The following is a 144179-nucleotide window of genomic DNA, read 5'->3' as shown; positions in this document are numbered from 1 at the left end:
GGATGGATATACAACTGAATTCTAAAAGACCTTTAAAGAAGAACTAACACCAATACTTTTCAAATTATTTCATGAAATAGAAAAAGAAGGAACACTTCCAAACACATTCTATGAGGCCAATATCACCCTGATTCCAAAACCAGATAAAGACGCATCAAAGAAAGAAAACTTCAGACCAATATTTCAAATGAATATAGATGCAGAAATTCTCAATAAAATTCTGGCAAATCAAATACAAAAACATATCAGAAAGATAGTGCACCATGATCAAGTAGGGTTAATTCCAGGGAATAATAAATGTAATTCATCACATCAATAGACTTAAAGATAAAATAAAGATAAAAATAGACTTAAAGATAAAATAAAGATAAAAATCATATGATCATCTTAATAGATGCAGGGAAAGCATTTGATAAAATACAGCATCCCTTCATATTCAAAACACTAGAAAAACTAGGGATAACAGGAACATATCTCAACATTGTAAAAGCTATCTATGCTAAGCCCCAGGCCAACATCATTCTAAATGGAGAAAAATTGAAAGCATTCTCTCTAAAAGCTGGAACAAGACAGGGATGCCCTCTTTCACCACTTCTATTCAACATAGTTCTTGAAACTCTAGCCAGAGCAATCAGACAGATGAAAGAAATTAAAGGGATATGGATAGGAAAAAAATAACTCAAATTATCACTATTTGTAGATGATATGATTCTATACCTAGAAGACCCAAAATATTCCACCATAAATATCTTAGAACTAATAAATAAATTCAGCAAAGTAGCTGGATATAAAATCAACACCTATAAATCAAAGGCATTTCTGTACATCAGTGACAAATTCGCTAAAAGAAAAACTAGGAAAACCACCCCATTTACAATAGCCTCAAAAAAAAAAATACTTGGGAATAAATTTAACAAAAGAGGTGAAAGACCTCTACAATGAAAAGTACAACACACTAAAGAAAAAAATTAAGGAACATCTACCTTGTTCTTGGATAAGCAGAATTAAAAAATGACCATACTACCAAAAGCACTATACAGATTCAATACAATCCCAATGACACTCCTTATAGAAATAGAAAAAGGAATCATGAAATAAGAGACCCAGAATAGCCAAAGGAATCCTTAGCTGGAAGAGTGAAACTGGTGGCATTACTATACCAGACCTTAAACTATACTACAGAGCAATAGTAACAAAACCAGCAAGGTATTGGCACCAAAATAGACTGGCAGATCAATGGTACAAAATAGAGGACCCAGAGTCTAACCCACATAACTACAGTTATCTTATATCAGACAATGGTGCCAAAAATGTACACTGGAGAAAAGATAGCCTCTTCAACATATGGTGCTGGGAAAACTGGAAATCCACATGTAACAAAATGAAATTAAACCTCTATCTCTCACCATGCAAAAAACTCAACTCAAAGTGGATCAAGGACATAGGAATTAAACCAGATACCTTGCGCCTAATCGAAGAAAAAAGTAGGCCCTAATCTTCATCATGTTGGAGTAGGCTCCAACTTTCTTAATAAGACTCCTATAGTGCAAGAATTAAAACCAAGAATCAATAAATGGGATGGATTCAAACTAAAAAGCTTCTTCTCAGAAAAAGAAACAATCAGTGAGGTGAACAGAGAGCGTACAGAATGGGAGCATATCTTTACCACAAGCACATCAGATAGAGCACTAATTTCTAGAATATATAAAGCACTCAAAAACCTTAACACCAGGGGCTGGGGCTGGGGCTCCGTGGCAGAGCACTTGCCTTGCATGAGTGAGGTATTGGGTTTGATCCTCAGCACCACATAAAAATAAAGAGATAACTAAAGACATTGTGTCTACCTACAATTTAAAAAATACTTTTTTAAAAAAAGCTTAACACCAAAAAAAACCAAATAACCCAATCAATAAATGGGCTAAGGAATTGAACAGACACTTCTCAGAAGAGGATATACAATCAACTAACAAACATATAAAAAAATGTTCAGGGACTGGGATTGTGGCTCAGTGGTAGAGCTCTCGTCTAGCACGTGCGAGGCTCTGGGTTCAATCCTCAGCACCACATAAAAAAATAAACAAACAAAATAAAGGTATTGTGTCCAACTACTCCTAAAAAATATTTTTTAAAAATGTTCAGCAACTCTAGCAATTAGAGAACTGCAAATCAAAAGTACTTTAAGATTTCATCTCACTCCATTCAGAATGGCAGCTATCAAGAATACAAGCAACAATAAGTGTTGGTGAGGATGTGGGGGAAAAGGCACACTCATACATTGCTAGTGGCACTGCAAATTGGTGCAGCCAACCTGGAAAACAGTATGGAGATTCCTTGGAAAACTTGGAATGGAACCACCATTTGACCCAGCTATCCCACTCCTCAGATTATACCCAAAGGATTTAAAAACAGCATACTATAGGGACACAGCCACATCAATGTTTATAGAAGCATAATTCACAATAGCTAAACTGTGGAACCAACCCAGATGCCCTTCAGTAGATGAATGGATAGGGAAACTTTGGTATATCTACACAATGGAACATTACTCAGCATTAAAAGAAAATAAAATAAAAATCATGGCATTTGCAGGTAAATGGATGGAGTTAGAGAATATAATGCTAAGTGAAGAAAGCTAATCCCCAAAACCAAAGGCCGAATGAATGTTTTCTTTGATATGAGGATGCTGAATCATAATGGCAATAGAGCATGGGAGGAATGGAGGAACTTTAGATAGGGCAAAGGGGAAGGAGAGAAAGGGAAGGGACATGGTGCTAGGAATGATGGTGGAATGAGTTAGACATCATTACCCTAAGTACATGTATGAAGACACAAATGGTGTGAAAATACTTTGTGTACAATCAGTGACTTGAAAATTTGAGTTCTATATGTGTAATATGAAATGAGTTGCATTCTGCTATCATGTATAACAAATTAGAATAAATAACTTTATAAACAAATAAACAAATTTAAAAAATTAGAAACAGAACTTGCACGTGATGCAGCAATCCCATTACTGGATACATATATAAAGGAAATGAAAACAAAATGTCAAAGAGTTATCTACACTAAAACAATACTGAATAGTATAGAACTAATCACAATAATCAAGATGTGGAATTAATAGGTGACCACTGATGAATGAATGAATAAAGAAAATATGATACATATATGTGTGTGTGTATACACACACACACACACAATGGAATATTATTTGGCTATAAAGAACAATGAAATTCTATCATTTGAATCAGTGTAGATAGAATTGGAAGACAGTAATTTTAAATGAAATAAGTCAGACACACAAAGACAAATACTGCATGTTCTCATCTACATGTGCAAGATAAAAAGTTGATCTCACAGAAGTGGAGAATAGTGAATATCGGAGCCTGGAGAGCATGGGGGAGGGAAGAATGGAGAAGCACAGGGATGCAATTTGGATAGGAGGAGCTTCTCATATTGTATAGCTCAGTGGAATAATTATGATTGACAACAATTAATTGCATATTTCAAAATAGCTACTACAGAGGATTTTGAATGTTCCAAATACAAAGAAATTATAAATGTCTGAGGCAATAGATATGCTAATTATCCTAATGTGATCATTACACATTGTATAAATGTATTGAAGTGTCACACTATATTCCATGAATATGTTTAATTACTGTGCCAATTAAAAATAAATTTTTAAAAATAGAAACCTCTTTCTTATGGTATGTTGTGAACAATGATTTGAAAGCCATAGCTTCAGAGAAAGTCTAAACTGGCTCTGTATCTTAGAAGGCTAGTCCCTTTTCCCAATATCTCTAAAGAATGATTGGATCCAGAAGATCCAGTCTTCCCTTCTTCCTACATGTCTGGTGGATAGATATTTTCTACAGAGTCAGATGTCTAGACAGTGAAGAAAATCAGCAGCACATCCACCAAGAGGCTGAGAAAGCCAGCTTTTCCCTACAAAATGCTGAGAATAGTGTCAAATAAGATGGTAAGACCATGAGAAACACGGGCAGAAAATCAGGACAGAGCAGGAAATGAGGAGAACATGTACATGAAACTCTAGACCATCAGTCACACCTACCCAAAAGCATGCATGCCAGCCAAGATGAGGAGTCTGACCAGGTCTGCAGGGTAAACAGTGAAGATGGCTGAAGTTAGGGAGTGGTGCTTGGGCACTACCTCTGGGATTTAATCCCTGTTTTCTTCTTATTAGTTGGGTGTTCTTAGAAATGTTAAGCACTCTGAGCCTTATTTTTACCATCTATTAACTAGGAGGAAAAGAGTTATTGTCTCCTAGGATTGTGATGATGATTAAATGAGTTAATACTTGTATAGAACTTTACCCTCTGGAAAATGACTAACATCTCACAGAAGTACCTGCTGTATTTTGGAGGGTTTATGGAAGTAAGAGTGAGAGTAGAGAATAATAAGATAACTAAATAAGGCAACATACAATGAAACTCACAACACAATTATAATATTTTTTATCAGGTGGTTAGATTCACTATCAAGACGGCCCTGAAACTGCTTACATTTTGTTCCCTGTTGAAAACCTAACTTTCTCATCACACTCACTTGGTTGAAGTTACCTTCATTTATATCCTGAAGAGATATGAGAAATTAATATTGAATTGAGAAATTAAAATATTGACTTTTTTTTTAAATACAAGTTTTTGTTTTAAAATACTAATGTCTTTTACCTAAACCCTCCCTTACTTTAACATCGTCTCTTCAGGTATATTTCTTACTTTGGCACATTCAGACCCCTTCTGAGTGTCACCTTCTCTTAAGAGAAGCCAGCTAGCTTTCAAGACAGGGAGAGTCCAGGAGATTGGATCAAGGGAAGCACAGAAAGAAGTGTGGGTTGCTGAGGAGGGCAGGCAGCTCTGTTGAGGACGGGTCAAGGTGGAGGTGGGGGTGGGGACATGTGGTTCCCAACAGAAGTCCCCAGATTCCAGAGGACACTGGGATGAATGGAAAGGGAGGATGTTTCTCATGGAAGCTCTGCTTTCCTGGCACACAGTAGAGGCTGAAGCAGAATGCTGCAGTCAAATCACAGCCTGGAGATTGAAAATCATCTCTCCCATCAAGGGTAACTTTGCATTTCCACCATAATTCAAGGTATGAGAGAGTAGAGACAAGGCACACTTCTAAAATCTCTCTCTTACATCTTTTCTATCCCTTTGCCATATCATTTATAAGCACTTGATTGGAAAACAATATAGATCACACTTTATTTCTAACTGGTTACAGACCATAATCATAGCCACTTCCTTTATGTATCAGTTATAAACAAATATCACTGAGTTTAAATGGTATTTTAAATGTAACCTATTTCTAGGATTATTAAGGATATTATTTAACCCTAGCTTCTATTTTATAAATTAGATGATAATGTTTAAATCTCATTCTTAATTTTAACTTCTTCTTCTTTTTTTTTTAAACTGGGGATTGAACTCAGGCACTCGACCACTGAGCCACATCCCTAGTCTTTTTTTGTATTTATCTTGAGACAGGGTCTTGCTGAATTGCTTAGTGCCTCGCTATGTTGCTAAGGCTGGCTTTGAACTCTTGATCTTCCTACCTCAGCCTCCTGTGCTGCTGGGATTACAGGAACGCCTGGTTTAATTTTGACTTTTTTTTTTAACCATATGATTTATTTTTATTTTTATTTTTTTACTAAAAAAATTAATTTTGACTTTTAAATGTGGGTATGACCATCCGGCACTTGGGAGGGTTGGTGCATACACATTAGTTTATCTTTTTGACTCTCCTTTCCTGAGTTCAGATTAGTCCCATAGCCTCCTTTGAAATTAGAAAGAAAGATGGAGGATGAATTTTTCATGTATGTATGACTACTTATATACAGTAGGCCATTATTTATGGCTTGAAATAATCTGGTTGTAATTTGAAGCCCTACTATATAATAAATATTACTAACGAACACCTAGAAATAACACTGAAAAAATACAAGTAAGGCAATTATATTCCATCTTTGTGATAAATAATGAAGACTTCCCTCCTAACATATATTGGGAGAGAAAAAAAATCTAATAGAAAAGAATGTTCTCTAGGCCTATAAGATTGGTCTCATTAGAAGTGAGTACAATTACTCTTCACAGTATTCTGTTAGTAGGCCTGTTTGGTTAGTTTGTTTTCTTTTCTTAAATTACTTATTTCTGTGATTATGCCAGGCCACAGTGCCCCATTGCATGCTATACCATTTCTGTTGCTGAATTACATAAGAAATCTTGGTATTTTCCCTGCAACCTTGTACCTAGTAATGCATCATCTTGAGCTTCTTCTCTTCTTCCTGGCCTCCCCCTTCCTCTTTCCAGATGCTGTTGTTTAGTGAACATTACATGTATGCCTTCAGAAGCTTGCTGGCTAATTTCAGCAAGTGGAAAACAAAAAAAGTTAGTTAGAAATCAAGTAATGAATTAAAAAGGCAATCATTGGAGCTTTATTTCTTTAATATAAAAAGAACTTTTTCTAAACATTTTGTTTCTCTTGATTGAGATTTGTATCTTTTTTCACAAAAGAATGCTCTTTGTTCCATTGGTTTTGGGCTTGGGGTGTTTTCTTTTTGCTTTTGGGGGTTTCTTTGTACTGATGGTGATTGAACCCAGAGACTCGTGCAAACTAGGCAAGTGCCAGCCCAAGAATGTTTCTTGATACCTCTTCTCCTTTCACAGGAAATGTATCCACACTGTGTTCCTATGGTACTCAACCCACATGGGTAGCTGATTTTTTTTTTCCAGATGTTATTCAGATCAAGTACTGACTTGTCTCACACAGAAACCACAAGTTTTAATTTTTCCTAAATTGAAACAAAACCTTCTTCTCCCCATCTTAGCAGCCATTTCCTGACAAATTTACTGGTTTATGATCTTTCTGTTTCATACATTTGACTGTCTTTTTAAAAAATATTTTTTAGTTGTAAGTGGATACAATACCTTTATTTATTTATCTTTATGTGGTGCTGAGGATTGAAATAATGGCTTGAAATAATCTGGTTGCAATTTGAAGTGCCTCACACATGCTAGGCGAGTGTGCTCTACCACTGAGCCACAACCCCAGCCCAACATTGGACTCTTAATTGTCATTAATTGAACAAACTGGCCAGTGTGACCTGTATCTATCATGAAGTCATTTTTGCTAGGGGTCTACTGTCTACAGGGCCATCTTAAATCCATGAGCAGAACCCTTCCATCTATAACTAAGGGCTCTTTTCTGTCACTGGTGGGAACCATTTTAATATACACAGGAGTTTCCATAGCTTGGGCTAGATTCATCCTGGTAGTTGTATCTAATAGTGGCACCAAATCCTAGAACCAGCCCCAATTCAATGATTGGGGCACTGACTCAAAATACCGTCTTCAGAGATTTTGGCACCTGTCAAAACCTCTCCAGGGAAGGTTTTCTGGAAATTCTAAGACCCTATAAAAATGTGGAGAACTCAACACTAGAACATCTGTGGCACAGCAGTTAAGACTAGATTTGACAGTCTGTTCAGATCATGGTCATGCCTCTTCCTGTTGTACACTGCTTAACCTTTATGTGTCTATTTCCTCGTGACTGATTATTCTCCAGTTGCCCCCATTGGAGCCACATGGGAATTGACACCTGAAGCCTATATGACCTAGATTGACTCCCTTGACCTCAGGCTTCCAGTTGTTTCCTTTATGGGAAATGGGAAGGAAGTGGGAGGAGAGAGCAGTTGGAGTGTTTGCTGTCCCTACACCCCACTGAACTTCAGTTGTTCACACCTCACCTGCTGCCCTGCCCTGCACCAATGGGGCCCCAGACACACCTCTCTATGATCTGAGGCTTCTGAGAGCAGCTCTTCCTAGAACAATTCTTCACCTGGCTCCAGTTGTGCCATTTTCTTCACTTGCCCTTCTGCCTCAGGATGGGAACAGCTGTCTACTGCTGCTAGTTTTCTGATAACTTCCGCATCCCTGATTGATTTGCTTAAATCTGCCTCCGTGTCTGTAAACAGTTCTTTCCTTCTGTACATGTGTCCTGTTTCTGCTGCAACCTTGATGAACATACCTCACAGGACTGTAGCTAGGACTAATAAATACAGACATGTATCACGACAGCACAGGGTACAGGCTAAATGCTGTGTAAAGATTAGTCACTGTCATCACAAGGTGGTCCTGTCTGCTTTCCTACCAGTTCTAGAAGACATACACTGAGACTGCCAAAAATAGATAGGGGCCCTATTTCAAGGAAGCCTCAGAATTACTGGAGGCCTCTACCAAGCTCCCTCTGTGAAGGTATTTGTGAAGGCTGGGATGGGAAAGCCAGAGTGACATGGGAGAGACACCATGGGTTGGGACAGTGGGGAGTGGAAGAAGCATCAGGTCTCTCACAACAGGCAAGGACTGAAGGACACAGTCCCTCTGGAGAGGTTTGGGCTGCAGGACCTGAAAGAGGAGTCTTCGGTGGACAGGATACCTAAAGGGTGTGGCAGAGTGCAGGAGAGAATGGGACACCCAGGACAAATTTCTTTCCAATACTTGGCCTAGAGCCTACAGGGCTGTTGTCCAAATTCTGAAGACCAGGTGAACCCAGTGTTTGGGACTAACAGGATCTTATCTGAGAATGCCAGCTGGCTGAGTTCACACTCTCATATTTATAAGCTGAAGCTGGTTCAGGTGGGAATGAAGACTGTTCCTCATGAACAGGGCTGAAGGCATAAACAGAACATCAGAGGACATGTATAGCAGTGGTTGGCAGTAGAGCCTCTCAGGACCTGACAGGACTCAAAGCAGCTTCACCAGTTCCTAGCTGGGTGGCACTGGGAAAGTCACTCAGACTTTCTAAGCCTCATATGTTTAGTCTGTAAATATGATGCTAATAATAGAGCCTATATTTAGAGTGGTTACAAGAAATAAGGAAATTCAGGTGTAGTGCGTCATACAGTGACTGACCTTTAGAAAGCACTCAAAACTATTCTCCTAATCCTCATACAAACTGTGGTCTCCATCACAGTTCTTAACAGTCAGGCTGGCAAGAATCTTGCAGACACAAGTTAATGAAAGGGTAACGAGTCTTGTGAGAATATTGTACAATAAATAGGGTTGCGCTGTAAGTAGATGTGTTAATCAACCAGCTTATTCTTTCTTTTTCTTGCAAATCCAGACCCAAGAAAATTGCAATCACTGTCTAAACTACAGGGTGCCTATGCTCTTTAGCTCAGTAGTATAGTTTAAAAGTTAGTTCTGAGTAGGTACAGTGGCACATGCCTGTAATCTCAGCACCTTGGGAGGCTGAGGCAGGAGGATTGCAAATTCGAGATCAGCCTCACCAATTTAGTGAGCCCCTTAACAACATAGCAAAAGCCTGTCTCGAAATTTAAAAAAAAATTAAAAGGACTGGGGATATAGCTCAATGGTAAAGCACCCCTGGGTTCAATCTCTAGTACCAAAATAAATAAATAAATAAATAGAAGTTAGGTTATGGAATCAATCCTGTTGAGACTCAAGTCCCAGCACTGCCAGAAAAGAGCTCCTTGACCTGGGGGCAACTTACTTTATCTTCTGGAGCTCTGTTCATCTCTCATTTGTAAAATGGAAAAAATAATCATTTCTGCCTCATAGGATAGTTATGAATATTAAGGGAGATGATCGAGACAAACCTCTTAGCGAATGTTGGTTCTCACTGATAGTCCACTTCCAACAGAAGGAAATTGTAAGAGTTTGATTGTTAAATAAAATACATGTCCCAAGAACATTTGAGAACTTTCACAATAAAACATTCTGCCATATTGTGGAGAAAGAGGATTGACGGGAAGAGATCATGGGGAAATTGTCAAGATGGCAAAAATGTTAAATCCTTGTTTGGAGTAATGGGTGTATAGAATTGTCAAAGTTCGTGGAACACTGCAGATTTGTACTGTATTTGTGAAAATTATCCCTCAAAGGAAGAAAACAGCAGTTACAAATTCTACTCTTGATCTAGGAGTTTATCTCATCCTATTCCCTGTATTAAGCTTGGAAAACATCATTGGTAGCATTGATTCAGAGAAGCAATGATGTTGGAATGTCATTCACAGAGTGCACAATTAAAGGTTCCTTATCATTAAAGGTACAGCTTCTGCTCAAAACCCATTCATCAGAAACTAGTAAGAGACACGGGGAGGCCTTGGTCCTAAGTATCATTTCATCAGGTCTATGGGAATAGTGAATCCAGAGCTTATCTTCACTGATCTTACTTAGGGTGTTTCTATAAACAACGAGGTGAATGACTAGGCTAGAGACACACCCACCCAATGACTGACTTGTATATATCACTAACAGTGGCAGTAGTCTTGCTACAGAAGATTAAAGCATTCATATCTGATGAAAGGAAGGATGAACCTGATAGTGAATGGATGATTGAATGGACAAACAAACATTTACTTAATGACCATCACACATCCCCTTAATTAAATGTAATTCTCACAGGAAGCTTATGGAGGGGCTGGGGATATGGCTCAGTGGTAGAGTGCCTAGCATTCATGAGAGGCCTTGGGTTTGATCCTCAGCACTACAAAAGCAAAACAACAACAAAAAATTTATGGAGCAAATGTCATTTTCCCCACTTAATAAATTAGAAAGGATCTACTTAGAAGCAATTAGCCTAGTCATAGCAGAAATAGACTCCCATGTCATCTGAGCATATTCTGAATAATTTCCATTTGTTGCAAGTCATTCTGTTTTTCTTAAGAGCTCCTATGGAACTGGGATGTGACTCAGTTGGTAGAGTTCTTGCTTAGCATGCATGTGGCCCTGGTTTGATGTGGGGGTTGATCCCTACTAGTATCAAAAAGAAAAAAGAAAAAGAAAAGAAAGAAAGAAAATCTCCTGTGTATTTTATTAGAGCTTGTATGTTACAATTAGGATACATAGAAAGATTCCGTCTTTATTCCAAATGCTATCCCAGCCACCTTCACTAGGGAAGTGATTAATAGAAAATTATTAGGTAGGATAAACTTTCAAAGTATTAGTCAATGTTTTCCCACAATATTTTCCTCTTACTTCTCCATTCTTATCATCTTTCAAACAGCAGGGAGGCTATTCTGAGTTCCATTACCCCCAAGCAAGGGAGCTTAACAGAAAATAGAGAAAAAAATGAACTTCTTTTGACTTTTGGGTCTGCAAAATCTAGGCTCCAAAGATATTGGGAAAGCTGTAAGACATAAATAAGATTTTTAAATCTACTTGATAATGTAGAGGAAAAATGCCCATTCACCATTACACAAGGATTTCAGTGGTGGTTGGGGGGCAAAAAGAGGCAAGTTAGAAAGAAGTCAGGAGAACACAAATACTAACATGACTCCTCGGGAGGGTCCACTCCTTCCTTCTCCCTCGAGAATTCAAGTGTGTGGGAAGGACTGAGATACAAACAGTGGCTCCCACATCAAAGGGATGGAACAAGAATATCCCAGAAGATAAATTACCATGCAGAAGACAGATATTGAGGGTGTGGGCCCCATGGATGACCTTCACATTGAGTAACAGCATGGACAACAGACTAGCAGAGATCAGACTCAAACCCCACACCTCAGTCCCCACCTCTTGCCACTGGGAACATACTCTAGAAATTAGGTACAATCCTGGGAAGGGTGAGAGGAAATCCCCAAACTGACAGAGATTAATTTTGGCTACATTGAAGGAATGGGGGCAAAAACAGAAATTAGGTGCAATTATAGAAAAACAAACAGATTTCTTGCCCAGTTGCACAGAGGTGTTCTGACGTTTGCCTATTGGCATTCATAATGCAGTAGTTATTTCTATAGCAGATCTCCTACTTCAGATATAACAGCATGAGAAGGGAACCATATGTTAAGCTTACGAATAGAAATCTAGAGAAAAATTCATTAAGGACAAAATGAAATGTCCCTTTTGACTTGGCCTCTGCTTTTCTTGCCATCATATTCACTGAGTTTGTCCTATCTGTGTGTGACACCCCAAGTTTACTTTTGTTGAAAATTCCTTTACCTATTCCTTCCAAGTTATGTGCCTTCTGCTTGTATCCTTCAGAGTCTCTGATCATATTAAGTTTTTGTCCTGGGACTTGTTTATTTCAAAACAAGAGTTTTAAGAAGAGGGTTCATTTATTGGTTGAGTCTTTTGCGAAAGTCCTCTTGTCCAGCAGGAGTTTAATAATTTTTTTCTTGGCTGCTGTGTGTGCACCACATGCCGCAGAAGCTCCTTTGTTCCCACTTATATAGTTTCTGGTCTCCTATGCATCACCTGTCAGTGAATGACCCAGGCATGACCACTCTAGAAGAAGCAAAAACAAATTGTGATGATAGAGGTGAACACTAAGCCAAACTCTTTAAAGAAATGTTGTCACTTGAACCACTGGAAACCATTATGGCCCAGTCCAACAGTTGTTGCTCCATCTCTTTGACATATGTTGTCAAGCAAAAAGGTAAAGGGACCAAGGACAAGTCTTGTTTATAAAAGCAGGGAAAACCAGCCCCAGAAAAAGGAGATGGAGGAACTGGAGATGCAGCTCAGTGGTAGGGAATACGATTCAGATGTGGAGGCTCAGGTTTCAATCTCCAGCAAGAAGGAGGAGAAAACAAAAGGAGAATGGGAGATGGGGAGAGGAAAAGAGAGAGGAAGTAGAAGGGAAAGGGGAAAGGGGAAGGAAAGAAAGAGAAATTAGTGAATGAATAAATAGGGAATGGATTAGGAGAGGAGAGTAAGTAATGACAATTGCTAGAAAAAGAATTACTATAAATGAGTGGAAGAAAACTGCACATAGGTCAGATCAGACTCCACTCCATTGACAATGGGCCTGAGAAAGCAATCACCTTAAGAAATGTTGTAACAATTCCATATGTGTAGGTCAAAAAAGTTAGGAACACGTGGGCCTAAATTCCTTCCCACAAACTCAAAATTATATCGCCACTTAAAGGTTCTAAGACGGACTGCACCAAATAAACCTATATTACTTTAAGCCAGAGTTTTCAAATTTATTTGAATACAATACACTTTCTTGCCTTTCTGTTAACACCCTGAGCAACAAGTTTTACCATACACCAGTTTGTGAACTGCAGATAAACACTTTTTTCTTTTTTCTTCTTTTCTTAAATTTACTGATTTTTCCAATATTTGGATTTTTATTTTTATCTTCATAAGTTTATTTCAATAAGAGACCCTAATGATCACAATTATTTTTTAAATGTTAAGAGTTCTTAGGGGATGCCTGTAACAGGAATGAACGTGGAAGCAGAGGCTGAAGAAGATCATTCAGGGCAGTGGAAGATCCCAGAGAGCAGAGGCGCCGGGTAGAAAATTAGGTGACAGCTGAAGTAATTCCTGGACTCAAAAAAAGGGAAAGACTGGGGCTGGGATTGTGGCTCAGCGGTAGAGTGCTCGACTAGCTCGAGCGGGATCCGGGCTCGATTCTCAGAACCACATAAAAATAAAGACATTGTGTTATGTCCATCTACACCTAAAAATAAATAAATAAATATTTTTTTAAAAAAGTGAAAGACAAAGGCATGTGTCTTGGGGTACAGGGACTCTGGTATTATTTTTTAACTTAGGTTAAGGGACTCAGAGAAAAGTACTTTGCAATACCACCTAGATCCACTTTCTACATTATCAGAGTAGAAGGTCACAGATACACTGTGATCTGAGAAATAATCAAAAATGTTGAATACTCTTTTAATTGATCTAATTTTGAAATTATCATATTGCTCAGCCTTACATGTTAAATTTTTACCTGTTTCATAGTAAGAATTCAAAAAATGTTTATTTAGTTTATGCTATAGTCTATACTAGTCTATACATAGATATGTCATAGGATATAAAATAAATTATTTTGTTTTGACTTTGGTGCTAGGGATTGGACCTAGGGCCTCATGCATGCTATCTGCCACTGAACTATTCCTCCAATCCCTGTATATATTGCTTTTTAACTTAGGCTGCTTCTTAGTACTAGTTTCATCTGTAAAGTTTATATCTACAACTGCTTTATTTTAATATTTGAGGTTGTTGGGAATTGTTTTGTTTTTGCCAAACACCTCCCTGGCAGCAAACAGATTGAAAGCATCCGCTCTGGCATGAGACACACCGGTTCCATTCTGGCTCTGCCACTCATTAAGCCATGTGAATTGGTCAAGGTGCTTAGCTTCTCTGAGTTTCTCTTTCTTCACTCATAAAGTTGGGATAATAATAGTTCTAATTCATAGGACTGTCAGCAGGATTACGTGACGATACAAGTGAAGTTCTTGCATAATGGCTGGCATGTACTCAATAATTAATAGACATCAGCAGAATCCTACAAACTAATGACTGGGACGGAAGTCGAGATGAGGGAAAGACAAAAATATGAAGCAAAGGAATAGGGTGATGAGAGTTGGAAGTTGGAGAAACTGAAACTTTTCTAGGTTTAATCAAGAAAGAACTGGTGAGGTGCTAGAAAGACTCTGTGGGAGACAGACCTTCCAAATATAAGTTTGATGCTTGTGGTTTATATATTTATTCAGTGCCTTCTCTGTGCAAGGGACTGTTTAGGTTCTGGGGAAATCACACTTAACAGGAGAGTTTTCATTCTAGTGTAGGAGAAAAATGATACATAAGAAAAGAAGTTTTAAAAAGATAAAACTGCTCACAGTAACAAGAGCTATGTATGGATTAAAAGAGGACAAAGTGATAAAGTTGGTGGTGATGTTTTACATAGGAGTCAAAACATGGGCCTAAGCGATGTGAAGAAGCAAAACATATAACATCTGGGAGAACCATATACCAACCACAGGCAGCTGCTGGTGTAATAGTGTGTGTTCCAACATGAAGACCAGTGTGTCTGGAGTGAAGGGAGGGTGGTAAGAGATGAAGTCTTAAGGGAAATAAGGGACAAATCATGGAGGGACTAGTAAGTCCTAGTAAGAAATTTTCTAAATGTGGTGAAATACTGAAAGATTCTTCCCCAACCTTCTTGCCTCCCTCATCTATCCATTACAAGGTAGTTGAATGTTGTGGTCTGATTTATATTTTTAAAATATCATGGTTGATGTTTTAAGAATAGACTGTTGTTGAGGAGGGATAATGAAAGTAAAAAAAAAATTATGAGGCTATTTCAGTAGTCCTAAAAATAGATAATAATGCTTTGGACTATGATAGTAATGTTAAAATATGCTTGGATGAGAAATATACTAAAACTTTCAAATTAAGCCAATATGATTTGTTTGTAAGGTATGAGGCAAAGGAAAGGGTCAGGTTTGATTCCTGTGTAGCATATAGTTACCTGGAATCTTAGATGAATGGATAAAATATACCTGAGGGTAGATTTAAAAGCTGGAGTTGGCTAACCTGGAGACCAAACAGGTAAATAAAAAGACACTTGAATGACTTTTTTTTAACATTATAAAGGGAAACTATAGCTGGACATAATGGTGCATGCTTATAATCTCAGTGCTTGAGAAGCTGAGGTAGGAGGATCACAAATTCAAGGCTAGCCTTTTCATGGTGAGACCTTGTCTCAAAATGAAAAATAAATAAAAGAACTGGAGGCCTGGTGTGGTGTGCATGCCTGTAATCCCAGCGACTCAGGAGATCCAGGCAAGAGGAACAGGAGTTCAAAGCGAGTCCCTAAGCAACTCATGGAAACCCTGTCTTTAAGTAATACATTAAAAAGGACTGGGGATGTAGCTCAGTGGTAAAGCACCCCTGGATTCAATCCCTAATACCCCTAAATAAATAAATAAATAAATAAATGCGGGGGGGCTGTTTTGGAATGAACAATAAAAAAAATTCTGTTTAATAAATTTGTTAATCTACTAACAAAGATCCACATGGAGCATGAAATTGGTTTTGATTTACAAGCTTCATGAAAAGCCAAGATCCTCAAATTAATACTGAAAGCCAGATCCTATTTTCTTACCCAAATGAAGAGTTCAAAATGTACCCACCTGACTATAGTCAGTTAGGTCCCCCTGCTGGTGACTAGGAAACTTACCTCTTGATATAGTATGCTAACTGATAGGTACTAATGTTGCTCTGAGCCAAATGTACGGTGTAAGCTAAATTGGCTCCTTTCGTGTTTCATCCCTCCGTCCTCCTGATGTCTACCTCACTTTCACCAAGACCAACTATCACCAGATTCCATGCAACATACTAGCTACAAGATATATCCCAACAAATAGGACTTTTTTTCCTGAGACTCATCAAAACATACTTTCTTTTGTGTCCTACTCTCCACCATAACTTCTTTTTTTTTTATTGGTTGTTCACAACAAAGCTCTTGACATATCATATTTCATACATTAGATTGACACAACTTCTTTGTGCCTGACAATATGAGTCAAAGAATAGGTACTTACCTCTCTAAAATAATGTAATGTTTTTAACTAAAATTTTTCCTCATAAAGAGAGAAAAGTATAAAAATTTCAGATGGAACTAATGGTAAGGAAGGAAGAATACTATTAAAAATAATAAGAAAAAAATTCCCAAAAGATTCTCATCACATCAGGCTGTCCTTGGTAAGCTTTATGCCTTCAATATTCCCTACTTAAAACTAGGCTTTCCACTGCCACACCCTCCCAGTCCCCTCAGATGAGTGGTGGTTGTCCACAACTTCTGATCTAGGGGAAACAATGCATGGTGAGTGGGCCACGTAGCCAGGGCCCTAAGGAAATTGGGCCAGCTTTCAGGTTTCCCAGGCAAGGTGCATAAATCAGGCCTCCAGTACATACAATAGAGGTCAGGTCAAAACTCATTTCCTGGAACTGTCACCATGGAGAAAACTACTAAAATACTTAACTACCAAACTCCATTTTTATGCATGGTCTCAAGAAAAAAAGCTCAAAGAAGCTGTGCTTGGTGACACATCTGTAATTCTAACTACTCAAAAGGCTGAGGCAGGAAGATCTCAAGTTGGAGGCTAGCCTCAACATATTAGCAAGACACTGTCTCAAAATAAAAAAAATAAAAAGCACTAGCCAGAGATATAGCTCAGAGGTAGATTGCCCCTAGGTTCAATCCCCCAATTGGATGGGTTGGGGAGAGGTAAGCACAGAAAAGCAGCCCTACAACAACTCATTAGGAAGAGGTCCTGCTGGTACAGGGTGCCAGCATGTGGGTGTGACTCACTCAGGGCATTTGCTGAACCTTGACACTCCAACAAGAGCCTCAGCTTCATTTAACTATTATTCCTGGGGAAAAAAAAACATACACACATTTTAATGCCAGCAACATTCCTGTTCATCCATTAACCTGTGTGTTGATGGGCTTTGTTAGTCTGTAATGTCTGACTTGCTTACATGGCTGATTATCAGGGGGTATGCTCAGAGTTCACAATAAAGATGTCCAGAATTTTACATAAAGATTTAATTTGAAAAATAAGGCATTTTGTGATCATGAAACAAAAAACACAAAAATTTGATTTCTCAATTTCAAATAAAAAATGTTCTTCACTTCCTTTTCCTATTCTTCTTGTCTAAGAGTTCACCTGTCAGGAAGATGTACCAATGTATCATTTATTACATCGCTTATCTTGGTATAATGTATTTAAAACCTCTCTGAAAGGTAAGTTGAATAGTTATTACATTTTGGGGGGTTAGGGGTACTGGGGATTGAACCCAAGGGCACTTAACCACTGAGCCACATCCTCAGTGTTTTAATTAATTAATTAATTAATTTTGAGACAGGGCCTCGCTAAGTTGTCGAGGCTGGCTTTGAATTTGTGATCCTCCTGCCTCAGCCTCCTGAGCTGCTGAGATTACAAGCGTGTATCACCACGCTGGCCAGTTATAACATTTTCATCATCCCTTTCTACCTTTCCCACCCCAACCTCCCTCATCGTCTATATCTTTTTCATTCTTTAGAAATTGTTTCTAGCATATTATTTCAGGTGCTCTGTTAGAATGTATATTAGAATTTTGACAAAAAAAGCTCAGTGGCAGCCAGGAGTCCTTTCAGTGGGGTGAACATGGTGATGGTTTGGGTAGCAGCTTCTACCACCCCATACTGACAATCATTAAAGTCTAATAAAAGAATTGCCTCTTGTCTATGCCCTTTTCTACCAGCAGATGATGAGCTGTGCAAGCGGCATGGGATTTGTCTTGTTCACTGCTGAATCCTACTGGTTAGAATGATGCCAGACCATAGTCGGCATTCAATAAATATTTTTAAAATTATTACATAAGATCATTCTTATGATCTTTCACTTAGACATCCTGAACTACTCAGCTCCACAGTGCAGCCAGCACGCTGGTTTCATACAAGAGGGTCGTAGCAAAGAAGTTAACTAGTGAGGTCAAAATAAACAACACAGACTCAATTACCTTTTTCTATGACCAGGTCTGAGACAGCCCCCCTTCTAGCTCTCGTCTCGAACCACCCGGTGGGGCAGCAAGGCTTACTCAGGACTAGCAGGAGAGAGAGAGAGAACATTCCAGGGAGTGGCCTTTTATTGGGGAACAAGAAATTCAGGGAAAAATTCCATCCAATGAATGTCGAGGGGGGCAGCATTCCAAGGTTAGTGTCAGTGATTGGTCTCAGGTTCAATGGTCAGTCACACCCCCACACAGACAGGCTCTCGAAGAACCTGGAGAGGGTGGGGATAGCTCTGAAACAGTTTGGCCAGAACGCCTCACACCCAATCAGGGAGGTGCCCAGTCACGTGCGGGAATGGCTCCCCACACTCAGCCATCTCTTTTTGGCCAGCATTCTAAATGACCTACTTGAATAGGGCTTGTGAGGAAAGGGGATGGTCTAATCACTGATCATGAGCTAGTCTCTGAATAGTGAGGACCCACGTTCAGCTAACTGCTTTCCCAGAGATCATGGGAGTTTCTATTAGCAGCTTAGAGTAAGCTAAAGATGCACAATAGCATTTATTTTTTTTAAGGTGGAAGAAATATTGGTTCCATGTGGACTATAGGAAGCAAAAACTGAGAATGTTTTCCTTCTTTTTGTTGGTTTAGTCCAGGAACTTGCACTACAGCAGGCTTCATTGTGTCCATAGAGCAATACAATCATTTGCTTTTTTCTAGGAACATTGTGTTTTCATCATCTTGTTGTTGGCATTCCGTGTAGTTTGTTCACATGAACTTCCAAAGCCAACAATTTTTCAGAAATGTTCTCAAGAAACAATACCTGTCTTGATCTCAGAATAACTGAGCAAATCAGAAAGGCAAGAAAGAATATTTTTTCTGGGTGTCAGCACAGCACACCAGCTGTATTCATCAGTGGGAGGTTATATTTTCCTATCCAATATCAAGTGCTAGCCACACCTAGAGTACATCAAGTTAAATCAGTATAAATTGTTTATAAACATAAAGTTACTGGGAGTGACTTCATCCAAGACTTTTTTTTTTTGGTACCAGAGATTGAACTCAGGGGCACTTGACTCCCGCCACGTTCTGCGTGGGCGTGGAAGTGAAGATTCCTCTGGGTGGAGTGGGCTGGCTACAGAATAAAAGCTAAGAAAGAGAAAATGGTGAAAGTAATTTTTAAAAGCGGGGACAGAATGGCTAGCCGATCTTAGGGATCACGCTTCCACACTAGAAAAAAAAAAAAGATGGAGCCCTTGCTTGCTTTATTTATATGGGGAAACATCAAAGATTTTCCATGGAATGTTCTTCGCCAAATAAGGTAGGACTTGGGCTGACAAGTTTCCAAGGGGTTACACCCAACTCCAGAGCTATGAGAGTGTTCAGAGTGTTCTTCCTAGCAGAGCGGAGATAGAGGTCACCAGCTTTGAGCAATCCATTAGTGGGAGGAGCCACAAAACAGTTTGCAATGCCAAACCTGAATCTCCCTGGCTCAATACAAAGTGAAGACGCTCAAGTAATTCACGGGTGGCTCCCCACACTGGACCACTGAGCCACATCCCCAGCCCTATTTTATATTTTATTTAGAGACAGGTCTTGATGGCTTACTAAGGCCCTCGTTGATTTGCTGAAACCGGCTTTGAACTTGCAATTTTCCTGCCTCAGCCTCCAGAGCCATTGGGATTACAGGCGGGCACCACCGTGCACAGCTCATCCAAGTCTCTTTTAAAATTTTACATTTTACACTTCAAAGTCAATAGTACAGATCCTAGCTATAGTTAATCCTGAAAGCTGGCAAGTGCCAAATTTCAAGGACTAAGTACATTATAAAGGCCTAAAGGAAATAAACTATAACTACAATCCCATATACCTTGTAAAAATAATCTTATTTCTCTTTCTGCTAACCTGAATCTAAATTTTGTGGCTTTCTAGTTATGGAGCTGTTTGTGTCAGAAAAGAAATACTATTGAAAAAAATAAATTGCATTTAACTTGGAAATTTATAAGACTTTTCCAAATGCAGGTTAGGGAGACCCTAAAAGAATCTCCCAATAAAAAATAAATAAAATGTCAAAGAAAAATATCTTTTTAAATTCTTCAAGTAGGGGAAAGTAAGAAATACTCAGATCTTCAAACCAAGTGAATGCAGGCACCCTAAGAGGTGAGCAAGGATGAGACTTCCCTGGAGCATTCCTGAGGAACCCTGAAAACACTGAATTTCCACTTTGATGGTTGCAAGCAACACAGGGGAATAGGAAATAAAGGCTATGGCTCAACAAAGGTGAAGAACCTAAACTGGGGCTCTGAAAGTCTACAGCATTGATATAATAGGAAAAAATAAATGTAATCCTATCTCACTGACAGTGAAAGAAAGAAACTGTCTTGTCTCCAGATGTGCCATGGAGAGAAGGGTGTAAAAAAAAAATCTCTTCTGAAAATACATAATCACAAGGATTATTGACTCTTACAGGGATTAACAGACTGAATTTATACTGCCACTGTGATGGTTAAAAAAATGTTTAAAATGAAAATTTTATTTAGTGGGAAAATCCCCTAAATGTTTGTCAGGAGAAAAGTTAAAGTTAAGGCTTTAAGGATTCCAACAAAGAGCCAAGAAAAAGGAATTAAAGTGAATATCATAAAACACACAGGAAGCAAAGCACTGATTAAGAGATGGCGGAAAAATAGGGGGAAAGGACTAAAAAAGCTTATGTTGGAGTGATAACAGATTAGCTATATCTAAAGAAAGAATTTGCAAATTAGAAGAAAGATACAAAGAAAGTCATAAAATATTCCAGACAGAGATGAAAAATATGAAATAGATGTAGAATATAGACTGAGATCTAATTATCATTCCAGAACAAGCTAATAGAATAAAGAAGAAATAATATTTGGCAAGATAACAATTGTGTGTTAGCTTTCTACTACTGGGATAAAATACCTGAGAAAACCAGCTTAAATAGAGGAAAGGTTTATTTTGGTTCATAGTTTCAGAAGTTTCGGTCCAGTCCAAGGCCAGTTGTCTGTTGTTTTGGGGCCTCTGAGAGCAGAACATCATGGCAAGGAGTGTGATGTAACAAAGCTACTTACCTCATGGTGGCAGGAAAGCAAAGAGAAAGACAAGAAGGGGCAAGGCTCCCCACATCCCCTTCAAGGGTGACCCCAGTGACCTAACTTCCTCCAACCTGGTCCCCCCACTTTAAGATTCCACTATCTCCCAATAGCATGGTGGGCTGGATATCAAGCCTCTAACACAAGAGCCTATGGAGGAACACTCCAGGTCCAAACTGTAGCAGGCTAGGAATCCTTCAGAATTATAAAAAGATGCAGATCCAGAAAGACCAAGTGAAACAAAACAAAACAAGCAGATAAATAAAATAAAAATAAAAAATATACAACTAAATAAAAAGTAAAAAATCCATACAACCACAAACTACCAAGCAATGAAAACACTTCAAAAGCATAGAAAGCGTACACATTACCTGCAAGAGACAGCAAGGCAGCTGGCAACTGACTTTTCAACAGTAACAATGGAAACCTAAAGGTAGCAGAATCCTCCATCAGATGAGCTAAAACAACTAATAATCTATTAGTCTACGGCCCTTTAAAAGTAGGGGGAAATAGAATAATTTTCAGACAAACAAAAACAAAGACTGCCATTGAAAGACCTTCTAAAAGAAGTCTAAACGAAGGATTTAATTGCAAAAGAATTAGTGAACAAAGACATTGGTCATATGTGCACAAAGCATAGAAGTCATTGTTTGTAATAACTGATTGTGCGGATTGTAATGCAATAAAAACCAATAGTAATTATCTGCCTAAACTACTGGTAAGTTTTTTCTAGATGTATAAATAATAATGAAGGGGTCATCAGAATTAAAATATTCTAAGGTGCTTGTAGTTTTTGGAGGGTAAAAATATTGAATAACTGTAAACTTTGACAAATATTCACATTAAAATAATCTGAAAACCACTAAAGTAAAAGACAGAAAACACATTGCTTTCATGTTAGAACATATTTATAAATCAAATATGAACCAGATGCACATAACTGTAATCCTAGCTCCTTGGGAGGCTGAGGCAGAAGGATTGCAAGTTTGTGGAGAGCCTGGACAATTTAGCAAAACCATATCTCAAAATCAAAATAAGAAGGGTTGGGGGCATTGCTCAGTGTGAATGGTTGCCTAGCATGCAGGAGGCCCTAGGTTCAATCCCCAGCATGAAGAAGGAGAAAGAGGAGAAAAGAGAAGGGGAACAGGAGGAAGACGAGGAGAAGAAATCCTGACTTCCAATGTGATAATATTAGCAAGTGGCATTGATATTATCAGGTCACATGGGTGGGATGGGATTACTGCCCTTATAAAAGAGATCCAGAAGTGCTGGGAATATAGTTTAGTGGTAGAATGCTTGCCTAGCACATGCAAGTCACCAGGAGAGGCAGGGGGGGGGGCAGTGGAGAGGGAGAGAGGGAGAGAGAGAGAGAGAGAGAGAGAGAGAGAGAGAGAGAGAGACAGACAGACAGACAGACAGACAGACAGACAGACAAAGATATTCCAGAGACCTCTTTGCCCTTTTCACCATGTGTGGACACAGTAAGAAGATGACCACTGATGAACCAAAAGGGTGCTCTCATTAGAGGCCAAATCTACCAGCACTTTGATCTTGGACTCCCCACCTTTCAGAACAGTGAGAAATAAAGTTGTATTGCTAGTAAGCCACCCAGTCTATGGTAATTTGCTATAATAGCTCAAATGTACTAAAACAGCTTCCCTCTGGAAATCTAAGCAAACACAGGTAGTTACTTCTGTTAATTTTCTTATGATTTGCCACAAAATTGTCTTTTAATAATCTCAGTGATTTAATTGAGTAAAATAAATTTGTACACTTGTAAGAGAATCAAAAAACAAGAGCCCAAAGAGATCATAGGACACTTGCAATCTGACATTCTCTAATTTAACAACTGCAAAATTGAGACCCAGAGAGAATCAATGATTTTCCCAAGGTGTCCTAGTTAGTAATTACAAAAAGACAAGAACCCAGGTCTCCTCATTACCCCCCACATTCAGAGACCTTTCCACCCACTCTACCATTTTCCATTTACCATTCTATTATTAAAGCATTAGATGCCCACTAAGATGAATAGAAACCATTGACTGGGAAGAACCTTCTGTTTTCAGGATTATGAATTCTAACTTTCTCCAGTCATTAACTCCATGATGCCACAGTGAAATAAGTGGCAATTTGTCCAGACCTGCATTCACTTCCCAAAACACTCATACATTATCTGCTGGCACCCTCATTCTTTTCACAGGGAATTCAAAGAACAGACCTCAGCGGAAGTGGAAAACCTGTGGGTGGTACCAGACATTCTGATACTATCTCTTCTAATTTCCCCAAGGCAGCTTCAAACATGTTGCTTAGCCTTTTGTTATATTTTTCCTCCAGGAATGTTTTTAGTGAAATCATCTTTTACATTTAGGCAAGATGAAATCCTCTCTTAGCAGCCACTTCTGTTCTTTGTGTAAAAGAATGTTGGAGGAATTATAGAGGGTCTAAGATAAGCAACTAAAAAAACTAAAGGGTGAGAAACAATTTCTCTATAGCAATCTAATGAGATGAAAATATTTAACCAAGAAAGATACAGCTAAGTGGTGATAAAAGTGTAGATAGCATTAAGAGATATTGTAAGTAGGGATGGCCTTATGGAAAAGGCCATTCCTTAAGATAACTTAAAATGCTATATCTTAAGATAACTTGAAAGTTGGGTTTCTGTAATGTTACATGGTCTCCAAAAGTCATTTAAAAATTCAAGTATTTGATAAATTATGTGTGTGTGATTAGATTTAGAAAAAAACTGTCAATCTATTTTTCAAAGTAGATGTGCCATTGTCCAACCTCATTAGCTGTGTATTGAGTGTTCATGTTGTTTTTACAACGTTGCCAGCACTTGATACTGTCAATTTAAAAATGATCATTCTAGTAATTATGCAGTTTTTATACCCTGAGAATTGTTTGCATAATCTATGGTCATAAGGAGTTTTCTCTTGGTTTCATAGCCTTAATTCTTATATTCAGGTATAACTCTGTTTTTTTCAATCTGAAATTGAGGTAAGGTACAAGACCAAGGAACGGATTTAAGAATCTTTTGTGAGAAAATTGGAAAACATTGGGCAACAGTTATTAAGATCAATAGTATTTTTAAATATATTTTGCAGTTTACAAATAAAATGAATAATCATTTCCATATTTCTTGACATTTGGTGTGTAATATACACAACCAGGAATTGTGAGCAGGGAAGACTGCCAAGAAGTCCAAGTGGAGACCCACTTTCTTCTTTCTGATGCATTCCATTTATTTAAAGAGGTGAGATATGAGCATTCAAATAATAGAGAATTTTGTTAAAAACAGCATGCATTTAATTGAAAAGCATAAGTTAGACCTGTGATTCTCAAAACAGAGTGTGGGGAAGAAGCAAAGGAACCATGCCCCTCTTTGGAGTCATCTGAGCATCACTGGGGAGGTTCTGAAGCTATACATGGCCCTCCCACCAAAGTGTTGAGATTCTGGTAAAAATGCTTCCTTTGTTCAATGAGAATCAGTGAATTCTGAACTCTGCTATAAGAGGGTATATATTATTTTTCGGATAAGTTACTGTGAGAAAATTTGTGGATCACTGCTATGAGAAGCATTCTAGTAAGGATACATGGATTAGTTTAAATCTTGGAGAGAGTCAAAGGGCTTGGGAAAACAGGTGGAGATCATTCCAGGTGGGATAATTAGTAGAGAAGTAGAAAAAACACTGGGAGGCTCACTTTCCCTGAGAGTACAAGTTAATGCAGAGAGATAAATCTGGAAGATTAGATTAGGATTAATTGTAGAAATAAACTGTATGAGAATAGGGGCTTTGCCCATCTTGTTCACTTCTGCTATGACCAAAAACTAGAAGAGTGCCTCACATATTATAGACCCTCATATATATTGACAAGACTGTCAATTTAAAATTGTAAGACATTATCTTCCAGCATCTATAAGTGATGATAGTAGTGGAAATGTGAACCTAGGATTCCAGCAAGAGATGAGGATGAATCAATATATGGGGAAAGTTGAACCAGAGAGAAGGTAAAAATAAGGACCCACCTTCTGGGAATCCCAGAGGATGGGATAGAAGAAAACTCAGCAATGATAAATAAATGTTATTAGCTAATAAATTCAACAAACATAAAATATCACCTTGTAATTTAAAAGATTCCTCCATGTGTGCAATATTAGGTAAAACAGGCTTTTTTTCCTACTGTTTTACATTGAAATCTGTGGGATGATGATGAAGATTATCTGAGAGCTGATGGAGAATACCTGAGAAAGGAAAGACTTTGAGGAGGAACTGCTTCCCAAAAGGTAAGATTTAGACTTAAACAGAAAAAGTGTGGTTGTAGACCACTGAGTGGCAGAGACATTTTCTGGGTTGCCTGAGCCAGAGCTAGTCCACAGTCATCAGGCAGCAGGGAACAACCCTGCTGGGCACAGATGAGCCAAGGTAAATCTCTGGGCATGTACACAAGAGAGTTAGGATACCACTGACTACATCAGTTCTGGAACCCAGCAGCATCATGGTGAAGTGATTTACTGGGCCTGGGCTGGGCTTCAAGATCACCCAGGGCAGAGTACTGCCAAGTGTTCCCTCCATACCAAGCTGAAACCAAGATGTATCTTTCTTCCAATAGCATCTCTCCATTGCCCTCTACTGGCAAATTTTAGCATTATACTCACCTCAAAAGAAATGCTGGTTTGGGAAAGTATTGATTTGAGTCTTCGGAAGTGTCTATTTTTTCTTCGTTTATGTAAATTGATATTTTAGAGCATTAATACTGTAGGATTCTGCTGAGTAAAATGTTAATGGTTTCAACAAAGCACAATCCTAGGATATCAAGACAACCCTCTTGCATTATTTTGAAAACCATTTCCTTCAAGCAACCATTAGGGCATATAAGCTGAATTTGGGAACAACTTCACCCACAAATCAATCTAATCCTCTAGAGTCTGTTTCCCCCAGATTGGAAATAACCTGATTATCCAAAAGTGAGCCGCTCTTTGTACCTTTTCAGTGACACTCAATATTTTCATATTTCCAATCTACTACATGCACAAGAAGCATGCCAATAATGCTAGTCCACCAGTTTGAATCTCCCTTTATTTTCACATATATGTGGTGGGCAAGTAAATGAACTATAACTTGAAGGTCCATGACAGCTGGGATCTTTCTCACTTAGCATGAGGGAGCTAACAAGATTTTTGACTAGAGGGCCCTAACCAGTTTAAAATTTCCTTCCATCAAATGTAATACTGTAAAAGAAGCAGTTAGTCCCTAAAATTAACTATCATAGGAGGCATAATATCACAGTAACCACTAGCTACCCCAGGAGCCATATATTTCCTACAGCTTTAATTCTTCAAAAATGGCTTTCAAAGAGCTGCTTCATCAAGGTCAGCACATCAGGATGGAAATGATCCAGAACTGGGTTTTCTGTTAAGATGCTTAGAAGCATCATAAGCTTCCTGGGCACATTATAAGAGTCAGTGTAAGACTTTGGGGGAATAATCAGATTTCCAGATTTGGGTTTATATTCACCATCAATGACTTGAGCATTGTACTTTAGGGCACATTCTTCCCATTACATAATTTGTGGAAGAAATATCCAGTTCAATAATTAAATCCGTCTGGAAAGAAAAAAGACAAATGTGATAGGTTAGTCCATTATTACATAGTGGATACATAAGCTGAGAGGTAATAAATTGACAACTAGCACAAATGGTTATCTGACATTGTCAAGGGTGCCTGTATAAGGCTGGACTTTTCTATAACATGGGACAGAAATGAGTGAAGCTTGACTTCAGGTTCTGGGAGAAGGCTAGGGTAGAGCAGGCAGAGGAAATAGTGATACCCAGTTACCCAGGTGGTGCTAACTCTACATAGGGGATGGATATGTTAGAAATGCCTGGGACAGACATTACTGGCAAAACTTTGTCCCTGAATTTGATCAGAAGAGTTTCAGCAATGCCAGGTCTTGTGTTGGTGCTGACCTGTCTCAAGGAATATGCTGGCTGTGATTGACTACTATTTATATGAAGAAATCTGAGTTTTTAATGGTTTGCCAGATGTAGTTGCTATACTGGTAAATTATTCTATTATCTAATTTCTCCTATGGCTTCCCTGGGAAAACAAGGGCAGTTTCAAGTAAGCACCTAAGTGTCTCTGACCTATCTGCTCAGCACTGTGTTCCAACAGATATTAAAATAGGGCTCAAATTTTCCAAGTTTTTCCCTGTGATGATTTATATATAGCTGTCTCAGAACACTAACAAATAAAATGAAAGTATTTAAAAGGCCCATAAATAATAATCTAGTATAGGGAATGCATCTGAGAACAATAGTTCAATATTTAAAGTTAATAGACTGTAGCATTTTAAGATACAAGTCTTAATTGTCTGCCACATTAAGTAATTGATAGGTTTGGGTAAACTTTTTATGAAATAGTCAAGTATTTTAATGATCCTAATGATTATTCTGTGACTTCTCAAAGTTTGTATCTTTTATAAGGACTTCACAAACTTGAAATGAAAGAATGTCTAGTTTTTAGGGTTAAAAAATTGGCTTAGGAGAAAACTTGACATTTATTACCTCAGCAGAGAACTTTAAGTATCAATGTTCTGCCACAGGGACAGAGCAAGCAAATGCCAAACCTCTTTCCAAAGGCAAGTCTGAACTTTGCTTCATGTATACTTGAACAGGTTACACTGGTTCATGATGTCAAACTGCCAAGATGGCTGGAATATAATTCTCTTACCAAGACCTTGCAATGACAACTCTTAGATGAGGGGAAGATTATTGAATCATAGTGCTAGTATCTTGGGACAGTTTTTACCATATTTACCCTTCATGCACTGGTTAACAATGAGGTAAAGGGAAAAGAAGATTGATCCCTTTTCCAAATGGCTAAGTACAGGTAGCTGGGTATAATGCTCAGCTTATGAGTTTAGTTAAAAAGAAAAAGTAGGATCTGAAGCAAAATCTCATGTTAAAGAATGAAAACTTGAGCTGGGATTGTGGCTCAGCGGTAGAGTGCTTGCCTAGCACGGGCAGGGCCCTGGTTCAATCCTCAGCACCACATAAAAATAAAGGTATTATATTTTTTAAAAAAAAAAAGAGGAAGAAAGTTAAAAAAAAAAGAATGAAAACTATCACAAAAGGGTAGAGACATTTTCAGAATTTACTAATCAATAAGACCTTAAGATGAAGATTATAGTAATCCTTTGAGTTAAAAAACAATCCCCATATAAAGTGAAATTTCGAAAATTGAGTTATTTCTTATACCATTTTATTTTTGTATTCATGGACTATGCACTAATTGAAAAATCTTTTTTTTCCTTCAAGAGGCAGCTTCTTGTATACATATGTGTCTATAAATGCATAAGCTATATCTGAATATTCACTAAACTGCTAACAGAAAGGGAGAAAAACTGAAGGACTGGGCAATCAGCGTGTTGGATCTTTTTTTTTATTAAGAAAGAGAGAGAATTTTTAAATTTATTTTTAAATTTTTGGTGGACACAACATCTTTATTTTTTTTATTTTTATGTGGTGCTGAGGATGGAACCCAGTGCCCCCACGCATGCCAGACAAGCATGCTACCCCTTGAGCCACATCCCCAGCCCGGATCTTTTTAATTTCATGTTGTGGTCATGTATTGTCTGTTTTATAAGTTAAAAGATTGTTTTTAAATACATAGAATCCATATGTCAAGTATTTTATGTTCCTCAAATCATTTCTAAATATAGAAATAACCATTTGCTCTTTCCCAATATAAAACTTTGAAAGTCTTTTCTCCAGTCACCTCTAATTTCTAAAAGAATTTCTGTGCTAAATTGTGAAAACATAGATCTAGTCAGCTGCTCCTACACAAAAATTCACAATTTATATTATATTTTCACATATATCATTGCATCTCTTTTACATTCTTCTTTTATTCATTTATTCACTCATTCATTTGAAAAGAATTTGGCTAGTGTCTACTTTTTGCCAGACTATTGGGCTAGGAAATAAAGATAACGTAAATAAGCTGCTATCACAGAATTCATAATATAGTACTAAAGTAGTGTATGCAGAAATATAAAAAACAAAAAGCATAATATTGTATAATGAATGCCATAACAGGACCATATACAAGATAGAGAAGCTAAATTAGTGACTTTCACATTATTTAGGAAGAGGATGTTGGCAAAAACTGGGTAAATGAATATTCATGATCGATTTTAAAGCTAGAGAAGCTATCTATCTAGAAATAGGAAAGGCACTGTAGGCTCAGAGGTCTACAGTGCTTGAGTTATGGAAACATAAAACAGCACACTGTGCTTAGGAAGCTATGGGCAATCTTCTATTGCTGGAACACAGGATGAGTTGAGGAGTGGGAGGAAATGAGACTACAGAGGTGAGCAGAACTTGGGTTCTGAAATGCCTTGTGGCTTCATGGCAATTACCATATTTGAAAGTTTTAGAGATGGCAGTTTGAAATGGAAGTCCTGGAAAATGCATTAAAAATAGAATCTCTTCATTTTACCCTAGTTTCTTTTTCTTGAAAGACTTATTAGAATTATTTTTGTGCATAGTCTTAGTTTTTTGGTTTAGCACGACAGCACATCAGCATTAAAGGGGGGCTCTCCAACCTTCAGAATCCTCCCTGTCCCTTGGAGAACTTCCATTTTCATTTGGCAAAGCCACATTCTTCTAGACACTGTTGTTGTGGTTCTCACTCTGAACCGCAGCCCAACCTAAAGAGCATGTGTAATTGCAGGAGCCACTAACCAGGACTTCAACTGGATGCAAAGCATGAGAGATAAAGAACAACAAAGCAAAGGGAAGGCTAATAGGAAAGGAAAAACACAGAAAGATAAAAAAGAAGGGAAGGATGTATGGAAGGGCACAAGGCAGGGTGAAGGGAAGGACCAGGAAAGAGCAAGAGGAAGGGAAGAATAGGAAAGGTTAAAGGAAAGAGAATGGAATTAAAGAAAGAAACAGGAAAGTGAAAGACTTAGTTTTGTCAGGTACTCTCAAAGTACCTTATATCAATTAATATCCAAAACATCACTTATCCCATTTGTTAGTTGAAGAAACTGAGGTTACATGCAAAATCATGTAACCAGTCAAGACAAATTGGATTTAAACCTTTTATTCCAAAACCCACAACTTTATCCAGTGAAATTACCTTTTAATTTGAAATTGGAACAGCTGGACTTAGATCAAACACACACTTATATCTTCAGTATTAGGGCCAGAGGCAGTTCAAAGGAGTGTCTCACCACTGTAGCTGAAATAACTCTTACAGTAGCTGAAAGTTCAAGACCCTCTCTTTTGGTACACATTATGGCAAACTATGTCCACTTGCATCCTTCTTTAGTGACTATAAGCCCAGTCAGAAGCACCTGTGAAACCTTCCAGCTAAAGATCCTCAGCCCTGTCATCACCTTACAAGGTCACTCTACAATTCCACAGGCCTATGGAACATGAAGTTTCCACAATACTGCCCAAACTAATGCAAGTTTCTCAACAGCAAGCTTCTTCTAAGTATCTGGCTCAAATTTTAGCATAAATTTTTAAGATTGAAGGCTAGAAATCCAAAGATGACACACAGGAATTTAAGGGCTATCAAACTGAACAATGGGGCTAACTGGGGATAACAAAATTAAGCAAGCCATTCTGTTCTTACCCATCTCAGTCACTCACTGGATGCTAAAAGATGAGACATCATCAATTCCAAGAATTTTATTTTATTTTAAGAGAGATCACTCCTCACTATGTCTAATACTCCAAGTACTTTATTCCAAAAGTACACAAAGATTACAGGGCCACAGAATGCAGCAGATATCACAGAAGTCATTAAAAGAAATGTCCTTGACAACAAACCTTGATACTCCTGCTTTTCCTGAGGTTATTCCTTCCATGGTATTAACAACTACTTCACTCACAGATTTTGATTCCCATGAATGTTTGCAGGAAAACTAGACTCTACAGAGGTACACCCTAATCACAGAATAAAATTACCAAAGCATCCTGTTTTATCTGACCTTGTTTCAGAATCATTTAGTCAAGATTGGTATTCACAAGCCCTCCTTTCATTACCCAAGTACTCTAATTTTTGTGGATCTTCAATCTCTGAGGCAGTAATGCTGGATATAGCCATGCCTTCAGAAGCACCATCTTCAAAGTGACAGTGTTTCTCAGCAAATGGAGTGGCTCTGGTTCCAGTCTACCTAGAATGATATGTAGTCATCAATCTCTTGACATCTTCAGCATCAGCAAGAGATACACTGTCAGCCTCCCATTTTCCCCTTGAGTTCCATTGATTACACTTGTCAAGCCAACCTAATCAACAGCACCTTCATGAGCACAATCATACATACTTCTGAATCTCCTGAAGTTTCTCAACAGATTCACTTGTTTGCCATTCCCACAAAAACAATTTTACCTTCTGGCACAAGGACCTCACTCAATTCTTTTTTGCCTTTAAAAAATCAGTTTCAGGGCTGGGATTGTGGCTCAGTGGTAGGGTGCTCACCTAGCACATGCAAAGCCCTGGGTTTAATCCTCAGCATCACATAAAAATAAATAAACAGAATAAAGGTATTGTGTCCAAGTATAACTAAAAAATAAATATTTTTTTAAAAAATCACAATTTCAGCAGCACCCTCTTAGATCAAGTCTTATTATGTAATATGATTATGAAAACTCGGTCTTCTAAGGAGACCTCATCATTTACTCAATTTATATGGCTTATCTAAATTGTACCTTCCTGAGTTATTCAAATTTGCAAACCTATTAGACTAACTGAAAGTACAGGTTCAAAGACTATAATGAATCTTATCTTCTAAGTAAGTGAATCTCAGACATGGATTTCTGGTGGTAGCCGAACTCTCCAAAACTAGACAAATTTTGCCAAACACTACATTGTTTAAAACCTGGATTTTACTGAAATGGTGACAGGTCACCCACATACCTCCAAACACTTATTGGCAACAAAACATGGAACTTCACTGACTTTACCAATATACAATGTAAGGTTGATAGTTGCTTAGTTTTTTTTTTTTGCCATAGTTTTCAGTGAATCTTTATATTAACAAGCAGTAGCCAACTAAATGATTAAAACAGTGCCTAGTATTAACTGAAGTAAAACTATGATTGCTTGATTTCTTCCCTGTATTTGTCCAATATTTTTAGAAGAAATAGTGACCTGGGGGGAAATTTTTAAGAAAATGTTAAGTAAGAAAACTCAAAAAACACAGTATTTATCTTACACCCTATACACATTATTCAGTTTTATCAGATTCCCACACCTGAAAGGAACTGCAAGCCATCACTTAGATGATGCTATCTCATTGTTATTATTATTCCTAAATAATCTCAGAAAGACACTATTTATTGCAATCTCATGAATGAACCACCATAGTTAGAAAAATGTTTGCAAACAGATTGAATTTCTACTGCTAAACACCATCTTCTTTTGTTTTTCTCAACTGTCTCCTGATATACTGCAGAACTTGGTGTCTATAGTGAAACAGAGAAGGTTTCAAAATCTAGCTCTGTAATTTACTGTATGTATGGCCTTGAGTACTTCCTTATTATTTTACTTTCATAAATTATTCTTAATTTTATAAATTGAGGGTAAAATAATTATCCCAATATACTTGTAAAGACAAAATGCACACTTGGCACAGTGCCTGCCAAATAGTCCATTAAATGAAACCTGCTATCATGTCTGTTCATCTTCTCTTCTCTCAACTAAATAACCCATATCACAATTATTATTAGCACTTGTTTCAAATTGATGCAATATGTGTATGATAACTTCTATGGAAAATTTCATTGCTTTTCAATTTGGGGGAATTTCAGATACTTTGAGTTAAATATCTAAATTATGTTCACCATCTCAGCTATACTCACCAGTTTTCAGAAACATTATTTAGAAAAGGTATAACCAATTTGTCTTTCACCAAATATGAATTGCTTCAAGTGACAAAGATTCTTGACAACACATGCTCTGAATTCTGAATCTCAGAAACCTGGATGTGCCACACTCTCGGTTCAGCAAACCTATCACTCAGAAATAAGAGTGATGAAACTTGAGCCTGTTTGAAATTCCCTTTTAGTTATGCTTTAAATCAGTCCCGTGATGTATGCAACAACACCCAGATCTCACTTTCTAATAGTCTTGCGGTTCATCAAATGATTACCCCAGTCTTTTTGATTTGTTTTTCTGTGGCACACTACTCCTTTCCAACTAGTGCTATCCACAATATATAAAGCCACCTGCCTGTCTTTGTTGACTGTATCATTGTGAAAATCAGTCACCTTATCTTTCTTCTCAAAAAAACCCAGCAATTATCTATGCAGCTTGAATTGTTTTCTAGCTTGAGATCTAAATGTGTTAACCAAAAATCTGAGTATTCGTTACTGTTTCAACTGCACAGCTTTTGTCTTGAGTTTTGAAATGTTCTCTGTTGAGGTTTTAACCAACACACACACACACACACACACACACACACACACACGTACACAGAGTTCAGGAATTTAGGCCATTTGCCAAAATGTTGTTTTTCTTTAAAGCCCCCATAATCTAAACTTGGTTAGTTGATACTACTACTTCTTCTATAGTATAATTAATTAAGGATTAGCAAACTTAGAAACTAACAAGCTTCTTGAATATGTAGAAGCAACATCAAGATTGTAATGCAAAATTTACAAGAATGATAAAAGATGAAAAAGGGAAGAGGAAAAAGAGAAAGAAGAGGGAGAGAAAACCAAAGAAGAAGGGCAGATGGCACTTGAGATCAATGTGACTGTTGAACAGATGAAGTATCCTCAAATCAAAGGCTCAAAACAGAAGAACAAAGACAATCCCTTTCATACCTCTTTGGAGTGACTAATGTGGTAACCAATTTCAGGAGGACCTTCTAAGGCACAGACACATGGGGTATCAATAGATGCTTCTCATATCCCTTTGTAAAACAGGTCAAAAAAGAATGTCATGGAAACAAGTCAATCATTAAGACAACCTTATGTAAGTATGTATGTATGTATTTTGGTACTGAGGATTGAAACCAGGGACATTCTACCATTGAGCTACATCCCCAGCTCTTTCACTTTTTGAGACAGGGTCTCACTTAATTGTCCATGCTGGCCTTCTGCCTCATCTCCCCTTGTCACTGGGAACAGGCATGTGCTAATGTATCTAGCTAAAGAATGGTATTTGTTGAAGTCTCAAAGAACCTGGGTCTAATAAAAGAAAATATAGGCCCTAATCTCCATCATGTGGGATCAGGCCCCAACTTCCTTAATAAGATATTTTGGCGCAAGAATTAAAATAAAGAATCAATAAATGGGATGGACTCACACTAAAAATTTTCTTCTCAGCAAAAGAAACAATCTGTGAGGTGAATAGAGAGAGCGCCTACATCTTGGGAGCAAATCTTTACCCCTCAAAAATCAGATAGAACACTCTCTAGGGTATATAAAGAAGTCAAAAAGCTAAGCACCAAAAAAAAAAACAAGTAACCCAATCAATAAATGGGCCACGGACATGAATAGACACTTCTCAGAGATGATATAACAATCAATCAATAAATATATGAAAAAATGTTCATCATTGCTAGCAATGAGAGAAATACAAATTAAAACTACTCTAAGATTTCATCTCACTCCGGTCAGAATGGCAGCTATCAAGAATACAAACAAAAATAAGTGTTGTCAAGGATGTGGGGGAAAAGACACACTCACACATTGTTGGTTGGACTGAAAATTGGTGCAACCAATCTGGAAAGCAGTATGGAGATTCTTTGGAAAACTGGGAATGGAACCACCATTTGACTCAGCTATCCCTCTCCTCAGGCTATACTCAAAGGACTTAAAAACAGCATACTACAGGGACACAGCCACATCAGTATTTATAGCAGCACAATTCACTAACCTGTGGAACCAACCTAGATGCCCTTCAGTAGAAGTGGATAAAAAAATGTGGCACATATATATACACAATGAAATATTACTCAGCAATAAAAGAACAAAAACATGGCATTTGTAGGTAAATGGATGGAATTAGAGAAGATAATGCCAAGTGAAGTTAGCCAATTCCAAAAAAACAAAAAACAAACAAATGCCAAATGTTTTCTCTGATATAAGGAGGCTGATTCATACTGGGGTTGGGAGGGGGAGCATGGGAGAATAGACAAACTCTAGATATGGCAGAGGGATGGGAGTGGAAGGAAGCGGGTATAGTGTTAGAAATGATGGTGGAATGTGATGGACATTATTATCCAAAGTATATGTATAAAGACACAAACTGGTGTGAATATACTTTGTATACAACCAGAGATAAGAAAAATTGTACTCTATTTGCGTAATAAGAATTGTAATGCATTCTGCTGTCACATATAAATTTTTAAAAACTAATAAAATAAAAAACATGAATGCTCAAAAAAGTTTTAATTTACATTTCTCTAATTACTAGAGATTTTCATTTTCTCATATATCTGTTGATTGTTTGTATACCTTCTTCTGAGAAGTGTCTATTGAGCTTCTCAGCCCATTTATGGATTGGGTTGCTTTTAATTTTTTGATGTTAAATTTTTGAGTTCTTTATATATCCTGGGGATTAGTGCTCTATCTGATGAGTGGCAAAAATTTGCTCTCAAAACTGTACTCTCTCTCCACCTCATTGATTATTTTTTTTTGCTGAGAAGAAGCTTTTTAGTTTGAATCCATCCCATTTATTGATTCTTGATTTTATTTCTTGTGCTTTAGGAGTCTTATTAAGGAAGTCGGGGCCTAACCCAACATGAAGAGCTTTGGGCCTATTCTTTCTTCTATTAGGCATAGGGTTTCTGGTCTCAAATTCCTAGGTCCTTGATCCACTTTGAGTTTTGTACATGGTGAGAGATAAAGGTTTAATTTCATTTTGCTCCATGCATATGGATTACCTGTTTTCCCAGCACCATTTGTTGAAGAGGCTATCTTCTCCAATGTATGTTTTTGGCACCTTTGTCTAGTATGAGATAACTGTATTCATGTGGGTTTGTCTCTCTGTCTTCTATTCTGTACCATTAGATTTCATCTCACTCCAGTCAGAATGACAGTTATCAAGAATACAAGCAACAAAAAAGTATTGGCGAAAAGTCACACTCATACATTGCTGGTGGCACTACAAATTGGTGCAGCCAATCTGAAAAGCAGTATAGAGATTCCTTAGAAAACTTGGAATGAAGCCACCATTTGACCCACACCTCATTCTATACCCAAAGGACTTAAAAATAGCATACTACACTGACACAGTCACATTAATGTTTATAACAGCACAATTCACAATTGCTAAACTGTGAAAGCAACCTATATGCCCTTCAAAAGATGAATGGATAAAGAAACTGTGGTACATATACACATATAATGAAATATTACTCGCATTATAAGAGAATAAAATTATGGCATTTACAGGCAAATGGATGGAGTTGAAGAACATCATGCTAAGTGAAATAAGCCAATCCCAAAAAACCAGGACTGAATGTTTTCTCTGATAAGTGGATGCTAATCCATAACAGGGCGGGGCATGGGATGAGTGAAGGAACTTTGGATAGGGCAAAGGGGAGGGAGGAGGGGGTAAGGGGGTAGAAAAGATGGTGTAATGAGATGGACATCATTACCCTAGGTACACGTATGATTCCATGAATGGTATGACTACTTCATGTACAAGTAGAGAAGTGAAACAAATATTTTTGTTCCATTTGGTACAATGAATTGAAGAGCTTTCTACTGTCATGTATAACTGATTAGAATTAAAAAAAAAAGAATGGTATTTGTTGAAATTTGTTTCTTGTTTGCTCCTTTTAGGTCAGTCTAATAAATATCCAACAGTTATCAATCCAATTCAACTGATAACACCAATTACTGAGTGACTTGATTCCCAATCCCTTTTAACACATTTCATGTTCAGGAAGATGGTAACTCAACTCCTTTAACAAAATAAAATCAGCAAATGAATATAGTCTAGGCCCCAAAAGCTAGCTCTAACCTAATACAATTGATCAAATACTATATGGGTATCCCCCAGAACTGGATTTCCAATATTCCCCTTGGGAATTTCTTTGTGCACTGATTCTGAGGGCCTGGATATTCAGATGTTTTACCATTGACCTGAAGCTCCCCAAGACTCCCTGCCTCACTTATATTCTGTGCATAAGTTTCTCCACATTCATGAAAGAGAGGATTGGTTTGCTTTTTGCAAAACTTGCTTGTCATCTAAACTCCCATAACCCTGGGTAATTTGTATTAACTCTCCTGAACCCAGTTTCTACTATTAAATCCTGGTCCAACATAGACTTATGTGTAGCCCATTGCAATTCTTTGAATGGTTTCCAAACAGAATAGTTCAGGAAGAAATATTTAAATGAAGGCGTCCTGGTGGAAATGTCCAACCAAACTTCACCTAGAATACAAGACTGGTACAATTGAGAACATCACATAGAGTAGAATCTGCTTATTCTGGAGTCGGATAATGGGTTGTTAATTGAAAATAGCATTCTATACTCATCTAACATAGAAAAGACCCTTATATTATTAACGTTCTGGCGTTGTCAGAAAGTATACCAATTCCTCAGTCCCTGGTGTTTTAAGGAAAAACCTTGATAATACTCCAAGAAACAGGTATGCAAAAAAAACCACCCATCTTGGAATACAAAGTTCTACCTTCACCTCAATTATGGAAAAGTGTGCCACTCTTCTCAGCATTTACCTTACAAAGAAAATATATGTGGATCGGGCTGGGATTGTGGCTCAAGCGGTAGTGCGCTCGCCTGGCATGCGTGCGGCCCGGGTTCGATCCTCAGCACCACATACCAACAAAGATGTTGTATCTGCCGAGAACTAAAAAATAAAAATATTAAAAAAAAAAAAGAAGAAAGAAAATATATGTGGAAACAAGAGCAACCACTTCTCAACTTCTAAAACATCAATTCCTATTCCATTATGAAATGAATCTCATTAATGAGAAGAAAGGTCGAGTGTTGTTGGAAATCCACATATAGCAAGAACTGTCTGAGAAACAGCTAGTTGATTTAGAAATTAGATTTTGCTGAATCAAATTATCAAAAGATAAGTGATAAATAATTCATACTGTGTTAACTGCAATGAATTCTAATCACTTATTTCCCCTTGGAAACCTGGATAGTTGATTATAAATTTGTCGCCCTGGCCACCATTACCATAAACAAATCTTGTAAGGACTTATCCATTATGGTTAAATAGTTCCACCATTGGCAATAGCATCTTCAAATGAAAAAAGAGTTATACACAGAAAACAAAAACCGTATTATAATCCTCAGCATATGATTAATTTAACAATAAAAATATGGCAATGTCTTAAAAGTTCCGTTCTACTATGTATGGACAAAGAATTACAGGAATCTTTACCTCTCAACTATATTTTACCTTTAACTTATAAACAAGCTCATCACACTCACCTAAAAAAGGACCACCAAAAAACAAACAAACAAACAAACAATAAATCCTCCCTCTGTTCTACCAAGTTACCTTATAAGCAAAGACATCTTTCAGAATGAGTTTGACAACACTCATCACTATCTACTTTTAACTTCATTCCAATAACATTTCAATTGCTGCAATTTAGTTTCTATTCCAGGATACCAAGGAAATGGCTTTTTGGAAGTCATTAATAAAATGTTGGTTAGCATATCCCATCCCTTGGCTGTCTTGATTCTCTTCAGTTCCAGTAGCTTTTCTTTATCCTTACCTCCCTTTCATTTTCCCTTCTATTCTACCCTTTAAATATGATTCCCAAGGCTATCTTGAACTTAGGGTAAATTATTTTATCCACACTCATCCCTCAGTACCTTTAAGTGATTGGTTCCAGGTCTCCATCAATCCTTGGGGACACCAAAACCTATGGCTTCTCAAGTCCCTTATATAAAATGATTTAGTATTTTATATAAATATATACTCCCATATACTTTAAATCATTTTTAGATTACTTATACAATCTAGTACAATGTGAATGCTATATAAATAGCTGTTATACGCTATTATTTAGAGATTCATGCAAGAAAAAAGCACATTCAGTACAGATGCCATTTTTCCCCAAAATATTTCTGATCCATGGGTAGTTAAGTCCAAGGATACAGTAGGCTGATTGTATTTTAAAACAAAATATTTTTTCCTTTTAATATTCCAAATAGTTTATTACCCCATTCCTTACTTAAGAAGTAATTATAGAGGCACTTAACTCAGTAGCCTTTCCTTCCTTGGATCTTTTCTTTTTTGAATGATTCAAAACAGTTATGGAATTTATTTAAAACATTATAAATATAAAAATCTCTAATCAGACAGGTTGTAAGTTTACACCTTTTTCTAGGAATAAATTTTTTTTTTTTTTTTTTTTGGTACTGGGGACTGAACTCAGGGGTACTTAACCACTGGGACACATACCAAGCCCTTTTTTGTATTTTATTTAGAGACAGGGTCTCACTGAGTTGCTTAATGCTTCACCATTGCTGGACTGGCTTTCAACTCAAGATCCTCCTGCCTCAACCTCCCAAGCTGCTGGGATTACAGGCGTAAGCCATTGCGCCCAGTCCAAGCCTGTTTTGTGTTTTATATAGAGACAGGATCTCACTGAGTTACTTAGAACCTTGCTAAATTGCTGAGGTTGGCTTTGAACTTGTGATCCTCCTGCCTCAGCCTCCCAAGCCACTGGGATTATAAGCATGTATCACTGTGCCAAACTATGAAGAACTTGTTTCAATATATACACGCTGTTAAATTTAGTTTCCATTGAATAAATAGATAGGATATAAAGACAAATATGCAGATTGAACCATATAAAATTGCCAATATTAAACTATGTTTTTAAAAATATTTTTTAGTTGTAGATGGACATAATTTCTTTTATTTATTTTTATGTGGTGCTAAGGATCAAATCCAGTGCCTCACACTTGCGATGCTAGTACTTAATTACTGAGCTACAGCCCCAGCCCTCATTATATTTTACATATAAAAATGGTAGTTTCAGGGCTGGGGGTGTGGCTCAGTGATAGAGCACTTGCCTAGCACATGTGAGGCACTGGGTTCCATCCTCAGTGTCACATAAAAATAAATAAATAAATAATGTTATGTCCATCTACAACAAAAAGAAATTTTTTAAGTTGTAGTTTCACATGGTTCAATCTGTTTACTAATTAAAAAAAATTTTTTAGTTGTAGATGGACACAATACCTTTATTTATTTATTTGTTTTTAATGTGGTGCTGAGAATTGAACCCTGTGCATCACACATGCCAGACGACTACACTACCACTGAGCCACAACCCCAGTCCCCTGTTTACTAATTATCACTGAAATAAAGATCTTAATCAAACTTCCTAAATACAAATTCAGATTCTGCTTTCTTAAGTCTAATGCTTCAAATCCCTATGATAATATGGGATTTTCTAAATCTGCTCACTTTGACAGCATATCCATAACAAATTAGTATCTGAATGCTTTTGTTTCCCACATGTGAAATTATACTGATGTTTTTAATTGAAATGTGCCAGAAACATCAAAGCAAATAACTTGAGTGCCTCATAAAACAACCTCAAATGAAATATCACATACTGTTTTTCCCAGAAATAAAGGTACCTTAGTTCACTGTTTAGTCAGGAATATAAGTGAATTTTGAGAACTCAGACATTTAATTTGTAATGGTCCTTCCAAAAGCAAGCTCTGTATTTTTCAGACTGATTCATAATACTTATATGATGCATCAATGTCAATCAATCTATAGATTAATAAATCTATATAAATTGTATTGATAATTGTTACACGTTCATATACTGATTCTGAATAATATTCAAATACTCTCGGACTTTTTGGAATAAAATCTCATAGCATTTATGGCTGCATATAATAGTTTGTCAAACATACCATGTGGTAAGAGGACTGCTGAAATTATGCCTTAAATTATAATTATAAAAATATATGGGAATGGGGCTGGGGTTGTAGCTCAGTTACAGAGTGCTTGCCTCGTACGTGTGAGGCACTGGTTTCGATCCTCAGCATCATATAAAAATAAATAAAGCAAAGGAAAAACAACAAAAAAAGAATTTAAAAAAAACTATGGGAAGGCCTAGGGTTGTGGCTCAGCTGTAGAGCGCTTGCCTAACATATACGAGGCACTGGGTTCGATTCTCAGCATCACATAAAAATAAATAAATAAAATAAAGGTACTGTATCCAGCTTCAACTAAACTACATATGTGTGCACACACACACACACACACACACATATATTTTAAAAATATATGGGAAAAAAAGAAAAAAGATTGCAAAGGTTTCAAAAAATTAAAAAAAAGAAATGAACCAATAAAAATTTAATAAAATAACATTAAAATATCAGCTAAAATAATAAATAAATGAGATTTTAAGAGAGTAGACTCTCAATACAATTGAAAGTACAGCTGTTCTTGATGGGATAACTTTGATTCCTTCAATCATTAACTCTGGACATAAGATTCCCTTATAGAAAAACAACACAGAAAGCTTTCTCCTTTTCTAATAAATACTCAAGGAAAAAAACCGAGAAACCTAGAAATAGTGTAAGACACTAAAATAACATGTTTCTTACAACATGTTAGAAGCTTCCAGATGAAGCAGTACAAGAAGAAGATTTACAAAACATTTAACATAAACCATGAATTTCAGAGGAATAAAAAGACCAAAATACACACACATATGTGCCCACCACTACAAAGGCAAAATAATTCAAAATAAACAAAACAAAACATTCTTCCTTAGAAGAGCACCCTATATATGATGCAGAATAACAGTAAGATTTTATGTAAGATTTCAAGTCTTACTTAAACTCTATAAATTTCTAAGGATTGTCCGTTATTAAATGAATGATACTTTTTTTCTAAAGTAACTACTCCCAGTATTTTGCATTTCAGATTTTTAATAGTTTTATTTGGCAAAGAGAAGCCTAAGAATTTTTTTAAAAAACATTTCCAGAGGGAACACCTTTTACCGTAAAATAAACTTGTGTGAGTTGGAAGGACAAATCTCTAATGTATATTTTTGACTTATATGCCAATTTTATAATTAGTACAAAAAAGATAGTTGTTGAAATATTTTAAAAATGTAAAAACCAGTCCAGGCAACATAGCTATACAATCTTGCTGTAAAATTACTTATATCAAATTCTTGCCCAAAATATTTTTGCAATATACTAAATTTCTTCAAGTCACTCTTCACTGACGGCTAGCTTTTCCATTTTCTGTTGTCTCCATCCTAAAAAAAAAATAGAAGAGACAAAAATGAGTTGGTAAATTAAAACATTAACTTTCCATATTTTTTCCACTTAATTATCTACCTGATAGATGGAAACTAAAATCTAATATATTTATTCATAGAACAGAACATGAGCACTTTAGGAAAGGATTAAAGTTAGGGAGTTAGCCCAATTTCCTTATCTTGCAGATAAATAAAAACAGCCTGGAGAGATTAAGTGACTTTCCCAAGGTTGAATTTCAAAGGCCACCAGTTTTTTCCTATCACTCTCCCTTCTCCAAGCAAATATATAAGAAAAAAAATCTCTATCATTCAGTCAAGGATTTATTTCCTTTTCCATTAAGAATTCCTTCACCAAATATATTTTAAGAGAATTTCTTCTAAAAAATTTATTAAAACAATCAATATTTTTAATATTGTATTACTGGATAGGAAAATATTTCCCCCTTGTTATTTTATACAGATTAAGTGTTGCATACTATGTGTTCTTTATAGTTTTCCCCTCTCTATGATGCTTACCAAGCACTGAAAAAAATAATGCTGTACTTTCAGGGTCATAAGCAATGTGGGTATGAGTACCTAGAATCAAACAATTTAATTTGTTTATTCCTTGTAGGTAACACATATCAATTCATCATAATAGTGGAAAATTGCTGAACATAACAAATAGTGAATAATACAGCTATATAAGCAATTAACAAAATCAACTTCTAAAATAAATAACACACACCCATTTTCCTCCTTGAGATGTTGATACAACTCAGCTCTGTTATTGACAGAGTTCAAACGTCCAGCAAACTCCTGATGTTTTCTGGAATTGGCAGTATTGATTCTATTACTCCACAAGGATAATAAGGACACTGGCCCTGGTATTGTATTAGAAAAGACAAAAAGTTAAGAAAATGTATTACTACAAAATTTAGAAATTTAATAAACTTGCCTTTAATTCTATTGTTCATTTTATACAATTAGGCAACAGCACCTTTATCATTTTCTAAAATTTATGTTTCAGGGTCCCAAGAGTACTAGCTATTTCAGTGACGTCTGGAAGAACTCAGATGTCTAAAGGTGAAATTACAGTCATGACTAAGAATTATTACAGCAACAGAGTAAGAATATATAGATAGATCAGTAGAAGGAAAGATAAATTAGACACAAACTAGAGGACTCCATTTACAGCCTTCCCATGATCTCTGCCTCCAGAAGAAAAAAAAAATTTAACCAAATGTGTGAAATATTTCTGCCAAGAAAGCCTGTTAGAGACTCAAGAGTCCAGGGTTTTTACACAGGGGTTGATTATGTAAGCATTCTCTGTCTAGCCATAACAATCAAAATTCTAGACTTCCAGAAGAAAAGCTAGTATTAAGTTCAAATGTAAGGAAAAATTACTTTATCATCTAGGGAATATTTCAAAAGCCAAGTTCTGAGATGCCAGCCAAGGGCCAAACTTGCAAGCAAGATTTTCTAATGAAAATGATAAGACAAAAGAACTACAATAGCCAAAACAATTCTGAAAAAGAAAATTAAAAAAAATATGTAGAGGATTCTTCACTATCTGACTTCAAAACTTAGGTTGTAGTGATTATGACAGCCCTGATTGGTGAAAGGAGACACAGACCAACAGAATATAAGAGATCCATAAATAGATCCCACAGAGAGTCAATGGATTTCTGACAAATATACAAAGGCAACTTAATGAAGGACAGTCTCTTCAATAAACACTTGTGGAACAATGAAGACACTGTACACACACACACACACACACACACACACACACACACACACACACACACACAATGAATACTGAAACTATGCATGGTGGCACAAAACTGTAATCCCAATCTCTGCTTGGGAGATTTGAGGTAGGAGGATTACAAGTTACAGGATAGTATGAGCTAGTTAGTGAGACCATGACTCAATATAAAAAACAAAAAGAGGTGGGGATGTATCTCAGTGGTAGAACACAACTGGGGTTCAATTCCCATTACCACAAAAAGAGAGGGAAAAAAAAAGTCTGAAGCTATATAGCTCAGAGCACCTGGTTAGCATACATGAAGCCCTGAGTTCAATCCCTGGTACTGAAAAGAAAAAAAAAAGATAAAAAAGAATATTGACCCATATTTTGCACCTTACATAAAAATAACTCAAAATAGATTATGGCTTTTAAAAGTAAAACCTAAATTATAGAACTCATAAGAGTTAGGTTTCTTCACGTGTAACACCAAAAGCATCATAAAAACAAAAATTGGTATATCAGACGTCATTAAAATTAGAAACTAATGTTTTGCAAAATTAATCATTAACAGGACAAGCCAGACACTTGGAAAAATATTTGCAAATCACATATCCAACAAAGGACTTGTACCTAGAACAAATAAAGAACTCTCAGAATTTAACCATAAGAAAACAACCAACCAAATTTAAAAATGGACAAGTAATTTGAAAGGACCCTTCACCAAATTAAACATACAGACAGCAAATAAGCAAATGAAAAGAGGTTCATCATCATTAGTCAGACAAGAGTGTAAACTAAAATAACAATGAACTACCACTACATACTTATTAGAACAGCTAAAACAACAATAGTAAATAACCCTGATAATAGCAAGTGCTAACATGGATGCAGAATAACCAGAAGTCTCCTACAATGCTGGTGGAGGTGTAAAATGACAAAGCCACTTTTGAAAAATAACATGACAGTTTCTTATAAAGTTAATTACATACTTTATAAATAAATGGAATTAAAAAAGCAAACTAGTGATATATACACAAAACACAGATGAATCTCAAATGCATTATGCCATGTGGAAAAGCAAACTTCAAAAGGCAAAATAGTATTAAATTCATTACAATCACACATCAATGGTTACCAGGGATTGGAGACAGTCATTGACAGTGTGTGATGACTACAAAAGGGCAGTGCAGGGGAGTATCAGGGGTGGACTGTTCTACATGCAGATTCAATGTCTAAACTCACAGAACTACAGACCAGAGAGTCCCACTGCATATAAATTTTTAAAAAGTAAATTTTAAAAACAAAATTATTTTATTTTTCTTATTACTAAATCAATACATATTCAGTAGCATTCAGAATACAATAAAACACATAAAGGAATAAAAATAATCCATAATATCACTGCTCTAACAACTGTAAATATTTTGATCTTTAATTTAATGCCTATCAACAAAATGACATTCTGTTTTTTCTGTTACTGAATCATACAAAAAAGTTGAACAGATTTTCACCAAATCTAGAGGGCACATTTGGAACAGTACAATCTTAAGGGCAACGTATACAGCAGGCACAAAACTGGGGAGGACTAAAAAGTTATTTTCCAAAGGAAATGAAACTAAGGTATGATAAAAGGCCCATATAAGTAGCTGATCAAAAGAGACATATGATTTAGGTGGTAAAATAGAATGGAAGGAAAAATAAATGATTTTCCAATATTAGTCTAAATGGAAAGTTTCAAGGGCAAAGAGGGATTTGCAACCAGATTGCTTCTCATAATGGTCCATTCTGTACAATATTTCCAGGGTAAAAAGCATCAGGAATCCATTTAATTTCCAAACAACTTAATGATAGATGATTATTCATAATTCATCTAAGTTACAAACCAGTGTATATGTGCATGAAAACTTTTTAAACAAAATTGAGATCATAGTATATATGGATTTATGGCCTACTTTTAACCCCCTAAACTTATTATATATTCATTCATTTACTCATTCATTCAATAAGTAACTGAACTCAGTATAAATGAGCCTGTGCTGGTTGATAATATAAAAGTAAATTAAAAATAATCCCTGCTCTGAAAATATTTCAGACTATCAGAAGTGGGATGTTAGGAAGCAATGTCAATACAATACTCTGAAGTGCTACCAGAGCAGCAATCCTAGGACCCAATGGAAGCACAAAGAAACAGCATCTGACTTAACTGTGAAAGGAAGGAAGTTAGGGATTTCCTTCTGAAAAAGGAGTCATGACGAAGAGAGAAGAGTAGGCATTTGTGACAATAATTATTCTTGGGCATGCTTTCATATAGTCATCTTTTTACTAATATGTGTTTTGGCTGTTTCCAATTTTTGTCAGTATGAATAATGCTTTTTAGAGTTCTATTTTCCAAGCAATACCATTAAGAGTAAACCTTCTCATTCTAATCAACAATGGCATATTTGGGCCCACAAGAAATAAGACAATTCATCAATAGACATTTATTTAAGTCCTATTATTTTTAATATACTCTGGCAAATGCCTGAAAGGCAAATATGGCCAGGCTACCTTAAGGGTGACCTCAAATTCTGATTTCAAAGAAGCTAGTAAACCAAAAAAATGTAACACATAATATGTGTACTATGACAAAAATATATAAAAGCAAACAAGCTCAACTTCTCCCTAGGTTGAACTGCCAGTAATGGTAATATGGCCAGCCCTGAAATCTTTATGGCCTTAGAAGAGGCACAGTAGCAAAACATCAGTTTGATGATGGCATACCATTTTCCATGAATCCTAAAAGGACTAAACCTAAACCTAGTTTACCCTCAAGATCACTAGGACCTCGAATGATTTCAGGAACTCTCAATTCTGAATCATATCTTTAATAAACACATGAGGAAACTAAACTTCTCAGCCTATAAGTAAGACAGTTTAGAGACTAGCAGAAGTGGAATCTGTCTTCAGTAACCTAGTACTTAGGATAGTATCAGGAACATAACCAGATTCAAATTTACATATTTAGAATTTCTTATAGCATAAACTTTATAGTAAAACTGCTAACTTTCCAAAGGCTTCACATTAATGGAGATAAAACATGACTTTTATTTTTTTACCACTGACAAATATATTTACTACCTATATCTTCCAAGGCTATAAACAGAGAATCTCCTAAACAAAATCCAGCAATACTTAGGAGCTCTTCCCCAAAGATACAACAAAATTAAATAACACTATACAAAATTAAATTTAATTAGAAAAAAATTTACATAGTTACCTTACCTTACCTTAAGTTATAACTTACCTTTTGATTTTTCCACTTGTGGAGTTTCATCCATTTCAACAAGGGGCTTTTTGTTTGGAGGTTCTGGGGAATCAGGGGAATCTTTTATAATTTCAGCTTCAGCCAACTCTTCTTTTCCACGTTCTAAGATTCCTTTCAATCTTTTAGAGGGACAAAAAATTAAATATAGTTAAAATTTTAAAAGTTTACAAATAGTTTAATAATTAAATCATCTCTGCAAAATCCAAGGGCTAATCAGAAACTTCAATCCAAAACCAGGGAAGAGAACTTAACAAATTAAACATAAATATCCCTTCCTTCATAATAAAAATACAATAATTCAGGAATTGGCTGTAAAACAGTAAAAACTAGAGGAAAACTTAAGAAGATAACATTAAAAAGGTGAGAAATAATGGGATCTTTAGAAGATATATCATAGTTTTAAATTATAAATATGATCAAGAAGTTTACTATCAGCTTTATAAGCTATGTACTGTGGAAATGTAGTTCTCACAGTTAGGAACTTAACTCTAAGGTTTTATTGAGTTTCATCAAGGAATAAAAACACTTTCAAAATATTCAGAAGTATATTTGAAGGTCAGTTTAAACTGAATAAGTACTTTTTTTCCTCTTTGTATAGTAAGCCAATTTTGTTTTAAAAGCTCAGTAGCCCTAAGGAAAAAGTGAATTTCTAAAGTTAAATAGAATAAAACTGTTCTACCTATTTATGGATGAAGTATGAGTTTCAGAATTAGCTTCAAAATATGCCTATGAGGGTGGTGGTGAGGGTAGTGGATGTAAATATACATATATATAAACTAAGATCTGCCATGAATTAATAATTGTCAAAGGTAGATCATGGTTATCTATTTGTTCTACAGATGTTTATGTTTGAAATGTTCCATAATAAAAAGGTGGATTTTTTTTTAAAGGAATTTTCTAATTATAATCCCATTATAACATTATCTCATTGACTGCCTGATTTTATGGCAAGGTAACAGAAGATGTAGCTAATAAGATATTTTTACATATAGATCTTTATTACTGTTTTTCAAATTTAACCTTGACATCACAGGATAAATCGCAAACTAAGGGAAAAGAATGTACTACTGAAGAAAGTTTTTGAATTAAAACTGTAAGCTCTTCTATGCTCCCAAGGTATTCTGTGCCTAATTTTATAAGCACTTCCTACTTTCCTGTCATCAGTGACTTGCTTGCCTGATTTTCCCATAATACTGTATGTTCTTTCAGGTCAGAGATCTTTTGCCAAATACCTGGCACATCACTGAAGTTAAATATTTTGAAACTAAAGAATAAAATTGTTTTGAAAATTCTTAACACATTAAGCAGGTACTGATAACAAACATGGTTTATGACTTTCAGAAGCTACTTAGGAAAAATTAACATTATCTTTGCCCCAACAGTAAACACATACCTTTTTAAACCCAAGAATGATCTTCTGGAGTTAAGAATGATAAGATTATAGTTATAAAATGAATAAACACATATTAAATGAAATTTGAATGTGCTATACATAGAATGTGATACAATAAAAGGTATGTGGGGCTGTATCAATGCTAAGGAATCACCTCTCTGAATCTTGCCAAGGTTTCTCCTGTTCATAATCTTTCACTGCTTTCTCTGATTTGTCCTCTTTGTCCTCCCTCTTTCTTCCTCGTTTTTTTCGTTCTTCTTCTTCTGGGGGTTTGCTCCTACATGCCATCAAACATTCTAAGACTCTTTGATGTTTCTCCGAGTTGTTGATATGGGCTCTGACCAGGGTTTCTAATTCATTCCACATGATACGGTACTGTTCGTCTCTGTGGGAAAGATTTAAAACATTCTTAGAAATGTTCTTTAAATAATATTTATCATTAAATAATATTGAAGTGTTACTTGCTACTGATAAAAGTAAAAGGAAATAAATATGTTTTGTTTCCCCTCTTACCCCAGTAGCTAATAGTGGAATTCTAAATTACAATATATCTATGTCTGCTATTCTCACATCTCCAATATTATGTACATGCGTGTATACACACACACACAACCTCAAATATAATTTATGCATAGAATAAATTATCTTATGAAACATTATGTATCAAGTAAATGTGATATATAAGGAAAGTAAGGAAAAAAGCTACCTTTTAGGGCCCTTTCCTCTTGTACCAACTGTGGAAATAGGTAGAGGATCATTTTTTCTTTCCATATCAACTAAGTTGTATATTGTTTTTTGACAGTTTAACACATCTTCTTCTGTCAAAGATTCTTTCACAATAACACTGGCTAATGGAACTACCTGTTAGATTTTTTTAAAAAAGAAAAAAGAGAATCTGTCTTGAAAAACAAATATCAAAGCATCTAGGTGAACTTGATTTTAAAATTGACTTTAAAGAATACCATGGTGATATAATCTATAACTACTATTTAATTTTCAATAACTAATTCTTTAACTTGAGCAAACACACATATTACATTCTTTGCCTGATAAAGGTATAAATTACAAATTTTCTAATTTGTTTCTATAAAGAATATGTAACTAATTTAGGGAAAAAAGTGAAATTATACACTTACCGCTTGCATGTTGAAAATGGTGGTTTGTGAAATAATCATAGGCCAATAACGGGTGTGTTTTTCTAACTGATCTTTTGCTCGTTCCAAAGGGATCTCAAGACTTCCATCGATTTTATATCTGGGGTCTAGAAAAGGAGTTAATCTGTTTTCCCTCATAAATTCACCAAAATCCTAATGATAACCAAATAAGATAAAATTAGAAACTATTTCTACTGTTTCAGTATGGATTACACGTAATAGTCATTTTCCCTGATGTCTTCTCTCCTGTGATTTGCAACAAAGCACTTTTTCTAACAGCTGTCCCCTCACCTCACTTTTTTCAAACTTGAAACCTATCAGCCTTCATACAAGGGAAATGAAGAAAGCCTCAAAATGCATAATATATTCATGCTGTTTTTTCCCTTTTTAAAAACCCGGGAACATTCATTTTATTTCACTCCTATAATTTAACTCTTTTCTATTATATAAAAGAATGAGTTATTTACATTAGAAGACCAATTTGCTTCCTTAAAAACAGCCTTAACATAATATTACAATGTTAACAGTGGATATTGCTAAATGATGGAATTGTAGGTAATTTACAGGTTTTTGCTTTTGTTTTTAGATGTCTGCATGCTCTATATTTTCCACAATGAATACTGATGAGCATTCTTTTTAGTTGAAAAAAAAAAAAAAGAAAAGGCCTACTAAAACAATTACTTTAAGTACATACACTCTGGTTTATAAAGTATATTTGTATACATAAATCATATTTAATTCTTATAACTACCTCGAAAAGCAGACAGCCATGAAATATCAAATATGAAAATGGGAGGAAGAATGAAAAATATCAGAATCAAAACCACAGAAATTCTAGCAAAAATACTATTTCTTTGTATGCTCTTCCTGATAAGAAAAAAAAAATAATGTTACTTCAAAGTGGTAGCAATACAAAGACTCAAAAAAGTTTTTGCTTACCATTTAAATTACTAGAAATTAAATTTTATAATTCCAATGTGTTAGTATAATCCAAATACTTCCATATACAATCCAGATACTTCTCACTGAATATACAATAATGGAAGACTACATAGTGATAAGTAGATCTTTTGATCAAGTATTAAAAGAAGTTCAACTATTTAACAATCAACTTCTTCCAAACTCTTTCTTTTATAGGAACTCAATAACTACTTGCTAATTGATATTAGACTCAAACATAACATTTATTAAATTCTTACTGTAATCCGGTAGTCTGTAACTCTTCCTCCACATCCCTCGCTAATTGAAGGTGGATCCTCTAGAATGGATCGAGAACTGCTAAGGACATGCAAAAAAATCTCTCCTCCATGGCTACTAAGCATATGACTAATGACTTTGGAACCCGACTTTCGTGGTTGTTCCAACAAAACAGAACGACCTGTCAAAAGCAAGAATCCTATCAGTAATAAAATTCAAACAGATTTATTTATTCCCTTGAGATCTATGTCTAGATTTTTTTCATTTTATTTACTGATTCCCATATTTTAACCAGCACTGCTAACTTAGTATATTTCAATAATTAAAAATCTGAATTCTAGCAATAGCTTATTTTCAGATACTCCAAACTTACACAGAAATTTGGACAGTTTTCCAAAACACGTATAATGGTTTCTAATACAACCAATTTCAAGTTCACATATAATTTTTCTCCTGGACATTTAAGAAGAAAAGTAAGAAAACTGCTGGATAATCCTCAGATTACTAATGCTACAAGATATGTGGGGAGAAGACCCAGTCTCAATTTACCTTTTATAATAACTCCTTATCAGTTCTATTATCATAAATACTTCCTACTTCACATGTCCAAATATTATTAAATCTGATTTTACACAGGGTGATAATTAAAATTGTGCTTAACATAGCAATGAGATAGGCTTTATGATAAGGACAGACTGACTTCTTAGTTCAATGATTCCAAAACCTAGCTGATCATATGAAGAGCTTTTAAAACTTAGACTTATAAAAATGGTCTATATTATTCTAGATTCTAAAAAAGAAAATAAAGACTCCAAAGTCCAAATTTTTAAAAATAAAAATACTTAAAAATATGTTAAATAAAACTCACTTAGACACAATAAATATGAAATTTATAAAATCATCTTATTTTTTAAACCTTAGTGAACCTGTTAAAGGCCATTTCAGATTTTTAAGTTTAGAACAGTTTTGGCAAATACATAGTTAGATTATGTTGAAACAAATACCTTTCCAGAATTTATATTACTAATGATTTCACTTATAATAATCTCAGTCAAAACCATTAAAGGATGAGAGTTACCATTTAGAAGAAAATTAGTAAGGCAGGAAGAAGGTCTACTATTTACATCTACTGGTGAAATTCGATAAGCTCCAGTACAATAGTGTAATTCTGAAATAGAAGAAAACACTGATTTGAAAGAATATAAAGAAATATTCATTTCTACAATTTAAAAAAAAACTTGCTTTTTGAGTCCCTAAACCAATACAAATCAAAAATTCAAGAAGAAATTAACCAATCTTTGTATAATATTTGAGCAATCATTTGATTTGTTCTTTTCTCTTTCAATTGTTTTTAAATACCTACCAATGTTATTTGTCCTTGGTGTGCACCACTTTAAAGTTATCGTTTCTTTAAACGGGCCTTCTCTACTGCTGCCACCTAAGTGGGTATCACCTTTAAAAATTTGTCAAGAAACATTAGTATTACTAAATAGGTCGTAAACTTTAAATTAATTGTTTGAACAAGATTTCAAAATGAGTTTAAGCTCTATGAGATGCATACTTCTGAAAAAAAAACATTATTTTTATAAAGTCCCCTAGAAAAATGCCAAGCAGAATATGGATATTACCTACAATTAAAGGTAATATGTAATTTCCCTCCAACTTTTCATTAATTAAACATTTCAGGTTAGTACACTGAATGTCATTGGCAAAAATTTCAAGAATCTACAATAATTCCTCCTTACCCACATCCTTACATGACAAAATAACGTAGTTAAATACTCAAAGGCTTAAGGAACCTAAAATGCACAACTAATTTTACCAAATCCTTATAAGTTTATTAAAGAGAAACACAGCCAAGGGATCTATGAAGTTGAACTTTGAACAGGATACATTTACATTATTAGTGCTTGTAATAGAGAGATTTGACCTATTCTGAAACACAAGGGAGAGGTTGCTTGACTTCCTTGACTGGTATGAGTTCTAAGAAGATGAATAGAAATTAAAAGAAATGGAGAGAAAAAAGCATGAAGATTATCAGGTCTGCACAGATGAAACAGAGAGGAGTATGTTTTGAGATAGAAAGGCAGAGAGGCCAGACAATGCAGAGCTTTGCAGGACATTAAAATAGTTTTGTCTTTGTCCCAAGGGCAACAGAAAAGCACTGGAGGGTTTTAAGCTAATGGGAACATGATCAGAATTAGCATTATGAAAATTCATCTTACTGGAGGGTGAAAACTGTATATAGACAGACCTTTTAGGAGACTGCTATTGAAATGTTGGGCAAGAAAACAATAGACTTCATTAGAGAAACAGTAATGGTTGCAGAGATGCAGATGTGAAAATACTGAAGATATTTAGTAGATGAAATCAAGAAAATGTGATAATGAGGCTGAACATGGTGGCACACACCTATAATCCCAGGGAGGTTAAGGCAGGAGGATTGCAAATTCAAGGTCAACCTCAGCAACTAAGTGAGGCTCTAAAAAACTTGGTGAGAGTCTGTCTCAAAGTTAAAATAAATAAACAAATAAAAAGGGCAGGTAAGGACTGGGGATGTGGCTCAGGGGTTAGGCACCCCTGGGTTCAATCCCTAGAACAAAAAAGAAAAGAAAATGTGGTGATGAATTAGATATGAAGAATGACCAGTATCTCAAAGATGATTCTGAGATTTATGCCTTATACAACTACAAAGATGACAGGGCCATCCACTGTAAGAGAGAACATTAGAAGACCAGTTCAGGAAGCAAAGCTCATTAATTGTTCTGAGCATGCTGAGTTTTCAATGGCTGAGAGACAACTATAAGATACAATTTCAAGGTAGAATACACAGATGTGGAGCATAGTAGACACACATGGGCTAAACTGGAAGCCTACAATCACCAAGTTCCAGCTCTGTTGTCACCTCCTTGGTACAGCTTAACTAACTCTCAGAGATATAATCAGCAGCCTCCTCTGTATTCCCACAGTGCTCTAATTCCATTGCTACATTACACATGGTGTCTACATGTTAACACGTACAACTACAAGTTAAGCTAACAACTATTCCAGAGAAATATTTTGTACTATCAACATTTTAACATTTAAATTATACTTTACATATTTTTTCTAAGTTTTAAAAATAAATAATCTAAAAACTGACATCACCTTACAGGTTCTTAGCAATTTCCACAAATTATATTTTTAAAAAAAGTTTTCTACATTCCTTTGTTAAACACTGTTACATTCACATAATTTTTTTTTTCCTTTCTGTTAGCCACTCACTAGATGAACTCCAAGATTGCTTAGACATGAACAAATGATACAACTGGCTCATGATCATACTTCAGAATAGTTACAAACAAGATCAAAGTCAACCATTTAATTCTCTAATAGCACAATCTACATAAAAAATATTCTACAGATTCAACCAAATGTCAAAGCCTAAAAGCTTTTAAAATGACCTTCAAATCTTAAAATTTCATTGAATTTAAGAACTGGCTGGAATATTGCACTTCATCTAATCCAGCATCTTTAATTTATAAGTATGCAAACTGAAGTCTAGAAATATATGAGACCTGCCAATTGATGGCAAAACTTTAACTAAAGTTCTTATGTCCTAACGCCAGTCTTCTCCCTTAAACCATACTAATATAGTTACAGAAACCAAAGATTTGGAGATGAGACTTAATGAATCAAAGAAATTTTTAAGAGGAAAAAAACTAATTTAAATTTCAAAATTTTTATCTAGGCAAGCTGTAGGTCTAACATTCCTTTAGGTCTGCTCTTGCCCTTTCTCTTTGTTAAGGCCACTTGCCTACAGGAAAAAAAATGACAAATACCATTTGAAAAAACTTGTGCATTTGAGAAAGGCATGGTGATCTTTCTGAATATTTGCTCAGTTAGCCTACTGTTTCCCATCTAACACAACATTAGTATGGCCATTAATAAATAATACTGTCATATAAGTTTAGAGAGATAAATTAAAGCCATTCATGTTTGTTTACTGAAGAACTTCTTAGAGGTGTTTAGTATGCTTTCATATGTCAGATCTTACAAAATAATACTTTAAAATTTCTCTTACCACTTTTCAGGAAATCTACATGTGCATCTTTGTGATGAAGTAGTTCCACATCATAATTGGCAGATGTGTTAGCATGTTGTTCTTCCTGTAGGCAAAATTTAAAACATTTAAAATGATTTGGTTTTGCTTTCTAAATAAGGAAATTATTTATTTTGCTTTTTGTTTAAAATGAGGCCAAATATATTCAACCATAATTTGCTAAAATAATGGGATAGTCTACTCAGTAATTAAACTATTTAAAGATGCAATAATTTTCAACAGCGTTATGAACTTTATTTAGAATCTACTGGCTAGGGCTGGAAATGTGGCTCAAGGATAGAGTGTTTGCCTGGAACATGTGAAGCCCTGGGGTTGTTCCCAGCACCACATACACAAAAATAAATAAGTAAAATAAACAAGAAGAAAAAACCCCACTGGCTACACATAGATATTGAAGAATTTAATGATTATTTTATGTCAGAATTAACATAGATGACTAATCTAGAAATTTAAAACACTTTTTATTCCAAATGTATTCTTGTTAATGCTTTTTTTATCCAAATATAATGTAATTGAAATAATTTACATAAAGTGAAAATGAAATAGTGTTGAAAAGAGCAAACAGCATCTTTAAATACCTGCAGTGAATTAGTGTAAACACCAATTACATAAAATAGCAAATACAAACTATAAACAAGTTTAGCAACTTGCTTTCATAGTAAATAGGAATTTTAACATTATCTATTTACCAAAAAATGAGAAAGATTGAAGAGAGAATCACACACAGTAGCATACTAATGTCAAATTCAACAAGCAAGTCATCTGTTATCCTTATAGTATTATTCTTATAAAATTACACATATTAAAATAAACCTATTACATTATATTACTTGTTAATTGCTTCTGCATCCAAAAAGTTCTAAAAGATAAGATTAAAATTTCTGGAGAAGAATCAAGCCATGGAATAAGGAAATTAAAAATGAAAGTATTATACTCATGCAATTTAGTGTTTATGATGTCATGGCAAAAAACCTGAAACTGGATTATACACAAGACAATTTGAACTTTCAGGTATAGTGATCACTTTATATTTTAAAAATAATCAATACAATTCAATTCTACTCAGTAACAATGCTTCTAAAGCTTCTATTGGTCAGGTATTGTCTTGGTCTTATATGACATAATAACATAATGAAAATCACAGTAATAGAGTCCTAAGAAAATCCATTAGTAAAATTATAGGACTTATGGATATCTACAGTTTTACAGTTTTTCAGTAGTAAACTAATTGAAAGCTATGGGCTATTTTTTCCTAATTAGACCTATTATCTATAAATATCTTTATGCTGGGTGGGCAAGAATACAAACACAGAAAAAGGATCCACTAGAAAACACAAAGTAAGTAAAATCTAATATTACAGCTGTCAGGAAAAGAATCACAGAAAAACAATTTAAAATACCAATTATATTTTAATGAAAATAATGAAAACATAATTTTTTTAAATTTCATATAACATGTTATTAGAAATAAAAAATATAGCACTTTATTCTGTGATCCTTTCTTGATGCTTTTCAATATTTACTAACCTGGTCAAAGACACTGAATGTGGGCTAGTAAAACAGAAAATATGATATGGAGAGAAAAAGTAAATGTTCGATTAAAATAAATAATACATATCAAAGACGTATTTAAAAAGCAGTTTTCAAATTTAGCAAAAAAAAGAACGCCTACCTTCATTGGAATATTTGTAATAGTAGTTGAAGCCAAGTCAAAATGTTGCTGTACTAAAATATTCAGTTTAGTAGCAAGATGCCGTCCTGCACGAACACTATGAACTTCACTAGTTAAAACTGGGGACAACTACAGAAAAATATGCAAGAAAAATAACCCACAAAACATTAATTCATTGTAACCTAGTATATTATAATACAAAAAAAAAATAAGTACTTTTACTTTTAGAACTTGGGGGAAGGGGAAAAGCCCACAAATTAACCATGACAGTTATTTAGCAAAATTTTCATATATTCATTCAACACATATTAATCAGAGTTTACTACATTATAAATCAAGAACTGTGTAAGTCACTGGACAATACAATGGTGAACAGTCTCCACCTTCCTAAAATTAGAGTGAAATAATTTTTTATTTAAATATATTTTTAATTTGTATTTTTACTTCTATTCATCTAAGCATAAAATGAATTTGAAGTGACTCACAGAAATACTACAGAAAAAAATAATTCATTTTGTTGTGAAGACAAAATTCTGCAGATAAAACTTAAAGAATATAGGAATCACCATGAACATCTCATTTTGTTGCCAATAAATGAGATAAGGCAATCAAAAGGTATAAGATAAAAAAAAAACACTCATTCCAGGGCAATAATATTTATTATAAATTATTTATTTTAGTTATTATAAAATAAAACTAACATATTGCCATATTATTACAAGAGGCAGAACAAAGTTAATAAAAAATGATAGAGATAATGACTTAAAAATACCACTTAACTATAAAACAGACTACAGCAATACCAGCATAATTATATTAAAAATTGCAAAATAAAAATTCCAGAATATAAGGACATATACTTTTTATAGGTGGGGGGTAGTACTAGAGATTAAACTCAGGGACACTTGGCTACTGAGCCACTCCCCAGCCTTATTTTATATTTTATTTAGAAACAGGGTTTCACTGAGTTGCTTAATGCCTCGCTTTTGCTAAGGCTGGCTTTGAACTTGCAATCCTCCTGCCTCAGACTCCTTAGCTGCTGGGATTACAGGCGTGTGCCACCATGCCTAGCAAGGACATACAATTTTAATTTAACTACATAAATAGATTTGTATTTCTAAACATAGACCACTGATGGAAAATAATCTGACATGAATTCATTTAACAATTAACATAATTATCTTTTCCTTTGAGATTTTCAAATTTAGTTAAAACGAAAAAGTAAAGGTTGAGAATTAAGTTCCCCCCACCACTGCCTAATATGTAACATTAGTTTCTTTATCAACAGAGTGCATTTTTATTAAGAAAAAAGAAAGTATATTGTTTTTCTAATGAAGAAAAGATTTTCATACAGTAAAAATGGCTACTAATAACTGAAATTTATTGAAGCACTTAGGAAGAATATAAATTGTGTATGGTTTGGCAACACATTTTATTGAAATAAACAAATGTCAATAGGCAAGCAAAATAGAAAATACTTTTTTTTTCCAGAAAATACTTTAAAAACTATAATTTTAACAACCTAAACATTTGTCTTACAGGTTTTGCTTTGAAAAATTTAAATATTTTCTTTTCAGTAAATATTGATATTGTGATCACTTCAATGCTAACCTTTCTCAGCATTCATTAATAAGAACTCACAGTGATCTTTTCTTCTGAAACTTTTATACCTACCTCTTTTTTAGGACGATCAGATACAAGGCTGTCTTCACCAACTGGGTAGGTGTGGATCAAGACCAACTCACATTTTTGAATCTGCATGAGACTTAAAGAGAAACTTTTCACTTAAAATATAAGAATATATATTATGTAAAGCATTTGGGTAGGTAAACTACTACAACTTTACTACACTAAAACAATATATTGCTACAACCAGATACTACTGTTAACACAAATGCTAAGTATTTAGAAAGATAGTGTATAACTGCTGTATTTGAACACAATGGTTTTATCAATTTTAAGTACAAAAATAATTTTCTTTTTGAAGGATTAAAAAAATACAGAATTCTTATAATTATCAAAGAGAAAATGAATACACTATATATTAATTTCCCTTGTACTAATAATTTCTCTTAAGAGTAAAATCAGGAAGAGTTGATTATTTCCAAGAACACAGATTAGTAATGCTAAGAACATCCCCCAACTTTATACTGAAATTTTGAGACTCACAGAAAAGTATAATCTTCAATGAACACTCCTATATCTTACATTCTATTACATGCATTTACTATTAGCTATATTTTCTACCTAAAATTTTATTAAACCATTTGTAATTAAGTTGCAAAGGACCCTCCTAAATACTTGAGCATGCTTCTCCTAGTAAAAATAATCCTACAACAATAATACCACTAACCTAAGAAAATGTAATCACTCAATCCAAATTATAATTCACATTATAATTCACATTAAATATGTCCTTACTAACTGTAATGTAACAAGAAATCTGTATTTGGTCTCTGCCCTGGAGTTCCTAGAACAGTGTTCTTAAAACCTGTATAAATTCTTAAGACAACTGGGTTGTACTAACGATCTATTACTCTAGTATTTGATCTTTTTTTTTTTCTTTTTGTATTTGATCTTTGATCTCAGTTTTCAACAAAAAGTTCTTAATTCCCTTGGAATTTCCTGGGTGATAGGAGTATTTTTTGTGCTAAGGAGGAAATTCGTGGTGGGCTCTTTGATAGCTCCTGGATGGTAAAGCTATCACCAGAAAGACCAAGCTATAATTAGAAGTTTAAGAGCTTTCAGCCCTACCCTACCATCCTCCAGGAAGGAAAGAATCATCAGAGAGCAAGAAATCAATCATGCCTATGTAAAGCCTCCATAAAATTCCCTGAAGCACAAGATTTAGAGAGATTTTGTGTTGGTAAACATTTCCACATGCTGAAAAGGCAGTACACCCCAATTCCATAGGGACAAGAGCTCCTGTACTTAGGACTCTTCCTCCTATGTACCTCTTTACCTGGCTGCTTGTCTGTAGTCATTATAATATCCTTTATAATGGGGTATCATAAAAGTGTCCCTCTATTCTATAAGCCACCATAGCAAACTATCAGACATAAGGAGGGAGTCAGGGAACCCCTCATTTCTACCCAAATTGGACAGACAGGTGAAAATCTAGGGATTTACTACTTGAGACTGATGTCTGACAGTGTGTAGGGTGGGGGACAATCTTGTGGCATATATCTTAATCTGCAGGGTCTGGCAAAAACTCTAGTCAGTTAAGCATCATATCTGAACTGCAGGACACCTAACTGGTATCTAGAGAGTTGGGGATTTTGTTGATGTGGGGAAAAAACCCAATACATTTGATTACTCATGGTATGGACATAGAGAGGAAAAAAAGTGTTTTCCTTTTCAATAGCATTTTTCTTTTTTAAAAATTCACACAATGCAATGAGTTGTTAGGTTTTGATTTGGTACATACTGAGTATGCTACCTACAATTTGCACATTTTACAAACACTTAATAGACTATGAGAATGAGCCATCAAAACAAATAGGCATTAGAAATTTAAGTGCTATTTTATCCTTCTGATTACATTTCCTGTGAGAAAAGTAAATTTCTTAGGTGCAAGACAAAATGGGAAGAAAAGCCTCTACATTCTTAGTAGTCAATACTTTTAGACTAATTTGTTGAGTTAGGACAGAATTCAAGGGAATACTAAAAATCACATTAAAATTCTTGGAAATAACTATAATAAAATGCATATAAGATGAAGTTGAAGACATTTATTTCTTTACGGATCATACTCACTGATCTGAATTTGCAGCAAGCTTGTTATGTTCATGAATGGTTTCCTGGACACAGTCTTCAAGCATTCGCACATGACTATCACTGTGACATAAAAAAGATATAGAAAGCTTAGATAAATAAATAGTTAAAAAAAATTGAAAATACTATTAAGATAAAAAATATCTACTATTATTAACCTGCATTATCTTGTATAAACACTTAAAATTACTTTAATAAGGATTGTCTTTAGTGTGTTCATTCACAATACCAAACAACTATCTGAAAAACTAGTGATAAAAAAAATAATAATCAAATCAATTTACATGACAACACAGTTTTCACAGAGATGAGTCTTCATTTAGAATTGCATAAATGCAGCATTAATTTTAAAGGGGAAAAAAATTAAAAATCCACTTGCAATGTGTTTAAGTGTTTATATGTAAACCATAATAGGAATGACAATTCCCTCAGTGAAAGGATTATTATGATTAATATCCACACCTTTTTGCATTAGTAATGCAGATTATTCGTCCTCTATTTCCAACACGTTCTGCATTCTCCATGAGTAAAGTACGAGCCTCATGTTGATATTCAGTAATTTTGCAAAGCGTTTCCACTGCTGCAACAAGACCATGCAGAATACTGCAGCATTCTGGATCTGCCCGAGGATTAGGAGGCCCAACAGCAGCTAATGCTGCCATTAGCTAAGCAAAAGGAAAAACAATTAGGTTGACAAAAGTAGTAACAAGTCAGACAAAACACTCACAAGAAAACTACACACCAATGTATTTTTAAAATATAGACATAGACATCCTTAATAAAATACTAGCAAACCAAATCCATTTGCACACAAATTATTATATACCATGATCAAGTAGTATTTATTTCAGAAACACAAAGTTGATTTAATATCCAAAATCAATTAATGTAAGACACTGTATAAATTGACTAAGAAACAAAAATCACATGATAATCTCCATAAACAGAAAAAATATCATTTCACAAAATTCAAGACCCTTTCGTGAATAAAACAAAACAAAATGACAACAACAACCAACGAAACAAACAAAAATATAGTGTAGGAATAGAAAGGGAACTTCCTGAAAGAGAAGAGCGCCTATGAAAAATCCACAGATAACATCTTACTTAATGGTAAAAGACTGGATATGTTTTTCCTAATGGAACTTACGAATAAGGATGTCCACTCTCACAACCTTTATATATACACATAAGTTATTTTTAAACTTCATGAGAATTGCTTACTCATAAAAGGTATCCAAAAAAGAAAAGTTACTGTTTATAAAAATATCATATAAAGTCCCTGTTACATAGGAAAAACTCAATAAAAAATCCTAATTCCTTAGAAGTCAGAGACATATGAACTGACACTCTGGCTCTGCCATTTAATCTCTTATAGATTTTTCTCTAGTCTGACAATAAAACCTATAATAAAACGTCTCCCACATTAATGTAGTATTTTTAAACTTTAACCAGAAAAAAAAAAAAAAACTTTAACCAACAAAAACTCCTGAAGTCTGACACCTTTTCTGTAATAAAATTTAAGCTGTATAGGATAGAGTTGTATGCTTAATGGAAAAAATTTTGGACCTACATATATATGTTAAACAACCTCTGGCTGCTGTACACCTCAGTCCATTCACCTGTACAAGGGAAGAGTTGAAGCAAAGGATGTTTAAGATCCATCTGGCCCAAACGTTCTGAAATCAGTCAACTTCACTTGTTACACATGACTATTCCTAATAACTAGAGAAAAACGTGACACAGATAACCAAAGCTAAACATTAAATATGCTAACACAGAGAAGACTAAACATAATTTATACAAAATGTCAATTCTCTTCTATCTTTTTTCTTTTTTTGGGGGGGTTACAGGGATTGAACTCAGGGGCACTCAACCACTAAGTCACATCCCCAGCCCTATTTTATATTTTATTTAGAGACAGGGTCTCACTGAGTTGCTTAGTGCCCCTCTATTGCTGAGGCTGGCTTTGAACTCTCAATCCTCCTACCTTAGCCTCCAGAGCTTCTGGGACTACAGGTCTGTGCCACCACCACGCCTGTTCTCTTGTATTTTAATACCAGTGATTTGCTATATTGTTGCCTTTACATCTGAAGTTTCTTACTCCATTCACAATTTAAAAGCAGTGCATGTGATAATGTACCTTCATCTCTAAAGTAGAAGTAGTGCTTCTTTTATGATTGGTCACCTATCAAATGCACACCTTCATTGCACTACAGTGGTGCAGGAAAAAACCTATATACCTCTTTGTATTCACCCACAGCTAGAAAAACTTCAAGCTTCTTCCACAGTACTTCCAAGAGATAGTACAAGAGGAATGCATGAAATCCTTAATATTATTTTTCCAAGTAATGAATGAATATTAAGAATATTCTGGTTGGGTACAGTGGCACATGCCTGTAATCCCATCTACTTTAAAGGTTGAGACAGGAGGATTATAAATTCAAGCCCAGCCTGGGCAACTTAGCAATACCTTATCTCAAAATGAAATTATAAAAGGGTTGGAAGGCTGGGATTGTGGCTCAGTGGTAAAGTGCTTGCATCATATGCATGAGATACTGCGTTTGATCCTCGGCACCACATAAAAATAAATAATTAAAATAAAGATATTGTCTCCATCTACAAAAAAAAAAAAAAGGTCTGGAGATGCAGAGCACTTGCCTAGCACATATAAACCAATCCCCAGTTCCACCAAAACAAACAAACAAAAAAACTAAACTAAAGAGATAAAAATGCAAAGCCAAGCCAATGAAATCCTACTCCTTAAGTCATTTATATCTAAAGAGTGTAAGGTTAGATATGTTTGATAATCACAAACATTATAAGGGATAAACACATTTTCTTTAAAAGTATTACACTAAAACTCACCTTTAATTAGATTATTTCTATTGAAGAGAATCCATTAACAGAAAAATTTTAGCATGACATAATTCAAAGTGTATCCAATATATCACTAATCCCTATCTCTCATGTTGTTCAATTTTACCAGTGAAGAATCTAGTAGAATAAAGTCTTCCATCCAACTAAATAATAGCAATGAACATAATCTACCAGAAACTCAATATTTTTAGACAAATAAAGTTAAGAAAACATAAACTTAATTAAGCAAGCATGAGTTATTTCTGTTCCCTCCACTATGACCACAGCAATTTTTAAAAAGTATAAACCCAAAGATGAAAGAAAAAGAAGATAACAACAAATGTCAGATAAAAAAGATATCAACAATAATACATAAAAATGAGTGAAGAAGTGGTAATAAACCTAATAGAACTGAACAAGATGAAATTTAAGTATCTACAGGGGAGAAATAGAGGCAAGATGATATGTCCTAAAGAATCTAAAAGAAGTTTGAGAACTTGAACACAATGCAGGGATGAGACAACATTTTAAGAACTATAAGTAGCTTTAAGTCAGAATAGGTAAAATTTGATTCTAGATCCTACAACCTAATCCAGGTAAGTGACTATCTCTTCCCCACTCCCACACAGAATTATACTTGTGAGTGGGCACAAAACAGAAAGGTACCAAGCATGGATACCACAAAGCACAGCATAGAACAAGGGTAAGTTGCTAGACCAGCACTGCTCAACAAAACTTTCTGTGATGCTGAAAATGTTCTCTGACTGTCCTATCTATTACAGTAACCACTATCTATGAGCACTTGAAATATGGCTAGTGCTATAAGAGAACTAAATTTTTAATTATATTAAATTTTTAAATTTAAATACACAAATGTGGCTAAATAGCTACTATATCAGTTAGCAAAGTACTAGACTCAAAACAGAAAAATTTAAATACAACCTGGATGTCTACGCACTGAATGACAGAACAAACCATCCCCTCCTGCTTCTAGAAAGCTACCTACAAAGTTTATAGAATATTAACTTTGAATAGTAGAAGATCTTCTCTGGAGACTACAAATAGTTCCAGAGAGATGATCTGTGTAACTCTGACATTTGGAAGTTCCTCAGCAAAAATAACTGTCTTAACCTCTGAAGCTTAGTCAGCAATGCCTAATCCAACATAAAGATTTTCTACTCTGCTGTTTAATGCCTTGTTTTTAAATAAGATTGCATAGACAAATGTCATCAGGCATTTAAGAAAAGCCTCAACATGAAAAGAACTCTTGAGAACACAGAGGGATCAAAGAAAAACTTAAAACACACCATAATTAATGGCTCCAGATAAAAAATATTACACCCATAGGTCTGGTGGCAGCCATCAGGTAAGACAAGATGGGCATATACAAGTACATCCAGGAGCTATGGAGGAAGAAGCAGTCAGATGTGATGCACTTTCCTCTGAGGGTCCATGGCTGGCAGTACCGCAAGCTCTCTGTGCTCCACAGGGCTCCCACCCAACCTGGCCAGATAAAATGCAGGATTCATGTGCACTGCGGTGGCCACAAATGTCCATTTCCTAAGGGTGCAACCTATGGCACGCCTGTCCATCATAGTATTAACCAGCTAAAGTTTGCTTGAAGCCTTCAGTCTGTAGTGAGTGAGATGGATGTCGCAGTGGGGCTCTGAGAGTCCTGAATTCTTACTGGGTTGGTGAAGATTCCACAAATTCTTTATTGGTTCATTCCACAAAGCTACCAGAAGAAATCCTGACACCCAGTGGATCACCAAAACAGTCCACAAGCACAGGGAGATGCATGGACTAACATCTGCAGGCCATAAGAGTTGTGGCCTTGGGAAGGGCCACAAGTTCCACCACACTATTGCTGGTTCTCACAGTACAGCTTGGAGAAGCTGCAATACTCTCCAGCTCCATCATTACCACTAACATAAGTATGATGTTCGTAAGGTTCATACCTAATAAATAATTTGGGACAGTCATGTCTGCTTAAAAGTGTTATTTGTCTGTTAAAACTAGTCTGCAGATTATTTCATGAATACTTTGTCAAATTGTGGAAGTTAAATTGCAATAATGTTTGAAGACAGTAAGTGATGGTGTATCTTGTTTCTAATTAGATAAACTTTCTGTCTTGCTTTATTTTATTAGGGAGTTATATGTCAGGGTTTAAAATACGCTGTGTGGTACAAAAGGTGTCATATTCTTTTAAAAGAGGAAAAAAAATACACCCGTAAAGTAAGAAAAAGATGATAAAAATGATATAGTTACAATGTAAGTACAAGTTATTGGAAATTTAAAAAATATAAATAACATTTCCATATGAGTCAAAAGATTCAAATAATGTAGAACCCAGAGAGAGGCTCAATGAGAAGAATAAGGAATTTAATCCCATAAATTCAAAATCCCACTAATAGGTATGCTAAAAAGACACAGAATATAGACAAGAACATTATCAAAGATACAGCACGGGGACTTTTTCTTGAACTGAAGAATATAAGCCATAGCACCATGAATGAGAAAAGACTAAGATATATTACTAAAAAATTTCAGAACATACAGTGGGAAAGATAAAATTCTAAAAGCTTCCAGAAATTATGAAGAAAAATGATATTGGACTTCTCAAGAGTATCAAGGAGGGTGTAACACAGTATAATGATGTCCTCAAATTTTTTTGAAAAATATACTTCCAATGTGGAATTTCTATGCTCAAAATATCAAAAAAAAGTAAGGTAAGTTACAGGAATTCTGGAGCCTCTACCAAAACTAAAGACTACAGAGAGAGAGAAAAATGAGACCTGAAAATTAGAGCAAGGAGGATAACTGCAGTGCAGTAAGCCCAGAAAGTGCCAGTTCAGACTGTGTTTCAAGAAGTAATTCGTAAAGGTATCAAACTGTTAAATTATCTAATACATCTATAATAAAAATACTGAGAAGTTTAAGCAAACATAGAAAAAAGGAAATAATTAATTCTAGGAATAAATAAAAATTTGCACAAATAATCATAGATATTACCTGGCATAATAGTGAATAACACTTTATGCAGACATTATAACAGAAATATGAAATTTTAAGCAAACCAATAATTCTGATATAATAATTCTGAGAAAACAGGGAAAGGCATGGGAATATAAAAAAGATAAATCCTCACTAACAATAATGATAAATAGATAAATTATAAATTATAAATTGAGACCTCAATAAGTAGGAGTAAATATATGTTGTTTAGAAATATGAAAATATATACCAGAAAAACTAGAAGTGAAAGATGTTTGGGGGTGAGAGGGTGAGTGAAATGGAAAGCTGTTTTTCTTTTAATTTAACTGGAAATTTTAAAACTATGTATAAATACAACATGGACATAAATAAATAAATAAACTTTTTAAAAAAAACTATTGCCATATTTAGATAATTTTCAAAAACAGCCACAACTTAAAACCTAACCATACCTCCTGTAAATTTTGGTCTTCTTGAGTCCAAGAATTTAAAACATGTGCTCCAGAGTCACTCACAATGAAATTCACCTAATAGATGTCAAAGAAACAATTAATATTCAACTATAATTTTACTTAACCACCATACTTTTATATAATATGCAATTTCTACCACTGGTTCATTGTTTGATTAATTCATTCATTTTATAATAACAGAATGCCTAGCTTATACCAGGTACTATTCTTAGCAGTGGGGACATGGTACTATAGGGCTGGATGAAACAATTCTGTCACAATGTGGGGGAAGTCTAGAATGGGGAATGTGATAAAGTAAGGAGCACTGCAACAAGAATACAAATTAACATGATAATTTCAGAGAGTGATAAATGCTATGAAAAACAGTTGTTAGCTACTCTAGATCAGGTTGTGAGACACAGGCTCTCTATAGAAAGTGGCTATCTAGAGAAAATTAAAATGACCAAAGGAAACCAGCCACTGAAAAAAAACAGGGATAGAGAATTCCAGGTACAGCAAACAGCAAATGCAAAAGTTGATAAGTGTGTACCCTTAGAAGAGTTTTAAAAAAATAAAGAGTAAGCAGAGTAGCAGGAAAAAAGTTCAAACTGAGAATATGACTCAGTGGTAGAGCACTTGCCTAGAATGCGAAAGGCCTTAGGTCTGCTCCCCAGCACCACAAAAAACTACCAGGTAGGATGATGATAAGGAACATATTAGAAAATATATCAAGTGACTATGTCACTTTTTGAGAGGAAGAAGAAATTTCTTTCTTTCCCCTGGATGATATGATCTTTTTTTCCCTAATATACATGAAATGGCTAGTTTCCTTCTTTAAAGAAAAGGTTTGATAATCGGTCTTTTCTCCAATGTTTATCTGACAGGAATAAATTTTATAACCACTTTATTAGATTATCTCACTTAAATCTTACAGCAAGAAAATAGGTATAATACTTACATAGGAGGAAACGAAGGCTTGGAGAGATTAAGAAATATTATCCAAGTCACACTGCTGGTTGCTAGATGCCAGGATTTGAACTGAAGCCTGTGCCTAAAATCAAGATGCTATTCTTCCCCTCATTATATATCTATACAGGATGCACAAAAATTTCAAAAGGGGACAAGCGCAAGCCTGCAGTCCCACCAGCTAGGGAGACTGGGCAGGAGGAGGATCATGAGTTCAAAGCCAGCCTAAGCAACGATGAGATGCTAAGCCATTCAGTGAGACCCTGTCTCTAAATAAATACAAAAAAAAAGGGTGGGGATGTGGTTCAGTGGTTGAATGCCCCTGAGTTCAATCCCTGGTACCCTCCCCCCCAAAAATTATAAATATATAAGGAACTTATTTTTTAACTTGAAATATATCTGAATGCATAATGTTGGACTCTCTATATTCACCTTAGCTGTGACTATGCTATCTTTGCCAGTCTAAGAATTGGCTAGGTCTCAGCCCAGGCTGCTGCAAATGAGACGGAAAGCATATCATCCACTTGTGGCTAACCAAATGACTTTCCCAAAATAAAACATCTGAGATAATAAAACCTAAAGATAACTTTCAATACTTAAAATTTCTATTAATCATTAATTTCTCTTCTTGATATAAAAAAAAATTCCATTTAGCATCATTTTTTTCTTTCTTTCCTTTTCTTTTGGTGCTGGGGATTAAACCTAGAGCTTCCCAATGAGCTACACTCTTAACCCCAACTTAGTATTTTAAGAGCATTTCTTTTTAAGTTGGGCAAATCCTAAGCAGTTTAGTATATATTCTTTAGAATGGCAAGCAGCCAGTCTGCTCAGATTCAGATTCTGGCTCTATCTCTAACTGGCTATGTGACTAGGGACAAGTTTCTTTACCTCAGTTTTTGTATGAACACCACAACTGTAATAAACAAAACTGATATACAGCTGGCAGCATACCAGCACAAGTAGAGAAACTGCTTATAGCCAATGCTCCTTCTGCTTGGGCTCCCATAATTCTCAATGGTCAGTGCTTATTCCATATTAGTTGTTACATATTAAAATTGCCTCAATACTTATGGTACCTACTTCATCTAACTGTTGTGACAATCAAAGGAGCTAATAAATATAAAGCACTTTGAAACATGTCTGGCACATGTAAGTGTTCAATAGTTACCAGCTGTTATTACTGGTTCCAATTAAATATCTATAATATATTTATCCCAAATAGCAGTTCTGTGTGCATTTTAAGTAGTAAATAAATAGTTCTAAGTCAAATCTACAACAAATTTATTTACACAGTTAAGTATATCCCCCCATATCATAAATTTTGTTTGTAATGTATACTCACCAGCTTTTTAAATGGAAATATATCATACATTATTCTACAGTACTCCATCGAAGATTCTACTGAGCAAGTCCACAATGATTTAGAGATTGGGGCCAGAGGGATGATTCCTTGGGTTCTATTCTTCACCAGCATATCAAACTCCACATGCTGTCGGCATGATTCTGCCATATAAGGGCAGTGATCCACAACAAATACTGTTTTATGAGATTCAGAAAAAATCTTCATTTTTAACCTATATGGGGAAATGTATATTAGTTAAATGGTGATATATAACATGTAATATCTTAAATTATTTCTAACTAACAGGACTTTTACACACACACACAAAAAAAATTTGGTAGGAGATATTAAAAATATGTTCAAAGAAATTTTTCCAACAAAGGAAAAGTTTAATGACAATGTTTACCAGGGTTAGGACCAGAAAGCAACTGGGTCAATTCAAATGAGACTGTCACTTTACCAAGCATAGAAAGTTACATTCCATAATTTTTTAATTTTTGCTTTTTAAAATAACTTAAAATTGACAGAAAAAAACATTTGATATATAATTGTATCTGATTCCCTTTTATTTACCAAACATGAAAAATAATAAATACTCTTCAAATACACTTTTGGTTATCCTAATTGACATTGATATATAAAAACCTCTAAGTCAGCAATTTTGAGCTTCCCTCCAAAAACAAACAAAAAAGTTTCAAGACTTCTGAAAAAGGTGAGTGGAGTGAGGGAAAACTAACAGTTAAGGAACGTGACAGCAAAAGTAAAGCCCAAAACATAATAAACAACTCCTAAGACAACTGCATATCGGGTCTTCGATTAGGATAAGGACCCCAAACTCATTCTTCTTCTTAACATTTGATAGACCACAATAATTTCCATGTAGAACAGAATAACTTGGTTGCTACAATTACACTGTTGGGGAAAAGGAACTTTTTAAACTTTTTCTTATTAAAACAGAGCATGAGATACTCTCTTACTTCACTAATAAAATACTAAATAGACAAATCCACATTCCAAAAGCACATGTTAAGCAGAGGAAAAAGTGTTCATCAAAACGAACTGTCTTTTTACGACCGCTATTTTCTTCTGTTCTCAAAACACATCTCCCCTTCATGCAAAACTCTCTTTAAGAAACCTCCTAGACACACTCTGCCGGGGGTTGGGAAGGGGGTAATACAAGGTGAGTGGATAGGGAAGACCTCAAAATCGAGGTTCGCTTACTTTCGTGCCTGGTCCTGCAGTGAAAACGAACAGAGGCTGTGCCTCTCTGGCAAAGGCTGCTGGCTGGGAGGGTGGGAGAATCAACGCACAGTCAGGAGTGTCTGGTACCAAAACCAGGGGACTACGCTTTCCCCGCACATCTCCAGAACACCGGTCCTTCCCAGGCTTCCTAAATGCAGGAGTGCGCGCGTGCGCGTGCACATACACACACACTCACACACTCGGGCTCGCGCGTGCGCAAAGCACTCTTCAACAGCCCCGCCAGGCTTCTCTTCCTCCTCCAAGGACCGACGCACAAGACGCCAAACAGGAAGAGGGCGGAGCCAATGAGAAAAAAAAATTGCCTCCAACCTCGAGATGTTCTACCCACTAATTTACCCAATCACCCTTTGGGAAGAATGATCCGGGCGACCTAAGAGTGTCCCCAAAAGTGAAGTACCAACCACAGCACCGCTGAACAGGCCACAACCCCTTAGGTTTAGAACCCATAGGCTTAGCACCCACCCTCCCGCGTCTGCTTTTCTGTCTCTTCACCTAGGCCCGTTGCCCCTGGAAAAACACGCGAGACTTAGCGAGAAGACGAGCTAAACTAGAGTGGGTAAATAGGGAGGGACACAGGAAGGCCCCGCCCCTACCTCTCCCGCAAATCAGCGGCGAGCGGCCGGCTCTGCTCCACGGTAACGCGAGGGAGGAAATCTCGCGAGACTGGGGCAGTCAGGGAGCGCTAGTCGGGGACGGTCGACGGAGGTTTATCCCGGGTCAGTGATGGGGCTGAACCCCGCTGACTTGCCAGTTGTCTGTGCTGTCTCTGTTGGATTCTGCGTCTGCTCGCTGAAGACGCGGAACAGGGGTGCGGAGTCTTTTCCTTTGGGTGCTTAAGACCCGGTCGTCAAAGGTCCTAATCTGCATTGCCGACGGCTGCGAGGGATTGAGAGCGCAGTAAGTGGTATAAACCCGGGACCAGAGCGGGCGTAGGCGAGTCGGAAGCTTCCTTTGCCTGTGGGCTGCCTCGGTGCGTGCCCCTTGAGGACCACCGGCTCTCCGGCCCCGGCCACTTCGCAGTCTCAGCTCTTGGGAGCCAGCCCGGTGCTTAGCTTTGAGCTCCTCTTTCCGGAACGGAGATACGGAAAGTTTATTGGAAACTCTCGGCCCCAAACCTGTGGACGCACCGTACCATCCGTATTTGTTTTCTTCTCTTTTTACCCACCTTGAGGGTTAGGGAAAGGGATCCTTTTCCTCCAGTTTACCCCATTGCAGTATTTGCCGCAGATGAGCATTCCCTTCTTGAAACCGCCCTCCAAGAGATATTACTCTTTTTTTCTGGTTTTCATCTTTATTCCATCCCAAATACTGATACTGACACCAGTATACGTCCTAACATACGTCCAAACTAGAAACCCAAGAATCCACAGTTCCAGTTAAACTGCACTGTATTGTTTCTTCTTTCACCAGAATTATTGCACCTACCCCAAACTAGTTTCCCCGTTAACATCCTTACAGTTCTGGCATACGTTTTGTTTACATCTCTCCTTAAACTTTTCAAGTAACCGCATTGCTGACAGAATCAAGTCCTAATTATCAAGCATGTCATTCAGGATCTTTTACAGTCTGTCTCAATCATATTTTTAGAGTCTCAACTTGCTTCTTCTCCAAATAGTTTAACGTCCAACCATACCAGACACTGGCTGTTTTTTCCAAAAGTGCCGTGCATTTTTCACAGCTCTTTCTCTTTATAGGACTGTAGCATCTGTCCCTGTTTGCCATTTATCAAAACTTAATTCGTGGATTTTCTCAGACTCCCCCAGGTGACAAAGCGCTTCAGATAGTTTGGTGGTATTTATTAAGAAGTATTGTTTGTTCATTTATCTGTCTGTTCTGCGAACTTGAAATTGAGTCTGAAATCATGTCATTTCATCTTTGAAACAGAATTTAGTCCAGTGCTTGGCACATTATTTATATGTACATATGTATACATATTTATAATAGTTGTAAAAACTTTACCACAAGAGTTTTTAGTTCCTTAAAAGCATGGAATTTTAAGACCCAGAAGGAACCTTGTATATTTGCTTGAAGGCCCCTGCCTATTTTGAATATGAGCAATCCCATACTCCTAATATGTATGTAATTGTAAAATTTTTAAATTATTGGTTGATTGGAATTATAATGGAAAGGGAAAAACCCCTATGCTTTCAAATAATTTTGTGTTTTATTATACTATTATATTTGAAAAGTAGTGGGATTATATGTGAGAGAAATGTCTTAGACTGTTTGCAATGCTTCCTGTGTGTGCATTCATATAACTGTGCCACTGACTCCTTGGCCTATAGGTTAGAAACAATGGGTTTAGATTAGGTTGGTTCCTTTTGGAATTGCTGTAACTGTTTGCATGTGTGTATATGAAACTTGTTTAATCGTGATTCTAAGGATATTTTATTATGGCAGGGGGCGGTTACTGGGGATTGAATTTAGGGGCACTCAACCACTAAGCCACATCACCAGCCATTTTTTATACTTTATTTAGAAACAGGGGCTCACTCAGTTGCTTATCGCCTTGCTGTTGCTGAAGCTGGCTTTGAACTCAAGATCCTTCTTCCTCAACCTCTGGAGCCACTGGGATTACAGGCCTGCGCCTTTTTTGGGGGTGTTGGAAATAGAGCTCAGGGGGACTTTACCACTAAGTCTCCAGACTTTTTAATTTTTTATTTTGAGATAAGTTCTCACTAAGATGCTGAGGCTGGGTGCTGGGGTTGTGGCTCAGCAGTAGCGTTTGCCTAGCATGTGTGAGGCCCTGGGTTGGATCCTCAGCACCACATATAAATAAATAAATTAAATAAAGCTTAAAAAAAAATACTGAGGCTGGTCTTGAACTTTCAGTCCTACTTCATTGGGAATATAGATGTGTACCACTCTGTTGGGTCCAAATGTATATGATTTTTCTAAAAATCTTCCAGCATTATTCCTTTCAAATTCTGTTCTGTCCAACTTTAAAAATTAATTTTCTCCAGGGCTGGGGATGTGGCTCAAGCGGTAGCGCGCTCGCCTAGCATGCGTGCGGCCCGGGTTCGATCCTCAGCAGCACCACATACCAACAAAGATGTTGTGTCCGCCAAGAACTAAGAAAAAAATGAATAAATGTTAAAATTCTCTCTCTCTCTCTCTGTCCCCCTCTGTCTCTCACTCTCTCTTTAAAAAAAAATAAAAATAAAAATAAAAATTAATTTTCTTTATAAAGCTCCAATTATGTTCACTGCACCAATGAAAATTTTCCATGATTTCAAATAGTGACATGTATGCCTGTATAATGCTTATTTTTATGTGTAATTAAATGCATAATTCTTGATCTCTTAAGATTATGAGCTTTGGGGGCTGGGGATATAGCTCAGTTGGTAGAGTGCTTGCCTAGCATGCACAAGGCCCTAGGTTCAATCCCCGGCACCACCAAAAAAATAAATAAAAATAAAAAAAGATTAAGAACTTTTCTGAAAGACATAAATATGCCTTTTTATTTTTCTATCTCATGTGTCAATTAATGTTATCTACTAATTGTCATTAGAGGTGTCTACTTGGACAGTTAAAAAAAATTTACACTAAACTGACATTTAAAGACATCTGTGGTATATCAGTAGTCACAATAATTTTGTGTAGGTCTAGCTATAAGATAGTAGATTTCTGGATAAAGGAAACAGATGAGTGACCTGAATTTTTTAAAATTTTTCTTAACCAAAAAGAAGTCTGTAAGTAAACAGCTGGCAATTGCTGTCTTGGGTAGGTGGCAGTTTCTTTTTCACCAGCAGCAGAATGTTCTTGAACCATCTGCCAGGAATCTTGAATGTACATGTTTGGTGGCAAGAGTGGGTGAGAATGTGGCTAATGCAGGAAACACACCAAAAAAAATTGTTTAAAAAAAATTTTCCTGCTATTTAGACCTACCTATAGAAAACAATGTAAACATTTTGTGACTAGTTAAAATAGGTAGGTACTATGAAAATAGGCAGATAAGTTAAAAGTACAACTTTTTTTTTAACTGAAGGCTATTTTTAAAAAAATTAAAACTTGTTAGTTTGAAAAGTACTTCTTCCACTCTACTTATTAGACAAAGAAAGGGAGGAAATAATTTTTCAGGAAGAATAGCAAAATAAATTAATATTATTAAATATTTTACTTTTGTGGTTTCACATACAGGAAATGAACATGCAAATTCTAAGAAACTGTGTCACTGTTTTTCTGAAATGGTAATAAAATTATCCTTTGAGCTGCCTGCTATTTACAGTTTCTTTCCCTGAATAGATGTTTTTATAATTATGAACAAATTTTAAGTATAGTTCATTTTGATAGTGTTTCATTATGCAGCCTAGAGAATGTTTTTTAAAGTAGATGTTAATTATAATTTTAAAAAGTCTATGGATAAACTTTTGTTGCTTAATTAACTGTAAGGTCTAATTAAAATGGTTCTTAGGCTTGTATTAGTTACATGAAAAAAATTTTGAAATTTTGTTTGGTTTTGGTACTGGGATTGAACTCAGGGGCACTCAACCACTGAGCTACATCACCAGCCCTATTTTGTATTTTATTTAGAGACAAGGTCTCTCTGAGTTGCCTAGTGCCTCACTTGCTGAGACTGGCTTTGAACTAGTGATCCTCCCACCTCAACTTCCTGAGCCACTGAGAATACATGCGCCACTGCAGCAGGCGAAATTTTGTAATTTTTTTAATATAAATTGTTCTTAGGCATTCTTGTTTATTTCTTATGACTATCTTGGAAGTTCATTGATTCGTTAGAGTCAGGGAATTTGCTTTGTTTTTCTACCTATGCAGGTCAAGATGGTTTCTGTATAAGTGAAAGCAAATAAGACCTTGTGAATCCAGCCTGGCTCGTGAATAAAACTGGGATCGGAAGATCTATTTCTGGTACTAGCTGGGCTCTTTCACTGGGTTCCTTATATTGGTAATTACTAAGTCTATTTTCTTTTCTTTTTGGGGGGTACTGGGGATTGAACTCAGGGGCACTCCACCACTGAGCCACATCCCTAGCCCTGTTTTGTATTTTATTATTAGAGACAGGGTCTCACTGAGTTGGAACTGGCTAAATTGCTGAGGCTGGCTTTGAACTCTCCATCCTCCTGCCTTATCCTCCTGAGCCACTGGGATCACAGTCATGTGCCACCCCACCCAGCCCCTAAGTCTATTTCTTATTGGTAAAAAAAGGAATGATAATACTTGTCCTGCTGCCCAATTAAAGTGGTACTCCTCAAATTCCGAAAGCTACCACCAGTTTGAATGAATTATCACCAGCATTTCGATTTTTATTCTAGAGTACTCCAGAAGTCTGGGTTGAATTAGATTGGAGAGAAGGCTAAATATAGGTAAAAACAATTCTGAAGAAAAAGCAATGACTTAGCAAGGGTTTTAAAACTATTAAAACTGAGGCAGTTGGGTATTGATGATAGACAAATAGCCATTTTAATAGGGTAGTAAAAAAACACATCATGGTTTTAATTGAATATCTTTAATAAGCACATCTTTTCATGTGCCTCTTCACCATACATGTTTTTTTTAGTTAGTATTAAAGTCTTTTGCTCATTTGCTTATTTTAAAAACTGTATTCTTAGTATTAGTTTTGAGAGATTTTCATTGTAAATACAAGTCTTTCATCAGATATGTGATTTGAAAGTATTTTCTTCCAGTATAGATATAGCTTGTGTTTTCAGTCTGTCTTTTTTTTTTTAAAGAGAGAGAGAGAGAATTTTTAATATTTATTTTTTAGTTTTCCGCGGATACAACATCTTTGTAAGTTGTAGCTGAGGATCCAAACTGAGCCGCAGGCATGCCAGGCGAGCGCACTACTGCTTGAGCCACATCCCCAGCCCCATTCAGTCTGTCTTAATGGTGTTTTTCCTTAGTTGTAATTTTAATGAAGTTCGGTTTATCAAATTTTTCTTTTAGGAGTCATGCTTTGGTAAACATCTAAAAAAAAAAATCTTTGTTTAACTCCAAGTTACCAGGATTTTCTCCTCTTGTTTCTTATAGAAGTGTTATGTTTAACATTTAAAACAGTGTTCCATTTTGAGTTAATTTCTGTATAAAGTGTAAGAATATTGCTGGGATTTTGATTGGAAATTGCATTAAATCCGCAGGTCATTTGTGGAAAACTGATCATCTCTATTATATTGAGTCTTTCAATCGTTGAACATAGTTGTGTTTCTCCATTTATTTAGGTCCTCTTTAGTTTCTTTTCATTAACTTTTTGTAGTTAGCATGTAGACATTACATGTATTTTGCTTCCTTTTTACCCAAGAATTTTTTGTTTTGCCCAAGATTTTTAAAGAGTATTATAAACGTGTTTTGTTTTGAATTTTTGATTTTTGATTCCCATTTGTTCATTGCTAGTTTATATAGGGGCCTTAAGCCTCCCACCCCGACGCCACCTCTGCTACCGCGGATTGATCCCAGAGTATTCTACTACTGAGATACATCCCAGCCCGTTTTTAAATTTTGAGTCAGGGTCCTCAAGTTTCTGAGGCTGGCCTGGCCTCAAAGTTATGATCCTCCCTGCGTCGCAAATCCCTGGGATTACAGCTGTACACTGCTGGGCCAAGCTTTTTTTTTTTTAATTTCTAACATAATGTTGGCTATGAATGAAGACAGTTTTATTTCTTTTATATCTATATGTCCCCCCATTTTCTAGATTTTTTACCCTCACTATTATTGGTTATTAGAATATCCTTGCCTTGTTCTAATTTTAGTGAGAATGTATTCAGTCTTTGTTAAGTATGATTCGCTGTAGGTTTTTTTTTTTTTTATAAGTGCCCTTTCTCTGTTTGAAACTTCCCTTCTAGTCCTAGTTTGCAGAAAGTTTTTACTCTGAAAGGATGTTGAATTTTTTTCTAGTGTACCAATTGGTATGATCAAGTGTTTTCCTCTTTGGTAGACTATAGTGATAGCCTTGAATTGTGGGATAAGCCCCACTTGGTCATGGTGTATTACTTCTTTAATATATGGCCAAATTTGATGTTATGGTTTGGATGTGAGGTGTCCCTCAGAAGCTCAAGTGTGAAACAGTGCAAAACTGTTCAGAGGAGAAATGATTGGGTTATGAGAGCCTTACCCCAACCAATGAATTAACCCCTCATGGAGTTAACTGAGTGGCAATTGAAGACAAGCAGGGTATGGCTTGGAGAGGTGCTTATTGGGGACCTGTCTTTGGGGTATATGCTTTTTTTCTGGCAAGTGGTGTCTCTCTGCTTTCTGATCATCGTGTCTTCTACCATCATGTCCTGCTCACCTCCCACCTCAAGGAATGGAATTGGCTGTCTATGGACTAGTTTCTGAAACCCTGATCCCCCATATAAACTTCCTCCTCTAAAATTTTCTGGTTAGGTCTTTTCAGTCATAGAAGTGAAAAGCTGACTAAAACATTTGATATGCTAATATTTCCTTGAGAATTTTTGCATGTATATTCATGAGGGATGTTGGTCTATGTTTTCTGTGTTTCTTTTACTGTCTTGTATAGCTTGGGTTTCAGAGTAATACTGATTATCATTTATGAGTTTGAAAGAATTCCCTTTACTTCTGGGGTTTTTTTTATGTAATAACATTGGTTATATCTCTCCTTCAAATGCATGTTAAAATTTGTCACTGAAACCATCTGGTTATGGAGATTATTTGCAGGATTTTAAAATTTTGTTTTGTCCCAGGGATAGAACCACAGGCCCTTAACCAATGAGATATATCCCCAGCTCTTTTTATTTTGAGATAGGGTCTCGATAAGTTACTTAGGGCTTTGCTAAATTGCTGAGGCTGGCTTTGAACTTGTGATCCTCCTGCCTCAGCCTCCAGTGTTGCTAGGATTACAGCTGTGTGCACTCATAATTTTGCAGAATATTTTTAACTATGAACTCAATTTATTTAAAGTTAAAGGACTGTTATAGAATAGCTATAGACTTTAATAATAACATAACTACAGTAACTATAATTAATAGTTATAGAATACTAATTTTTATCTTTTTTGTGATTTTATATAGTTTTAGTTAATTCATTTCGTTTAAATTATTCATTTTAGTTGTGTGGGATTAAATAGTATTCACTTTTGTTTTGAATGAATTAGGGGTCCACAGTGATAACCCTTCTTTTGTTCTTGACATTGATAAGTTGTGTCTTTTTTGTTGTTGTTTCTTGGTTATTCTTGCTGGAGATGTACCAACTTTGTTATAAAGAAGTGGATTTTGATTTCACTGATTTTTCTCTGTTGCTTTCCTGTTTTTAATTTTACGGTTTAATCTTAGTGCTCTTTATTATTTCCTTCTACTTTTACTTTGGGTTTATTTTGCTGTTCTTTTCCTATTTTCTGAAGGTTGAGGCGTAGATAATTGATTTGAGATCTTTCTGATTTTCTAATATAAGCATTTAATGTTCTAAATTTCCTTCAAAGTACTATTTTACATGTATGCCAAAATTTTTGATATCTTGTAGTTTCAAATTTATTTAGATCAAAATATTTCTGATTTCCAGAAATTTCCTTTTTAGCTCATTATTTAGAAGTGTCTTGTTTAATTTTAGAATGTTTGTAGATTTTTTAACCTATGTTATTTAATTCCATTATGATCAGAATATAATTTACATGATTGCATTTCTTTTAGATTTTTTCCCCAATATGTATTTTATTATTTTATTTTTATGTGGTGCTGAGGATCAAACCCAGTGCCTTAAACATGCTAGGTAAGCACTCTACTTCTGAGCCATAACCCCAACCCTTCTTTTAGATTTTTTAAGGTTTGTTTTGTGATCTATCCTAGTGAATATCCTATGTACACTTCAAAATAACGTGTACAGTAGTTCCCCCTTATATTTAGGCGATATATTCCAAAATCCCGAGTGGACACCTAAAACTGAAAATTACACCAAACGCTATGAACACTGTCTTTCTTATACATTCCTATGGATAAAGTTTAATGTATAAATTAGACCAGAGTAAGAAATTAACAATAGGCTTCTCACTCTTGAAATAGTTTGCACACTGTCTCTTTTCCTTTAAGTGTATAATTCTTGCTTTCCTAAATAAATCTCTGCTTCTGACTCCAGAAAATAAAAAAGAGATTAACAATACTATTAATAAAATACAACAATTATAAAATATACTGTAATAAAAGTTATATAGATATGGGTCTTAAAATATAGGTTTTGGTTTTGGGTGTGTGTGGGTTCTTCACTCTATACACAGCTAACTTTATGTTATGCCCTGCAGTGTTGCCGCATAGTACTAGAGTAATCTATCCTATGTCTGATGTCCTCCTTCCATGACTGCAGATTGTACTGGCATCTTTCTGCAGATGAGCTTAGTTTCATTGCAGTTGAAAATTCACATTGGATGGTATCCTTTCTCTTTATTTAGTCTCTTCAACTCTGCTGGAAATTCAGCAGCAGCTTCCTCATCAGCAGACACAGGCTCTGTAGTAATTTCAGTCCAAACCTATTCCTGAGTTTGTGTAACCATCCTTTACTTGCAGTAAATGGCTTAGTGTTATGTTATTTCAGAGGCTCCCTTCTGAAGTCTTCATATAGGCTGAATACTTTCTAACACAAAATATTACCACCAATCCGGATGTGTTTTTCTGTTCATGTCGTCCACCTACAAATTTAATGCCAGGCCCCACCTTCTTTTGTACTCAGATTGAAAAACAGTCTTCAACACTTTTATCTTTTTGGTTCTGGGGACTGGAACCCAGGGCTTTGCAGAGGCAGAGCATGCACTCTTATCACTGATCTACAGCCCCAACTCTCTTTTTCATCTTAACTAATTACTAATCACATAATCACATGCTGTGGCTGCAGCTTTTGTAGCTTGGGTTGTGACAGCAAAACTACCACAAATTTATTTTTTCTTCACAGTTTCAGATAGATCTTAGGAATCTTAGTATATAGTTTTGTGGGGTTTTTTTTTTCCTGTCCTTATGAGAATTTTTCACTTAAAGGAAGCACTTACGGTTTCTTTGGCATGTCCAAATTGCCAGCATCACTACTCTTGTACATTGAGGCCATGATTAAGTAAAATAAAGGTTACTTGAACACTGGTACTGCTACTGTGACAGTAAATTTGATAACTTAGATAACTAGTAAGTGACTAACAGGCATGGAATATAGCCAGCATGATTGGACAAAGGGATGATTCATGTATTAAGCAGGAATAAATAAAGATTTCATAACACTATTCAGAATTGCTTACAATTTAAAACTTATGATTGTTTATTTCTGGATTTTTTTCAGTTAGTATTTTTGAACCACAATTGATCATGGGTAACTAAAACCATAGAAAGTAAAACCATGGATAAAGAGAACTATCGTATTCTACCATTGTTGGTAGTAGTGTTTCATAAAATCAGTTCAATCCACTTAGATGATGATGTTCATTTCCTCTATATCCTTCCTGATTTTCTGCATACAAGATCTGTCAATTCCTGAGAAAGGAGCATTGATGTGTTTTAGTAGTAAGTGTGAATATGTCTATTTATCCTTTCAATACTTTCAGGTTTTGCTTTATGTATTCTTGCGTGCATGTTACATTAGGATTCTTGTCTTCTTGGTGAACTGGCCCTTTTATCATTATGTAATGTTTCTCTGTCCCTGATCATTTTCTTTTCACTAAAGTGTCTTTACTCCAGCTCTTAAAAAAAAAAAAAAAGAACGCCTATTTAAAGTGTACGATTGAATGGGTTTTAGTATATTCACAGTCATATAACTGTCAACAAAATCAATTTTAGAACATTTTATCACTCTAAAAAGAAACCATATACCATTAACAATTATTTCCTATTCCCCTTAACTTTTCCCAACCATACCCTACCCCCTGCTATACTCCAGCACTAGGCATTCACTAAATTAATTTCAGTTTCTATGGATTTTCCTCTACTGGACATCTAAGTCATAATATGTGGTCACTTGTGACTGGTTCCTATCACAAGCATAATAATTATCGTTCATATTCCTTGTTTCAGGACATCTTTTTATTTATTCATTGATCTGTTGACAGACTGGGTTAATTCTAATTTTGGGCCATTATGAATAATGTTGCTATGCATAATATTTTGCTTGAATTTTTTTTTTCATTTTCTAAGTGTATATCTAGAATGGAATTGTTGGATCATGTGTTTGACATTTTGAAGAACTACCAGAATATTTTTCATAGTGGCTATACCATTTTTACATTCCCATGGGTCTTTTATGCAAATTGCAAATTCTCCATATCCTAGCCAACACTTAATTTTTTAATGTCTTTTTTGTGATAGCCACCCTTAATAGATGTATCTCATTATAGACTTTTTAGTTTTGTTTTTTGTGGTTTTGGTACTAGGGATTGAACTCAGGGGCAGTTGGCCAGTGAGCTACATCCCTAGCCCTTTTATTGTGAGGCAAGTTTTTGCTACATTGGTTGGGATCTTGTTTACTTGCTGAGGCTAGCCTCAAACTTGTGATCCTTCTGCTTCAGCTTCCCTAGTCACTGCACCACTATGTCCTGCTTGTTGTAGTTTCGTTTCTTTTCTTTCTTTCTTTTTTTTTTTAATTCTTTTGTAGTTGTAGATGGACAGAATGCCTTAATTTTTTTATTTTTATGTGGGGCTAAGGATCGAACCCAATGCTTCATACAGGCTGAGCAAGTGCTCTGCCACTGAGCTACAGCCCCAGCCCTTGTTGTAGTTTTTTAATTGCATTATGTTGAGCATGTTTTCATGTACTTTTTGGTATCTGGCTTTCTTTTGATTAGTATTTGTATACTGCATCCTTTTTTTATCCTTTTACTTTTAATGTATCTGTATTATATTTTAAGTGAGCTTTATATAGATAGCATATAGGTTTTCTTAGAAACCTTATCACAATATGGGCCTCTTTGTTTCTCCTCTCTCCTTATGTTGTAGTTATAGTTGTATTCTATATTACCTCTGTATATGCTAAAAATTCCATCAGACAAAAGTTGGAATTCTTATTTCTAAACACCAAACATTTTAAAGAACTAAAGAGACTATTTACTGTTATGTATAATTTCTATTCCTTTTTCTTCATTCCTGATGCTTTTTCTTTCTGATATCATATTGCTTTTATCTGAAGAATTCCTTTAGAATGAGTCTATGGCCACTATCAGGTGTTGGGCTTCCTCAGTACTATTGATGCTGGCTCTGTTATTTGTAAGGGTCTCTAGCACTAGCTGTACCAGTAATGGTGAGGGACCCAGGTGCTTCACAAGGAGAGGCCAGGGCAAGAATCAGAGCACCTCTTCTGTGGCACTCACATGCAGTCCATTAAGCAATGCATGACAGGCAAGGTGTGGGGGTAGGCAGCCAGCGGTAGAACTGCATAGTTGTGGTGTTCCTTTCTGCTACTGTAGGCATGTCCACCCAAGTGTGGGACCTCAGACCAACCGCTAACTGCAGGCACTTGGTGACAGGATAGTAGTAGCAAGACCCTCCACCCTCACTTCTGTCCTGTCTGGGATAGAGCAGAACAAAGTCAAGGCAAAATTCCTCCTGGGGCCTGTCTTGGCTGTGCACACTCAGGGTCAAGACAATAGGGTTGGGGGGCTTTTATTCTAGGATTGCTTTAGATGTAATGCCCTCCATAGAACCAGCAAGAGTGAATCACATCTGCAACCAAGCAAAATTCCTTTCAGTGGAAGTGCATAAGCAAGAGAAGAATGCTCCAGGCATCAGGCAAGCCACCCCGTCCCTTTAGACTGCAGGTAACTCAGCAATTAGAGCTCCAGCATTGCTCAAAGCTATCCAGCAGGCCTCCATAGGCAAAGCAGCAGTGGGACCCATGGAGTTTTTTCCCTGCCCTGTTAGTGACAGGAGCCTGTTTGGGTGAGGGGGTGAGGGGTCCCTTCATTTCAAGCACTTGAGTGAACCCCCATGCTACTTAATGATCATGCCCTTGGTTTCTAAGGGCATCATCCCCAGTCTCCCAGTTCTTGAGGGTATTGCCTTCTGTTCTCATGTCACAAACCCTGTTTATGACAGTGTAGGACACACAGCAGGTTTGAATCATTCATCTGCTGAGCCATGTTTGGTTCCTGAGGCAGCTACCTACTAAGCCAGTGAAGTTGAATGTCGAAGTTCCAGAAATGTGAATACATTGGGGTTTCTAATCCTTAAAGCAGTCCAAAGTCAGACAGTAGGTCTCTTCACAACATGGCTCCTGAACTGCACCCTATACATTCTCTGGAAGGTGATATTAAATCCTTTTCAAAGCAAGTCTGTTATGTAGATTTCAGGTAACTTACCTAGGTTAGGCAGCAAGCCAGTAGGCATAGTGAAACTTTGCAAAAGCTAGGGTTACCAGTATCCACACTGATTATATTTTTGTGAGACTGTTTTTTACCCTTACCCTGCAAATGGAACTTTTTTTACCCTTGCCATATCCCAGTTGTGGGGTCCGGTGGCAAGTGCTAGGCTATTTTGTTTCTCTTACTGTATTCTTCTCCCAGGTTTATAAGAATTTACAAGGTTACAGTATCTCGCTCCCTGTTTTCCAGTGTTCTCCCATGGTCACTCACCTGTGAATTCAACTATATACCTATTACTTTGTTTCATTGTTGAGGGGGAGGTGAGTGCTGGGTACCTCTAATAGTCATCTTGAAATTCCCATTAAATTTCCCTTATATATACCAAAAGTTTCCCTTAAGAGCCAGTGTTATTCACATCAAAACTTTTTTTTCTTTTCACCATATACTAAGGAAAATACAAGAGTTAGGATTATAATGTGATTTTATATAAGAAGTATACCCAAGAGAAGATTGAGACTTTGAATAGCATGACACATAGAAGCAATTTTGTCTAGTTAGTAATATGTGTTTTTGAGGAGTGTCTCAGATCACCTGACTAAGTAGAGGCTAAGCAGAGTTCTTTATACTCTTATTTAAACTTCAAGCTTATATCATTTCTAACAAGCGAAATCACAAGGTGTTCTTAGATACTTTTTTCTCCCAATGAACAAACTTAAATGAAGCTTTAGAAGTGTAATTTTGTATATGTGAAACTAAAACAATGTGATATGCAGACTTTGTTTTGAGTCTCAATTTTAATTTTAATTATAGATATTCTTTTAGAAATGAGTTGCACAATTGAGAAGGCACTTGCTGATGCTAAAGCCCTTGTTGAAAGATTGAGAGATCATGACGATGCAGCAGAATCTCTGATTGAGCAAACCACAGCTCTCAACAAGCGAGTAGAAGCAATGAAGCAGGTTTGATTTTTTTTTCTTTGATTCCATTTAACAGAAGCAGTCATTGACATTTATGTTTTGCTTGAATCATAGCTACTGCTTTTATCTGTTCCCTAAATTTTGAAGTAGCTTCACTTGCATGTTTAGTCTGCTTTAAAGGAGGATATGTTTGTCGTGTTTAGATGGCATACATGTATGGATGTATGTGTGTTCTAAAACCTATAGATTTGCTGAGCACTATAATCCCAGGAACTTGGGAGGCTGAAGCAGGAGTATCACAAGTTCAAAGCCAGCCTCAGCAACTTGGCAAGGCTCCAAGCAACTTAGTGAAACCCTGTCCCTTAGTGAAAATTAAAAGGACTGGGCATGTGACTCATTTGTAAAGTGCCCTTGGTTCAATTCCTACTGCCAAAAATTTAAAACAAAACAAAACAAAACAAAACAAAAACTGTAGATTTGATTACTTTTCTGATAGAGATGCACATTTGAGTTTAGACCTCAAATGAATTTATTAGGTCTAGATAAATTTGACAAAGACCAGATAATACCTTTTACTAATGTTGACATACATTTTGCTTTGTCTTGTATAAGACAGATTTGTTTATGTAGTTTTCTTATAAAAGTACTTAGATGATGCTATTTAACAACCAAATATTTTCTAAAGTGATGCAAAGAAATACCTGGTTTACAGCCTATGCAGTAACACATTAGTACTTTCTATCTTGTTTTTCATTTAATGCTCTCAACTAAAAAGAAATTAAAAGGTTTTCATAACTTGATTATTTTAATATGTATAACAGTATCTTTCAGTGAACTTTAGAGTCTAGCTACCATTTTAAACCCTCCTCTGATAAAAATTTTTAACTATTAAGAAGACTATATAATCTCATGTATTGTGATAGAAATTAGAGGGGAAAATGTATGTTCACAGCCAACTTTTATGAAACTCACCCATTCTGTAAAAGGAAACAACCTGAGGTAATGCTCTTAACAAAGCTATGAAAAATAGTAAAGCAAGTTTACTTATTCTGTTTTGCAGTCATGTTGCCCTAAACAGATTACCTGCCTCCATAATGTCTGGTTTAACTCTGGCACTCCAGTGAACATATGCCTGGTATTAACTTGTTTTTAAAAAAGGAATTTGACACCTAAAGTTAAGAATCAGGAATGTTGTTGTGAATCCATTACTAGGTGTCTCATAATGTCTTGAAAGTAAATGATTGCAATTTTGAAGTTACATTCTTTCTTTTGGGGGGTGGGATACTGAAGATTGAACTCAGGGGCACTGGACCACTGAGCCACATCCCAGTCCTATTTTTTGTATTTTATTTATAGACAGGGTCTCACTGAGTTGCTTAGTTCCTCACCATTGCTGAGGCTGGCTTTGAACTTAACATCCTCCTGTCTCAGCCTCCTGAGCTGCTAGGAGTACAGGTGTGCACCACTGGGCCTGGCTCACTTATTTTTTTAATGCAAATTATTTTGCATTTCTTCCGCACATATTCTTTTAAGAAAATTTATATACCATAAAATTCCACCCTTTTAAATAATACAGTTCATTGGATTTCAGTATATTCACAGGTTGTGCAACCATAATCACAAATTACAGATCATTTTCATCACCCTAAAACTGTAGACCCATTAGCAGTATTTCCCTAGCTTCCCTTTCTCTTCCCCACTAATAAGCATGAATCTTTTCATCTGTGATTTGCCTATTCTAGATAAAATGATATAATATGTGCTTTTTGTGATTGGCTGCTTCTTTTTTTCCCCCTGGTACCAGAGATTGAACCCAGGGGCACTTAACCACTGAGCCTACGTCCCCAGCCCTTTTTAATTATTTTGTTTAGAGACAGGGTCTCGATAAGTTGCTTAGAGCCTCCCTAAGTTGTTGAGGCTGGCTTTGAACTCAAGATCCTCCTGCCTCAGCCTCCTGAGCCACTGGGATTACAGACACTTGCCACCACACCTAACTGTGATTGGCTCTTAACAGAGTTTTTACAATTCCTGTCACAGCATGGAATCAGTACTTCATTCCTGTTTACTGCCCAATAATATTGCATTGTGAGGATGCAACACATTGCGGTTTATCCATTCATCAGTTGATAAACATTTGAATTTTGGGGCTCTTACACAAAATGGTGCTATGAGTATTTGTATACAAGGTTTGGCATGGATGTAGGGTTTCAGTGCCCTGGGGTATATACCTAGGAGTGGGATGAATGAATTATATAATATCTTGTATGTTTAACTTTTAAAGGATCTGTTTATTTATTTTTACTTATTCACACATCAGATATGTTTCCAAATACTTTCTCCAGACATATTCTTTTTTAATCATTTCATTAGTATCAGGAAGAAATTCAAGAACTTAATGAAGTTGCAAGACACCGGCCACGGTCCACATTAGTTATGGGAATCCAGCAAGAAAACAGACAAATCAGAGAACTGCAACAAGAGAACAAAGGTAAGACATATTATCACTGTAGATGAATGGCTTCTTTTCTTCTTCTTCTTTTTTTTTTTTTTTTTTTTTTTGGTACTGGGGTTTGGACTGGGGCATTTTATACTGAGCCACATCCTCAGTTCTTTTTATTTTTTGAGACAGGGTCTTGTTAAATTGCTGAGGCTGGCCTCAAACTTGGGATCCTCCTGCCTCAGCCTCCTGAGTCACTTGTTATGACAGGTGTACACCCCCACACTCAGAGAACTTCTTTTTTTGGTCTTAGAATCTCATCCTCAATACTTAGTTTGCACCATTTTTTTTTTTTTTTTTTTTTTTTGTTACCTGTGAAATGACTCAGTTTCATTCTCTGCAGTTTCACTGCTTTAACCCCCATTAAGGTGCGACTGTCCTCTTAATCTTTTGTCTGTTCTGTCCTAACTGGTCTCCTTGATTCTAGTCTTTCTATTTCCATCAGTCTTTAACACAAGCATCAGATTGATTTCTCAAAAATAAATCTAATCATGCTACTTTTTGCTTGAGAACTTTCATTGTATCCTTATTTCCTTACATAAGGAACTTCAAAGTCAATTCCAGGCCTTTTCTGTCTTCTTCCCACAGCTCTTCTCTGTGAATATTTTGCTCTTGCCATTTCAGACCAGTTTCTCAACACATCATCCATTTCAATGCCTCCTTACCTTGAATCTCCAATCTTTAATTTTTCAACCCAAGAAAATCAAAGTCATCCCTGTGTCACGCTTCTGGGAAACTTTCACAAATTTCTCCCCAGAGATTTCTCTTAAATGTGTTTGAGTAGCTCTGCACTTACCACATATTTGTTTTCTCTATTATACCCTAAAATGTATGGTTTTGGGGTATTCTTAATATAGCAAGAGCATTGTCTGATGTTTATTTGCTATTTAGTAAATGTTTTCTGTTACTTAAAAACTGAGTTTTAAAGCTGAGTACAGTTGTGCATGCCTGTAATGCCAGTGACTTGGGAGGCTGAGGAAGGAGAATTGCAAGTTTGAGGCCAGTGTTGGCAACTTAGCAAGACCCTGTCTCAAAGTTAGAAATAAAAAGAGTTATGGATATACCTCAATAGTAAAGTGCACCTGGTTTCAGCCCCCACCACTAAATAAATTATTTGTCTTTTATTGTTACATGGGTAGAATTTTATATATCATGTTTTCTTTTTAAAATACCCTATGTATTTTGGTATTTTGGTAAATATAATATTGAAGAGAATATTTTGTTTACCCTAAATTTGAATAAAATACACTGTTATTCTTGATAGAATTACGTACATCCCTGGAAGAACATCAGTCTGCATTGGAACTTATAATGAGCAAGTATCGAGAACAAATGTTTAGATTGCTCATGGCTAGCAAAAAAGATGATCCAGGTATAATAATGAAGTTAAAGGAGCAGCATTCCAAGGTAATCCATTCCATAAAGGTAACTTGAACAGGAAAAGAGGGACAGTTGGTTGTGTTCAGATTAAAAAAGGGATATCTAGTAATGCCGTGTTAACATGACATTGACTACTTCATGTTTTTAACTGACATTTTCTGCCTTCTCTTTTCTCACTTCTTCTTTGTTATGTGCCATATTCTGTTTGATTTTTTTTTTTCCTAACTCATACTGTTTGCTAGTAACTTTTAAACAAGTATATATGTATATTACACACACTGTTTTGGAAATAAAGGTAAGTTTGTTCAATTCAAAATTAGTTTTGTAAGTTGTCTACTTTTAAGAAATATTTCTCCCAGTAAATTTATATAATGACACATTTTGTGAGAACAAAAATTGAAATGCTTTGAAATTTTAAAAAAATTTTGAAAGCAACTAAATGTAAATTTGTTTTTCTGAAGACCATTTTCTGAGTGAGGCTAATTTATCTACTCTATGAATGATCCTGATTATAATAAAAAACTATGGGGTTGGGGAGAAGAAAAGATTGTACCAGTCTATTTAAATTTTGCTCTCGGGATTGCATACCAGTTGACATCATTTTTAGAGGCAAAACTGAAGTGGTTAGAAACTAGTGTTTTTTTCCTATTGTTCTTGTGGGATTCCTGTGTCTATTTCCTTTGGTATGTTCCTGTATTTACTGGCAACTGTTATGAAGATAAATAGACTAATCTCTTCACCATTTACGTGATATTTTAAACTTAATTTTAGCTGCTGGTGTAAAATAGAAATATTAAAGGTTGTGATAACCTGGCCATTATCTATAGTGCATAATGGTGAGATACATAAGACATTTTTTATCTTTCTCAATTAGGAAAACACATCTGGTGCTTATGTTTTTAAATTATTATTAATTCTTCTGGAATTAAATGCCTAGTAAATAACTCTTTGAGAAAACCTAATAGGTTCTTCTTGTGTCAACTAGTAAATTAATAAATTAATAACTTTGGGCTTGATATTATCTAATATTCATCTCCTAGCCAAATGGAAATCCTTGGCTATTTAGGGAAAATCTTTTGAATATGAAATCTATAGTTGGGCTGGGGATGTAGCTTCATTGAGCACTAGCCCAGCTGTGCAAGGCCTTGAGTTAGATCCCTAGCATTAGAAAAAAAAAAAAAATCCATTGTTAATGAGACTATTACAAATCATTTAAATTTAACAGTATAACTAAGAGTCTTTTTTTTTAAGTTATGAAGAGAAATTGAGTTAAAATTATTGATAAGATGAATGTAATCTTGACATATTCTAAAAGGACCTTCTCTTTTATAACTTGAAAAATAAATTTTAAAGATCTAAAGGGAAGAGAATACCATGTCAAAAAAATGCTTAGGATCTGATATTGCAGCTTGTTAGTCCCATCTGGTAGCAATTATGACAGAGCAAATGTTTTCTAAAACACATTAGGGGATAGAGATGTAGCTCAGTGGTATTGTGTGTGCTTAGCAAGCATGAAACCCTGGGTTTAATCCCCAGCACAAAATATAAATAAAACACATTAGATTTAATCATTCATTGAAGCTGTTTTACTAATTAGTAAAGTTAAACATTTTCTAGATTGCTCTAAACCATCCATTTTCATTATGTGGATTGAATTTAAGTGCTGATCCTTGCCTTCCATAAAATGATTATAAAGTTACTGGTTATTAATTCTAACTAATACATATTAATGTTTGTGATTTTGATTTTTCCCAAAAAGGAGACACCTTGACTCAGTTAAACAAACATTTAATAACACTTGCACGGGGTTAGTTGTTAAGCATAATAACAATGTGAATGAACGAATAAGTTAAATTACTATTTGAGCTTGTAATGGGAGATACAGACACAAACCTAATTAATATAGGGCAGGGTCTGATAGAAATAGGAATTGTTACCAGAATACTAAAAATCAATATTAGTTCTTGTGAGGAAAATCTGGAAAGATGTTCAATAAAGAGAAAATGTATCCAAATTCAACCTTGAATTAATTATGAAGGTGGGGAGGGTTTCCATAAGCAGAAGTGGGTAAACAGAAATACCATAAAGGCACAAAACAATGGGATTCAAGGACATGTTTGAGTATTAGTGCCCTGATAACACCTAAACACAAAAATAATTTTAAGACAGGGGTAACATAAAGTTACACATAGCAACATTTTGGAGTAGAAGACCCTTTTGAAATACTACAGAAGTCTGTAAAAAGTTTAAGAATTTATTTTCATCCAAATAATTATTTTTATTTTATTTTTAACATACCTTTTTGGAAATCTTAAAAAAACAAACATTTTGAACAGTTGGCTAACACGCATGAACTAACACTCATTCAGTTTTTAAAGTACGGATAATGTCCGTATTAACATTATAATGACTCTGTACTACAGATTGACATGGTACATCGTAACAACTCCGAAGGATTCTTCCTTGATGCATCTCGACACGTCCTTGAAGCACCTCAACATGGACTGGAAAGGAGGCACTTGGAAGCAAATCAGAATGTACACTAAATAAAACAGTCAATTTTGGGGTGTGGATGGAAAGGGGGTCCATTTAAAAAGTTGTTTTACTTTGAATTTCCCTCCCAGAATAGATCAGCAAATAAATGAAATCAAATAAAAATAAAATGCTGTGCTTTTGGTAGTTATGCTGTTTAGTGTAGAAACTTTAAAAATTTGTCATTAATTCTCTATATATTGTATCATACACAGTCACTAATTCTCTTGTGTATTGTATCATACACAGACTAGAGATTTTAAATGATATTTAGCCCAGTTTTGCATTTATTTTCTCTTATTAGCTTTGTTGCTACAGTTTTTGTTTCAACAAAACAGTTACATCAAGGACATTTTCTTGTCCTGGACATTAAGGATATTTTCTTGACATTAATTTTAACCTGATTTCTTAAAGTCTTGGTCTATCAAAAAGGAAATGTTTTAAATTAGATTTTTTATAGTTTGTAGTCCTTTACAGTTCACAAATAAGACAAAAATGTCTTTTGTTTATATAATTTAGTAGTGCTCTTTCTATGTGTCTTCTCTTTTTTAAAAAAACTTGTAGCCATTCTTTTATCTTCTTAGTAAAGTAAAAATAAGCCTAGTTATTTATTTTAACAAAGTTAAAAATGAAAAGCATTAGGTACACTCCTATAATCCCAGCAACTCTAGAGGTTGAAGCAGAAGGATCACAAGTTCAAGATCAGCTTCAGCAACTTAGCAGGATCCTCAGTAACTTAGGGAGACCCTGTCTCAAAAAATATAAAGGACTGGGGATATAGCTCAGTGGTAAGGCACCCCTGGTTTCAACCCTCGGTGCCTCCCCCCCCCACCCTCACAAAAAAAGTCATTTCAAAACAGTTTAATAATTATGTTGCTAACACTTTTGCCTTCAAGGCAGTTTTGAACCAGTCTTGTCTTCTACACCTATTGAAAACTGATTCCTCACAAAAGATTTTATAGTTAATAAGTGAACCATTGATTGGGCCTGTAAAAATACTATCATTTAAAGTTTGGGTTTTTTTTTTTTTTTTTTTGTGTGTGTGTGTGTGTGTGTGTGTGTGTGTGTGTGTGGTGATTTTGTCAGAACAGACTTTTTCCTGAAAAAGTAAATATCTATTTTCTTCCAGTTTAAAAAGACTTAATTGAGAGTGCTATTGTTATTCAAAACTTATGTTCATTACTCATTTTGCTGCTGCAGTTATCTATATTTACTTGCTTTTAAACATTATGTTCCCTTTACAAGTGGGAGGAAATTTATTTTTTATTTTTTGGTACCAGGGATTAAACTGAGGGGTACTGAACTACTGAGCCACATCCCAGCCCTATTTTTTGTATTTTATTTAGAGACAAGGTCTCACTGAGTTGCTTGTTAGCACCTTGCTTTTGCTGAGGCTGATTTTGAACTCAAGATCCTCCTGCCTCAGCCTCCTGAGCTGCTGGGATTATAGGCATGTGCCAACCATGCCCAGCTTTTAATGATTTTTTTTAACTGTTGCAGAGTATGGCAAGTATGTGTCTTGATCCTTTTTGTTACTATAATCTAATCCAAAATTGCCCAGTAGAACTTTCTGAAATGATGGAAATGTTCTTTATACTAATGTGGAAGCAAATCAGAAATGTATGCTAAATACATTTGTGGCTGTTGAGCACTTGGAAATGTCAGTGCAGGAATTAATAATTATATGTATTTAATTTTAATAGCACTGTGCTGGACAGTGCAGATTAGTCTTTTATTGTGCCTTCTTCTTAAGTACTCAACATTATATAGATGTCATCATTGGAATAAAACAAGGAGAGGTAGGAGAGGGTATATATAGATCAATGGTAGAACATTTCTTAGCATGTGCAAAGCCCCAACACCAAAAAAAAAAAAATGGATTTTTATTATATAAGATTATTAAACGAGGTGGGGAATGTAGCTAAATGGTAGAGCACTTGCCTACCATGGAGTAAGGCTGTGGGTTCAATCAGCCCTGCAGAATATATATGTATATTTTATACACACAAATATGTATACATATATAAACTATATTTTTTAATGTGGTTTGCTAAAGATAGTCCATTCTTTTTTTCCCTATCATTTCATCCAGTTTGTTTTGTGGGGTTTTTTTGAGGTCTTGTTCAAATCCTGTTTACAATCAAAATATATACAACTATTTGAGACTTGATGTTTATTTGGAATGTTATTCATTTTATATTTAAGCTTGGCCTTGATATATAATAACCTCCATTGCCAATGAATAATGGTCGATAGAAACTGATTATGATAGTGATTTTTCTCACATTTCTATTGATTTTGAATGGTATTTGTTTCACTCGACTCTGAGCTCCTGCAGGTCAGGGAATAATCTTAGCAGGCTTGATATTCCTGGTGCCTGGTACAGTACCTGGCACATCAGAGACTTGCAAAAAAAAAAAAAAATAAGGAATTTTCGAGTGGGACCTCATTTATGCACCTAACAAATGCAGATGTCTGTATTATGCTGAAATTATATTTTCAATGGTTGGCAAAGGCCATTTAATATTTTAATACTTAGAAGCAGAAGTCTATTAAGTTCTCAATATTATAAAGAAAAGACTAAATAGGCAAATATAAACAGGATACAGTTCTTGCTTTCAAAGAGGATCAATTTATAGGCATGGATAATATTGAAAAGATTTGTGAATCATGAAAACTTGAAGATCAGTGTGTCAACAATTTTTTCTTCACAATTACTTTGACCCGTTGTATATATATAGGTGTGAAAAAGAAAAAGTTGCTGATTCCTGTGGTTAGAGGAATATGAAACGAGTAAATTTCTTGGTACTGGGTTTAATTATATCTTTCTGCTTATCCTTAATTCTAGTCCTAATAGAAATCTGATTTCAAAAACACATTCATTGTTAATCATCTTTGTTGTGTTCTAAGTACTACATTTATATTAAATGGCAATACAAGAATATTACATTCATATTAAATGACAGTGCAGATTTTATTAAAAGGATGCAAAACTAAAAATAATTTGAAAAATAAAGTATTTCACTGATTCCCAACTCATATGCCTTTTTTTTCAGGAGTTACAAGCACATGTTGACCAGATAACTGAAATGGCAGCAGTGATGAGGAAAGCCATTGAAATCGACGAGCAACAGGGTTGCAAGGAGCAGGAACGAATATTTCAACTTGAAGTAAGTTTTAAATTGCAAGTGTAGGTGAAAACTGTCCATAAAAAGGCATGCCAGAGGGGCTGGGGTTGTGGCTCAATGGTAGAGTGCTTGCCTAGCACATGTAAGGCACTGGGTTTGATTCTCCACACCACATAAAAAAGAAAAAAATAAAAGGCATTGTGTTCATCTATAACTAAAACATTTTTTTTAAAAAAGACATTCCAGAAAACATATCCCATTTAAAAATATACATATACTTTTCTGGAATACTTGGTAATATTCTTTTCTTAATCTGGATACTGGTTATATGAATATATGAGGCAAGACTATATAGTAATGCAAGAATCCAGGATCATTAGGAACTTACACCAGTAGTGGAGAGAGTTATATTCCTTTTCTTACTAAATGAAGGTACTTATTTAACTTAGTAATTTTTATAAATTTGTTCATTCTATCAAGATAGTACAGGGAAAGGGTTCATTAATCCACATATATTTTTTGTGTACTCTTATTTTCCAAGGACTCTAAAAGTCTTTGTCTCGATCCATCTTTTATTTTGTATACAATTAAAATAATTGGAATAGACTTTGAAATCATTATCAGGAAAAAATTGACTTCTTACTCTTAAACATGTATTCTCCCGTTTGTGTAACAGGAATGGGCAGACTTTTCCAATAGTGAACCAGCAAATAAATTTTCTATACTTCTCAAACTAAACAGTTTGCACCTGCTCAACTTTGCCATGTAATGCAAAAGTAGCCACAATAATATATGATAAATTATAAAAGATTATTTTCAACTATCTAGAGTTGGGGGAGGCAAAATTTTTGTGTTTTGGTATTTGCACACAACACCTTTATTTTATTTACCTATTTTTACACAACACCTTTATTTTATTTACCTATTTTTACACAACACCTTTATTTTATTTACCTATTTTTATGTGGTGCTAAGGATCGAACCCAGGGCCTCAAATATGCTAGGGAAGTGCTCTACCGCTGAGCCACAACCCCAACCTCCACCCCAAGGCAAAGTTTTTTACACTGTCAAATATGGTTACTTAATTTCCTCTTGAGAAATATCATCTACTCAACCCGGCTGCTCTCAAATTTCTGTGTAAGGGAAACAAACCAGATGGCTTGTCCTACATTCCATACTATCATGGAAAGTAATAAAAGTACTAATGTACTGTGAGGGTGTAGTCAGAGGGTATTATTCACTACCTTTATGAGTTTATATGTAGATCCAGATGTTATTTTCTTCATCTTTAGTATGACTATAAGGCAGTTTGAGTTTTTATCTCAGTTACATCTGTATATATAAGGCTTTGCAGTGGTGGGAGAGGGTGAACATAGTTCACTTTTTAAAGAAAAATTGTTTAGGTTCAGCTTGTCAACTATATGTAACTACATTTATGCCAGTTACAGAACTTGCTTTTTGTTATACCTTCACATGTTTGGCTTTTCTTAATACATGTTCACGAACCTCTTTAAATGGTAATTATATCTTTTTTTTTTTTTTTTTGGCTTGCCTCCTTCTAGCAAGAAAACAAGGGCCTGAGAGAGATCCTTCAAATAACTCGAGAATCATTTTTGAACCTTAGGAAGGATGATGCATCAGAAAGCACATCTTTGTCAGCATTAGTAACCAACAGTGACCTGAGTCTGAGGAAGAGCTGAAAGGGTTCCAAGTCTGGGAACTTTGTATATGACTCTAAACTATCACAAAGACTGGCCTATAAATGAATGAATGAAGAGAAAACTCAAATTCAATCAACCCTTTTTTTTTTTCTCTATAGTTTGTACAGTGCACTGGCTAAGTGTTAGCCAAAAAAAAAATGTATAGTTCATCATAAACTTTATTCCAAAACATAATGGAAATAGAAACTGAGTCATTGTTAATTGGTGAACAAACAAAGGGTTTTCACAGTGATGGCTGAAAATATCAAGAGCTTTCAGCAGTGCTATTGGCTTTCTAAATGATATACTTAGATACACTTGACTTTTCCCAGTAATTGTTTGGGAATTCATAGAATTATCCTAATTTACGATATTTTGCCATGGTTTTGTGAATGGAAGATCCTTATACTCAATTTAATCCTTCCTGTTTGGTGTCAGAGTTAACAAATAGGTTATGTACCATAAGACTTCAGCTTTAGTGATTGCCTGTCTCCTTTCCCATTAATTTAAAATTTTTTTGTCAAAGAAAATTCAGGTTTAAAGGTTGCAGTAATGTTTTACATGTACCACAAATAAAAGAGGAAATTTAATTATAGCTAATTTACCACATAAATGATATTTAGCTAACAATTGTCCATAACTTGCTAAAGAATATGAAATATTTCAGGAATGAAAGAGAAGGAACATTACTTTCTAAGAAAGAAGATCTTATAAATAAACATATTTAGTAGGTTAAACTACTCCTCTGAAAGAATAAGTTTTGGTTTTTAGTCAATAATAAAAACAATTTTCTCTTTTCTGTTTGGTATTTAAGGACCTCATATATTTCATTTACTTAACAAAGTTGAAATGTTTCATGTAGTAAAATAGGTATGGTAATTTCAAAGTAAATTCAAAATTATGGTTTACACAACCCTTTTTTAAGTAATTAAGACACAGAAAAAGTAGACTCAAATATTTTAAAAAAATATATTTTTAACTCCATCTGCCTCATTCCCTTAAGGTTTTTTTAGTTTGGTTTGGTTTTAATAACTTTCATTACTAAAGGTGGTTGGAAATCTATGGATTTACAAGTATTGGTTTTATTAAAACATGTCAAACAGTAAGTAGATTTCTTTTTTAAAGCAAAAAGATACAGAAACTTTGACACCAATTGAAACCTAAATTTTTCTTTATTTTGTAGTGATCATATAGAATAAAAGGATGAGTATCAAATATTATTAAATATACTTATTTGTATCACACATTAAAATTAACACAAATAGAAAATTCTGCTTATGAGTATATAATTTGTTAAATATCATGTCATGACAATTAAGTATAATTTCATATATTGGTAAAACTCAAAACTACTTTTCACTTTAGAAATTTTCTACATTAAATTTGGGGAGAGAAGGGTAGACGGGGCTTACTGATTAGAAAAGGGTTAATAATGGCCCAAAACATTAAATTTCTTTTTTCATTCAGAGGCCTTAACTGATACTTTATAAATAACAGTCTTTTATTTTTAAACTTTTCTATTTTTTTCAGAAAGTAGACCTTAATTCAGTGGCACATTCAAATAGTTTTTATCCCAAGTAAAAATTAAATAAGCTACACAGTTGAGATTCTAAGGCAATTCATTAGGCAGCTGTAATTATAAACATTACTTGATAAATATTTTTGTAAACAGATGAGTTAATTTATTCTTGGTGTTCTTGCTTGAATATGATTTTAAGGTCTTGGGTGTTTGAAAGACTTTGTTTTTAATGACAGTTTTCCATCCCCTACACTCCCCCCCCTTTTTTTTAAGAACCTCAAATTTGTGTCTGAGAGTATATACTGCATAGGAGACTATTTTATCAATAAAGATGAGTGATTAAATATTGGTATGGTCTCCAATTTAATTTTAAAACAATGCTTACATTTCTTACGTAGTTCATTTTTAAGGCCTTTTGACTTTTTTATCACAAGACGATACTTAACAACAATCTCTATTTATATTTCCTAGGGATTGGCCAGTGGCTTATTGCTGATCCTGCAAACCTTTTTATCCTCAGTAGTGGGTTGAATAGTATCCCCCCAAAGGGTAGGCCCAAATCCTAACCCACTATACCTAGCAATGTGACCATATTTGGAAATAGGGTCTTTGCAGATATAAAGGATCTCAGGATAATATCACTCCGCATTAGACATGGCCCTAAATCAATGATTGGTGTTCTTATAATGAAGATTTGCAACACAGAGAGAAAGCCATATGAAGGTGGAGGCAGACTTATGCAAGTCAAACACTAAGGATCATGAGTCACTGCCAGAACCAAGTGTGGGGCATAGAATGGATTCTCAGCTCCAAGAAGGGAACAACTCCTGCTTGATTTCAGACTCTGGCCTCCAGAATTATGAGAAAACAAATTTCCATTGTTTTCAGCCTGTGGGTAATTTATTAATACATCATTTGTTTATCAAGTATAAGCTATATTTTTAAATTTTTGTATAGGAAATACAGTTCTAAAAAACCAATTATACAAACTCAGATAAAATGCTTTCTGTTCAAATTTATAATTGCTGGTATACTTTAATATCAAGGTAACTCCCACAATTTTAGATTAGTTCTAAACTGCTTCAGTGAAAATAATAGAAGATCATAGATCCATAACTTAATTTGGGGTGATTGTTACTACCTTTTCTAATTGACAGAAACAGGAAATGTTTTTTTTTAATAAAATATTGATGGAGATAATTTCTGACATTTTAGGGGACATTTTCCTTTAACTTCGATCCCCTTTATTCCTTTCTTTTCTCTGACCTCAACATTAGCCACCATCAGTCCTTATTCCTATTCAGTGTTAATATCTCTACTCACCTCCTTGGTGATGTCATTTGTATGCTGGATGATACACTACAGTTTAAACCGCTCAGTAACTCTATACTCATCCACCTGTGACTGCCAAAGAGACATTTCAAATTTAAGATGTCCAAAATGAACTCCCAGAACCTCTCCATACCATTCCCCATCCCAGTTAATCCCATTGCCAGCTACCAAGTTCAAAAACTCCAGTGGCATCTTTGACTCTACTTTCTAGCTTGCATCTAACTCAGCAAATCCTGCTGGTTCTTTCTTCAAAATATATCAGAAACCTACCATTCCTCACCGTCTGCATGTATTGTTATCCCTGGTCCAAGCCATATGGGAGTGAACAAATTGGATTCAACCTAAATAACCTCCAACAGGAAAAAGAGTTGTCAATTTTCACAGTACTTAGTGTGGTTTATTATGTACTGAATTAGTCCATTGTGGTTGCATAAAACCTCAGCATTTTGTTTTGTTCTTATAGGCTACTTTAAAATGGAGGTGATCTGTTACACTCCTGGTCTTAAATTTCAGCACTACTCTGTGGTCAAATGCTCAATGCTGATCAAAAGTTATTTTCAAGATCATTCCTATAATAATCCCAGCTACTGAGAAGGCTGAAGCAGGATCCAAAGTTCAAGGCCAACCTGGGCCACTTAGCAAGATCCTGCCTGCCCTGCCTCCAAATAAAAAGTTTAAGGATTTTAAAGTGGCAGAGCACATACATAGTATGTGCAGAACTCTAGGTTCATTACTCTGGGGGGAAAAAAAGTTATTTTTCCATTAAGTGAATGAATTTCTCAAATGTTATCTTGTCTAGAATATGTTCATCTTAAGACCTATCTTGTTAGGTATGGTGGCACATGCATGTTATCCCAGCAATTTGGAAGTCTAAGGTGGGAGGATTTCAATTTCGAGGCCAGCCTCAGCAATTTTTAAGCCCTAAGTAACTTAACAAGATCCCATCTCATAATTTTAAAAAGGGGAGGGGATATATCTCAGTGGTAAAGCACCCCTAGGTTCAATTGCCAGTGCCAAAAAAAAAAAAAAAAAAAAAAACCTATCTCAATGGACATAATAAGGTTTTGCAACACTTAGGACTGACATAAAACACAAGACAGCAAAAATGCTATCTGAGTAAGAACTCAGAAGTGAGTTGGTTTGGAAGGAAAATTGAATAGCTCTATTCATGGAACAAAACTACACTGAAAAACGTCAGGCATTAATAAGCAAAATAAAATAAGAGGAGTCGTGTTTTTGTTTTTGTAAGTCTTCAACCGTAGGCCTGAAACTGTCCCACCAGAACCCTAGGCCCAGACCTGACAATACACTTATTTTACTTGTTTTAAGGAATTTTGACACACGGATGGTCTCCCCCAAAAGACAACTGGTTTGGGGGGGGATTTTTTTTTTTTTTTAAGTATTAGGGGTGGAACCCAGGGATGCTCTACCACTGAGCTATAGCCCCAGTCTTCTTATATTTTATCTGAGATAGGGTCTTGCTAAGTTGACTAGGCAGGCCTCAAACTTGTGATCCTCCTGCCTCAGCCTCCTGAGTTGCTGGGATTATAGGCATGCTTATGCCAGCTGTGGAGGGGAGGAGATGAAGAGAAAATGGATGAAAGAAGGAAGCTGAGGACTGCCTGATTGAATTGCTAAAAACAATTCATAGAGAATTGGGGAGCAAAGGCACGTTTAATAATTTCACTTGCTTCTTCTAGCTCTTCATTTTAATCTCTGTCCCTCTGCTCAAAGGCCCCAGACTTCTCAACAGCCCACTGTGAATTTGGGCAGGTCATTTGTATGCTGGAATATATGCACACAATAAGCTGGGCAATGGAATCTGTCAGCAGAAACCAGGAACTTCATGTGAGAAAGTAAGACTTTCACCCCTTAATATCCGCATAATTGGCTACTCTGTAATCTTGCAAGGGAAAGTATTCACCCTGGGAGTGACAGATCCATTATAGTTGTGTACAGGCCTTGAATAGGAAAAATTACTTTGAAGACATGCTGACCCATCTCCTGGAGAACAATTGCCAAATTCTATTAAAGCAGCAAGATAAATATAAAGGCAAGGTATTCACTGCAGTTTTGTGTTGCAGTTAAAATTTAACCAAGACTGATAGCACCCTTCTCAGAATACTGAGTGCTGAACCCACCAACCACCAGAATGAAGGATATAAGGACAGGCTCACTTGAGGGCTCTCCATAATGAGAAGGGAGGCCTAGAGGCTTTGCTTCCCCTCTACTTCATGGGACACACTTTGCTCCACTTTGGCTTAGACTCTCCTACTCACCCTTCAAATCTCAGCTTAAACCACTTCCTCAAGAAAATATTCACTGGTAGGCCTTTTTCTACCCCATCAGAAATTTTCATTGCATATTGACTGTACCTCTTTGCACACCTATTTGATATCTGCCTGCCTCACTACACTACACCCTGAGAGCAAAGAGCAGGCCTATACTATCTGCCATCAGCTTCCTAGTCCCCAAGACAATGTCTGGCACATAAACTGCCAAATATGTATTAAAAAAAGTAACCAAATCAAAGACCACTTTTTTTTTTTTTTTGCCTCTTATTTTCACATCACTTAAACTAGATCTGCCAGTCTCCCCAGTGTTTACATGGTACTCCCTGGATAAATCAAAAGTTTTATTAACTTGGAGCTCCTCTTTATTGTCAATTTCATAGAGTGGTCCTTGCAAATACAATGCCAAATTGTCAAGAAACATTTCCACCAATTATTGAAATAAAATGATTTGCAAAGTATATTACATTGCCAGGAATGCCATAACAATATCACAGGCTGGATGACTTAAACAACAAAATTTTCTCATAGTTCTGGAAGCTAGAAGTATGTAAACAAAGCACCAGAAGGACTAGTTTCTCCCAAGACCTCTGCTGTGTTTGCAGATGACAATTCTTGCTGCTTATTCAAACAGGCTTTCCTCTGACACACACCCCTGGTGTTTCTCTGTATATCCTAAGTCAGATTGGACTGATGATCTTAATTTAATCTGATCACCTCTTTAAAAGCATTATCTCCAAATACAATCACATTCTGAGATACTGGAAGCTACAGCTTCAAAATATAAATTTGGTGGGTTCACAGTTTAGTCCATAACATAAAAGGAAAACACAAGTAAGCTGCTATCCCATTAAGGGCTAAGGCACAATGCAGGACCAAGCTCCAGGGCAAGGCCCTGTTCTCAAAAAATTAGAGCCAGGAACTATGCGCTTTAATAAAGGTTACTAAAAGGTATCATAGACATCATTGTCCTCAAACTGGGGATGGTAGCACAGACCTGTAATACCAGCAGCTTGGGAGGCTGAAGCAGGAGGATTGTGAATTCAAAGCTAACCTCAGCAACTTTGGGCGCTAAGTGACTCAGTGAGACCCTGTCTCTAAATAAAAATACAAAAAAGGGCTGGGGATGTGGCTTAGTGGTTGAGTGCCCCTGGGTTCAATTCCTGGTATCAAAAACAAAAAGTTCTAAACAAATGCTACTATACAGATATTTATGAATACTGAAATATTAAATACCAGTCATTTGAAATTAAAAAAAAGAAAGAAATGGGCCAGGTGTGGTGGTAAGTGCTTATAATCCAGCAGCTCAGGAGGATGAGGTAGGAGGACTGCAAATTCAAGGCCAGCCACAGCATTTAGCAAGGCCCTATGCAACTTAGTGAGATCCCAGTCTAGAAATTTTAAAATAACATAAAAAAAGGGCTGGGGATGTGGCTCAGTGGTTAAGGGTCCCTGGGTTCAATCCCTGGTACAACAAACAAAAAACCTACCATGGTCTGGAACCACAAAGCATTAACTTGGAAAAACATGCTTGTGTAAAAAGAGTAATTCCTAAAAATGTCAGAGTTATAAATATTAACATGAGAATATCCTACCAATTTATTAGAAGAAAATTGAAAATAATCAGTGATTTACAACTTTATGACAGAATACAAAGCACATTTGGATAGAGCATTGAGCATCCCCAACTTTGGTCTGGGCAGTTGTCTGAGAATTTCCTCAGGCATAAAATAAAAGAGACAAATAACATTATCTCTAAAGTCCTTTCCAGGCATAGTATTCTAGCAAATTCTTTGTTGGGATCAGTTTTCTATCACCTTCTACAGAAAATTCAACTGGCCTACAAGTACTATTTGGCTAGTGTGCTTTGGCTCCCTGGTAACTAACCTGTAACAGATCAGAATTTTCAGAAAATATTTTAATAGTGTAATAGGTTTTCCTGTAACACTAGTACTTTTTCTTCAATTTGATACCTGAAGAACTAATGAAACCAACACTATATTTTAATAACTAGGCTTTTTAGCACTTTTTTCAAAATAGATATATTTATTATAAAAACTATACAAACTGGTTTTTTATTACAAATTATCATGAAAGTTTTTAAATAATTTGTATCCTTGTCCCCCCCCAAAAAAGGTGTTCCATCTTTTATAGTCTTGACTAGCAGAGCATTCTAAGGATACCAAGAACAACTCACAAATATTCCATTTAACTGTTAGAATGTACAAAGATTGAAGAAGCCAGAGTCCCTACAGTAAATTATTTTAAATTTGAATAAAAAGTCTTTTTTTTAAGTGTTACTGAAGTTACAAACAGTAAAAAATTACCTACATTAAATTTTTCAAAGCAAATATGGTTTGTTTTCTATTAGTTCATTGTTCTTATCCTTCCCAAAATACTTTCAAAAGCAAAAGTTAAAAGATTTTTCCAGTTACCCAAAGCTTCAATAATCTTTTGTACTTTGAAGAAACCGTAAAGCGTAACATCAATTAAATAGTGGTTACCTCACACATGTGTGTGCCACAGCCACCATGGACCTCAGCATCACTCAGGCATGTCAGAGAAACCAGCTCACAATCCAGCACTCTGACAGGTGAGAAGAAAGGTCCTGAGTGGGAGGTGTGCAGCCCAGGGATCCAAGTGCTTTCTTGTGGTGAAACAAGGTTATCGAAACTGAAGGGGCCCTCTATAGAGAATCCAAGGTGGTCTTAATTAAAGGCTGGCCCATTGAATACCTGAATCCTTGTTGACTCTCGCCTCATCACTTCAAAACACAGATCCCAGAAAAGGCTTTAATTACAGAAAAACAATTATTAAAACTATTTTACACCAATGCTAACACAGCTACTTTAGCAGGGAAAACTTAAGTGCAGATTTTTTTAAGGTTGTTAATGTCACTGTAGATTAACAGAGGGACCAGCGTGTTTCCTTGAGGGGGAAGGGATCCATGTCATCTAATGCAGTTTAAAATAAAGATCACCACTTAATTATTTTTTGTGGTACTGGGGATTGAATCCAGGAGTGCTTTACCAAAACTAAGCTATGTACTCCATTCCTTTTTGAGACTGGATCTTGCTAAATTGCTGAGGCTGGCCTCAAACTTGCAATCTTCCTGCCTCAGCCTCCCAAATTGCTGGGATTACAGGCATGTGCCACCATACCTGGCTGTCAACACTATTTTATAAAGCCTTGAAAGAAAAATAAAAGGCCATGTTTTGGAATCTAGATAAATCATCCATAAAAATTCTACTATCTATATAAATTGACCAATTTTCAAATAACAAATAATTTAGATTTTAAATTACCATTTTAAGCAATAAAAGTCAAAAACTAAGGAAAACTACTGAATTATACACTTAAAAATTTAAGTTGTTAAATATTATGTATATTTTACAGTTAAAAATCTTTTAAATATTGAAAAAGTTCCTTTTGGTTAAAAAAAAAAAGACGTAACTTTGTAGTCAGATGGCTTTTAATAAGAAAATGAGTTACTTCTCTGTATATTCTGACATTTGGGAACTCAGTATCAGATCCCTAAACCTCTAAACAAAGGGGTGAATAAAGATTGAATATTTAAATAACTCCCCCTCCCCAAGTTTAGACAGACTCAGAGGAGAAAATTATTCAAGGAGTTATAAAAAGAAACACGAGGGCTTTTCAGAAGAATCACGGTTTTTTATTTTTATATTTTTTGATGAACCTATTTAAATGGAATAGGTTGATCATATACGTATAAACCAGAAAGTAATTTCCCAAGTATTGGAAAATAAGGAAAAGCCTCCCTACCACAACTGTGCAGTTATGCTTCTCATTCTCTCACTTAGAATCATCCTAACTCCCTAGTGTACCCTTACTACACGTCAAAAAGGACACCATGATCTCATGCAGAGCTGATCCATATTAGGCGGGCACCAGGGGTGGCTGAAGCAGTCTGGACATGAATTCCAAAGCTGAGGCAGACTGACTAAGCCCATGCCATCTATAGAAGGAGGGGCGTCCTCTCTCCAGCCGGCTGTTCTTCCTGGAAAAGCTCTTTTATCTGGGTTAACCGGCCATAGAGCCTCTCTCTCAGTGGAGGAATATGGTAGCTTGGATCCAGAATGTTCGTTACTCTGCGCTCTCTCTCTTGTTTCCACATCTTGTATGGGTGGGGAGGGAAAAATGGTCGCCTTCTTTCTCTTCGAATCTGTAATGTAATTCCACTTACAGCCAGCATACCCCATACTGCCAGAATAATGAAGTCTAAAAAACAAACAAACAAACCAGTAGAGAAGCACCATTTGAACACTTGTATTTTAAAATCTAACATATAATCCTTCATGGACTAAGTCTGGGTTTTCCTTTCTAATATCAGAGTTTGTGGTGAGTTGGTCTACCCATGTACTTTCTTTTGCTCACAATCTAAGTAATGAGTGGGGAAGCTGCTGTCTTATTTTTGAAACTAGGAATTCTCTATTAAAGGCATCCAAAAGTTCAAACAGGTTGGAAAAGAACCAATTGTTTGGATCCTTGGCATTCCAACATTAAGTAACCATGCCCACACACACCATTATTTATATATATATATATTTTTTTTTGGGGGGGGGCAGAAAGAGGCTGAGGGGAAAGGCAGTGATTTACTTATATTTCACATATGTTCATCATGGAAACTAGGTGCTGCTCATTTCCTTTCCATTCCACTCTCTTGTTTGACCATCACTCCAGGTTTTGTATTTAAGAGTCTTACCATTATTTTGAAAAGGCACATTTGTGAAAGCTCTGTGGAAATCTGTGTGGAGTGCTCTCCTGAGTACATTCAAAGTGATGTAAGAAAGGCTTGTGGACATGTAACTGTCAATGGCCAAAACCACCGAGTAGGAGCCAATAATGCCACAAGACAGGATGTTCAGCTGTGGAAGAGTAGAAGAGTTTAGGCATAATCCCTGGTAGAATGAGAGTAGTTTCTAACTCTCACTACTCACCTCAATCACAGAGGCACATGAAAAAGGACCCAAGTAATAAATTTTACCTGAAAAGATGAGCTTATCAAAATACAGCCATGTGCCACATAAAGACAGACTGCATATACAACAGCAGTCCCACAAGATTATATCACCTACTGACACTCTCTTAGTCTGTATAAGTCCACTCTATGATTTTGCACTATGACAAAATCACCCAAGGATGCAGTTCTCAGAATGTGGCTCTATTATTAAGCAATGCATGACTGCACACAGAAAATAATCTTCCCTGGGCTTGGGTTGTGGCTCAGCAATAGAGCACTCACCTAGCACATGTGAGGCCCTGGGTTCGATTCTCAGCACCACATAAAAGTAAATAAAATAAAGGTATTGTGTCCAACTACATCTAAAAAATAAATATTAAAAAGAAAGAAAGAAAATAATCTTCCCTGTGAAAGAACTTCAACACCAACATAAAATTAAATGAAAACAGCTAGACCTAAGACTACCTTCTCTGTTCCAACTGCTGAAATACATTGACAGATGATGCTCCATTTGATTAAAACAAAAGAACACCGTATGATAATCATACATAGAATTTCCTTTGCTTTCCTAGTAATAAGACTATTTAGAAGCAGATAATCATACAGCCCTCCCTAGTGAATAAAAACATGCAATCAGTGATCAGCTGAAAGCCCATGACATATAATGAATATATCTAACTTGTGATGAAACACTTACTATTCTTAGGCAGCCCATGAAAACTACTGGAATGAGGACAGCTATACAAGAGAAGGTCACCCAGAACACACCATCGTCACGAAAAACCTTTATGTTTCCTGAAAAAGCAAAGAGAAATCAAGAGTAAACAAGAGGTCTCCCAACTTAAATTTTCTCTTGAGAACACAGACATATACTGAAAGCTTAAAGCAACAACCAGGGAATATGTTGGCAACTAGAAATGAAGTGATATTCTTCATTTCTGTCAATGTAATCCCCTTTGAAGGTGGTCTAGAAGGGGAGGGGAGATGATAAAGGTAAATGCTCTTCATGTAGTAGCAGGATAATTTTAGAAGAGGCTACAACAGTTCCAGCTATTCCATTCACTAGCACTGCAGCTCTGGACCTCAGCTTCCTAACCCATAAAAAGACTGAATTATCTCTACACTCTCAATCACCCCTTCTATATCTAATAAGTTCTATGTTTCCTCTTTTGTATTGGTGTGGGGAGACAAGTAAAAAGATTCAAAGTTATGAACCAACACAATACAAGCTGCAAAATCCCCTTTAGATTTTATCGTCAACCCATATCCTGATACACCACTGCATACTGGAGGAAATCAGGGACCAAAGCTAACCATTCTTTGCTCCTACCAAACCCTTTTCCTGTCACATGACTCCAATATGTGGCACAGCTTAGGGTGACCCATAACCAACACACGCAAACTCTTTATAAAGTGAGTTTTCAAAGCAAAAGCAGGGTGTGATGATATATACCTACAGTCTCAGCTGCTGGGAAGGCTGCAGCAGAAGAACCACTTGAGTTTAGGGCCAGTCTGGGCAACATAGCAAGACCCCATCCCAAAAGAAAAAAAAAAGATCTGATGATTTATTATGATGTTGGCACCATCATTCATCTGCACATGGTGCTATAACTTGAGACCTATATGTCTTGAGCAGAGGTCTGACCTTGAGACCCCATATTGTCGGAAAGCCAAAGGCAACATGGTACAATGAAGTGAATTTATGGATTATGTTCTTAAGTTCAACTACATTAACCAGTGACTTTTTTTTTTTAAAGTTTGCCAAGGACTGAATAGAGTTATTATACACACAAATGAAGAATGGACCTTTTCAGAGAATGACCTCTTTGCTACCCACACAACATGAAAATAGTAATCTAATCAGATCAGAGAGGTTAGCTAAATATTTTACAAATTACAATGCTTAAAAGTATGAGTTTGCATCCACTGGCAATAAAGAAATGCTCAAATGCTCACTCTAACTGTTCTTGAGCTATGAGATAGTTCATAAATAAATATATATACATATATATGTATATTGTATATGCTAAAATTATTTTCACCAATAGAAATAGTTCATAAAAAAGTTTAGAGACAATTGCTCTAGGCTATTTTGTTTTGAAAAAAATACCTTTATTTTATTTATTTTTTGTGATGCTAAGGATCAAACCCAGCGCCTTGCACGTGCTAGGCAAGTGATCTACCGCTGAGCCACAACCCCAGCCCCCTCTAGACTACTTTTTTAAAGATGAAAATGGAGACTTTATTATCTCATCACTTCTATCCTACTAAAGTTTTACAGATGATGAAACAGAGCTGCAGTCAATGCCTTGTCCAAAGTTAAAAGCCAGGCAAGGCACAAGGGACAGCCAGAATACATATTACATTTTTTTTTTCCTGATTTCCAAACTTAGGCTCATTCTACTCATCAAAAGCACACTAACTACTAAAAATTCTAACTTATAGTCCCTCATCTTTTAGGGGGAAACCCCAGTACATGGTATTTGATGTAGCCCATCTAGGGGAGGGCCTCAGATCTACAATTTCAACACACACCTCCCCATAAGAATCTGTCATTCAGCCAAGCTTAAACACGACTACTTTTCACCAGACTTTCTAAACAAAAAGCCACCTGAAAGGGACCAGAAGGAATATTCTGAGCTATAGGTTTGCTAAAGTCAGGACAAAAGGCCTTGGACAGTCAGGAAACACACAGGTTGTCAATTCTCTCTGGTCTTAAATAATCTTTAGTGAGCCCAGGGACACTGACTTGTACTGAACACCTCTTATATTATATTGTATGTTCTTAAGAGGTGTCAGCCTCAGGAAACTGTTATTTTTAATCTAACATTCCCATCAGTTTTAATATTAATGTAAGAACTAAAATTATCACAGAAAGGAAACAACCTAATAGAGTATCTTTGAATGTATTTTTCTCTTCACATTTTGTAAGTCACTGTACAACCTAAGAATGTTAACTCACATGTTATTTGGATTTTTTAAATTAATAGAAATTAAATTACATAAAACAAAATTCCAGAATTATCCTTGGGCTACTGCTCTAGGGTGATTACCAGCAGTTACCTTAAGAACACTTGGGGCTTGGCAAAAAGAAGAGTGGAGGTGGAGGGTCCCTGGGAAGGCTGAGGATACAGTGTCAGGTTCCCCAGCTCAGGTGCCATCACAGCACTGCCAGTTTATATGGGAGATATACTGGGCTTCTGCTTAGGATTTACTATACAAAGAGTTCCAAGATTAAAAAAAAATAAATCACTGTTCTGCCATAATAAGAGTCCTCTTTGGCTCCACTTATTCTCACAGAAATATACAGGCACAAAGCCACCTCTACAGACATTCTATGATACACCCAGTACAGAGTGCCTCTAAGAAAGTAGTCTCTCTTTTTTTTTTTTAATTTTGAGACAGGATCTAAGTTCCTCAGCATCTCACTAAGTCGTTGAGGCTGGCTTTGAACTTATGATCCTCCTACCTTAGCTTCCGAAGTCTCTGGGATTACAGGCTCATGCCACCATGCCCAGTGAACGTAGGAATTGTTATTTGTATAGGCCTTCTCTAAAAGAGCCACAGCATCTGTGCAAATTCCCACAACTCTTCAAAGAAAAGTGGAGAAAGGCAGCACCACTCCAGGATCCAAATTCCCGACAAGGCAATATTTGAGTCTAGAGAGCCCAATTAAAGTCTTCCAAACAATGAACCAAACAGAACATCAGCTGCACATCTCCTACCCATCGGAGTGAAGAAAGTCACTGAGGCAGTGAGGAACCCCAGCACCAGTCCAACATACAGCATGCACAGCAGGAGGACTCCAAATCGCCACCATGTAGCCACCAAGAAAATCCCACCAATGGTTCCAGCTACAGCTGTTAGGATCAGGCGAACTGTACAGAGGAAGAAGATGCACTGTTTAATCAGGAAGAGCACTTCCAACCACATGCCCCAGACACAGCAGCATTATCAGAGCCAGCCTCGGCCTTCCCTGGGTCAGGCCCTACTGATCCTTTAGCAGTGCCATGACACCAGCATGGAGCAGGCCTCTCCAGGGAGGGGTCTAACCACCATGCTAACTCTTAAAGGCAGGTGACAGGCTTGGCTTGTCATTGAGTTCAGACTGAGGAAGGTGACAAGTATTCTGTTAAATGTGATGGGGTGGTTAAGAATGTTTACTTTAAGGTAAGGAAAAGTTTATCATTTTGATGTTGTACATTTTGTATCTTAAAGTTTATAATCAAAATGGCCATTCATTTCCTCAAGTCCCAAGAAATTTGCCATGCAGATTAAAAACCTGAAGAGAAGGCCTGATTGAGCAGTGAGATACTTGGCACATGGCAGATGGGTTACTTCACACATGCCAGGGGACATCACACACAAATCCAACCGCAGAAGGAAAAGTGAAGTGTCAACACAGCAGTTTCTCTCCCTCCACCCCCCACAGTACTGGGGACTCAACCCAGGGACCATCTACTGGGCTACATCCCCAGTCCTTTATATTTTTTTATTTTGGGGACAGAAACTAGCTAAGTTGCCGAGTTTGGCCTTGAACTTGAAATCCTACTGCCTCAGCACCCGCCGAGTAGCTGGGATTACAGGTGTGCACCACTGTGCCCAATTCAGCAGTTTCCATTTTGAACACCCAATTAAACTATCATTTTCACTTACCATCATACTTAACAGGTGTCAGCCTTGTGACTAATATATAAAAGAAGAATCCCATGAAGATAAAGCCTATGAAGAATAATTCTAGTGGCAAACCAGCAGGCAACAAAACAAACAAACAAAAAAAACAACAAGCTATGGTTAGGTCCTCTTTTTACAATGCAATTCAAATATCTGATCTACCAATACATGCTTACACTCCTAGAATAGTCACACATTTTGGCATTTGAAGAAGAAAAGTAATTATCTAAAAGGCAGGAAAAATTGAGAAGTCACCGGGAGTAATTTTATTATTAAATGGATAAAATATTTAAAGTATGGTATTAACTTCCAAACACCCTTTTATGTATGTAAGTCAATTTCAATTATTATGGCCAATTTCATAGTTCATTTTAATACATTTGTATTTTCTACTTAAGAACACTTTTGTCATTTGTTTCTAATCTGAAATTACACACTATATTTCAGCAGTTATATAAGCAAAAATGAAATTACGTGAAAAATTAATTATATGTGAAAAATAAAGTAATCCAACAGAAAAGGTGACTTTACTATTTTTTTTAAATCATCTTACCTTGATCCACTAAAATACCTGAAAACAAAAGCATAGATATAACTTTGTTTCCCACCAGTAAGTCTAATCCTGATTGAAGATGGAGCTCTATTTTCTCATATTCTTCTCAGTTGTTATAGGTAATATTTGTCCTATATTTTAATTTTAATATGTATAACAGGATAAGTATCAACATAAAAGGGGGGAAAAAATAAAAACTCTGGTAATACCTTTGGGATTTTGCCCACAGTCTAGCAATTAATTCTTTGTCACAGAATCATTCTACAGTTTGAGGGATTGAGTCTTCCTCATAATACTCTTATCCATCAAGAAAAAGGGGTTGCAAAACAGTTGCTATTTCAAACACTATCAGAGCAAATTCAAGAGCTTCATTAGACCAGGATCATGTGTTCACTCTACCCATGAAGCTCAGTGATCAGCTTGCTGGTAAGAATTTTTTTAGGCAATTGAAAATGTTACATAAAAAGCAATCCAAAGAACTGAAACCAATTCAGTAAGCCTAATTTCCATTCCATTCCCACACAGCTTCTCTCTGTGATTTCTGAAACTCCTCTGGGCAGCTGAACCTCCCAGGACTGAGCAGGCATTTTGGCCTATCTCTAGAGCCCAGGAAGTCCATCATGATCACCACAATCCACACAATCTAGGCACACACTCTCATTTCTAATCCCAGTTATTTTCAGTCACTAGCAGACCTAGCAATTAAAGAAGTTTACCAGACCAGCCAAACTTTATTCTCCTCTTATGAAGAGGAGGTTGTACTCCACTTTTGAGAGAAAAGGAAAACGTTAAAAATGCAGGACCGGCAATGTAACTCAGGGGTGGAGTTCTTGCTAGCCTGAGCAAGGGTCTGGGTTCAGTCCTCAGAATCATAAAAATAAAATTTAAAAAATGCAGAGCAACTTAACAGAAGCATCAAAAGAACCCAGCCACAAACCTATGAGAACAGTGGAGAAACATATTCACACTCCTTACTGTTCATAATTCCCCAGCAACATGGAAAACCAAAGACAATAAAGAACATAAGTGGTATCTACACTGGTCAAGATACCTGTTTTCCAGAATCTATGTCCAAAGAAACAAATGAAGAGACCAAGCATTGCAAAAAGAGTAAAGAACACTTTGGTAGATACTCTTCCTGAAAAAAAAAAAAAATGAAAATTTAGTAGATAACACATTGTAATTTAATATTCTATGTTTAATTATAAAGCTCTGTGAAAAAAAAACTGAAGTGAACTGACAAGGATAGATCTCATACATGTATAATTTATCTTAAAAATATCCTTCCCACCCTTAATGACTTAATCTATGTAGGCAATATCAATGGGTGCCTCTACAACAAAAAAGAAGACTACATGCTTGCTTATAGAGGTATACAATATTAACTATGACATATTCTTTGTAGTAGGGTGAGCAGTAAGAATGTGCTTAAAATAACTATTTATTCAATAAATAGTTAAAAGGAAAAAGCGGGGGTACAACTATGGAGTAAAAAAATATTTATGAGATACATCAACTAAATATAGTGTACATATGAAGCCTGGTTTGAATTAACCTGTGGAAGACAACTGGAATACTATTGGGGAAATATAAACTCTGAATGTTAATTTGATGTTATTAAAGATTATTTTTAGTATTTAAATTGAAAATTGTGTTGGGGGCTGAGGATATAGCTCAGACGGTAGAGTGCTTGCTAAGGCCCTGGGTTCAATGCCCAGCACCACAAAAAAAAAAAAAAAAAAAGAAAGAAAGAAAGAAAATTATGTTTATGATACTATGGTTATATTTATGTATGTGGTACTGAGGATTGAACCCAGGGGATACCCTACCACTGAGCCCAGCCCTTTTTGTTTTGAGACAGGGTCTTGGTAAATTGCTCAAATTGGTCTTGAAATTGTGATCCTCCTGCCTCAGCCACCAGAGTTGCTGGGAATTTTAGCTATGAACTACCATGCCTGGCTCCTATGGTTCTATTGTTTTTTTTAAACAACACATATCCATGGTGGTACTATTTTAAAAAATAATAATACATATTGAGAGAGTAAAATGGTGACCAGGAGTTTACTTTAAAATAATTCAGTGATAAAGGATAAACAGAAAATGGGAATGGTGGCACATGCATATATTCCTAGATACTCAGGAGGCTGAGGCAGGAGGATCAAAAGTTCAAGAACAGCCTCCACAAGTGAGTGAGATCCTATCTCAAAATAAATAATATAAAGGTCTTGGGATGTAGCTCAGTGGAAGAGTGTTCCTGGGTTCAATACCCAGCACTGCAAGGAGAGAGACAGAAGAAAGCAGGAATACAGCTGAAACATGACAATGGCCTCAAGTCAAAATTGTTTATGCTCAATAATTGATACATGAAAGCTCACTGAAGTTTTCCAAAATGAAAAACTTAAACATAAACTCATATTAAGAAAACATTAATGTGGGCTGGGATTGTGGCTCAGTGGTAGAGTGCTTACCTAGCACATGCAAGGCCTTGGGTTTGATACTCAGCACCACATAAAAATAAATAATAATGGTATAGTGCCCAACTACAACTAAAAAAATATATATTTAAAAAAAGGAGAACATTAATGATACTATAAATCACACATGTACTAATCACTTCCAATCTTGGGGAAAAAATGTTGTATTAAAGGCAACAATAAATCACAATATGCTTCATGTTGTCAAAGAATCTCTAAATCTCATGATCCTTAATAGGTACAAATGTAAACATGAATGCCATGACAATGCAAAAGATTAAGCTTATTTAAGAGAAATATGTGCTCACAAAATTCCCCATCATCACTGGGCATGGTGGTGCACGACTGTAATTCCAGTGTCTGAAGCAGGAGGATAGTGAGTTCAAAGTCAGCCTCAGCAACTCAGCAAGGCCCTAAGCAACTTAGCAAGACCATAACTCAAAATAAAAAGGGCTGGAGAAATGATTCAGTGGTTAAGCACACCCCTGGGTTAAATCCCCGATACCAAAAAGAAAACAAATTCCCCATCATCATTACTCCTTCAAGGTAAACCCAAGAAAGTAATCCCTGAACTAACAATGAAAACAAAACTTCTATAGAATAATCTCATACAAAAAAATGTTACAAGCCTGCCACAAATCAAAACACACCAAGCCAGGCATGGAGGCTCAGGCCTGTAATCCCAGCAACTCAGGGGGCTGACGCAGGAGGATCACAAGTTCCAGGCCAGCCTCAGCAACTTAGCAAGATCCTAAGCAATTTACTGAGACCCTTTCTTCTTTTTGGATGCTGGGGAGTGAACCCAGGGAAGTGAACCCAGGGACTTCAACTCTTGAGTTACATCCCCAAGCCCTTTTTTTTTATTTTTCAGTTTTAGGTTGACACAATATCTTTATTTTATATTTATGTGGTCCTGAGGATCGAACCCAGTGCCTTGTGCATACTAGGCGAGCACTCTACCACTGAGCCACAACCCTAGCCCTCCCCAAGCCCTTTTAATTGTTTGTTTTTAGATTGGCTGACTAGGAGGGGCATGGATGTGAAGGGCTCAAGAGAAAAGAATAAAGGAATCTGGACATGATTCACTGTGAAAAATGCAAACACACATCTGCCTGGATCTCTTGCATTTTCTCTTTCAAGGATGAGCATCAGTAGAAAACTGAGTGGTGATACCACTCTTTAATTGGGCTCCTGAATTTTCTCATAGGCCCATAGTAAAATACCTTCCTTATAAAATTAAATTTCAGCAAAAACTCTAATGAATCAGATTAGCAAGAACCAGGTCCCCACTACCCATTTGTTATCTGATGGCCCTCAATATCTGATCAGGTTCCTCATCTTCCACTATCCCCCAGGTGATGTCTCATCACTCTGCCGTGCCTTCAGCAAGAACCCTCTTAGGTCAGTTAGACAGAATTCCCTTTACCTCTCATCTTATCTCTCAGTAACATTTCACTCACTGACCACACCCAACCCCAGCCACCTGCTCTTTGGCTATACATTCCTACTTGCCCATGCTGTATTCAGAGCTGAACCTACTCTCCCCGCACCCACTGCAAAATCCCATTGTAATGGTCCCTATACTGACTAAAACACCCTCCTCTTCTCTATGCTTTCATGAGTGTCACTAAATTTTTTCCTCCTTTAACAGAAGGATACAGCTCCAACAAAGAAAGGGAACCCTAATCCCCATCTCAAGCACAACTCGTAGACTTTATTCTTCAGAGCAAAACTCCTCGAAAGAGCTATTTGAACTCATTCTCCAATTCCCATCCCCTTTGCTCTTGGACATATTCCAGCTATAGCACTCCACTAGAACAGCTCTCAGAGGCACTAATGTCCTCCTTGTTGCTGAAGCCAGTGGTCATTTTCAGCCTGTTAGCTGACCTCTCTACAGTATCTGATAGTTGATTGCTTTCTCTTCCTTGAAACACTTTCAAAAAACACAACCTTCAAAAAACAGCCAGGCACAGTGGGACATGCCCGTGATCCCAGCAACTTGGGTTGCTGGGGCAGGAGGATCACAAGGTGGAGCAGGAGGATCATAGCCTCAGCAACTTCGTAAGATCCTGTCTCAAAATCAAAACAAAAAAAGGGCTAGGGATGTAGCTCAATGGTACTGTCCCTGGGTTCAACCCCCAGTTGCAAAACACCAACAACAAAACAAAAACCATTACATTCTCTTTGGGCTGTGGATAAAACTCAGTAATAGATCACTGACCCAAATCCCTGGGTTCAATTCTTAGCACCACAAAAATTAATTAAATAAAAACAAAAAATCAGGGCTGGGGAGATAGCTCAGTGGTGAAGCACTTGCCTTGCAGGCATGAGGTCCTGTGTTCAATCCCCATAACCACATAAAAAATAAACAAACAACAAAAGATTTTATATATAATTTTTTAAAAAAATATATCACTTTCCATTTACCACTCCTGCTGCTCCTTCTCAGCCACCTCACCAGGATTTTCTTCAATTTCTTCATCTCCATACATCTGTGCCACCAGGGCTCAGTCCTCAGACCCTTCCCTTTTCTATATACTCACTCATCTATTCTATTGTCTTAAACGTCATATAGTTAACCTGATAATTTCCAAGATAATCTCTAGCCCAGCCATTCCCTGAATTCCAGCTGCTACATATAGCCAACGGTCAGCTGCCCAACTCCACTTGAATGGTTAAGAGTGTTCTCAAACTGCACATGTCCAAAACTGAATTCTGGGTATGTTCTCCCAAGACCACTCCCAGTCTTTCCCATCTCAGTGAAAGACAGTTTGCCTTCTCTCATTACTTAGGCCAAAAACTTACTAAGAAGTCATCCTTAACCCCACTTTCTTCATCTCACTCAATCCATCATCAAACCCTATATCAAAAATACATTTAGCCACTCATGGGTTAAATCTGGGACAATCTGGACTGAAATTAGGAAAATGCCATTTGGCAGCGACTAGTAATAAATGTTTCAGGCAAAGACCACTGGATGCTAAAACTAGCAAGTGTGAGTTTGAGAATGGGATTATTTACAAACACTAAAAATATCTCCCCCAAAAGATATTTTAGGTAAAAACAGTGACTTTATGGCAGAGAAGACTGGCAGATGTCACTAACCAAGTGATCAAGTTATCACCATTAATGGGACAGATATGAAGAGAAAAGGACACATCACTTCCCCTTTCTTTCTGCCAGATATGCATAATCTGAATGTAATCACGAAGAAGCATCAAAGTAACAGACTGAGGACTTTCTAAAAAATAAACATCCTGTACTCTTCAAAAAAGGTCCAAGTCCTCAAAGACAAAAATAGGCTAAGAAACTGTTCCAGATTACAGAAGGCTAAGGAGACATGGCAATTAAGTGCAATGTGGTGTCATGAACTGGACTTTGGGCAGGAAAAAAATTACTTTGTGTCTTTTAAAGGACATTAGTGGATAATGAGTAAAATTTGATAATATCTATAAATTAAATAACTGTATTGTATCTATACTAATTTTGTGTTTTTGATCATTTTACTATGGCTCTGTAAGGAAATAAATATAAGTATTTAGGGGTACAAGGTCTTTCTATCTGCAACTTATTCTCAAATGGTTCAGAAAAGTATTTAATGTACATATATGTATGCTTTTTATAGGAAGACAGGATGAAACAAATAGAACATGGAAACCAATGTTTGAGAAATCAGGGTGAACATTATGCAAAAATTACAGTATCTGTGCACCTTTTCTAAGAAAGTGTTTCAAGATGACACATACGTGCTGGTCACACATACCTTCACTGCCACAATTCTCCTTAAGCTACCATCCCTCATCTGGATGACTTCAGTGGCCTCCTAACTCATTCTACTACTTCTGCTCTTGCCCCTGTCTTTTCTCCAAAAGGAGCCAGCAATCACATTAAAGTCAGATGGTGGCACTATTTGCTCAAAACATCTTTCCCAACATCTTTCCATTTCCTTCTGAATATAAGCCAAAGCACTTACTATGACCTTCAAGGGCACACAACTAGCCCTGCACCTCTGGCCTCATCTGTACTGAGCCCTCCTCATTCTTTTCCCATCACGGTCGCACTGCCTTTCTTCAGGCAGTCTTCTGGAAGAGATTTTGATACTGGCGATTCCCTCTACCTGGAAGGCTCTATCCCCTGATATGCACATGGCTTCCTGCCTCCAAGGCCTTCCTATATTGTACTATCTCAGATTTTCTTCTCACCTCTACCAATGTGGCCCTTTCCAATTTTATTTTTCTTCTTAGTAATTTCTCATGTATTATATACTTTACAAATTTATCTTGTCTTGAATCTCCCACTAAATATATAATGATATATAAGCAAGATGATATATATATATATATATATGTGTGTGTACATATGTAAGTATTTTTATTTTGTCTGGTTTGTTCACTGCTATATTCTAGGGCCTAGAACAGAGAGTAGAAAAATGAAAGGGCTCAAACCCCATTTGCTGAATGAACAAAACACATTTTTGAATGTTCTAAAGTTCTATATTTGTGGAAACAGATCTGCAAAGTCCAAGAAAAATCCGTTAAAGTTTAAATCCATACACTCACCAAGGGAAGCACAATTACCCTCCACTGCCTCAAAGCTGCAAGCGTATGTGTGAGCAGGAACATAAGCAGCAGATGTATTCAAGAATGGATCCCGAACGATGACATTATAAATAACTCCTTGACCCCGCAGGGAGGAGAAGGAAACTCTTGTCTTATCATCAGCTGTTAGAGTCACCAGCTAGAGCCAAAAATAATGCACAATTAGTGTTTAGACTTTTTTTAAAGCTATTCTATTAAAAATACCACCTACATATACCAAATTGCAATTTTGTTTAAAAGCAAAAATTACGCCAATCCATATAGCTTTGTCAAAAGACCAGCCTACATGGTTTGTATGTGCTAATATAAACAGTTCTTACACAAAATGCCTCCAAAGTTTTGATTTAATATGTTAAATGACATTAATATCTAATATAAAGTCTAACATCTATATATTAACCTAATACAAATAAAATCTAATTATAAACCTAATAAAAACAGTGTGCAAATGCTAGTTAGTACAAAGTAAAAAATTTGGTAGTTTTTTTTCTTTTTCTTTTTTTTTTTTTTTTTTGGTAGCATGGATTGAACCCAGGCATGCTAAACCACAGAGCTACATCCCTATCCCTTTTCATTTTTTATTTTGAAACAGGGTATCGCTAAGTTACTGAAGCTGGCTTGAACTCAGAATATTCCTGCCTCAGCCTACAAGTTGCTGGAATTACGGCATGCATCACTGCACCTGGGCATTTGTTATAGTTTAAATAACACAAGGGCACAAATCATAGTTAATTTGCTCACTACTCTTTCTTTAGTACTCAGCCCAATCGCTATTACCAAATCTTCAACAAGTGTATACTCAATATAACCATACCGAGCTCAACATAACGATAATACATAGAACTATAACTAGTGTAAATGAAGAAATTAAATATTTGAGTTTCCAAATAAACAGTCACAAGCCTTCTAGAAGGGTACCACTTTTTAAAATTATTGCTCAGCCTTTAAAATACATACTCTCTGGGCAAAAGATTAGTCAAGTTTAACAAAATATTAATCTTATCACCTACATTTCCAAGTTTTTATCATGCAAAATCTAAGCTACACAAAAATGTTAATAATACAATAAACTCTATACCACATAATTGTCAATATTTTACTGTATTTTCTTTTCTATTCCTTGCTCCTTCAATTTTTTTTCTTGCAGAACTATTATAGATATCATGACATTTTACTTCTAAATATTTCTAAATATTCCTAAAAGAGTATTTCTCAAACATCATGTCCCTTGAATCTAGTAAAATGACTGATTTTGTCAGTCAGAGGTGGCTTTTGTTGCTTTTCTAACAATCTTTTAGGTGTTGACAATACTCTACACGCATCTACCACATTCTGAGTAGCAAGGTACTAAGAACATTCTCCAATCTAACTACAATGCCTGTCTCACCTAAGAAAATTAATAATTTCTCATTATCTAATACAGATCCATTTTTTCCCTTAATGTCTTCTATAGCTTTTTTCCTTCTTACCCAACATTCAAGTTTAGTGTCTGTTTTGCATCTCTGATCTCAGTAATCTAGAACAGTCCTTCCCACCACCCTCTCCAACCTACCCACCACTCGATGATTTTTAAAGAGATTAAGTCAGTAGTTTTACAGAATACACCACAAGCTGGGTTTGTCAGATTGTGCTCAAGATCCAATTGGTTCTTTTAACCTTTATATTTCCTATAAACAAGAGAATCAAATGGAATGAACAGAACTTCTTAATTTGAGAGTAAGCATGATGAGTTTTTTTGTATTAAGGCTCCTCAGAATTGTGCAATGACATCCCAGGTGACACACATACAAAGTAAGACCTTACTCTTCAATAGGCTATGCCTATAGGCTGATCATAATACACCATTTTAACCACTTCTTTCTATATAACCTGGTGATCTGTTAATCTTCTAGGAAGAATCATAGCAATCAGTCTAAAAAAACCTCACCCACCAACCATGACTGAAGGAGGACCTCATATGACATACTACTATCAAGTACCTTGCAAGATACGAAGTTAAAATCCTGGCCTCCACAAAAGGAATCTAAATCATTAAGTCTCAAATTCTAATATACACAAGAATTACCTGGGGGATTATAAAACACAAATTCCAATTCAGTAGTTCCAGAGTGAAGCCTAAGAAGAATCTGCAATTCTAACAAACTCCCAAATGATGCCAGTGTTGCGGGTCTGTGGTCCACACCTGGAGTAGCCAGGGTTTACAGGGATTCAAAAGCTCAGAGAAAACTTTTGCTCCAAGTTAGACTTTGAGTTTAGGTTTTAAATATTAATACCGATGTGCAATTTCTCATTATTATTTAAACACTACAACCTTCATACTTGCCAAAACTTTTAAGCCAGTAGTTACGGAAGTTACACAGAAAATCACTTCAACTTCCCTCTGTATCTCAAGATCATTAGTCACAGATATAGCTGCAGCCTAAATTCAATATAGTATACCTGTATCTCTCCAAAGGGTAACATCATTCTGGCCTATCACTAGCAATGGCTTCCCATTTGATAACGAAATAAAAGGGAATAAAGTGGTTATCCCCCCCCCAAAAAAAAAAATCAAGAAAACAGTAAATCAATAAGGTCCTGGTAGGTTCTCCCCTCAACTTTTTCAACAGTGTCACAATAGCCACACGATCATGAGAAACAGGTTTACCTTGACAGCATTGGCCTTCACCTCGGGCACCTGGACCATCCTCTGCATGTGCTGGAGCAACATGTCCTCAGTGAGGTCATTCTCAGGCAGGAAATACTGATACACATCATACTGCAACCTCCACCTAAAGTCCCGGCCTGTTCCCACGTCACATGGTGGAGGATCTGCACCTCTAAAGTCAACCAAAAAAACTGAACAATCAATCTTGTGTGGTGCAAGCCCCATCTACCAAAAGGAACCAAAAGCTCTAATTTCAAACTTCTGCAACAATTCAAATATAATAGTTCACCTTTTGCAATGACATAATTGGTATTCCGGAGAAAAGTAACATGCTGTTATGAACTGAATGTTGCTGTTATCCAAAAAATTCATGTTGAAGTCCTAGCCCCTAATGTAATGGTACTAGAAGGTGGGCCTTTGAGAGATAATTAGGTCATGAAGGTGGAGCTCTCCTAATTGGGATTACTGCCCTTATAAGAGACCCCAGAGAGCTCTCTAGCACTTTGTGTCTTGTTAAGGATATTGCAACTAGAAGAGGGCTTGCTCCCAACTGTTCTGGCACCTTAATTTTGGACTGCTAGCTTCTAAAACTGAGAGAAATAAATGTCCATTCTTTATCCAGTCTACAGTACAAGTTGATCATCCTTAATCCAAAACTCTAAAATCCAAAATGTTCTGAAATCTGGAATTTCTTGAGCACAGATATAATGCTCAAAACATTTCAGATTTTGATTTTCAGACGAAAAGTACCCAACCAGTAAAACCTATGCACATATTCCCAAATCTAAAAAACTTCCATCATCTGAAATTCTTGTGATCTCAAGTATTTCAGAGAAGGAATACTTAATCTGTGCTTTGTTATAACAGCTTACCCGAAAACACACCAAGAGGTGAGCGCAGTTAATAACCAAATTCTAATGTCAGTATTATAGTGAACTGCCAGCTGTGCCATCTGGTGTGCCTGTGGGCACATCATTGAACCTCAATGACCCTTAGAAAAACCTCTCTGTAAAACAAGAGCAATCGCCCCTTCTTCATAAGATATTTGGATTGAAGGATAAAGAACATGTAGCACTCAGTACTACATATGATGCACAGTGCTGAGTGCCACATAAAGAATTCTAATGTTTTTCAATGGATTTGTTGCTGTTAAAATAGAAATTTAAAAACTGAGGGCCAGGCACAGTGTGATTGCCAGTAATCCCAGCAACTCAGGAAGCTGAGGCAGGAGGATCACAAGTTCGAAGCCAGCCTCAGAAAATTAGTGAGATCCTATCTCAAAATTAAAAAAGGGGGCTAGGGATGTAGCTTAGTGACAAAGCACCCCTAGGTTCAACCCCCAGCACCAAAGAAAGAAAGAAAGAAAAAAACTGAGGCAGAGTTTTAATTTTAAAAAAATCTTATAAAAGGATATTTCAGAGCTACAGAAGACTTTCTATATTAAAATGCATTATAAAAATTAAGATGCACTTCCAAATTCATAATAGACACGTCTGGCTTTTTCAAATAAAGAATGAAGGGGCAAAACATTAATTACAAATGACAGTTCAAACCAGGCACAGTGGCTTAGGAGGCTGAGGCAGGAGAATCGTGAGTTAAAAGCCAGTCTCAGCAACTGCAAGGCACTAAGCAACTCAGTGAGACCCTGTCTCTAAATAAAATACATAATAAGGCTGGGGATATGGCTTAGTGGTTGAGTAACTGAGTTCAATCCCTAGTACCAAAAAAAAAAAAAACAGTTGAAATATTAGTAATAAAGTTTAAATCACACCAATTCCTTCCCCCCAAAAATAAACAATTCAATTTCACTACAGAGAACTACAGATCTCAGAAAGTTTGCTAAATTTACACAAAATTCAGTCATGACTATTCTAAAAGCAGTTTTAGGAGACAGAGATGGTCATACCTTGCATAGCCTAGGTTTGCAGGGGCAAACTCAATAGTCGTTTCAAAGAAATTATATTCCAAGTAAATGTTGGGATCAATGTCTAAGTCAAACTCCAAATTACAGCCTCCAGGGATAGGATCTGAATGAAAAATAGGAAAGTTACTAACAAAGAAGTCTTACATATCCAAATCAGGCTCAGAAAAGCGGAGTGTTAACAGAACTTCCCATGTGGAAGTTAAATATAAACACAGAGCTTCTGCTTTTGTACTATTTCAAGGACTTGGTTAAAGAGGAAGATCATGGGGATGAGGACCCTAGACCAGGGACTATTGTAGGCTTTGTGGGTCTGAGGGTCTCTATGACAACTGCTCAGTCCTGCCCTTGAGACACAAAAGCAGCCACAAATAATACATAAATGAACAGGCACAGGTATGTTTCAATGAAGTTTTATGCACAAAGACAGACAGCAAGCTGGATCTGGCTTATCATCTCCAGCATGCCAATCTCTAGAGTTCAGTCAAAAGTGACATTTTTAAACTGAGGTCCAAAAATGGGTTTCATGGGCTCCACAAGCACCCTGAAATTGCTAAATATTGAATTTCTACATTTCCTTGGGAGAAAACTTTTTATTATATTCTGGAGTCTGTGACTCAAAAAAAATGCTTAAAAATCTGAAGATGGGGGGAGAAAATCACTGTCAAAAAGAAAGGGAACTCCATGGGTAACAACTGTAGGGGGATGCAGCCAAACACGGGGCACACGCCTGTAATACCAGTGAATCTGGAGACTGAGACAGGAGGGTCACAATTTTAAGGCCAGCCTCAACAAGACTCCCAGCAAGACCCTGTCTGAAAATTAAAAATATAAAGGCCTGGGATGTAGCTCACTGGTGGAGTACCCCTGGGTTCAATCCCTAATTCCAAAAATAAAAGATAAAAGAGGTAAGGGCATCTGCTTTTCATATGGCCTCTTTCAACAGAGAAAAATGGTATCATCCTCACTACTGTAGAAACAGTCATTGTGTTTCTACAAAAGAGTAAATATAAATGACCCTAGGGCCATTTATGTGAATCGCACTTGAGTATTTAATCAAACACAAGATAGATTTTGGTAATTTGACGTTAATCATGTGACTGTAATAGCTCTTTTCTTGTGAAGAATCCTACTGAAGTCATTTGACATTAGCTCAACTCCATATGAAGAACGGTGTGTTATGCAGTCATATGGAGAGATAAGACAGAGCAGGTTTACCAACCTAAAGATTTAGATCACAACTTCATACACTCATCCATCTATTCCCACAGCTGAATCTTGGTTTTCACAAACTGTTGGAATTCTGGTGGTAGACTTCCCCTGGTGAGAGCCGAGATGGAATATAGTGTATGCTTCAATATTATGTGGAATCTTCCTCAAAATTTTGAGCTTTTTTTTTAATATTCTTTCTCTGCACTTACAAATATCTACAACACCTAAGAAAATGATATGCATCCCACCTGAAGCTCTACTTTTTTGGGGAAGGTTGCAGGGTGGGTTACACTGTCCTTGATAGAAGGCTGAAGTCTATGGATTTGTTTGTTCGGTTTTGGTACTAAGGATTGAACCCAGGGATGCTTAACCACTGACTAGGTCATAGCCCCAGCCTTTTTTTTTTTTCTTTGAGACATGGTCTTGCTATCTTGCTTAGGGCCTTGCTAAAGTTGCTGCAGCTGGCCTCAAACTTGTAATCCTCCTGCCTCAGCCTCCTGAGCCACTGGGGTTACAGGTGTGCACCACCATGCTTGGTGAGTCTATAACTTTTTACCAGGTAATTACTCTTTAGTTACAGAAAGCATTCCCTTTCCTTGATTCTGATAATCATTCGAATTCTACCTCCTTTACTACCTATCGCTCCTCTCCTTCCCTTGTTCCCTAAACTTTAAGCATGGCCTAATCCCCCTCACCTCACCTGCGCTGCTCAGTCACTATAATCTCATTTTCATCCCTCCTGTCTATGCCACTAAGATGATTCCCATTAAAAGCCACCACTCATGTTTTATTACTATCAGATGGACCCTCTGGTCACTTCTCTGGACCTCCCTACAGAGTGCTATTCTCCACTCCTTACTAAGGCTGCACCTCTGAGCTCTTCTCCTACCTTCAAGACCACATCTCAGTCTTACGCTTATTCCTCAGCAGTTAATATCCCCCAGGCACCCAGAAATGGTGCCTGACAAATAGTAGGAACTAGGAAAGTATCTGCCATTTCCCCCTAGTTTTCTAAGTACATGCCTGGACAATTTCACTCACAGCATGACTTTTCCTTTGCTGAGTATCTCACCTCACTCCTCCATTCCAGGTCCATATTTTAACTGCCCACTACGCACTGTCATCCATATGTCCAACAATCCCATCTGGGATTCACTGCGTCTCAAACTGAAGTCATCATCTATTCCATCGCACCCCATAAAACATCCAATACAACAACCCTGTTCCTCTGCCTACTTCCATCGCTATCTCCAAGCTGTCCATATAGGAAGTCTATGTACCGCTCTAGTAATCCCAAACCACTGGTCATTGTGTCTTATCAATGCTACCTTCCAAACATCTCAAGACCTCTTCCCCACCCCATCTTGTGGCCTCAGCTCAGATCTTCATTTCCCACTCTGAACCCTCAAAGCTTTACTGAGTCCTGACTCTGCTGTGCTTTCTCCAATCCACTCCCAACACCGGCTCCAGGGTTAGCTTTCCAAGATGAAATGGACCCCATCATTCCTCTGCCTGGAAACTCTCCGCTTCCTTAGAACTGACCTCAGGATAGAATGCAAACTTCATGCTGTATAAGGCCCTTTGCACTCTGGTTCCAGCCACACCCACTTGCCACACTCCTCCTTCAAAACTTTAAGCTCACTGCTTCCTCAACTTAGAAGAATCTACTGCTAAGTTCTGTGTCTTACCTTTCTGTTTCTGCTTTTCCAAGAGCTCCTTAAATATACTCTCCCCATCACCACCTGAGCTTTCACTCATCATGCTGATTTTGAGCTCCCTTGCTATTAAAATATTTCTGATTAAATAGCACTTACAACAAGCAATCATAATAGGATAATTTTCCTTAAATTTTCCCAAACACATCCCATATTCCATTTAGTAATAGAGAGTCAAAGACAGGTTACCTCTTTCTGAGTAAGAGAGTGGAATGGCCACATTTTGAACAGGCTCAGCATCTGTAGTTTCCAAATACCAAGTGCACATACTCTGCTCTGGTCTAAGAATAAAAACCAGTCCTTTGTCATTGCCTGTTCCTGAGGTATTGGGAAGGAGAGTCTGCAATTAGGAAGAAAAGTCACCATGAATAGGAAGTCGAGCAAAAGACATAGAATTGATCCAGTATGCAAGTCCTATTTCAAATATACTCAAACGAAAAATGGGGGATGGGGAGGAACCAGCCCTTCCTTAAATAATTAAGAAATTCTTTTCATCCCTATGTTCACATGCTCACATCTATAAGTAGAATTCTTTAAAATGCACTATTGTTTTAGTCAGTTTGGGCTGCTATTACAAAGTACCATAGATTGGGTTGTATATAAAGAATAAAAATTTATTTCTTATAGTTCCAGAAGCTGGAAATCTGAGAGCAGAGTGCCAGCATGGTTAAGTTCAAGTGAGAACCCTCTTCCAGGCTGCAAACTGTCAACCTCTAGCTGCATCCTCACACAGCAGAAGGGGCACCTCTTGTACAAGGGCACCAATTCCACGCATGAGGACTCTGCTCTTAGGACCTAACACTTTCCACAGGACCCACTTCCAAATACCAACACACCAGGAGTTAGGATTTCAACATATGAATTTGGAGAGGACATATTCATTCCTAACAAAAATCTTTGATCAGGAATTGCACAATGGATTTTTACAAGCATTTTGATTCACCTGAGTTAAAATTTACTAAGTACTAAGACGATAAAGATATATAAATCCCAACCCAAAGGAGTTCAGTTTCTAGAAACTCTTTTGTAACTAAGTTGTAACTAACATATATAAACTGCACATGAAGTATATCATTTGAAAAGTTTTGATACATGCAGACACCTGTGAAACCATCACCAATTCAAAACAATGAATATATGCAGGACTTCCAAAAAGTTTCTTGTGCCCCTTCCCAATCCTTCCCCTACACTCCTCTCCCTATTACACCCCCAAATCCCATCTGTTTAGAAATCTTCTTTAATAATAAAATGCTTTTTTAATAATAAAATATTAAGGAAGCAAACTCAGAATGCTCTTTTAAAACAAAAAAAGCAGGGGACAGATAAAGGAATCAGATTCAATTTGACAAGCATACACAAAAATGACTCACGTATTAATTAACTGTAAGGTCACTGGACTCCAAGAAACAACTGACTGTCATGATAACCCAAAAACCAACAGTTTCTAGGATGCAGGAAACAAACAATCCTCACACAGACCTCTCATTTCTAGCTGCATGCAGTTCTGGTCATCATCTTCTAAACAGTATGAATAGTGGAAATAAAAGTGACCCAAGAAATGAAAACTATTATAACTAAGATTTTTCTGCATGGAATCAATGCCCAAGATGCTGTTCAGCCAGATCTCTTTGGTCATTTATTATGACAACATTTCTTTATCAAAGATCTGTTTCCTCAAATGTAGGAACAGGCATCACAACTACGTTACTAAGCTGCTATGAGAATTCACTATATGGATATCAAACACAGAGGTTCCCAAACAGGAGCCAGAGGGTTCCCTAAGTCTCCAGAGGCCCCTATGAAGTTGTATTTTGCCTGGGAGAGGGTCCACGAACAAGCAGTCTCTGGCTTCAAGAGCTTAAGAAACACAGATTTAGCACAAAGTATCCAATAAACTTAAATGCCCTTCCCATCCTCTTATTGTCTTTGTTATCAACTGAATCCTATCATTTGTGACAACATGGCAGAACTGGAGATCATTATGTTTAGTGAAATAAGCAAGGCACAGAAAGATAATTACCAAATGATCTCACTCACATACAGAATCTCAAACAGTTGATTTCACAGAAGTTGAGAGTAGAACAGTAGTTGCCAGAGGCTGGGGAGAGTAGATGGGGAGAAGCTGATAAGTGGGAAGGAAGTTACAGTTAGATAAGAGCAAGTTTTAGTGTGCTATTTGCCCAGAAGAATGGGTACAGATAATTATAAAGCACTGTTTGCAAAAGCTAGAAAAATTTGAATTTTTTCACCTTGAAGAAATGATAGATGTTTGAGGAGGTATGTTTAACCTGGTTTAAACATTACTCAATGTATACACGTATCAAGAAATCACATGGCACCCCATAAATACAAGATGACCAATGCCTATCAAACTGCATATGGACTGGGTTGAGACAGGTTTGTTAACCAAATTCCAGAACATTAGAAGATAGGCTTGGAACAAATAAAAAGTGTAACTTCACACAGGGCAAAATTCATTCATTAGTCTAAGGGTTCATGTAGGCCAAATATAGATTTGTGAAAAGTTACCATAAATGACTGATCCTAAAAAGTTCAAGTTAATCCAACTAAAAGCTTTCCAAAGTTGAGGTTAGCTTAAGGGGTTAGTGATGACATCTACAGCAGAGTTCTTAACTCTGCTGGATGTGCAGCGCAAGGCTGGATTAAACTGGGTATTAATTCCTTCATCTGGTTCAAAGCCAGCCTCAGCAACTTATCAAGACCCTGCCTCAAAATTTAAAAAATTTAAATGGCTGGGGATGTGACTCAGTGGTTAAGCATCCCTGGGTTCAATCTCCAGTACCTGCCCCCACCTCCACCCCCACCCCCCACAAAAAAGAATTCATTTGTTTGCAAGAGAGACTCCAAAGGATAAAAGTGATCACATAGGGTTCTCAGTAAGCTATAACAAATAGCTAAATGACAATGGAAACACATTAAAATATATTATCAGAAAAATTATTTAAGGACCCACAGAGTGAGAAAATGAAATGGTTGGAAAACTTAAGTGCAGAGAAGAGACATCAGGCACAGGACCCCTCTCCCATGACTCGGCTCTCCAGCTCTAAGTCAGAGGCTGGCACACTGGCACATGTCTACAATCCTAGTGACATGGGAGGATGAGGCAGAAAGATCACCAGTTGAGGCCAGCCTCAGCAATTTAATGAGATCCTGTCTCAAAAAATTAAAAGGACAGGGGATGTATCTCAGGGGTAAAGCCTCCCTGGGTTCAATCCTCAGTACCAAAAAAAGAAAAAGTACTGAAGTACTAACATCTGCTGCTCTCAATTACTAACCTGACAACTCAATCTTTTTTTTTTAATTTTTTTTCCTTAGTTGTAGTTGGATAGAATACCTTTATTTTATTTATTTATTTTTATGTGGTGCTGAGGATCAAACCCAGCGCCTTGCACGTGCTAGGCTAGTGCTCTACTGCTGAGCCACAACCCCAGCCCCCAACTCAATCTTTTTAAGACAAAAGACATAAACATGAAGAGACATCAAATTCTAATGCTTATACCACACATAAGACCTAAACATATGGAAATGATATTTTTGCTGAAATAATCCTTGATACATACCTGAGAAAAAGAAAGTGTTGTATTCCGATACTGTGAGTGTATTTGGAAAATAAGGAAAGTCACATTACTTGAAATATGACGCAAAATAGCTTCCTCTGGAAATAGCCTGTTGAGCTCGAAGTATCTGAATTTCCCCACAGAAAATTCAAGAAAACCTACAATGGGAGAAACTTTTCATTATAATACTGTATCTCATTTGTAAACACCACATTCAAAAACAAATGCAGAATGCTAATTTAACCCTCAGAAAACTCCAGGGGGTAAATATTGTTGTCTCTAAGTTATGGATGAGGACAATGAAGCTTAAAAGGTGAAGCAGGGCCTGGGGGTGTGGCTCAGTGGTAGAGCTCTTGCCTAGCATGTCCAAGGCCCCCCCCCACCCTGTCCACCAGCATCAGAAGAAAAAGAAAAAGGAAGGTGGAGCAGTCCACATGAGGTCATTCAGCTTGTAAGTGGTGGAGTTGAGAACTAGAATGGATGTTTGAAAAGATGTGAGCATCCAGGTGTGGTGGTGCACATCTGTAATCCCAGCAGTTTGGGAGGCTGAATCAAGAGGACTCCAAGTTCAAAGTCAGCCTCAGCAACTTGGTGAGCCCTGAGCAACTTACTGAGACTCTGCCTCAAATAAAATATAAAAAAGGGCAGGGAGGGCTAGGGATATAGCTCAGTTGGTAGAGTGCTTGCCTCATATGCACAAGACCCTGGGTTCAATCCCTAGCACCACAAAAAAAAAAAAAAAAAAAAATGGGGGTGGAAGGGGAATGTGGCTCTCTATTAAGTCCTGGTATGGGGGGAAAGAACGTGAACAATACTAAGTGCTGAGGATGGGCCCAAGACCCCAGAAAATTTTACATCTTGTAGGTAAACAACAATTCTCTTTGGAACAAAGTCTCCAAACTTAAAAATAAGCAATCCTCAAGGATCTTATCATGAATGTGCTACTATTAAAGAGTACCATCTAGTGAATTCTGAGAGAAGCAGGACTTCAACTTTATGCCAGAGTTAATGGCTGTGTTATTTTTAGTCTGGTTGCTGAATTGTCATAAGCTTCAATTTCCTCATCTATCAAATGGGGTGTGTAAAACTAACTTGAAAAAGCAGGTACCATCAACATCAACAAAAATATTTGTCAGGGGCTAGAGTTGTGGCTTAGTGGTAGAGCACTTGCCTAAAGTGTGAGGCACAGAGTTCGATTCGCAGCACCACATATAAATAAGTAAAATAAAGGTCCATTGACAACCAAAAAAAATTTAAAAAAAAAAAAGGTTTGTTGGGTACCCACAATAGACACTTCACATATAATTGTGAACCACAGGCATTCTGGAAGAAGGAGCATTTTTTCTTTGTATTAGGATCAAGCCCAGAGTTCACACAGGTTATGACAAGGACAGTTTCTCAACACCTCATCCAGACGTGTCCAGGCTGTCTACCTGCCCCTATTGTCTGGTTGTGTTGAAGTCACTCATTCTGTCCGTGGTCCTCTCTCAGCTGCATGCAGTTCTTTCTTTTTCCAATCTAATTCTCAGGAAACCCACTAAATTAGGCTGCTTTTACTTCTGGGTGGCCCTGGATTCCCAAGGCAGCCCTACCCTCTCGTCAGTATGTATCTACATAAATAGCAGAAGAGTTCCCAAGCATTACATACCAGTCCTGGGGGTTCACATCTGAAAGTAAGTGGAAAAAGCTTCAAGTTTAATATAGAAAAGAAGTTGATGAGAAAGGAGTTGATGAGAAAAACTGTAATTCAACTGAATCCCACAGTAGAACCATCATGTTTTACTTTGAGATGAGAGGCAGTGGATGGTAAAAGAAAACTCTCCCAAATTAAATAATTTGGGCTGGAGCTGTAGCTCAGTCTCACACATGTGAGGCACTGGGTTCAATCCTCAGCATCATATAAAAATATATAAATAAAGATACTGTGTCCATCTATAGCTAAAAAAAATTTTTTAAATAATTTAACACATTCATGTCCCAAGAAGACCATCCAACATTTTTTTCCTAAATTCTAATACCCTATAGGAACCATGAAGAACAAAAAGTTATCATACATGGCCAACCTGTAGATGGAACTTCAATAAGTACAAATGATGATAAGCCTAGAAAAATGATTAGTCTCTATAAATTTTCCCCAAACTCTGTGATGCTGTATTACCTTCATAACAATGTTTTTATAAAAATTGACAAAAAAGGTTATTTGTGTTTATGATTTAATTTCTCAAAAGTCCAGAGAAAAATTTAATAGTTGTAGCCACGACAGATGGAAATGGTATATTTTCTCCTATTTATAGAATAGGAATGAATATTTTATATGGACCAAACTCCAGCTGAAATAGAGGTAAAGCTTTAGGGAGTAGCTAGGAAAATCTGGCTAGGAAAGTCTAGAAAATACAGAGAGTTTGTAGTTTTGTTTTTTGTTAAAAGTTAACAGGAAAAACAGTTTTATATTTTCCAGACCTTTTCAACATCGTAGTTATTTTATTAGAAAACCAAACTACACATAAAACTAAAAGCATCTCAGTAAATGGCACTAAATGTGTCTCTGTTTTATACTTTAATTTTGGTCCCATCTATCATCCATCTTCTAAGTCTTAAAAAACAAAACAAAAAAAAAAAAACATTCTGGAGACTGGGGTTGTGGCTAGTATGTGTGAGGAACAGGGTTCGATTCTCAGCACCACATATAAATCATAAAATAAAGATCCACCAACAACTAATAAAAATATTTTTAAAAATACCCATTCTGATCTGTCAGACCAGAACAATATCAGCATCAGTCTGTTTTCCTAAAGAATTAACTGTCCAAAGTTAACTGTCTTTTTACTGTCCAAAGCCTGCAGCTCATCTACTATCTTATCTTTTGTAGTTTCATTTTTGGTTTTCCCTTTTTAAAATTCTTTTCCCCATTTGGCAAATGTTCATGAAGTACTTATGAAATAGCCCCTCTGGCTATCAGGCATTGTAAATGAAACTGAAAGAAGCAAATTTAAAAAGATTATCTAAAACTCTGTCATTAAAACTTAGATTTGCCCTTCAACATATTTTAGAATGTCTACGCCCAAAACACAGACCTTGAACCAGAACAGTACAGGCTTTAAAGCCCTGGAAGAGATTGAAGCTGTCACTAGTGAAATCTTAATGGTAAACGACCCCTAACCTTTTTCTTTATTCTATCACCCAGGGGTAAGCATGAATCACTACTCAGAATTAGAAAAACTTCAGAAAGACAGGAAAGAAACACAGGACCATGGAAATTTAAATATATCTTAAACAACTGGTGACTTGAAGAAATAAACAGGGGTATTAAAAAGCAGGTAGGTTAAGTTACTTTGCTTTATGTGTTTCCTTATTTTTCAAAATTTCTATGGTGATCATGAGTTGTTCTTATCCAAAGGAATTTCATGATTTAAAAAAAAAGCCTTCCTGGCACTCGAAAGTATAAGATCTACCCTGAATCTACAATTTTATTTATTCATTTATTTTAGAATTTTCAATGCCTTTATTAGTGCATTGTAATTATACACAATAGCTGGGTTCATTTTGACATAATCAAACATGCATGGAATTTAATTTGCTCCATTTCAGTTCCTAGGGCCTCCCCTTTCTTTCCCCTCCTCCCTCCCCCTATTTTTCTTCTTCTACTCCACTGATCTTCCTTCTATTTATTTATCTATTTTTAATTGGTGCTTTATAGATATACATATAAAGGCGAAATTCACTGTGGTATATTTATACATGTACACAGTGTAATTTTATCAAATCCATTTCATATTTCTGCCCCTTTCCCAACCCTCCTGCATCCCCTCAATCTCCTTACGTTTTAAATTCTTAAAAAAAAAAAAAAAAGCCTGGGTTCACTGCCCAGCACTGGAGGGGGAGAGGGGAAGGACGCACAATAAACAAACATAGCTTATTTTTCCCTTAAAACAAATATTTTTAGATACTATATAATCTTTATTTTTAAAAGGTATAAAATACAATACATTATTCATTAATCATCACTCAGTTTGGCATACAACTGTTCCTCAGCATCCACAAAGGAGGGGTCCAGAATCTCCAAATACACCAAAATATGTGCATGCTCACATGCCTTACATTAAAAGGTGTAGTGTTTGCATATAACACATGCACGTCCTCCTGTATACTTTAAGCTATCTTTGGACTGCTTATAAACCTAATACAATATGAATGTTACGTATAGTTGTTATACTGTATTGCGTAGAAAATGACAAGAAAAGTCTGGTGTTTAGTACAGGGGCAATGTTTTCAAATAAAAATGGAAAATCATTAGCAATTGGTTGAATCCATGGATGCAGAATCTATGGAGGATATGGAGGGGTATCTTAGGACTTAAGTAGATAGTAGCATATGCATTTCCACATATATGGAGCGAAAAGATATAAATGTTTGGCGTAGCCTATTTAATAGGTTTTAATACTTTTCCATATCAACATCATTCCAGGTGTATCATTTTTAAAGTTCTTCAGTATTCTATTCTGCACATGTAACATAATTAGTCAACCAATCCCCAAATAACGAACCCACAGACTATTATTCCAATACAAATTAAAAAATAAAATAATTCTATTTTGTGACAGTGTGTCCTAGAAAGCACTAAATCAGGCAATCGACTTATGTGAGATTTCTCCTATGACAGCATAACAGATGGCCTTTGATCCTAAATGGTTAAACTGTATCTAAGACTTACTCTACTCTTAGAAAATTCGAAAATGAAAACAAACAGCCCAGCAAGGCACAGTGGTGCACACCTATATTTCCAGTGGCTGGGTGACAGAGGGAGGAGGATCACAAGTTCAAAGCCAGCCTCAGAAATTTAGCAAGATCCTGTCTCAAAAAATAAAAAGGGCTGGAGATATTGCTCAGTGGTTAAGCACCCCAGGTTCAATCCCTTGGTACAATAAACAAAACAAATAGTCCACGTGAAAATATGTAATGATCAGGACCAGAAAATTAAGCTACAGTCTCTTCTGACTTCTTCCTCAGGAAGTACACCCAACATTTCAGGAAGAGTTGTAAGTTTCATCACTTCCCGAGTTTCCAGAAAGCTACAGCAGGATAATGCCTCCTGGTCCCCATCCCCAACATGACTATATTATGAACCAGGCAGAAGCCAGTTAATAAAAGGAAGGGACACTGTATTATTTAAAACCTGGTTACTTGAAAAAATAGGCAGAATTAATAACAGGTATCTATCTAGGGATATATTTTAAATAATTATTTTTTCCTTACAATTTTCCTTAGTTTTCAGTTTTTTCTTAGTGATCATGAGGTGTTCTTAATAGAAACAAGTTATAATGTATCCTGGCAATATATGACAGTCATCTGGAGGTAGTTAAAAAAAAAAATGCTGCTTGTGATCCTTTCCAGTCAGTTATATCAGAATCCCTGGGGGCTGGATCAAACTATCAATTAAAAAATATTTATTAAAATAAAGTGCAGAGGACTGGAGTTGTGGCCCAGTGGTAGAGTGCTTGCCTAGCATGAGTGAGGCACTGGGTTTGATTCTCAGCACCACCTATAAATAAAATAAAGGCCCACTGACAACTAAAAAATATTTTGAAAAACAAAATATGGTGCAGGGAAATACCTAAAGTTTACACACCCATGAAACCATCACCTAAGTCAAGAACCATCATTCCAGCATCTCAGTGTGGCCCCTGTCAATCACCCCATCTTCCTTCCTTCCTCCCTAGAGGGAACCATGATTTAATGTTAAACACTAGGATTTGGTTTTGATAATTAAATGAAATTTACACATGAATTCTTTTGTGTGTGGCTTTTTTTTTTTAATACTGGGAATCGAACCAGGGGTACTCTATCCCTGACCTATACCCTCAGCCCTTTATTTTGAGATAGGGTCTTGCTAAATTGCAAAGGCTGACCTCAACCTTGCAATCCAGGTGCAAACTTGCAATCAGGTGCCTACCCGAGTTGTTGGGATTACAGGCATGTGTCACCATGTATCTAGCTTTTTAAAAAATCAATATTCTATTTGTAAGCTTCATTCCAATGACTATAAATAATCATAACTAATTCATTACCATTGTTGTGTAATTCAAGAAATTAAATACCACAATGTATTTATCTATTCTTTTAATAAATATTTGGAGGGGATGGGGATATAAGCTCAGGGTTACAGCATTTGTCTAACATGATGTAGGGCCCTGGGTATGATCCCCAGAACCTCAAAAAAATAAACATTTGGATTATGTCTAGTTTGGAGTTATTATAAATAACTCCAAACATTTTCTATAGATCTTTTGGTACATGTACACACAGGTTTCTCTTTGATAGAATCCATCAGAATTATCAGATAATAGGTATTCTTATATTCAGATTCAATAGAAAGCATTATCCAACATGCTTTTGCCAATGTACACTCCCATTAATGTGTGGAAAAGTACTGTCAACAGTCTCCCAAACACTTGGGATCATCAGTTGCTCTGCTGGATGTATAGTGGTATGTTATGTTAATACACAGTATTAACTGGGGATGTAGCTCAGCAGTACAGCTCATGCTTAGCATGCCAGAGGCCCTGGGTTCTATTCTCAGCACCAAAAAGTAAAAATAATAATATGCATTTCCAAAACAGCTAGTGATTTTTTACTACATTTTATTTTGCTTATTGTCTATATGGATATTCTCTTTGTGAAGAAGTCTGTTCATCTTTTGTCCATTTTTAAAACTGAATCATTTGGTCAGGTGCTGGGGTACATACCTACAAACCCAGCAACTCAGGAGGCTGAGGCAGGAGGATTCCAAGTTCAAGCCCAGACTGAGCAACTTAGTGAAATCCTGTCTTAAAAAATAAAAAGGCTGAGGATAATGGTAGAGCACCCCTAGATTCAATCCCCAGTACTAGGAAAAAAAAATTATTTGTTCTTAAATTTTAGGGGTTCTTGGGCTGGGCATGTGGCTCAAGCGGTAGCGTGCTCTCCTGGCAAGCGTGCGGCCCGGGTTCGATCCTCAGCACCACATACAAACAAAGATGTTGTGTCCACCGAGAACTAAAAAATAAATATTAAAAATAAATTAATTCATTCTCTCTCTCTCTCTCTCTCCTCTCTCTTTAAAAAAAAAAAAATTAGGGGTTCTTTATGAGAACTTGCCTGTCAGGACAGTGTTGCATAACACCTTGTACTTTTGTAGTTTGTCTGTTTCCTCTCTCATTACATTCAGATTATGGAAGTTTTGATTTTAATAAAGTCTCATTTCTCAAGTTTTTCATCTATGATTAGTCCTTGTGTCATTTTAAAGAAATTTTGTCAAGTATTCCAAGATCTTGGTATTCCCCACGTTAACTTCTGGAAGTTTTGTTTGACCTTTCACATTTAGGTCTCAAACCAACCTAACACTGATTTTTATGTATAGCTGGGACAGGGAGCAAGGTTCATTTTTCCGTGTACATATACTTGAAATAACAACCTTCAGTAAAAACCCCACCCTCTCCCTACTGCTCTGCAGTCCCACTTTAATGTAAGTCAAGTGAACAAACATGTTTGTTTCTGGATTCTCCCCTGGGTTCTACCAGTTTACCTGTCTGGCCTGACACCTTTATTATTCTGTCTAAATTCCTATCCCAAATTTGTCCTTCCTCTTCAAAACTGTCTTGACTATATTACAGCCCTTTTCATTTCCACATAAATACAGAAATCAGTTCATCAATATCCACCAAAAAAAAAAAAAAGCCCCGATTCTGATGGGGAGGGCACTACAATTTAGGAAGAAGTGATATCTTTAAGACATATTTTTTGGTACCGGCGATTGGACCTTGCCGTTTTTTTGTTTTGTTTTGTTTTGTTTTTTGAGACAGGGTCTCACTAAGTTGCTTAGGGCTTCGCTAAATTGCTGAGGTTGGCCTTGAACTTGCAGTCCTCCTGAGTCCCTAGGATTACAGGAGTGCACCACCATGCCCAGCTAAAAAAGAAAATTTTTTAATCTGTGAATTGGAGATATTCCTCTACTTTTAATTTGTCTCAAGAATGTTGTATGGTTTTCTCTGTAGAGATCTCTACATATCCTAGTATAATTATCCCTAAATATTTAATATTTCCTGGTGCTTCTATAAACTTTCTTTTGAATTTCCATTTCTTGTTCTCTCTTCAACAATATGCCTATTTAAAAGTTCTCCAGGTGATTCTAATGTTCAGCCAGGTTTGAGAACTACAAACACAATAATAAATAAGGGAAGGATAAACACGTTTTCTCTTTATCTTTAAACCTAACTTCACTGTGAAAATACTTTGGCAGTTAAAAGGACATTTCATAATTTTTACAGAAGACTGCATTTTAACCAAACTACTTGTGGCTTCACTTCTGACTGTTCAGTGCTTTGTCATATTTGATGCTCCAGTGCCTGGCACAGACAGCACATGTTTGTTAAATGATAAGAGAACTATGTAACCTCAGGCAAATAATTTATTATTTCCTCTGGGCTTCTGTTCTCTTATGGAAAAGTGGAGGTAACTATGCTACATATATCAGTTTGGCTGCTAAAAGTATCAAATAAATGGGAAAAATGATTTTAAACTATCCAATCCTATACTCTAAGACATTAGCTTCCAGGCAGTCTTGGATTAGCTTACAAACAAACTAATGAGAAGATGCTAAACACACATAGGACATTTACAGAAATACCCATCTCCTAAACATCAAGTTGAGAAAGAGACTTCTATCTGGTGACAATGAAAGACACTGAACAAGACACGGGGGATGGGGCTCAGTGGTAAAGCTCTTGCCTGACATGCATGAGGACCTGGGTTTGATCCCCAGCACCACAAAACAAAGAAAAAAGAAAATTTTTACTGAAACCCAAAATAATTTTTACAGCACAACCTAATAGAGATAGCATTTAATTTCTACTCACAAAAAAAGACCTGGCAAAAGAAGACATGTACCAAATTATATCCTGCAGAAGTTAACAGGAACTTAACTTCACCTCTAAGCCATGTGGAAAAGGATTCATCGGAAGCATTTTATGAGACATAATTAGATCTTATGACTTCAGGAGTGGGAGGAAAAAAGACAGCACATCAAATGACATTACAGAGCAAAGGGCCAACATCAAGATGGTGCACTTACAAAGTAGTTCTCCTCTACAAAGAAGTGGTTCTGCTTTTTTCTGCCAACAATTTTTAGCACTGGAATAGAAAGGGACTTTTTTTCTATTTTTCACACTCATCTTTTATTCTTGCCTAGAGTCCGTTTTTCTTTCCAGTAATTCCATTCCAAGAAGAACTGCCCAATCCTAATAATCTCTTCCTTTCTTTGCCAATCAGGTCCTTATCTTGCAACCTTAAAAATTTCCAGCTTTTCCTAATATTTTACTAAAGTCTACTTCAGATTTCCCTCCATTGTTTGTGCTTTAACACAACAACCAAATTCTGGGAGGGATCTGTTAAATCTTGGTCTCAATAATTCTCTTCAGACACACAGTTAAAAATAAAAATGGTTCAGCTACATGAGCTGGCTGCCATTCAAATGCCCCTCCCAATAGCTCATTTTCATCTTCTAAATTGTTATTAGTCCCAAAAGTTAAAAGGAAACACAACAATGAACATACAACTTCTCACACACTTGTGAAGGGAACCAACATTTGCAACTCACAGCACAAGTGACCTGTTGCTTTAAAGCATCATCCAAAGCACAGAGGGTCCACATGACTTCCCTACCAACTCCAATTACTATGTAATTTCATGAGAGTTAGTGGATACAAATCTAAAACAATAATGATATATGTTAAGGGTCAAAGAGACATGGGACTCCAGGAGAAGAGACAACTATTTAAATGGACAAATCACTTCCAATGCCCAGCTGGTCAGAGAAAGCACCTTCCTTAGACATTCTAGGAACTCCACCAACCACCTTCCAAGGTTCATTCAGTATTCAGCCTCAAACTGTGCAAGTCAGCTCATCCTGCTCAAGATGGATAAATCTTCCTAAACTGCAGCAGCTGCTCTGATCCTTCATTTTGTCCCATTAGAATCCTACACATCAATCCAGCCATGGTACAAGAGGATCATGCAAGTCTTGTACTAAGGATTTCTTGATTTCTGTACTGACCTTCATCTGACAGATGTGGAGAATATCAGCTTTTATTATCAGCAGTTAAATTTCCACATATTGTCCCTTTCCTGCAGAGAATAATATTAACACAAGGCAAACATAACATTCTTTTTTTTTTTTTTGGTACCAGAGATTGAACCCAGGGCATCAATCACCAAGCCACATCCCCAGCCTGTTTTTTATATTTTATTTAGAGACAAGGTTTCACTAAATTGCCAAGGCTGGCTTTGAATCCTCAATCCTCCTGCCTCCCAAGCTACTGGGATTACAGGCATGAGCCACGGTGCCTGGCTCTATTTCTCAACTTCTCTGTAAAGATTTCTAGATAGTAAATACTAAAGCACCAAACTAGAATAAAAAGGTCTGGATACCAACCCTTCTGAGTCTTGGACTATCCTGGATCAACCACAACTTCCCTACCTGTTAAATGGAGATAGTATCTGGAGACTCAACCTTCCCTATTAGTCTATTTTAAGGGATAAGGAATCGCTGAAGGATTAAATGTAAAACACAAGATATTTTATTGGAAGTCACCTTTGTTGAAGTGGGAAGACAATGAAATTTGCTTGGAGACACATCTAGATTTAAACCCTTCCTCTGCCCCTACTAGCTATTCATTTGTTTAATGAGTGTCTTGGGCCTAAGCTTCATCCTCTGCCAGGTGAGGACAATCATTATCTGTGGAGTTGTGAGGATTAAAGAACACTGTATATGGAAAGCACCTGGCACAGGCTGCATGCAGTGAACATACCCTATTATATGTTCTGCAAGTAAATATAATCGCCCTTTTCAGTTTGGGCCTTAAGTCTATGCAAAGATCCTAGGATTCAGTTTGCACAAGGGGTTTTCAGAGATAAGCATGTAGGAACACAATCACATTATTCAGAAAATATGTTTCAGAACTGCATCTTGTCTCTTAAGCTCGAAACAAAACCCAGAATGTGCCTAATTTCACGGAAAAGCACATGATCATCAGCCTGGCACAATTAGTGCTTTTTACATTTTATATTAACAAAGCATGAGCTGTTGCTAAAACTCATTTCACCAAGCACATGACCTACCATCTAAAGTCTCATTCTGGGGTCATTTTTTTCTCAAACTCCGCAGGACATCAATCAATTTGAAAAGCGTCACGATTTCGGAATGCAAAACCAATGCAGCTTGGAGGACCATCAATCATAAAGCTTAATTCTTCTCCAAGCTTCGCAATCGGGAGCTGAGGCAGGCCACGAAGGAGCAAAGGGGCGTTTTAATGTGTTAAAACCACAAACATGGCTGCTCCCTACGGGAGATAATAATGTCTGAAAAAGAGAGTTGGTTATCTCTTCCCGTTTCCCCCGTCTATTTAGGGGGCTGACAGGAAGGCCTCCTTCTTAGCAATGGGAGGAAGGCTCTAGTGTCTATCCGTGTCAGTTTTAACTCACAGCTCGGCGCTCCAACGCCCCCCAAGACCCACCTTTCTCGCCAGGTGGAAAGCCCCCAGGGGGATTCTAAGCTTGCAAAAAATGCAGAAGTAACTTTGGGTCGCACCAGCGAGGCACCCCGACCTTACCCTGGCTAGAGTTGCCGACCGTCTCAGCTCCTCCAGCTGTACTGCGTTCCGATGCCAGCACCGCCAAGACCAGCAGCCGCAGGAGCCCCATTGCTGTCTGCAAGGACCCGGACCCGCGCCGCGGTCTGGGAGGAAGGCGGGCCTGCGCGCCGGGACCCAGCAGCCTCGCCGGCACTACCCCGGGGCGCTGGGCGCCATCGCCTGCTCCGTGCACTCGCCGCGCACCTGCCAGCACCAAAGTATCTGGCGAGCGCCCCAACGAGAGGTTAACTCACGGACCCGCGTTGCCCGGTGTCTCCGTCCCCAGCCCTGAGCGCTTGGCCGCTGCGGGTCCCCGGGCGAGGGCGGCGCTGGGGGCGTTCCCACGCAGCGCGCGCCCAGGAAGTTCTGGGGTTGTCTCTTCTTGCTTTTATATCTTTCTAAGCCGTTAAAAGGACAAAATCGCTTTCTGTTGTGGCCTAACGTCCCAGACTCCAGTTTAACAGCCCTCTGGAAAAAAAAGAAAAAGAAGAAGAAACAAAAGAGGAATCCGGTGGTCCTCTAGCCCGTGGTTAGATTTTTTTGCAACAATTGAAGATTGCTTCCCTGTAGCAATTGCCTTAGCAGCTAAAGTTAAAGTTAGTATAAAAACCCCAGGGAATGCCCCTTGTAGTTGTTACTACTTTCTGTAGTTGTTATTACGCTAGTTCTGAACACCACATCGAAAAATAAAGTTTCATTTTCTCTAAGCGAAATATCCTCGAAAACTCATGATCTTTACCTGAACTTCCGCACTCAAATCTCAAACCTGAGTGCTGTTGAAGGCACAGCAGTCCCTGCAACAGATGGCTAATGAGATGATGAGGATGATGATGATGATGATGATGGAATTAGCTCCCAGGGGGATTCTAAGCTTGCAAGAAATGCAAAAGTAACTTGCATTACAGACTCAGTTATTTGGGAATGATTGCCCTGCTCTCTTTCCATGCTAATTAAATTTTTCCTGTATGTATTTTAATGAACAACAATTTCTAGAAAAAAAATATTTGTTCAATTAATCCACTAATAGATACATTCTATGGCAGCTACCATAATAGTAACAGGCACAACTGTTGATGGTCCAAATTTCACACCTTCAGTAGCTTATTTACTCTTCCACATGCCCCATCCATATATTTACATATGATTATATGTGTTTTCCCCCAAAGCTGATCTCCATCAGTTGATCCTCCTACCTGGCCCTACTGAGTAGGTAGGATTGCAGGTGTACACGACCTATACCCAGCTAAGAGGTTTTAAAGATGAAAAAGGAAGTGGATTATGTAAGATATTTTGAAGCAGTAATCCTTGGCCACAATTATTAATAACAAGAAGAGCATGGGGGGGGGCTGGGGTTGGGGCCCAGCGGTAGAGCACTCATCTCACATGTTCGATCCTCAGCAACACATAAATAAAATAAAGGTATTGTGTCCATCTACAACTGAAAAAAATATATATTTAAAAAGAAAGAGCATCAGTCCAAAGTTGAACAGTCAGTTGCTGGGCAGAGGTCCTATTATGAGTCCTTTTTAGATAGGGTTGTGGTGGCCTCTGTGCAAACATCAGGTTCTGACAAGTCTTTTGTGATAATTACTGTTGGGCAATCATGCATAAGAATCCTTTTTCATAACTTCCTGACTATGAAGGCTGTTGTTAGGGTTGACACAAGTGAATCCATTTAGAATCTGAAAACACATTTTTTCACAACATTCAGAATCAAAGTCCATCTGCCTGGGAGCAGTTGAGTCCAGGAGTTTGAGGTCAACCTGGGTAATGTAGCAAGACCACATCAAAAAAAAAAAAAAAAGAAAGATAAAGAAAAGAGTGAAGGGCCTGGTGGTGCATGCCTATAATCCCAGCAATTTGGGAGGCTGCGGCCGGAGGATCAAAGACACCCTCAGCAACTTAGGAAAGCCCTCAGTAACTTAGAGAGACCCAGTCTCTAAATAAAAATACAAAAAGGACTGGGGATGTGGCTTAGTAGTTAAGTGCTCCTGGGTTCAATCCCTGGTACCAAAAAAAAGAAAAGAGAAAGAAAAGGAAAAAAATAAATAAAATTCATCTTCCTGAGTATGACACACGTCTTCTGTAATGTAGTTCCTTCCACCATGCGGCCTGCGCAATGGTTTCATTAATGAGGTTCTAGGCATAAAGTTAGCTAGAAGAGATCGAAATAAAACACACAGACTCAGTTACCTTATTTCTATTGCCAGGTCCCAGCCGGCTCCCCTCTCTGGTTCCCACCTCTAACCACCCAGCAGGGCAGCAAGGATTACTCAGGGCTAGCAGGAGAGAGAGAGAGTTTGAACATGCCTGGGAGTAGCCTTTTATTGGGGAACAAGAGATTCAGGGGAGAATTCCATCCAATGAAGGTTGAGGGGGGGCTGCACTCCAAGGTCAGGGTCAGTGATTGGGACCCCGGGGTCAGTGGTCAGGCACACCCCCACACGGATGGGCTCTCTCATCAGGAAAGGGCAGGGAAAGCTTCGACACAGCCAAAGCACCTCAGACCCTTAATGGGAGCCACCCAATCACGTGTCAGAAATGGCTTCCCACAGTTCCTGTCCTCAGTTCCATTGCAAATAAACTCAAACTCTATACTAGCCACACTGAATTAATTTCAATTTCCTGATCTAATTCCTTCATCTGCCCTCCATACCTTTGCCAGCAGTTCCCCCATGCCTATGAGACAGCTGATGATAGATGTGTCAGTAATCAGAGAAGGCTTCATTACCTGGGAGAATGATTAGCTGGAGTACCCTGCTCATGTCAGAGTTCCATGGAGAT

The 144179-nt window shown here is 36.5% G+C and overlaps 3 protein-coding genes, 1 long non-coding RNA gene and 1 pseudogene across 18 annotated transcripts; 2 read left to right on the top strand and 3 right to left on the bottom strand.

Moving 5' to 3' along the window:
• Nucleotides 1-10834: 10834 nt before the first annotated feature.
• LOC120888335 (uncharacterized) lies at nt 10835-18780 on the bottom strand. The gene is made up of 3 exons (XR_005731884.2): nt 18288-18780; nt 17095-17156; nt 10835-12269 (listed from the first exon to the last, which is right to left on the bottom strand). It is a non-coding gene; the product is annotated as an uncharacterized LOC120888335 (long non-coding RNA).
• Nucleotides 18781-42295: 23515 nt separating this feature from the next.
• Nucleotides 42296-71400, bottom strand: Ints13 (integrator complex subunit 13). Of its 7 annotated transcripts, none has more exons than XM_078015027.1 (18): nt 71318-71400; nt 69593-69824; nt 67285-67359; nt 61442-61644; nt 60962-61042; nt 58880-58970; nt 57206-57334; nt 57061-57084; nt 55495-55579; nt 52795-52884; nt 52510-52617; nt 51434-51612; nt 50217-50387; nt 49787-49941; nt 49235-49465; nt 47667-47806; nt 43379-43514; nt 42296-42648 (listed from the first exon to the last, which is right to left on the bottom strand). In XM_078015027.1, the coding sequence occupies exons 2-18, from the start codon at nt 69815-69817 to the stop codon at nt 42609-42611; spliced, it is 2163 nt and encodes a 720-aa protein (XP_077871153.1). In that variant the 5' UTR covers nt 69818-69824; nt 71318-71400; the 3' UTR covers nt 42296-42608. The 7 variants fall into 7 exon arrangements, with proteins under 7 accessions (XP_077871153.1, XP_077871152.1, XP_077871154.1 ...); XM_078015026.1 differs by having other exon boundaries at nt 70814-71384; XM_078015028.1 differs by having other exon boundaries at nt 52510-52599; nt 70814-71383.
• LOC101973252 (large ribosomal subunit protein eL15 pseudogene) lies at nt 65215-65767 on the top strand (annotated as a pseudogene).
• Nucleotides 71401-71497: 97 nt separating the features above from the next.
• On the top strand, nt 71498-98101 carry Fgfr1op2 (FGFR1 oncogene partner 2). Of its 7 annotated transcripts, none has more exons than XM_078015037.1 (8): nt 71498-71752; nt 75629-75758; nt 84903-85039; nt 87368-87485; nt 88759-88901; nt 91298-91411; nt 94463-94576; nt 96097-98101. In XM_078015037.1, the coding sequence occupies exons 3-8, from the start codon at nt 84905-84907 to the stop codon at nt 96232-96234; spliced, it is 762 nt and encodes a 253-aa protein (XP_077871163.1). In that variant the 5' UTR covers nt 71498-71752; nt 75629-75758; nt 84903-84904; the 3' UTR covers nt 96235-98101. The 7 variants fall into 7 exon arrangements, with proteins under 7 accessions (XP_077871163.1, XP_077871161.1, XP_077871162.1 ...); XM_078015035.1 differs by having other exon boundaries at nt 84891-85039; XM_078015036.1 differs by lacking the exon at nt 75629-75758.
• A 6929-nt stretch (nt 98102-105030) lies between these two features.
• Nucleotides 105031-141731, bottom strand: Tm7sf3 (transmembrane 7 superfamily member 3). Of its 3 annotated transcripts, XM_040280872.2 has the most exons (12): nt 141375-141731; nt 129736-129890; nt 126344-126494; nt 123213-123333; nt 121307-121478; nt 118621-118798; nt 112639-112725; nt 111017-111097; nt 110086-110238; nt 107058-107155; nt 106103-106265; nt 105031-105618 (listed from the first exon to the last, which is right to left on the bottom strand). In XM_040280872.2, the coding sequence occupies exons 1-12, from the start codon at nt 141463-141465 to the stop codon at nt 105356-105358; spliced, it is 1713 nt and encodes a 570-aa protein (XP_040136806.2). In that variant the 5' UTR covers nt 141466-141731; the 3' UTR covers nt 105031-105355. The 3 variants fall into 3 exon arrangements, with proteins under 3 accessions (XP_040136806.2, XP_040136807.2, XP_040136808.2); XM_040280873.2 differs by lacking the exon at nt 112639-112725; XM_040280874.2 differs by lacking the exons at nt 111017-111097; nt 112639-112725.
• Between the last annotated feature and the right edge of the window lie 2448 nt (nt 141732-144179).

The sequence above is a fragment of the Ictidomys tridecemlineatus genome, chromosome 6 (genome assembly GCF_052094955.1).
Source record: "Ictidomys tridecemlineatus isolate mIctTri1 chromosome 6, mIctTri1.hap1, whole genome shotgun sequence".
In the NCBI taxonomy this organism is placed as follows: Eukaryota; Metazoa; Chordata; class Mammalia; order Rodentia; family Sciuridae; genus Ictidomys; species Ictidomys tridecemlineatus.
This window is presented reverse-complemented; position numbering and strand designations above follow the sequence as displayed.

What these genes read in the sequence shown, in the direction of transcription:
- Ints13 (XM_078015027.1), bottom strand. Translation starts at nt 69,817, where the DNA reads ATGAAGATTTTTTCTGAATCTCATAAAACAGTATTTGTTGTGGATCAC. An exon ending in CTTGCTGCAAATTCAGATCA is followed by an intron (nt 58,971 to 60,961) that starts GTGAGTATGATC and finishes TTTCTCTTTAAG; the next exon opens with TCTCATGCAGATTCAAAAAT. An exon ending in TGTAGATTTCCTGAAAAGTG is followed by an intron (nt 52,885 to 55,494) that starts GTAAGAGAAATT and finishes AAATTTTTAAAG; the next exon opens with GTGATACCCACTTAGGTGGC.
- Fgfr1op2 (XM_078015036.1), top strand. Translation starts at nt 84,905, where the DNA reads ATGAGTTGCACAATTGAGAAGGCACTTGCTGATGCTAAAGCCCTTGTT. An exon ending in ACTTGGAAGCAAATCAGAAT is followed by an intron (nt 91,412 to 94,462) that starts GTACACTAAATA and finishes CTTTTTTTTCAG; the next exon opens with GAGTTACAAGCACATGTTGA. An exon ending in AACGAATATTTCAACTTGAA is followed by an intron (nt 94,577 to 96,096) that starts GTAAGTTTTAAA and finishes GCCTCCTTCTAG; the next exon opens with CAAGAAAACAAGGGCCTGAG.
- Tm7sf3 (XM_040280872.2), bottom strand. Translation starts at nt 141,465, where the DNA reads ATGGGGCTCCTGCGGCTGCTGGTCTTGGCGGTGCTGGCATCGGAACGC. An exon ending in GCAAACCTAGGCTATGCAAG is followed by an intron (nt 121,479 to 123,212) that starts GTATGACCATCT and finishes GGTTGACTTTAG; the next exon opens with AGGTGCAGATCCTCCACCAT. An exon ending in ACATAGATTCTGGAAAACAG is followed by an intron (nt 111,098 to 112,638) that starts GTATCTTGACCA and finishes GTTTGCCACTAG; the next exon opens with AATTATTCTTCATAGGCTTT.